We start from the raw sequence: 144,179 nt of genomic DNA, 5'->3' as shown, positions 1-144,179 counted from the left end.
CTAACCTATGGTACAGGTATTTTCACACTACTATGGCAGTGTGCCATGCAGATTCCTCAATTATCCTAAGTGATTTTCTTATCTTATCAAATACTTAGTTATCACCGCATAAGCATATATTCATAATTGTGTTCAATTATGTAGTGTAATTGCATTTGTTCAGGCATCATATAAGCATAATAAAGGAAATTCATACATAATATATCCAAATCCATCAACAGAAAAAAGACACAAAAATTGCAGAATAACTCCTTTAATTAATATCTCCCAAGTGTTACAGACTCTGTCCACCCTGCACACAGAGATGCAAGGGTCCACGCACTCAACTACGGACTTCTACCCTAATCCTCTGCGCACTCAGCTGCAGAGCCTCTATCTACACTACGACCCACCACTTAGACTTCTTCTTTAGAGCTATCTATCTATTACATGATCTGCCATTCTATTGATTATTGATGCCTAAACTAATTAGAGCTTAGCTCTTTTTATACAATCCCCTGGTCTGTGGACCACGGGTAGGTCTCTTACAACTGACTTTACTTTAAAAAACTAAGGGCGGACTGCCCTTTTTGACACATAACAACTTCATGCTCTGTGACCAAAAAATGTGGAGTCTTTACAATTACATTACAAAAATTGACTTAACATGGCCTTTTAGCCCGAAAAATTCCCTTGGGGGATCACGCTCCCAACACCGGCATGTATACGCAACTTCACCAAATCAAACCAGCGTGCATATCTGCAAATATTAACTCATAACTTCACTGCTATTTTGGACTCCAGACAAACTCATATCATGACGTTCAAAGAATAAAACAGGTGTACACAATTAGATTTGGCCCAACCAATATCAGATCATTCAATGATAAGTCATTTCAGGTCTCATGATCATGATGCAACATTGAAATCAAGGTGAAAATAATATTTCAGATAAAATCACCAACATAGGCCCTGCAACATAAAATATACTTCAGATAGAAGTATTCCTTAGAAACCCTTTTCACTTGCACACCTTGGCCTTATGATCTTCTCCTCCTTATATAGTTTTAGGCCTTTCTCAATACCTCGAACCAAAACCACTTCGGACCCATGGTATTCTTGGGCGGGAATAAATTGTCATTACTCCACTCAATATTGTGGGCTAATTCCATGTTATTGACCCCTGGTATTCTCTACTCTTGAAATTCCTTGATTTTCCAACTTGCACATGCTTTTCCTATTGCGGGAGTGCATGTATACATATACGCACTTTTTGTTCTGTGGACCTACATGTATACATTGTTTTGACTAAGTAGACCTACGTATACATCTTAAACTTCTTTTCACCATCCTTTACCTTCAAATTTTTCATTCTGATTAGTAGACTTTAGTTCCATCTTCGTATTCTTATGTACCAATGCCTTGTTACATATGAATGGATCTATTACACTGTGGGTTGCCTTTAATCAAAATTTAATTGGCCTATGAGTGAGTTTCAATCAAGGACAACACTTGTATCATAACGCCAACAATCTCCCCCTTTGGACTTTATGGCCACCATGCTGGTGTTTATTATTGCAAGTTGTAGAAATTATTAGAGATAAAAATCAACACCAAAATACTTACCCCCTTTGACATCAAGGGAAAAGGAAGGACCAAGTTATTCTCCCCCTTTGATATACATTATGTTGTACATGCCCCCCCTCAGTACATGCCGAGTCTGCAAAGGTATGTTTCAAAAGAATAACATGAATCTATAAGTCAAGTAAGTGAGTATGACCTCCCCATGACAAATGACTCATACATACATCAACCACCCAACCAAGTAGGGATACACCAAATTTTACTCAACCACCCATGATACCAATTTTCTATACATGACAGAAATACAAAAATTATTACATCATCCATCCCATGCACAATGGGGACACAAATTATATGATATGTCCAATAGTACTCATTGATATATAGACCATCAAAGAAGAAGTCATATCACACCCTAGATCTTTACATGACTTATGAAACAAACAATATAAGTATCTAAAGCCATAGATGAACTTAGAAACCATGATGCCAACAATGTTGAATGTGTGTGAAGGATACTCCCCCTAAACCTGTGCTACATGTGCATTGTCAAAAAGTAATTCATCAAGTCATCTTTGTCAGTCAGATAAAAATCAATGAACAAATCATATCGTCGGACTGCAATCATCAATATCAGAAAAAGCACCCATATCTGAGTCTGACCCAACGTTTTTCTAATAGAAAAACATATACGCTCTTTCAGCCATAGAAACCTGTGTGTATACACAACTATACTTCATGAAACACGCATATAATAACCTTCCTCTCAAAATTGGATTTAATAGTAGGATGATGCAGCAACTACTCCCAATTTTTGTCTGAGATATTCAAATGTTTCTCTTGGAATTGGTTTAGTGAATATATCAACAACCTGTTCTTTTGAGGGAACATACTCCAATTTAACCTTTTGTCCAAGCACTTGTTCTCGTAGAAAATGGTACTTAATGGGTATTTGCTTGCTCTTGGAGTGCATGACATGATTTTTTTGAATACTGATGGCACTTGTATTATCACATAGAATGGAGATGGGTGGAGTACATGTGATCTGAATGTCTTGCAATCTTTGCGTCATCCAAAGTAGTTGTGTGCAGCAAGATGCAGCCGCCACATATTATTCTTGAGTTGTAGATAAGGCAATCGAGCTTTGCTTCTTATTGAACCATGACGCTAACCGAGAACCCACATAGAATGCACCTCCACTAGTGCTCTTTCCATTATCAACATTTCTTGCCCAATCTGCATCTATATATGCATGAAGAGTAAGGTGTGTATCTTTAGGATACCATAGTCCAAAGTCCTAAGTTCCTTAAAGATATTTGAAAATTATTTGAAATGCCTGGAGATGTGATTCCATTGGATTTGCTTGGAACCTTCCAAATATTCCTACTGAATGCCAGATATCAGGTCTAGTACTTGTTAGATAAAGAAAACTTCCAATCATAGATCTGTAAGTTGGTTAGTTTACTACTGGTGATTTATTGTTAGAACTGAGACTTCATCTTGTTACCATTGGAGTACATACTGGTTTAGAATCTTCCATTCCATATTTCTTCAAGATCTACTTGAGATATTTGGTTTGTGAAAGAAAGATACCATCTTTTGTTTGTTGTAATTATAGACCAAGAAAATAAGTATGTTCGCCAAGTAAGGACATTTCAAATTCTTGCTGCATTACTGAAGCAAAATTATGACTCATGGATTCTTCATTTCTACCAAAGATGATCTCATCAACATAAATAACAATAATTAGCAATTTATCATTTTCAACCTTTGCGTATAAATTGCTATCTGCAAAACATTTTGTGAAACCTTGTTGTTGTAGATATTTGTCAAGGCGGTAATACCAAGCCCTTGGAGCTTGCTTTAGACCATAGAGAGCCTTTTTAATCTTGCATACAAGTTTTGCATCATTTCCAAGAATGAATCCTTCTGGTTGTTCAATATGAACTTCTTCTTCTAAATCTCCATTAAGGAAGGCTGATTTTACATCCATTTGATATACTTTGAATTTTCGAAAACTATAAAGAGCAAGAAACATTCTTATGGCTTCAAGTTTGGCAACAAGTGCAAAAGTTTCTTCAAAATCTATAACTTCTTATTGAGAATACCCTTTACAGACAATCCTAGCCTTGTTTCTAATAACTTCTCCATTTTCATTTAGCTTGTTCTTAAATATCCATTTTGTCCCTATAACATTTTTATCATGAGGTCTAGGAACTAACTCCCAAGTATCATTCTTTTCAATTTGGTCAATTTCTTCGTCCATGGTGTTGACCCAACATTCATCTTTGCAGGCTTCATTTACATTTTGAGGTTCGGTGGAATGCTAGATAGCTTGAGGTCCCTGTAAGAGTTCTTCTTGTTTGTACACCAGCCCCCTTTTCTCCTAGAATTTGAGATTCTGGATGATTCTTTTGAACATACCAGGATGGAGTCTTTTCCCTGTCTGTTGAATCTTCTTCTCATTCTTCATTGGTTTCTTCTTGTATATCATTTTGATTTGATGTGGGAAAGAATTCCCCAACTTCCTCACTGTCATAGTCCTCTATTGGTTTCATTTGTTCTGGATTTCTGCATGCTTCATCAATTACAACATCAATGCTTTCAATAATTTTCTCAAGTCTTTTATTATAACATTTGTATCCTTTACTTCTGGATGAATAACTAAGAAGAATTACTTCGCCTACTTTGGGTTTGAGCTTACCAAGTTTTTCATCAGTCATTTTGATGAAACATTTGCTTCCAAACACTCTGAAGTGTTTTACAGTAGGAGGCTTACTATAACAAATTTCATATGGAGTTTGATTTCTATTTATCTGAACATTTGCTTTGTTGAGAATAGTCAAGGCAGCCAATGCACCTTCACCCCAGAAGGTTGCAGGAGTTGCAGATTCATCAAGCATTGCTCGAGCCATTTGTTGAATTGTTTTGTTCATTCTTTCCACCATGCCATTTTTCTGAGGAGTTCTTACGACAAAGAATTTCCTCTTTATTCCATATTGTTCGCAAAATTCAAAGAATTCGTCTAATATGAATTGTCCCCCTCAATCAGATCTGAGACCTTTTATTTTTCAATCTAATTCATTTTTAACTAAAGCTCTGAAGGCTTTAAACTTTTCAAATGCTTCATATTTATGATTTAGTAGACCTATTCAACACATCCTGGAAAAATCATCAATAAATAAAATAAAGTATTCTTCTCCGTGAGGTGACTTTTTCCTTGTTGGTCCACATAAATCAGTATGGATGAGTTCAAGCAGATTACTTGTTGATCCTTTATTTTCATTGAAGTGAACTATGGTTTTCTTACCGACTTGACATTGTTTGGATATGGTATCTTCTGGGATGCTGATATTTGGAAGATCAAGAACTACCTTGAGCTTGCATGTTTTTCTTATTTGAGAAAATCTTAGATGTCCCAATCTTCTATGTCATAGCTAGTTTTCATCAATTTTTCTTAGATAACATTGTTGTTGTCCTCCTTTGACTATGTATAAGTTGTTTTGAGTTCATGTTCCTTTGATCACATCTTTCTTGTATCAAGCTCACGAACCACACATCCATTTGATCGAAACACAACTTCATTTCCTTCATCACACATTTGACTGACACTCAACAGGTTATGCTTTAAACCATCAACATACATGACATTTCCATCTTTAACCTTTTCTTTCAAGAAGACTGAACCTTTACCTTTAATGACAGATGGAGTGTCATTTCCAAATGAGACATTCGTTTCCTTTTCTAAAGGATTATATGAGTGAAGTTTCTCTTTATCACCTGTCATGTGTTTGGAGCATCCGTTGTCGATGTACCACTGATTTTCTTGTCCTTATGTATACAGAGCTATGCAAAATATTTCTAATTGAGATTCCATCTTTCTCCATACCTTGGGATTTAATGATGTTTTATCCTTTTCAAGCGATGGCCGAAATTTTCTCCTGCATTCAGATTCTTCATGACCAAAGTTGTTACAAATCGAACATTCTACTTCAATTTCAAGAGGAGAAAAGTTATTATATTAACTTTTCTTGATTCCTGTTACACTCCGTTGATTTTTTGCTTCTCTAGTCATGATGGCTTTGTAAGCAACACATTGAGCAGCCTTATGCCCAAAGTTATGATATGAAAACATTGCCCATTAAAGAATTTTCTATGATCATAGAATCTTTTTCCATTGTTTACTTGTTGGTTGAAGCTTCTACTAATATTCATCCTTGGAGTAAATTGGGTATGATTTACCTGATGAATAAATTTGGGTCTTTGCTAATGATTGACATATTGTTCACTAGTCTTTGTTGCATCAATAGCTTTTGGTGGAGGTTGACAACTCCTGTGATTGAGATGATTCTTCAGTATATCCAAGTCTTGTATTTATTAGAGGAGAATGCTGAACTTTGTGATTTCATTTAAAGTGTCATATCCTTTAGCAAATCTAAGATTAAGAGATTTTGTCTTCTCAAATTCTTTTCTTAGATCCACAATTTCACATTCTAGTTTTTCATTGTGTTTTTCTCTTTTAGTGAGTTGGTGTGTCAATGTATTGATGACCATATTATTTTCTTATAAATAGATTTTGAGTTCGTAATTTCTTCAATAAAGTCTTCCTCTTCTAAGGTGTCCAAAAAATCATCATTACCATAAGCCATGAGTAGTGTATAATTTTGATCACTTTCATCTTCATCACTATTGGATAAGCCATCACTACCTTCATGCGTATAGTAACTCCTATTCACAACCTATTTTCTATATTATTTTGCATATTCCTTTCCTTTTTCATATTTATCTTTATGAGGAAATTTAGTAGCATATCGGCCGACTCTACCACAAGTAAAGCATTTGAAAGGTAGCTTGCCTCTAAATCTTCTGGAACCCCGTTGAAACTTCTTGACAAAATTTGCCTCATCTTCTTCTTATGAAATGTGTTATGATTCATTGTTCTCTTCCTTTTCTTTTCCCTTTGATGATACTTTAAAAGTGGCTTCTCTCATATCTAATGGACCTCCTTTTCTCATTTTAAAGGTAGTTAGGATTCCATGGAGTTGAGTCACAGTAATAGTTTGAAGATCTTGTTTTTCTTCTATGCTAGGCACTTTTGACTCAAATTTAGAAGACAAAGATCTCAACATTTCCTCAACTAAAGTAGCTTCCTTTATCTCTTCACCCAGATTCTTCCTACAATTGACAATATCACCTATACGTAAAAAGTAACTAGCAACACTCTCATCACTGTGCATCTTAAGCATTTCATACTGAATTCTGAGAGTTTGAAGCTTAGCACATTTTACCTGAGAGTCTCCTTCATAACTCTAAATGATTTTGTCCCATATCTCTTTGGCTATCTTGAGTTGCATGAATTTGACAATTATGACTCTCACAGACTTCCCAATAATGTATTGACAACTTTGGCATTGGTTTTGTATAACTTCTTACCTACAGAGTCTGTAGGAATTTCTGCTGGAAATTGATATCCTACTTCCACAATTTCCCAAACATCGGCTCTAAGAGATTGTAAATAGGCTCTAGTTATTATTTTCCAATATACTAAATTTCTCCCATTGAATATTGGTGGTCTGATGGATCCCATGACTTTGTGATTATTCATCTTGAGCGATCTTCCTTCAAGTGATCAAGCTTCTTCTGAAGGACCTGCTCTGATACCAATTGTTGGAAATAATACTAAGAGGGGGGTGAATCAGTATTATCAGATCAATATTTTTTCATTTCCCAAACAGATTTATATACACCACTTCTGTGAATTGAACTAGCGTTTACACGCTACTGTTATTAGTGAAACCAGCGTATATGTGATTAGTGAAACCAACGTATACCTAGAGAAATTGTGATTTAGTTAATTTATCATGTGTTGATCTATAACCAGTGCATCAGTAAATTATTAAACAGTGTAGTAAAAAAAAAATAAACCATCACACATAAGCAACATACATGAACACAAAGATTTAAGGTGGAAACCCAATGTGGGTGAAAACCACCTGCTGTTGTCATCTCTGTCTTCTTTTAATAATAAGAAAATATGTTTACAATATTGTACTATTTTAGATTCATACCAGTACATAGGCACCCACCTGCAGAAGTCTACAACCTTCTCTCATTTTCTAGATTCTACTAGAAGGGAGCTACAACCCCATAGCTATTGTAATAGCCAATGTGTTTACTAGTACATAGGCACTGACCTACAGAATACCACGACCTTCTCTCTTCCTCCAGGGACCACGTTTCATAAATTTTCAGACTGGATGCCCCTGGTACACAAAAATACACATGAAGGCCTCGTTTCATCAAATTTTCATATTGTACCCATGAGAAACTTTGAAACTCAAACTGCATCAACCACAATCAATTAATCTGAACAATCAAATCATTGTCACTAGAACACTGTACTAAACCTAGAAACCTACATCATCATTTAGAACCAACTACAACCTCAAAAATCATGCATCATAATGTATATGCTACTTTACTATACCCAACCTGTGTGTATATGCTACTTCGTTTAATCAAACTTCCGTATACCTTCAAAACTACTAAAACATAAAAATTTTGAATCAAGTATGTACCAACCAACAATATACTTAACATCTACTATCAATTTACAGAGCCTTACACAAGTAGTAGCAGAGATCACCCTTCTCACTTATGCAATCAATCAATCAGATATCAAACTCCTTATGAATTTAGTTTTACATTCATATGTAAGAAGATTTCATTGATAAATAGTAGTAAAACAATAATACTGATCAAATAGATCAGTCATCTCTAAACAACATACTTTTCTTTTGCATGTGCTACTTGGAAGAGACGAACTAGCATGTATATGAAACTTCACCAAATTGGACCAATGTACAAATCTGCAAATATTAACTCATAACTTCGCTGCTATTATAGGCTTCAAACAAACCCAGATCATGACATTCAAAGAATAAAACATGTGTACACCATTAGATCTAGCCCAACCAATGTCATATCATTCAATGATAAGTCATTTTAGGTCTCATGATCCTGATCCAACATTGAAATCAAGGTGCACAAAATATTTCAGATCAAATCACCAACATAGCCCCTGGAACATAAAGTATACTTCAGATAGAAGTATGCCTTAGAAACCATTTTCACTTGCACATCTTGGCCTTATGTTCTTCTCCTCCTTATATAGTTTTAGGCCTTTCTCAATACCTCAGACCAAAACCACTTAGGACCCATGGTAGTCTTGGGTGGGATCAAGTAGTCGTTATGCTGGTCAATATTGTGGACTAATAACATGGTATTAACCCCTGTAATTCTCTACTCTTCAAATTTGTTAATTTTCCAAATTGTAGGCACTTTTCCTCTTGAGGGAATGCGTGTATACATATACACACCTTTTGTTCTGTTGACCTCCGTGTATATGTTGTTTTGACTAAGTGGACCTACATATACATCTTAAACTACTTTTCACCATCCTTTACCTTCAACTTCTTCATTTTGATTAGTAGACTTTAGTTCCATCTTCCTGTTGTTTTGTACCAATGACCTGTTACATCTGAATGGATATGTTGCACTGTGGGTTGCCTTTCATCAAAACTACACTGACCTGTGAGTAAGTTTCCATCAAGGACAACACTTGTATCATAATACCAAAAAAAAAACAATATCTAAGCAATCCATAGCAGAAGTTGAATATAGAGTCCAGGCTGAACCCACATCCCCATCCATCTCCTTTGGTGAAAAAGGAATGGGATTGAAGTCTGCAGTGTTAATAATAGATTGATAAGAAATTTCAGCTGCAAACATAGGAAATTCCACTCCACCCACCTGCCCCTCATTTAATGTCGTGGCAGAAGAGGGTAAGGTCCAAGGATCTGAAAAATAATGAGTTCTAAAGAACTCTCTTCGAGAAGGTGCCTTGGAGGATGAATTAGCATTAATGCTAGCAATAGGAGCCGAAAAATCAAAGGTATCCATTAAGAAAGAGTACATTCCAACTCCTAGATTCTCTTTAGGATGCTTCAGGTTGTTCACTAATGGAATAGTATATTCAGAAGATGCATTAGACTCACCCAGAGAATAATCCATCTGATCAACCATTACAATTCTCCCTTCATCAAGAAAACAGAGGATGTGGAATAACGATCATATAATAGGATCCATCTCATAAATCCAATTTCTACCTAAAAGGATATTGTAATCCAAATTTTCATCAACTATTTCTACTTCAATATTTACAACCTTATCCCCAACACAGATGGGAAAGGCTGGAATAATGCCATGCGGTCTATGAGAATGATCATCAAGTGTTGTTAATATAGTAGGTGAAGGAACAACGCAAGGTGATCTAATAGCCTTCCAACACGATATATACATTACACATATAGAATCTCCCTCATCAACTATGGTTTGAAAGATATTGGTCTTTCGATATGTAGACTTGATTTGAAAAGACATATGATGTGGGAGTCCCTTCTTGATGTTCGACATGCCGAATGTAATAACAAGAGAGTTTTTTGCATCAACTACTCTGATCTCAATGCATAATGCACTTCTTTGTCTTGGGAATGACTACATTACCTCTAATGCCAACATGGCCCAAGGACCTTGATCTAGATCTTCTACAATAGAGTAGTTTTGAGCTACCTTTGCATTGGGGTTAATTGTCAAATGTTTTGCAGAGCCTTTTAACATCTGAGGTATAGACTCAACTACGGGCCTGTTGATATGGAGTGGCTCTGAAACATCAGGGGTAGTCTTCGCCTTAGATGATTCTGATTCACCATAATCACATGACAATACAGCAAAATCAATATGTTAACTCATCATATAAACATTTGATGTATTGTCCCCTTCCTGGTTTCCCCCAACGGGTGTACCAGTAATAGAATTCGTGCCAACAAACAATTGTTTCCCTTGGGGAAAAGGGTTAGTTAGCACAACATGGGAGCTAGAATACCCTTGTTGAACCATCAAGTGCTGAGCATCTTGAATCTTAGGGAAAATATGAATCAAATGGTCACCATTGAATAACTTGCATGGAAAATTTATATCTAGGAGCATCAGTCCAAATTTTTGAAGATCCTAAGATTAAGAATATATGAGTCCTAGTTGTTGGGCTCTAAAAATAGCCTTTTCTTTGGTGAATATATCATAGAGTGATACATCCTTAGAAATTTCAAGCTACAAAGATTTGAGAAACCATTCAAGAAGGAATTCTTGTGGAATATTGGCTTTAATGAGCCTCTTCCTTCTCCTCCATTCCTGGATATGATAAAAAATTGTGGGTTTCCTAGTCTTGTTGAAAATTAGCTAAGAGATTAGCTCCAGCATCATAACTAATGAGAAACTAAAAATGGTTTAAAAATATGGTAGCCAAGTCACCAAACAAAGCGAAGGTGCCCCTTGGAAGTTCAATGTACCATTTAGCTTCATTACCAGTGAGGGTGCATTGGAATAATCTCAACCTGATTGAATCATTTATCAAGGAGTTTGATGAACACCATAAGTAGAAATTGGTTATATGGTCACCCAAATCTTCACCAATCTTCCCTTAGAATTTGCGTATGTCCGACGGAAGTTTGGTTGGAATCAACGGCCAGGTCGAGTTGTATTGGATCAGATCATTCGTCAATTTTGATAGATATGGGAAGTTTAAAGTTGCTAGGAAAGGTAAGCGTGGAGGACCTTGAGGATTCCCCTCGGTCTGGGAATAATTTCCATTGTTTTGAAAAGAATATCCTCAATTTCTGAAGGCACCATGTTTCCTGAAGTAGTTTTTAGAAAAACCTAAACCATAAGGAAAACCTTGTGACCCAGAAAAATTGGATTTTTTCCAACTCCTACCAAAAAATTTCCATATCTAGTGAAATCCCCCCATATAGATGTGTTGAATGGAGTAGATAGCCCTCGGTATGAGTTCCATGAATTAGCATAGGGATAAAAAAACTAGAATGAACTCACGAAGGAATATGAGATATTCCCCTGTTAGCCGAAAGAGAAATGATTCCTAGCTCCAAGTCCGCTAACAATTGGGTTAGTCCATCCTTGGAAAGGATTATAACTTTGACCTGTGAAGGGAAAAGGTATTGATCCTAAATATGGGTTAGAATGTGGTATATGACCACTCCCAAAAGGGAAACCCTAAAAAGAAGCTGACCCAATTTCCATGGAAGTCACAGATGTGAAAGCAATTGATGGAAAACTTAATAGAATTGAAGGAATTGCACTGGTATGCATTCCAAACGGGAAAGAACCAGTGCCGGAGGAAAAATATTGGGTGCCCCCACTCGAAGATGGAATGGGTTTAAAGCCAAAAATTGTAGTGTTAGGAGTGATAGAAGGTAGGGAAATTGTACCTCCTCCTTGTACTGATAAAGGAGTTTGTACAATAGTAGCACTCATATTTGAAACCATGCTCCCAATAGAGGTGATCGAAGGAAGATATCGAAATAGACCAGGGCTTGAAGGCCTGTGGTTCAGAGTCTTGATGTATAATAAAATGTCAGGACAATCCGGAGGAAGAGGAGAAGGAGTTAAAGGAGACTCAGAGATTTCTTCAACCTCTACAATATCTTCTGATTGGAAGAGGAATCTAGAAAGGACTGGAGTATTTCTCTCCATATCTTGACTTACACCAGGTCTATTCTGTGAATCCGTAGCTTGAACCGGAGGATAAATCTTTGTTGCCTCTGTTGCCACTGATTGGAAATCGCCTGTAGAATTTCTCTTACGGCTTCTAGAATAAGGCTCAACACTCGTAGGTGAAATCCTATGAAGCCTCCTAGACCGACGAACTGGTCAATCAACCAATTTTATATATTTTAAGAGAACTAGTTAAAGACTTAAAAATTTATAAATCTAGGCCAACTAGGAGAAAAGAGAACTCTCTAATAGAGTCCCTAAAAGATACAGTCAATCAAGAAAATTCCATGTATTTCCACTATGGGTGATGAGGATCGAACACCAAAATACAAGAAACTGAAATCAAGGACCTTTCGAACATAGTCTGGGATAATGATGGCCTGGGCCTACTAGTGAAGGTAACAAAAAATAATTACACTGACCTCCAAACAAAAGCCTTTGTCAGTGCAAGCACCCAAGCTTTGCAAGGATACCCTTCAGAAGTACTGATGAATGTGATCCAACGTTTTCCTCAGGTGATGTGCGATTCCCCTATGCAACCATCTATTTGATCCATAGGAATAGAAATTATGGGCACCTGTTCGTATCAAAATATGGGTGGAACAGTCTCGGGGTAGGATCTAACAATTAGTAGAGGGGGTATCTCTCTTCATTGTATTCACTCTCCCTCGTGCTTCACTCCCAGTCACAGAGCTTTCCCGGTATTTCTAAAGACATTGTATTTCACTCATCATTCAACATCTATGTTTAATAGTTTGAGTGGCCCTTTAGACTTCACTCTCCACTCACCTATTCCAAGGCCCTAAAGAGCTAGACTTGTTGGTGTAATTAATGACAATTTAAAAAGAACTTCTAGTTCTTTTTATTTAAGTGCTTGATTTTAAAGGGATGTTCTTTAGGTCACAGGTACAATGAGAGTGAAACTTATGATGTTTTGATGCAAAAGAAATCAATAGAAACTTAGCTATATGAAAATGCATCTATTTTCTTTAATCAAAAGAGGTTTCTACTTGGTTCTACGAAAAACTTATATAAGCAATTTTTTTTTTTTCTTTTTTTTCAGAAATACACTCCACACACTCAAAATCTAACAAAAATACTAAAAATGCTTATAATGCAAATTAACGTAATGAAAACTATAATGATGATGAGAGATCCTATGAATAATAAGCAAATGTATTTCTTTACAAGATCAATAGGCCAGCTTGACTACAAAGAGGGCATACATTGAATGAAAATCTTCCCTTGAAACAAATCAAAACCAACCGAAAAATGTTTACAATTGCTCAAAAACAACAAAGAAACAAAAAACAAAACTGAAAGAGAAAGAATGGCAAGAACTATGTTTTTGTCTTTTTCTTTTTAAAAGAACCCAAAGATATTTTTGAGACCACAAAAGACTACTAGACTTCAAAGACCAAAATCAAGCATAAAGAGTCCCAAAATTCACAAGTTATGCACATCATCAATGTAATGATCCTTCAAATGACAAAGGATCATAGACTTGCATAGATTGATCTGAACAACAGTATGAAGAACTTTAGTAAACCAAAAGAACATCAAGAAATACTTTCAGTATTGCTGAAGATGCATTGAAAAACCATGAAAAACAAAATAGGTCAACCAAAAAGGGAAAGCAAAGTAAAAAAATCTGAAAATTGGGTTATAAACAAAACTACAATCAGTTTCTTGTTCTACCAAGTCAGAAAAGCCAAGAAATTCCACAAGAAGCCTTGAACCCAAAGCCCAAATTGAAACCTTACTCAAAAGAATTAACTACGTTTTTCAACAATAGGAAGATTAGAGATTGAAGACTTGCAAGAAAGCAAAGCTTTGGAGACAATGAATGACCAGAAAATTGCAAAAACCACAAGGCAACAAACATAACTCGGCCAAATATTTTGAAAAATTAATTCAAAATAAGGTATACACGACTATATAAAGACAAAAAAGCATGTATATGTGACTAAAACAGAGGAAACTTGCATATACATGTCTATTTGGAGAAACTACCGTGTATACGCTACTGTGTCCTTTGATAAAAGCATATCTACATCTCAATCAAGAAAAATAAAAATCCAAGCATGATCCAAAAGGTCAGAATTGATTTCCAAGAAGAAAAAAGGTCACAGATAGTGTAAAAGAAAGAAACCAATCAAACAGGCCCTGATCAAGAAGAAACAACCCAATCTAAGAAAAACAAGAATGTTTTCCCTAGTGGAGTCACCAATTTTGTTGAGGGTAAAGTCACCCTAGGGTCTTGGGTTGAGAACCCCAACAAAGCAAAGGGATTACAACATAAAGAGGCATGCAAACAGGCATTCCTAGGACTTAAACAACTAAAGTAGGAAGAAGAGGTATTACCTGGAGGTCCTACATTTGAGGTTGTTCCCGTAGGGTCCAAACCCTATGCTTCTTCCAATGCTTTAGAACTTGTAACTCATTCAAGAAAAGCATATAAAACAGTAGTAAGACAAAGAATGTTCACGATATAGGTGTTAGGTCATATAAGGATGTAAGAAAATAAGCATTAACACAAGATTCATAAGAAAATCATAAAATAGATTAATGAATTAAGGCCTTAAATAACAGGAACAAAACAACACCTCTTTATTGATGTAAATAAAAGAAAGTAAATAATAACTACAACCTCAGTCATGCACCAGCTCGAAGCGAAACCATCCTCTGGATCCGTCCTATCCAAGCCTCCTCCATAGGTATACACAAGGATGTCATAAAGGGATGAAGGACTTCTCAAGAAGGAAACATAGGTTTCTTATGACTTGGGAGTGAAGAAGGCACAGGAATTTCTTCCGACTTGATCAGGGATGTAATCAAGTATAATATCAATATCCAATCTTTTCTCCTCCCTTAGGCCTTCCCATGGAGATCTATTTATACTTCTCCAAATTATTTTTTCAATTGGGAGATAGTTGGGCCATAGGCTACAGTAGGTGAGTAAGAGGTAAAACCCGTAAACTTCGTCTGAATTTAAGGAGATTATATATTTTTTAATGTTTTCACACATATACGTGGGTTGGGTATAGACTAATCCACATGGACACTCTCTTTATAGAGGGAAAAACAACGTGTGGGATTTAAAACATTGTTTTTTAGAATTTGGACCAAGTCTGGAAGGGAAGGGTTGACCTAGGTCATAACACAGAGCATCAAATCTACCAAGGGTGGTAAATGGTGCTATAAAATTAGCAGGTGAAGCTTTGGCTTCATAGTTCGAGCTTGAGTTTACCCTTATCGCATGCATGGAAAGCACAATGATCAGGAGGATTTTGTACTTGGACTATGGTGCATCAGCCCACATGAGAGGGTTTAAAGACATTTTTAGTGACCTAGAGGAGAAATATTTGAATATGCACATTCATATGGGGGATGATGGAAGGTAAAATGTGACCAGGGTTGGTAAAATTGCCTTTAAGAGGGAGTCACTCTCCCCTCTCAAGCTCAATGATGTCATGTTCATTCCGGGCCTAAATAAAAATTTCATCTTTGTTACAATTTTGGAAGACCATGGTTATGATGTGATATTTAGAAAAGGAAAGGAATTCCTGAGACACATAGCCATGGGACAGGTGAATCAGATTAGGGTTCATCTGAATAACATGTATAATCTAGATGCAAAATACTCTGATACATTAAGCACTAAGGCAGAGAAAGTGCAGGGTTGCGACGTCGGTGAAATTTGACATAGAATACTTGGCCATTTACAGCATGGTGCCTTGAAGATTATGCTAAAAATAACCATTTTCATGCCCAAATGAGCACTTGAGTAGTAAGATATTTGTAAAGGATGTACATTGGGGAAGTGCAAAAAATCCATGTTCCATAACCGAGATAGAAAAGTGCATCAAGTATTGGAAAGGATCCAATTTGATGTTTGTGGACATTTATCAATAGCCTCCACTCCCAGACACCAATATTTTGTCATTTTTATTTATGAATTCTCATGAGTGTGCTAGATCTTCTTCATGCGGAATAAGGATAAGAAATTCTCCAAGTTTGTAGAATTCAATGCACTAGTTGAGAAATAAATTGAGAAGAAAGTAAAGGCTCTTAGGAATGATAATGGAGGCAATTACATATCAAATGAATTCAAAACTTTCGATGTGAAAGAAGGAATTCAACAAGAGCTAACAACACCCCACAACCCACAACAAAATGGGGTGGTTGATAGAAAGAGCCATAGTATTACAAGAGCTGCGAGGGCTATGTTGCGTGACCAAGGCTTACCACTTCATTTGTGGGCATATTCATGAAACACAATAGCCTATTTGTAGAATTAGAGTCCTCATCAGATTTTGAGCAAGATTACACTAGAGGAGGATTTCTCGAGGAGAAATTTGGATGTGTCGTACTTGAGTATTTTTTGCGCCTTTGTCTACTTCCATTTATACAAATAATCAAGGAAGAAGCTTGAGTTAACAACATAATTAGGGTTAGTTGTGGGTTATAGAGAAAATCCTCACAACTAGCATGCGCATTTGTCATCCCTCATAATAACAGTTGTGCGAAGCTATGTAAAAATTGTTGAGGAGAAAGTGATGTGGTGCTCCCTTGAGAGGGAGCTTCAGACCACACCATAATAGGAGCTTTTAACTCCAAAGGAGGAGCCTCAAGAAGTCATAGAGTATCCAAAAATTTAGAAGAGAGTGGAGACATCCACTCAAGAAAACCATCCAGAGAAGGTAGAAAAAGGACTAGAGGAGCTAATATACTTGTGTAAGATGTGAGGGATAATATGGGAGGTCCTTCAAATTTGCGCAAGCAGAGAAAGTCACCCGAATGGTGCACTAGATACATGGCTCCAATGACTAAGCTTGTAGAGACTGAGCCATTCTCTTTTGAGGAAGAAGTAGATCAACCTATATGGGTTGATGTAATGGTGGAGGAATATGAATCCATTATAAAGAACAATGTTGGGGAAGTGTTCCCAAGACCAACAAATAAAATATTTGTGGGTTTGAGAGGGATCTTCAAAATAAAGCATGTATAAGACAGAATCATAGAGAAATGTAAGGCCATATTTGTGGCCAAGCGATACTATCAAGCTGTGGGAATTGACTACGAGGATACCTTTGCTCCTATAGCAATGTAATCATCCATTGGATTTATTCTTGCTCTCGGTGCGTAGATGGGGTGGCATATCTACCATATAGATGTAAAAACAACATTTATCAAAGGAGTTATGGAGGAGGAGGTGTACATTGAGCAACTAGAAGGTTTTGAGACATTTGATATGGAGTCTCATTTTTGTAGACTGAAGCAAGAATTGTGCAGTCTCAAACAAACTCCCCGTTCTTGGTACACCAGGATTGACACCCATCTCATAGGTTTGGGCTTCACCAAAAGAAAATTGGATAAAAACCTCTATCACATCTTGATGAGAAACTGATCAGATCTTGCAAGAAAGACCTTGCAAGGGAATTTGAAATGAAGGACATGGGTCTCATGTGCTACTTCCTTGGGTTGGAAGTATGGAAGGGAAATGGGAAATTGTTTGTTTCTCAAGGCAAGTGTGCAAATGATATAATACAATGATTCTATGTAACACCCTCCTCCCACATCTACCCAAGCAATTGGTCGGTCAGGTTAAGCATGCGACGAGAGGCTACTATGATATGATCCAACCTCCTACATAACCTTAAGGAAATGAAATCGATGGAAACATAACACACAAACCTCCCTTATGTGCTTCAGGACCCCTAGGAGCTAATCCACCACTCCCGGTTCCCAACCCCTAAGTTAACCTAGAGTTTACATGAATTAAACCCAAAGTCACTCCCATGACAAGGCATGCATGAGATTGTTGATAAAAAATGGCTGAAAGCATTAATATATTTCACACAAAGGTGTATGCACTCAACACACACACACTTTACATTCAGAGATTACTATAATATATAGAGTTTCTCAGATCTAACTTATTGCTAACTTATAAGGATAGGTTGATAGAATTTCTCAACCATCTCAAACCAACATCTTAAATGTAGGATGTAAGCATTCATTCCAACATCCCCTCTTAATGCATACATTACATACATTTATTCAAATAATCCGGAAACAAAAAATACACAGTCATTCTTTAACCGGTTTACAACTTATTAGTATAGACTCCATCTAGTTGTCTCATAACCCTCATATGTGGCGGTACCATTTGCATCCACTCAGGTAGATTCGGCTCACATCGAGTCCGAAGCTGACAGGGCTAAAAACTTCATTGATCACATTCAAAACATGCACCAATAGGTCCATGATATATTGGACAGAGCCAATGCTAATTACAAGTAGTGCCATGATCAACATCAAGTGTCACACAAATTCTAGGTGGGTGACAAAGTTTGGCTACATTTGCAGAATGAGTGCCTCAATGGACCCCATCACAAGCTTCACCCAATTTGATATGGGCCATACACCATCACCAAGGCTCTTTGTGACAATGCATTTGAGCTAAGAATCCCACCATTCCTTGGTCTTCACCTAGTGTTCAATGTAGACGACCATCGACTATACTTTCCAACATTGTTGGACACTTCTGACATTGCAGAACAACTCACACCAAAAGAGCTCAACCTGAACCGCATGGAACATACCACAACTAATCAACTCATGGACACGTAGATCAAGAACACTTGCCAACTACATATCCAACTATATCGAGTTGTCCAATTAGGTTGACTCCTTCACCAGGGACCAAGTTCAACAGAAATTTACTCATCTCATGGAGGCTTTGCATGCAATGGGGATTATTTATTCCTAAATGGTGAGGATAGGTCTAGGTGGATATTGGTGGCCACCCGCTTAATCAACCTGTACCTCTATTCAATTTCATTTATTTCCTTTTTTATTTCAGTACTTACTATTTGTAGCAGTTTTTCAGGTCGTGAACTTCCATAGCAGTTTTCACCCCCTAAACGATGTTTTCTTGAGGTTTGTTGCAGGCCCAAATTCATTGGAAGGGGCCTATTGCAAATCCTATATTACTCAAGGAGAAATTTCTAGCAATGCCAAACAGAGATAATATGACCAAGTTACGACCCCAGGAAATTAGTTTCCCAACTAACCCCAACAAGGCCAGCAAACCCTTGGCGTTACTTCTCCTGGGGTTAAGATTTTTGATGTTTAGGTTTTTCTCTTGTTGTTCAATAATAAATAAGCCCTTTAGCCTCATTTTAACACAATTCAGAGCCATGTAGCCACCACATCTCTTCTAAGAGATAAGCTACCATCACCCAAGCTAGTTTATTTCCATTATGTTTGCAAGCATTTTTCAATATTCTGATATTAATGCAATGAAGTGTTATTTCTATTGCATCTTTTTATTTATGGTTACATCTGTAATTTTTTGCGTTCTTGTTTAAGTTCAGATCATGGACCTCGTATGCTATTTTTCATGAAAATTGTCCTTGATGTGAAGCTAGCTCGGTGGGACACCTAGTAGAGGATATTGGTTCTCATTTGTTGGGTGGAGCATTCTTTCTCCTGTGATTTTCATGGTAGGTTAGTTACTTGAAAACATATAAGTGAAATGTCTCCTTGAATGTTTATAGAATGTGTTTATTTTTTATTTTTCTATGCAAATGTTTTTAATTTAATTATGATATTATGAAGCAGGAATACATTATTATTGATTCAGGTTAGTTCTAAGTGCTGACGAAAAACTATCCATTAATTTGGCACAATCCTTGATTCTTTATTATTTAGTCTAGAAGATAAATGGTAAGTCCTGGAAGTATTATTTAGTCTTCCAGATTAGTAATAATTTTATTCTATAGAGTATAAGCGTAGATTTTTGGCTATATGTGAGTTCTACATAATAATAATAATTACATAACAAAATGAATACTTTTAATCAATCGAATTGAGACCCAATAATCAAATAGAGGTGTAATATTTGTAAACTCGAAAACCCGTTTCGGATTAATTAAAAAGAAAAATCTAAGACTATATATATATATATATTTTGAATCAATGAACATTTTTTAATGACAATTACTGTAAGAAAAATAATACTCAAGTGATAAAAATTTTAAGTATATATATAAACTTACATGAAACGGTTAACCATAAAATCTATGCATCAATTTCCGAAGACTATTGGAAATATTAATCCCAACTACTTCGTTAAACACCCTGACAGTAGCCATACTTGTTAGAAGTATTTTTGTAGGTTGCGTCTTTGTTTGAAGATGGAAGGACTGAAGCCAGAACATAAGTATCGTGTGAACCATTCCGCAACATATCATAGAAGTTAAGGAATTTAATGAAGTTTAGTAAATACGGGCAAGCATTTACTGTGTGACTATTGCCCATACTCCACAAACCCCTACACGATTACTGTCCACACTTAACAACAACACTGTCCACACTTAACAACAACAGTCTATTAATTATTTTTCTCTGTCATGTATTAATGTCAAATTGTATGTTGAGATAAATATGAATGTAAAAGTCATTTTGTATATGAGAGAGTGTGAGGTAGGGAGGAGAAAGTCGTGGAGAAAATTTTGGTGGGCGCATCCTGTGTGTTACTCTGCAACCCCTGGTGAAGTGTAAATCACTGTAAACCTTGTTTTTACGTGGTGAAAAAGATGCAGTATCATATGAATGTATTTTCATGAATTAGAATTTAATCCTAAGTTTTATTGTGTTACTCCAAGCTTTACTCTATTTTACTCTCTGTTTTTTCTATAAGTGAATTTTGTGTTTTATTAAGCCTCTGTCTACCTGCGCTAAATCTAACTGTGCGAAATCTAGTTGCACGAAATCAAGATTCGTGAAACAACTTCCTTCTATCTCTTCACGTAAATCATATTTTCTAACATGGTATCATAGAAAGTTAAACTCTGTTAGTGTAAAAACAAGTGTTTTTTACTAGCAGTTAAAATTGTTTTGAGGGTAGATTGTTTTTAGCATATTTACAATCAGGTAGAAAGTTTTTTTCTTACACTCAGAAATGGAAACATGAAGCACAAGCTTGACTAATCCTCAAATACCTCATTTTAATGGCAAAGATTATGATTATTGGGCTATTACAATGAAGCCCCTATTTTCTTCTCAACACATTTTGGATTTGGTGGAGAATGGTTTTCAAGAACCAGCTGATGCAGTAGCATACAATGCCTTATCTCAAGAAGAAAGAGATTTTTAAAGGGACAACAGGAAGAAGGATTCAAAAGACCTATTCTATATTTTCCAAGCAGTTCGTTAAAGTATTTTCCCAAGGGTTGTAGCAAAAATGAAGTCCAAACAAGCATGGGACACCCTCTAGACAGCCTACCAAGGCATGGAAAAAGTCAAGAAAGCAAAGATGCAAATGTTGAGAAGAGATTTTGAAACACTTTGTATGAAAGAGTCTGAGAATGTAGAATTATTTTTCACACATGTAAGTGGGTTGGTCACTCAAATCAGGTCTCATGGTGAGACACTTGAGGAAAGAAGAATAGTTGAGAAAGTTTTGAGAAGTTTGCTAGCAAGGTTTGATGCCATTGTTATCGCCATAGAAGAGACAAAGGATCTCTGACAGTTCTCAGTGGATGGGCTTAATGCATCACTGATTTATCATGAACATAGACTGAATAGAGAAATAAGCTCCTCGTTGGAGCATGCGTTCAAGACACAAGTTTCATTTGGTTAAGGTAGAGGCAGAGCAAGATCATATGATAGAGGAAGAGGAAGAAGCCCACACAGAGATGGAAGAAGCAACCCTTCAAGATCAAGTGGAAGATGAAGAAATGAAAATCCAAGTCAAGGCCCAAGCCAAAATCGAGCACAAGGTCAGAGGTATGATAAATCTCAAGTTCAATGTCATTACTGTAAGAAGTATGGTCATTATGCAAATGAATGTAGAAAGAAGCGATATGACATTAGTAACAAACCAAGTGTAAATTTCACAAAAGAAAGTCACAACCATGATAACATGTTTTTAGCTTGTAATATAGCACAAGAGAAACAAAGTGATATATGGTATCGAGATTCAGGGTGTAGCAACCACATGTCAGAAAACATAGAAATGTTTTCCAATCTAGATGAAAGTGTGAAATCTGAAGCGACATTAGGAACTGATAGCAAAGTCTCTGTCATGGGAAAAGGAAGAGTTAATATCCTAACAAAAAAGGGGGAGAAGTACATCTCAAATGTTTACTTTGTCCCCGGTTTGAAGCATAACCTTATAAGCATTGGACATCTCATGCAAAAGGGCTACAATGTCTTCTTCAAAAATGATGTGTGCACAATTTTGGAAAGGCCTCCAAGAAGATAGCTGATTGCAAAGGTTCAGATGACAAACAATAGAATGTTTCCCTTAAAATTAAAATAACATTTGCATAAAGAAGGTGCACAAGCACAAATCTCAATGAATTCACAAGAGAATGGAAGAAAAGATGCAGCTATCATACAAGTAAACTTTCAAGTAGAGGTCAAAGATGAAAATTGGTTATGGCATTTGAGATTTGGACATCTCATCTTTTGAGGTTTGCATTTTTTGCATAGGAAAGGCATGGTGAAGGGACTACCACTCATAGAAAAACTAGACAACCTATGTGAACGATGTATCTTGGGCAAGCAACATAGAGAGACATTTCCAGCAGGAATGTCAATAAGGGCAAAGGCACCTTTGGAGATTGTCCACTCAGATTAATGTGGACCAATGCAGACATCAGCAATTGGTGGCAACCACTATTTATTTACCTTCATAGATGACTAAACAAGAAGACATGGGTCTTTCTCCTAAAACAGAAAAGTGAAGTGTTTGAGCACTTTCACCAATACAAGGTTGTTGTTGAGAAGCAAAGCGGACAATACATCAAAGTCCTTAGGACTGACAGAGGTGGAGAATACATCTCAAATGATTTCCTTCGCTTCTGTAGGGAACATGGAATTCACAAGGAATTTACAACAAGGTATACACCTCAACAAAATGGTGTAGCGGAAAGAAAGAATATGACCATTCTAGAAATGGGAAGGAGTATGTTGAAGGCAAAGAATTTTCAAAATAATTATTGGACTGAAGTTGTTGCTTGTGAAGTGTATATCTTGAATAGATGTGCAACCAAAAGTGTCTAGAACATAGATCCTGAAGAAGCATGGAGTGGAAGAAAGCATAGTCTCACTCACATGACAGTTTTTGGATGTGTGGCTTATACACATGTCCCGGATGAGTTGAGGATGAAGTTAGACAACAAGGGGGAGAAATGTATATTTTTTGGATACAGTGATGAATCAAAGGCATAAAAACTCCATAATCCATTAACCAATAAGGTCATAATCAGCAGAGATGTGCAGTTTATAGAAGAGGAAGCATGGGATGGAAGTTTAGAAAAGACAGTCAATGTCAAAACATGTATACCACATGAGGACAAAGAAGAATTAACAACAGCAAGTAATTCCTCAATGGTGACTCCCTCTACTCCTATTCAAGCGCAAAAAAGAAGGCAACAAACAAAATCATCAACAAATAATACGATAGTTTCACGCAGCCAAGAAAGTGCTTCTCCAAGCACACCGCAAAGCACAACACCAAGCAACATGTCAAGCCCATCTTCAACAAGCACAAGAAGACCAAAATTCAGAAATTTAAATGAAATTTATGAGCAAGATGAAGTTGATAATAACGTTGGTCTGAATTCCTTATTTGCCTTGTTTTATCATGTAGATGAGCCAATCCATTTTGAGGATGCAATCAAAGCAAGGCTAGTTGTCAAAGGATACAAGAAACAACATGGAAGAGATTACGGGGAGACATTTGTGCTAGTCACGAGGATGGAGACACTGTGCACAGTTGTGGCGATTGTCACGCAACATAAATGGAAAGTGTATCAAATGGATGTAAAATCAGCGTTCTTGAATGGAGTGCTAAAAGAGGAAGTGTATGTTGCACAATCGCCTGGTTATGAGGTTGAAGGCCAAGAAGACAAAGTGTATCGATTGAGGAAAGCTCTTTATGGGTTGAAGTGAGCACCGCACGCATGGTATACTAGGATAGATGCCTAATTGTTAGACAATGGTTTTGACAAATGTGAAGGTGAACCTACTCTCTACCTCAAAGAGCGCGAGGGTAAGATACTTATTTTCGTCTTATATGTAGATGATTTGATTTTTTTTGGGTAGTGATGATTTCCTCATCGCTGATTTCAAACAAGTCATGAAGAATGAATTTGAAATGACTCACTTGGGAATGTTAAGATATTTTTTGCGCATATAAGTAAAGCAAATAGAAAATGACATTTTTATCTCTCAAGCCAGACATTTTGGAGAGGTTCAAAATGCAGAATATCAAGCCCGCACCAACTCGAATTTTCATGGGTTTGAAGTTGAGCAAAGAATATTGCAGCAGCAATGTCAATCCAACATTATACAAAAGCATGATAGGAAGCTTGATGTATTTGACCGCCACAAGGTCGAATACAATGTATGTAGTAAGTTTGGTGTCAAGGTTCATGGAGACACCCAAGGAGATACATTGACAAGCAACAAAAATGATTCTAAGGTATGTCAATGGGATAAAGCAATATAACATTTTGTACACAGCGACAAGTGATTTCAGTTTGGTTAGTTACACTGACATTGATTGGGCAGGAAGTGTCGATGACTGAAAGAGCACATCAGGATATGTCTTTCATTTGGGTTCCGAAGCCATTTCATGGGCCTCTAAGAAGCAGCCTATAGTGTCATTGTTAACAACAAAAGTTGAATATGTTGCAGCAACAACAACAATGTGTCAGGCAGTTTGGATGAGAATGATGTTGATGGATCTTCGTCATGACCAAGAGGGAATGACAACTATTTTCTGTGATAACACCTCAGCAATTGCATTGTCAAAGAATTCTGTCTTTCACAAGAGGACCAAGCATATTGATGATAAATATCATTTTATTAGAGAGTTGATTAACAATGATGAAATTGTGTTGCAACACTGCAGGTCACAGGAAAAATTTGCTCATATCTTCACAAAGCCATTAGCACGTGAAAGTTTTTTTTATCTCATAAACTGTTTGGGAATTTTCAATGGCGGCAATTTTGATTAAGGGGGAGTGTTGGAAATATTAATCCCAACCACCGCCTTAAACACCATGACAACAACCATACTTGTGAGAAGTATTTTTGTAAGTTGCATCTTTGTTTGAAGATGGAAGGACTGAAGCCAGAACAGAAGTACCGCGTGAACCATTCAGCAGCACATCATAGAAGTTAAAGAATTTAATGAAGTTTAGTAAATATGGGCAAGCATTTACTACGAGACGATAACAACAATAGGATATTAATTATTTTGCTCTGTCATGTTTTAATGTCAAATTGTATGTTGACATAAATATGAATGTAAAAGTCATTTTGTATGTGAGAGAGTCTCTGAGGTAGGGAAGAGAAAATAGTGGAACAAATTTTATGTCAAATTGTATGTTGACATAAATATGAATGTAAAAGTCATTTTGTATGTGGGAGAGTCTCTGAGGTAGGGAAGAGAAAATAGTGGAACAAATTTTGGTGGGGGCGTGAAAATAACAGTTACTTGGTAAATAAGCTGCAGCCTCATATGAATGTATTTTCATGAATTAGAATTTAATCCTGTGTTTCTCCAAGCTTTACTCTATTTTACTATGTGTTTTTGTCGTAAGTGAATTCTATATTTTATTAAGCCTTTGTCTAATTGCACGAGTGAAATCAAGCTTAGTGAAACAACTTCCCTCTCTCTAACAAACACCATAAATATTTATTACCACTAAGAAACTAATAAACCATAGTATAATTGTTCAAGCCCTTGAAAATATAACAGTTAAAGTTATAATTACAATAGAAAATTGAAAGGGATGATAGGCCATTCACTCAAATGAGTGTTCAAGCCGCATGGCCAACAACCAAACTTGGAACAAAATTATACACAACAAAACTCAAAGTTGGAATGACGTTATGATAATCCCAATTTCAAACCCTATTCGAAGTGTGGCCTTGGTCTTACAGAAAAATTTGAATTAAATAAATCTATAGAAAGAGATTATTAGAACCTGGAAACCTTCGCACGAGTTGAAAATAAACATTCAAAGCAATTCTTGTCTCCAAAAGCTAAAGAGAGACGAACCTGTAATTGTCATAGTAAGAAACTTGTTAGAAAGGTTTGCGACCAAGAAATAGTGTAAAAAGAAGCAAGAAATGGGTTAGGGTTTAGATGTAACTTGTAAGGAGTTTGTGGAGGCAATACTAATCCTAGTACGTTCGCTATGTCATAGTCATAAAATTACCAGCCAAAAGATGACCTTGGCAGACTACTTTAGCATAGGGTTTCGTTTGCCCCAAAGGAAAATTTTCCTGAAATAATAATCTTAGAATTATTTAAAACTTCACTTATAAATAAAAATATATTTCACAAATTTATAAAATAAAAATTACTTTATTTTTATATTAAATTTCATGTTTATGTTATGGGAAATATTTTTTATACTAAATTTAAAAAAATAATACTTTATTTTATTGAAACTAGGTTCAAACACTACCTAAAATAGTTATCAATAGAGTTGTTTTTAGTGTAATTTTTTGAAAGTTTTTCTGGTCTAATTTCTCTAAAATCCTACATGAATTTATTAAAATTTCTAGATTGGTGGGTAATCCTTGCACAATCGAAGTGCCCTAGGGGTTTCTCAGGCGTTGAATCCATATGTACAGTAAAAAATCCAGTTTAGATAACACAGATCAAGATTTCACCTCAATTTTTTCGATCAAATTCTAACACTGGAAAATCCAAAAAATTACACTAAATACAACTCTATTATCAATTACTTTACCACCTCTTACATTTAAATAATTATTACTTCCCCAACTCTCCTATAAAAAAAATACCTCATTCCCAACAAAACCTTATTAGTTAGTATTCCAACCTCCTACACCTACATACTTATATTTCCAATAAATTTTATAGTAAATAATGATTATTGTTTAATGTTAGTTAGTTTTGCAACTCTTATACATAGTCAATAATTTTATACTAAATATTTATATATAGTCAATAATTTTGTATAGTAAATAATAATTTTTATAGTAAATTATAATAGGGTAGTTTAATTTATGGAGATTTAAATAGATCAAGTTCTATGTTAAGGAATTCCTTGATATGAAGTTATCACGTGTTATGTTAAGGCACTCCTTGATGTGAAGGTATTGGTTCAATTTCTGGCCTTGATTGCAGTGATATTTTGGACATGATTAAGATGTAGTCCCACTAGGGTTACAATAAAAATAATAGTGTAATATAATTTATAAATGAAACTGACTTTTTTCTAAAATCCAACCATACTATTTCATGCAAGATTTTGATTTTTTGGGATACTCAAATTCTGCACAATAAAAACTTAGACTCAAATATTTGGTTAAAATTAACCAGAAAAAATATCTTAAAAATTTTTGGCCAAAAATTTCTCTTATGTGATTTCTACTGAAAGACTTTGCCTAATTCATTATGGATCACAAAAGCCTTAATACCTTAAAAATTGGCCAAAAATTTCTCTTATGTGATTTCTACCGAAAGACTTTGCCTAACTCATTATGGATCACAAAAGCCTTAATACCTTAAAAATTGTTATTTTGTGTGTTAGTTAGACTACAAGAATAATGATTATTGTTTAATTTTTATAAGTGCACTGGTGATGATGTTTTTTAATCATTAATCTAATTTTTTTATGAGATCATAATTTATTATTATTTCAAATAGATTTTTTGTAAAAGTTTTTAAAATGTTTAAATGGTTTTTGTAATTGGAATTATATAATAATATCTTATTATTTAGAATGATTTTTGGTAAAATGGTAATATTTGATTAATAATTAAAATGGACATTTAAATATTTATGATTGTAATTTCTCCACATTTATTTATGGATTAAAATAAATTTTTATATGTTTTGGAGTTTTTGGGGTGTATTGTTCAATTGAATTTGCAGAGAATCTATTGATAATTGTATTTCAATTACATTTTCCTGTAAGTTGGAATTTTCTATTAATTACAAATGTAAATATTTACATGGTTATTAATCTTAGCCTAAATTTGTTGACCATTACTACATCATAACAAATAGTCCAAAAAAACATTAACTCACCGACCCTAACTAAAAAAATATTAAAAAACTCACAGAATAAACAAAACACCAAAAAAACCTACTAAAACATTTTGATAATTTTTAACATAAAAATATACCAATCTTAAAATAAGAAACCATTATATCATATCAAATAATCTCATTTTCAAAATTATTAAAAACTTCATTTAAAAATAAAATATATTTAACAAATTTATAAAATAAAAATTACTTTATTATAACATAAAATTATGAAGTTGCTTTGATATTTTCATATATATATATATATATTTATTTTATAAATAAATTTTAAAAATAAAATAATAATACTTTATTTTATTGAACCTACTTTCCAACCCTACCTAAAACAGTTATAAGTTAACTTTACCATCTCTTGCATTTAAAAAGTTATTACGCCCAGCAAGACTCCTATAATAAATAGCTCATTTTTCCGAACTCATGTACGTGTACAATAAATTTTATAGTAAATAATGATTATGGTTTAGTATTACTTAGTTTTGCAAACTCTTACCAATAACCTTTATAGTAAATAATAATAACCTAGTGTAATTTAATGATGAAATGGTTTTTTTAATAACTAAATAATAATATTTGATTATTTAGAATTATTTTTGGTAAAATGCTAATATTTGATTATTTAAATTATATTTTTTAATATAAAATAAATTTATCACATTATAAATTAATAATTGAAATGTACGTTTAAGTATTTACAATTATAATTTCTTCACATTTATAAATCAGAATAAATAGTTATCTATTTCTGATATGTTTTGGAGGTTTTTTGAGCATATTGATTAGTTGAATTTGCATAGAATCTAGTAATAATTTTATTTTAATTGCAATTTTTTTTATAAGTAAATTGGAACTTTCTATTAACTACAAATGTAAATATTTACATGGTTATTCCTTAAGAGTTTATTAGTCTCACTCGACCAAGTTTGTTGACCATTTCTACCACATCATAACAAATAATCCAAAAAAGACACAAGCTCGCTGACTAACAGAAGCAAAAAAAGGCAAAAGATTGTTAGAATAAACAAAAGACATACTCAATCGTGAGAGATGATAAAAGTTGGGTTATCTTGCCCCATCCCTAGTGGGGGAAGGGAGAAAATGGAAGTTGACATGTTTCTCTAGGTGAGAAAGCCAAGCCTCAAGCTACTCCAATTCATCTTGAATGTGTATTTGTCGGTGCCATAACACCACCACTCGCTCGCGTAAGTGGCACTGGAAATACTCAATTCTAGACAAGGCCAACATCACTCCCTCATGTTCCTTGAGATGTATTTTTCTCATAGCTCTTCGGCTACATCTTCACTGACTGCCTCGATGGTGTTGGGGCTGCATGGGAGGAGTTGCCTCTCTTCTTTTAGGGTGGAGAGGGACCTCTACAAGGTCGCAGAGTGCACCCCCTTGCAACTGTGTTTGACTTATCAGGATCCTTTTTTTGATATCTCCATTGAGGCCTAGTCTCTAAGGCAGTTCCACTGGCACTGGTATCGAGACGAAAGTTGTGACACAATGCCATACCAGGAAAATTCAAAGGTAGAAGCTCTAACTATTGCACCCACGCTACCCCCAATTCGCTCCTCATCGCAACGCATATCCTCTTCCTGCTTGAAACTCAGACCTCCCTTGGACCACGTGAACCTCCTTGACACCCACTCGTTATGCCCACCCTTCACATACTACCCTAATGGGTTTAACACCCACCCTAGACTTGGCCACGAATGTATCAATTTCCAACCACCAAGCACAATGCTCTCCAAATACTAACCCCTTGCACCCTCAATTCTATCCACCCACAACTAGCTCAGCGCCTGAGGAGTGCACCACCACAAGTGAAGACCGTGACACCCATAACCAAATACCCTCTGAAGGTCGCACACCTCTACACCAGTGGGTCGTAGAGTCATAGGAAAACATAGAGCCAAGGAAACGAGAGACAATTAGGAGAGGAGCCTACCCAATTCTCCATTTACACTCTGCCCAATTCCAACGACACCCTAGAGAACAAGAGCTATGATAAACTATAGCTCATACAAATTACCAAGAGAGAGCCAACAACAAGTTGGGCTTAAGATGCTCAACCAATTTGGAGGACACCACACGGAGTACAAAATAAGTAAAAGACCGAATTGCATTGGGCTCGCTTCTACAAACTCATGCCTCCCGTGTCACATTTCAAATTATAGCACACTGCCCCTTTGAATCCCTAATAACAATCAGTGATTGAAGAGCTTGGCTTGAGGTGCCAGCGTGGATCACTTACCCTGAACTACCATCACCATAATAACATTACAAAACTCATCATTCATCGTATGAGACCCTGTTCCCACCTACCTTCGCATAAATTCTCTTGAGCGCCAATGGGTGATTTCACACAGTCACAACCCACCTTGTTTTGACATGCATTAAGGGTATGGAGGGAGGCCCCACATGACACGAGAACCTTGGATTATCCACCCCCATATGGGTATTTTAATTACATGTTTGACTTGTAAACTCTCCACAATTTAGGTGTTTCACATGTTTTTGAAGATATTATATTTATATATGGGCCTAGTCTAACTTATAGGCGAAATGGTCTTTTTCACCGGAATTCCCAAAATCTGGCAATACAACTTCAATTTCTTTTTGTTGTTTAAAATATATTTTTGAATGCATAAATTGATTCAACATCATTGAAAACCTCTATGGCACTCGTGAAAAAGGTTGTTTCCCTTAGAAATTAGAAACAAAAAAATGGTCGTGAAGTCATTTCTTCTATAAATGAAGCTATGCCTATTTATATATAGTCAAAATTACATTTTAAATAATAAAATATTATAATTTGAACAAAAATTAGTTGGCTAAATACCAATCAAAAACTCCATAACCCATAATAATTTAAATAATTAATTATTATTATTATTATAAAACAATGGAATTGTTTTTGGTGAGGTTTTTTGGACTTTCGGTGCTGGAAAAATTTGAGGTGAAATCTTGATTTGTGTTATTTACACTGGGGTTTTGACTGTATATATGCACTGAACACCCTAAAAATCTGTGGGGCACTTGAATTGTGCCTGGATTACCCATCAAACTTGTGATTTCAATAAATTCCAACAAGTTTTAGAAAAATTATACCCAAAATCCCACCATAAAACTTCCAAAAATTAACACTAAAAACAACTCGTAAAATAACAATCAAAAGATTAAAAAAAATAGAAAGTAAAAAAGGGCCGAATTAGCCTATCGAGTAAACTATGGAAAAACAGTAATACGACATTTTTACCCTCTTCAGTTTCTTATATAAAAATGAGTGTTTCGTTTTCGATGTCCCTCCCTTTCGCTCGATCTCTATCCTTTCTGATTTGTGTTCGATATTTGCCGTATCGACCAAGCGATTGGGCTTTGGCGCTCCAGGTACGAAGACTGTGATTCTGCTACGTTAGTCTTTACCCTATCTGATTTGAAAGAGTTCCGGTTTGCCAACTTCATATTCACTCGCTCCTGGAAGGTAAACGAGGGTAGTGCATCTCTTTATGGATCCTTTAGGTCGAGAGTGTCTGTTAAGAGTGCCCTACCATTCCCATGCAAACCTCAAAGTTGTTTGCAAAACCTGGGAGGCCGTTGTGAAACACCCCCAGTTCTATGAAGACAGAAAAAAGTTTGGCACTTCCGAGCAGTTGATATGTTCGTTGGAACTCCAGGAATATTTTGATGGCACTTCTTATACTCTACAAATGGTGGTTTCTGTCTTTGACCCTCTGCGCGGCACCCGGAAAACGCTTCCTCCCCTTTCCCATTTCACCGGCAGTCGTGACGGACTGCCATTCTTTTCAGAGTGCGTTTGTGTCAATCAAAAGCTGGTATTGTTGGGCGGATGGATTCCGTCCAGAACCGATGAACCGGAGGCATTCAAAACCGTTTTCATCTTCGATTTCTCGTCAAGTAAGTGGAGCCGCGGTGCCGACATGCCAGTCTCACGGCAAATTTTTCGTTATTAGAAGTGTCAGTGATGAGGGTGATATAATCGGGTGGAGTGCGGAAGTTTACGATCCAGAAACAGGGGCATGGACAACACTGGAGAATATGGGGGTTATCGGGGCAGGGAAAGGCCCACGGGCGTTTCTGGTTGTTTCTTCTTCAGGGCGGTTGTATTCGTTTGAGAAGCAGCAGGGAGTGATGAATGCGCTGTGTTCTCTTCCTATAACCCTTGAAAGGATTTCGTGTTCTGTAGTGTGGGATGAGAAGATTTTTGTTTACGGTACTGCCGAGAGTAATGTTAAAGTTTGCTATATGTATGAGCCCCCGCCTCTAAGAAGTGCAGCAGGAAAGCAAGCGGAAACGATTGGGATGTGGACTGCCATTGAGGAATCAGAAAACTCTTGTCTGCACAATGTACAGACGATTACAGGTGCCTTTAGTTTTCAGATTTGAAGTTAAGTAACAGTGATAACCATATTGTCGTTTGAATAGCGTAGTAAGAAATTTCACATTCATGTTATCCTTGAATGAACATTGGTAATAGATTTTGTCCGTTGAATAGCGTAGTAAGAAATTTGACATTACTGTTATCCTTATCCTTGAATGAACGTTGATAATAGATTTTGCAGAGTTCCCGTATTAAAAATGTTGTTATTCTTGGATGAGTTAAGACTTTGCACAACTGAACAATGTTGTGGCATTCCAAAATATTCCAGAATACGGTTTTTTTACGGAGATTAAAACTTAAAATATACTTTTCAGGTTTCAGGGTAAGGGTAAATGTGTGTGGTTTTGGTTATTAGATATTTTTATGGCATTGCTAGAGCAATTTATTTCAATTTTCATAGTTAGCTCAAATATATTTTCCATATTAACAATCAAATAAGCACTAAAGTATATTGCTATAGAACATAAATATAAATCGCAAAACACAAGCCATGACAAGAGTACACAATATGTGGCATTAGCTAGGGACAAATCCCAATGTGGGGAAACCCTTGATCAATTCTTCTTATATGTTCTTCAATAGTTCAGCAGAGAGAGATAGTACCTTTACAAGAGAAGTCAACACTTCGACTTATCTAGATAAGAGCATAGATCGTCTCTAAGAAGATAATACATGAGATTAGTTGAAGACATGCTACTTCAACTGATTCCCAAGGTGACTTCTTCACTTATTATAGTGCTGCATTTCGTCATCATGATGCAACTCACCATGCTGCGCCATGCTGAACCCATCATCACTGTGTTGTATCTCGTCACGCTTCATTAATCATGGTTGTACCCATCACTGTACTGTATTATGTGCCATTGCTACACCATGTTGCCATACTGACCTTGGTTGCACCTTGCTTGTTTGTTTTCCCTTGCTTGCTTGTTGTCCCTAGCATGCTTGTTGTCCTTAACATGCTTGCTTTTGCATGCTAGCTATCCTTTACATGCTAGCTGTAACATTGCATGCTTTGTGTATTTGCTGCTAAGAACCATACAACTGTCCCAATGTTAGTTAGTTGTCCCTTGCATGCTGCTCTCCTTCGGAGACAGATGCTTCAACTGTTCCAATAGTTTCTAGCAGTTTTGACAGTTCCGGTTGTTCTGGGTAATTTCGACTGGTAGTTCCGGCTTCTACCCTCTTCATTAGCTTTCCCGACTATTCTGGAAGTTCCCGACAATTCCCAGTAGTTCTGACTTCTAGACTCTACGTCAGCTTTCTCGGCTATTCCGGCAGTTCCTGACAGTTCTGGCTGTTCCGGCTTCTGCCCTTTGCGTCAGCTTTCTCGGCTGCTTCGGCAGTTCCTGACAGTTTTGGCTATTCGTGGCATTTCTGGCTTGTGCCCTCTGCATCAGTTGTTCCGGCAGCTCCGACAGTTTCGACAATTCACGACAATTCTGCTTGTTCCCAGCAGTTCTTGACAATTTCGGCTTCTGCCCTCTGGATTAGGGTAGCATTATCCCTTAGGATCTCTCCTCCTACTAAAACCCAAAGACAAGTAGAGAGGAAGAGATCCCAAGTGTGTTGAAATGTCTTGAAGGCCACCTTTATCTATACTAAAACATTGAGCACAAGTGGGGTTTATTTGGTTGCGGGCTGACCTTGACGAATTGTCCCATAACACAAATAAAATCATATCTCCATGAATACTTATCGGAATCGGATGATATTTAGATCAATCCTACACCTCTCGATGAAAAGGATCCAAGAAAAGTATTAGCTTCTATTAATAAGATGACCCACATCGAGATTGGCCCTAGTTGCTAATTTTAACACTTCGTCTTAACTAGGGAGAACTCCATCTGTTGATCCATATGTTTGACTATACTATCTCTGTCAACAGTGCCCTGCACTGCTCTACTTTGTTGAGCGCTGCTTTGCTCTACTCTACTGAACCATGAAGAAGAAGAATTGATCGAGAATGTCTTATACCATTCTCTACTGACCTGAAGTCAATTTCATCTGAAGAGAGTGTGTCACATCACTCTTACTGGCCCGAAGTCAGTTTTATTGATTCCAGATCAATAACACAAGAGAGTGTCTAAAACCACTCATACTGATCCCAGATCAATGGAGGTCATCTTAGCATAGGGAGTACTGTAAATACATCGATGCGTCCATCGATAGTACTACTATGGTCCCTAACCCCATTTCCCTGCTTGTTGAACAGATGAAAGGTACTTCCCATGAGTCCTAGACTGCATGGATAGGATGCCTCGACAAAATAACTAATCATCATGTCCACAGGAGAATGAATCATCCTACCCCACAGTTGCCACAAGAGAACTAATCATCCTATTCCGCAGTTGCCATGGGATAATTAATCATCCCGACCCACAAGAGAGCTAATCATCCCGTTCCACAATCGCCATGAGAAAACTAATCATCCTAGCCCACAGGATAACTAATCATCCTATTCCACAATCATGATAGGGTATCACAGGGGAAGGTTGAACCTGTCACCCTGTACATAACGCACCACCAGGGGAGGGTGAATTGCCTTGTGGTTGTATGTCTCCCCAAGAAGTACCCTGCGCCCCCCTGAAGCTCCCAAAGCTCAATGTGTGTATCATACATGACCCTCATAAGAGGGTCTCTGAACGACACCAAGTCGTTCTCGGAAAGTCAAGAATTTGACCTTTCCCCAGGGCTTTGACAAATTGTCTGCGACTTGTATATCAGTCTCAATGTGATGGAGCCTCCTCGCTCATCGACTTACCATATCCTAGATAAGGCAGTATATGATGTCTATCTGCTAGAGAAATCATCGAATACTGGATTCCTCAATAATCAAATCCCCCCTCTAGTTGTCACAGAGAATCATAGTGGTATTCATCATGTGTACAAACAACTCACTGAGGAGCTTCCACAACTAGGTAGCTTGATACGAGATCATGCTCGTAGCTATGTATTCAGTCTTGGCAGTGCTTATAGCAATCAACTTCTGTGTCCTCCTCATTTATGATATCGAAGTAGAACTCAAAGAAAACCAGCACTGAGAAGTCCTCTAATGATCCTCCACATTGGTTGCCCAGTCAGCATTCGAATAATCATGAAGTTTCATATTTCCGACAGTGTATCTCAATCCATGAGAGATTGTGCCCCAAAGATATCTTAGAAGATTCTTGGCACCAATCTAGTGAAGCTCAACCAAATATGAGCTTACGATGCTAACTGAAAAAAAAAATTGTCCAGATGGAATTTCATGAAGAACATCAATGCAAATGAATTTGTGAAACTTAGACGCAATTCCGAAATCTTGTCAGGCATCATCACCATATAACTTCTGAAAGTTAAGATCCTCAAGGTAGTCACGTGCTTTCAGTTTATCATTCCACATCGGGAATCCAACTCCCTCTTACTTCTGGAAATGATAGGGTTTGAACCTGTTAGAAATAGGCCATCCTCATAAGGTGCCAGTATGAGAGGTCTATCATCCACAACCTTCAGGTAAAGGTTTGGATCGGTTTCACTCCTAGTGAATCTCAGCTTCATCAGACAGCTATCAATCCTCTCATACTACACCTGGAGTGTTTTGCTTCAATCTATAGAGGGCTTTCTTCCACTTGTATATATGAGATTCCCGATCATGAATCTCAAACTCCTCGGGTTGTTCCAAACCTGTGGACTTGCTGCATGAGGGGAATGGTCCCCTTATAATATTTTCCTTTGGTACATCTCAGACATGTACCTTCATGCTCTTCTTGAATTCAGACATCCCTATCACCATCTGACTCACATCGAGTAGGGCCCCATAGGTAGACCTTCGGTGTTGTAGATGTGATATGTGAATTGACATGATCCCTAATGGACCATCCTGAAACTTGATACAAATTGCCAACCCTGAACCCATGAGAAAAAGCATCTTTGAAAATTCTATTTTTTTAACATGTACCTTTCCATCGATGAATGCCACCCTGAAACCTTTGACTTCCATTTCCAAGATGGACACTATGTTCTTCTTACAATTAGGTACATAAAAGTGCTTCTTGTAAATTAATAGAGTTACCCTCATTAATTGAGGGGTAACATTCCCTACACCCTTTCTGAGATAGGTGGCATCGACTCCAAGTATAATCCCACGGTTATTTCCGTCTCTACCAAATTTGAGAGAGCACCCTTCGATCTGATGAGGTGCCTTGAAGCACTACAATCAATAAGCCAGAGTCCCAAAGAATCTGAATGAGAGGGCTGATACAAGATAATACTTCTTTATCTTATCAAAAACAACATTTGATTCTTCATACCTGGGGTTCCTTGCTTTCTTTGAAGAGTCAGCCATTTCCTTGCTGACCTGCATTACCTGTCATTCCTTTGATCATTGAAGATTTCCCTGGAATGATTGTTATCTTCATCAAGAGATGTGTCTCTTCCATTCAGACACTCCTTCGCATAATTGCCAAACTTATTTCAACCAAGGCATCTACGTTTCCTTCCACCCTTAGATTCGGACATCCCAATGAAGTGATCTTTAGGTAGGCCATCAGAAACTTCTATTGCGCCATTATGATGATATTCTTTGCTTTGACTTCACCCTCGGTGAATTTGAAGAGGGATGAGGAATCCACTGATCCTTTTGTCCTTTCCCAACTGTTTTCGACAATTGCTCTTTCACTCTTGCTTGGGCATTGTCTTCACCTCAGCTCCGATACCATGTTACTTTTAGGTATGTTCTATGCTAGAAAAATTTATTTCAATTTTCACAGTTAGCTCAAATATCTTTTCCAGATTAGCAATCACATCAGCGTTAGAGTAAACTGCATATAGAACATAAATATAAATCACAGGAGACAAGGCAAGACAAGAGGACACAAGATGTGGCACTAGCCAGAGACAAACCACAATGTGTGGAAACCCTTGATGAATTCTTCTTATAAGTTTGTCAATAGTTCAGCAAAGAGAGAGAGAGATAGTACGTTTACAATAGAAGTCAACACTTTGACTTATCTAGATAAGAGCATAGATCATCTCTAAGAAGATGATACATGAGATCAGTTGAAGACACACTGCTTCAACCGATTCTCCAAGGTGACTTCTTCACCTATCGTTGTGCTTCATTTCTCCATCATGCTGCACCTCACCGTGCTACACCATGCTACACCTATCATCACTATGTTGTATCTCGTCACACTTCATTAATCATGACTGTACCCATCACTGTACTGCATTATGTGCCATTGCTGCACCAGTTTCCATATTGACCTACGTGTTGGTTGCACCTTGCTTGCTTGTTTTCCCTTGCTTGCTTGTTATCCCTAGCATGCTTGTTGTCCTTAACATGCTTGCTGTTGCATGCTAGTTGTCCCTTGCATGCTAGCTGTAACATTACATGCTTGGTGTATTTGCTGCTATGTAACATACAATTGTCCCTATGTTAGTTAGTTGTCCCTTGCATGCTGCTCTCCTTCAAAGACAGATGCTCCAGCTATTCCAGTAGTTCCCGATAGTTTCGGTTGTTCTCGGTAGTTCCAACTGTTCCCGGTAGTTCCGGCAGTTTCGGTAGTTCCCGACAGTTCCAGCAGTTTCGGTTGTTCCTGACATTTATGGCTTCTGCCCTCTTCATGAGCTTTCCCAGTTGTTTCGATAGTTCTTGGCTATTCCTGGTAGTTCTGGATTCTGCCCTCTGTGTCAGCTTTCCCAGCTCTTTTGGTAGTTCCGGAAGTTTCAGCTTTTACCCTCTGCGTCAGCCTTCTCGGCTATTCCGGAAGTTCCCGGTAGTTTCGGCTATTCCGGCCTCTACCCTTCACGTCAAATTTCCCAGTTGTTCCCTGCAGTTCCGGCTATTCCCAACAGTTCTAGCTTTTGCCCTCTACATCAGCTTTCCTGACAGTTTTGGCAGTTTCGACAGTTCCCAGTAGTTTTGGCTTCTGCCCTCTAGATTAGGGCAGCATTATCCCTTAGGATCTCTCCTTCTACTAAAACCCAAAGACAAGTAGAGAGGAAGAGATCCCAAGTTTGTTGAAATGACTTGAAGACCACCTCTATTTATACTAAAACGTTGAGCACAAGTGGCGTTTATTTGGTTTCTAGCTGACCTTGACGAATCAATGTGAGGGATCCAAGAAAAATATCAGCTTCCATTAATAAGATGACCCACATGGAGTTTGGGCCTAGTTGCTAATTTTAACAATAATACAATTTTACCGAGATTGAAACTCAAATTATTTTTTCGAGGTGAAATATGGGTTGTTATGGTTTATTTAATATTTCAAATGTATTCGAAAATACGAGTTCTGGAGCTTAAATTAATTTGCTGTAGTTTCTCGATGCCTATCCCTTCTCTTCTCGTTTCATTTTGTCAATTTTGCTTCACCAAAATTATATACACACTTTACTTCCATGATCAAATCAGAGTATTTAAGCCTCCACTTAACGAGTTCTACTCTCGCCATCACATCCGTAGGGAGTTTCGGTAGTTTTTACATTCAATTTCTTTTCACGATTATAGTTTGTATGTTTAACATGATGTTAGATTTTATATTTAGTATTGTCATGATGGTAGATTCTATATTTAGTATTTACACATTCAAGAACATTGATTATCAAATTTGACTATTAATTTTTTTCAGTAGTATTAAGACACTTTGAAAATTCACAATATCTTCTCAATTACAGAGTATGCATTTTAGGATTTAATGTATAAAACTAGGTGTTGAGAAGTGGATTTACATTTTCACAGGGCATTGGAGAGGGCAATATGAAATAGAAAATACACACAAAAGCAATAACCATGAACCAAAAACCAAAAGAACCAAACAATAAAGAAACCAAAACATGAACCTGCGAAAGAGAATGTGGACCCTAGATGGGGATAGAACACTGTATATGAGCATAGAAGCTAGGCAGATAGGAACCCTCAAGCCCTAGTCATGTTGCTACTCATAGGATGCTCTTAAACCAACTTCGGAGACTTAGATTTTCAATTGACAGAATGCAAACAATTCAATGGGCTCTTTCTGCACACTCTGAAAAGCACTATAGGAAAATATAGAAGAGTGAAAGTGGTAAGTAGATGCTCTTTTGTTTGTAAAGTGTTTAGGAAAGCATAGAAGATTGAAAGTGGTAAGTAGATGCTTTTTTGTTTGTAAAGTGTTTATTTTCAATATGTTTACCTTTTGTTTGTAAAGTGTTTATTTTCAATATGTTTAAACGTAAGTCATATTTTGCTAGTTATTTTTTTCGCTTTATTTTTTATCTCTTCACATGTTTCTATTAGTTTCCAACTTGGTGTTGCTCGATGTCTGCATGAACGGGATAACACTTATTTGGTGACTCGCCTTTTGAGGGTAAGTATGGCTTTGCTACTGTTGGTTTTGTTTTGTTGTTGTTAAATTTTTAGCTAGTACCCGAAAGTGTATAGCATGATCTATTAGTTTATCTATGTTTCAAGTGATATGGAATTCATTTGACATTTATATAATATAGTAGCAATTTATGGCACCCAACAATTTTGAATGATTCACCATGAATTCATGCTAGGGAATAAGACCCACAATGATGTGATTTGAAACTCCATGTTGCTACCATGTGGTAACCCATGCGATCCACTTATGGTTTTTTGCATGGGTTTTACACATGGTTTTGGGTATGATGGTTTTCTGCCCATGGTATTTTGTAGATCTGATCAAGGGAACTATGGTTATGTTCTAATCCAAGGTTAATGGATTTGGGTTTATGAATGCTTCGACATATATATATATATATATATATATATATATATATATATATATATATATATATATATATATATATATATATATATTGCAACATTGAAAAGAATATAATGAAAAATCAATCTAGTAATCCTGGTTTTGAAATTCAGTGGAAAATCTCTATGTATTTGTTTTATATTCTCATCATTGTTTATTTTTTGTTTTTAGAATTCGTCTGCTTGTAATTTCTGTATAGGGTTAAAAGCTACAAATTTGACAATGCCACCAATTTTCGATCAAATCTAATCTAGATTTATGTACGAACAAAATGAAATATAGATTCAAACAGAAACACAATGTTACAACAAAAACCGAACTTGAATTCATTAATAAAACAAAATACTAAAACTGTTTACATGTAGAATGGAAATAAACTAGCTTGGGTGATGGTAGCTTATCTCTGAGAAGAGATGTGATTACTACATGCCTCTGAACTATGTTACAATGAGGCTCCAGGGAAGAAAAGTCACGGGCTCTCCTTCATAGTGTTTGGATTAGCATTAATCTTCAATACTTCAATCCATCTTCTCAACTAAATTCTTTATATCATAACTCAAAACATGCTTCAATAAGGTTGATCTTGTCTACTCCCTTTGAGTCCAAATCTCATTCAATCATGAGTCTTCTTGTCACTTGTTCTTCCATTTTTCCAATGATTGTCACAACCTTGTCACACTTTATCATGTTCCTGCAATCCTCACTAGGAGGCCATGGAAGAACAAATAAAACCAAGAAAAACATACAAAGACAAGAGACTCATAATGAAATAATAATAGAAGCGATCAAGAAAATACTTATCTCATGATCTGCAGTCAAATTTATTCACATCATCAAGGAGTTAACTTCGTTCATATTAACACGGGCTCCTTATCATCATCAATGAGTCCATATCATCATCAAAGAGTTGACCTTGTTCACATAATCAAGAAGTTTGCATCATAACAAGTTGACATTATTAAGGAGTTCATTATCAACATTAAGAAGACCTCATCATCAACATCCACATCATCTAGGAGTCCATATTTTCATCAACAAGTTGGTCATCCATATTATCAATAAGGAGTCCATATCATCATCATCATATTACCACAGAGTTCATGTCATCATAAAGAAATTGACTTCATCCATATCGTCATCAAGGATTCCACATTATAAAGGAATCCACATCATCAAGAACATCATGGAGTCTACATCATCATTACGAAATCCACATCATTAGGAGTTAGGGTTTCTTCTTTCAAACCAACATAATCAATTCTAAGATTTGGTTCATAAGCCTTAGATTTTTTTTCCAAACCCTACCTAGGGTTTACAAACCATAAACAAACCAATGCTAATAAACATTAAAACACTAAAATAAATAGAATATACTTATCTTTTGAGCTCTTGGTATCTCCCTATTAATGTTTATTATTCTTTCATCCATCCTGCATATTAACCTCATTATTAAGATGTCAAATCTTCTAGAGCTAGAGTTTCTTCTTTTAGCAGAAACAAACAATCACGAACCCTAAGCTTTCATTTTCAACCCATTTTTTCATGTTAGAGTTTGAAATATTTAACTCAAGCAACTCCTTTTGTCATTGTAACGTCAACATACCAGATCATAGTCTCCTTTGTGGTCTAGTGCTTATACTTCAATATTTATGCCAACTCTTAGATACATATAGAACATCATAAAGAAAAATAATGGTCTTCAAGGCTCACATTTAGCAGATCCTTTCATTTTGCAAGCATGCAACATGTTTTGACTTTTAATGCCACTTAAAAACTCAAGGAGAGATCTTATACAATCTTGATAGATTTCAAGATAACACAAATTTGATTGACTTATTTTCTTTAAGAATAGTTAGGTTGGTCTTTTGTAGTAAGATTCATTCTTCTTTTATGTATAGAACATATATAATTTTTTAAATTTTAGTTCAAGCATAAATTCAGATCCTTCACAGATTTCAAGTACATTATAGAGATTTAGCTTCTTCATAGCGATTGTATACCACCGAGATGGTCACTCTAGACTTATCATCAGAATTGTTCAAATAATGATGCTATGAAGGCTTCATAAACCCTAGAACCTTTCATTTATCTCAAATTTTCCTATTTCAAACTTTATAAATTTTGTATCAGGAGATACAAGTCTCTTCAACTCTTACTTCTCAATACTTAAGGATAAAACATAAATACTTGACTCAGATCACCGTAAAAATTGGACCCATTTGTGTTGATGCTCAATGTGCTCTATCACTGCTTAAATCTTGGAATTGTCTCTTAAAGATGACATGATGGATGGTGTATGATATCCATAAAGTTTCACAAAGGGGGTAAATTTTGTTGCAGTATGGAAGTAAGTGTTATACCACCATTCTGCCATGGGTAACCACTTGATCCATTTTGTTTGTGTATCAGATATAAAGAAACAAAGATATCCTTCCAGAAATCGGTTCACTATCTTAGGTTGCCCATCTGATTTAGGATGATAAGGTGAGCTATGATCTAATTAAGTACCAAGACAAGAAAATATTTCTCTCCAAAAAATTCTAGTGAAAATGTAGTCTTTTTCACTTACAATAATCTTTAAGTTTCCATGCATATTTTGAATTATTTCCACAAATTTAATAGCGAGTGTACTGGATTTGAAAGGATGATATAGTGCACAAAAGTGTGCATACATGGTAAGTCTATCGAATGCCACTATGATGACTTTCTTTCCTTCAAAGTTGATTAAACCTATGATAAAATCCATTAAGACATCTTCCCAATGCTAACTTGGAATGGGTAATGGTTGTAAAATACTTGGGGTCTTAACTGTCTCAATTTTATTTTGTTGGAAAACCAAACATTTCATCACAAGCTTTTGAAAATCAAATTTAAAGCCATCCCCAAAAAATTCCTTCTTGACCCTGTGGTGAGATTTTAAAAATCAAGAGTTCCCTCCTATAGAAGAGGTGTGTAATTCCAAAAGAACCTTTTGTTTAAGATAGGATTTCCTACATAGATATAAGTGATATTTGAACCACAGTGAGTCATTTTCCAAAATAAATGAACCAGATGCATTAGGATCTTGTTGTAACTTTTGAATGAGTGTCCATACCTCTTCATCATTCTTCCATTCCTCCCTTCCTTAAGTTATTCAACTAGGTTGGATAATACAAATGACACAGATAAATGCTACCACATCCTCATACCTTCTTTAGAATGCATCCACAACAACATTTTGCTTCTCTTTTTTGTAAATCATTTCAAATTCATAACCCAACATATTTGTGACCCATTTTTGTTACTCCTATGAATATAATATTTTTCCAACAAGTATTTAAGATTATCATGATTTTTTTTTACATTGCAGTTTATTCCCATTAGGTAAGGGCTCCATTTCTTTAGTGCATGTAGGATTGCCAACATTTCCTTCTCATAAATAGATTTTTATAAATATTTCCCCTTGTTTAAATGACTTTCAAAAGCAATGGGTCTCCCTTCCTACATTAAAACTACACAAATCATATTTCCTTAGGCATTGCATTCCACATTAAAGGTTTTTCTAAAGTTTCGTGTACCTAGTATCAGAGCTTAACACATTGCCTCTATAAGATGTTCAAAGGACTTAGTTGATTCTGTAGTAAAAAAAATGCATATTTCTTTAGTAATGTTGTTAACTGTTCTACTATCCTCCCATAATTCATAACAAACTTGCCATAATACCCTATCAACCTAATAAATCCTCGAAGATGCCTTAAGTTTGGTGGTATTTTCCATTCCTTGATGGATTTTATTCTGTTAGGGTATAACTTAACGTCCTCATGGGATACAATATGACCCAAATATTCAACTTCTTGTACCCCAAAGGAACATTTTGAGAGTTTTGCATAAAATTTTTACTCCTCCAATAGTTTTAGTACCTTGTCAACATGTTTGTTATACAAAATCTATGACTGCGGATAGAAGTATCTTCCCTAGACCTAGTGGCCTAGTCTAGAACAATAAAAAACAAAGAATATAATGTTTCCCTTAAAGTAATTGAACAATGAGATGAGGCTTACCTAGAATCCACCAGAAACTTCACTCTCTTCTTGGCTTGTACATTCCAATCCTAGTTGTGTTTTCTATAATTAGAACCTGCACATACAATCACAACAAACGAAAGATCTACGAAATTTATATGTTGGAATATAATATTAACATCTACATTTCTTTTTTAGCCTAAGTATCCTTGACTTAGCCACATGCACTAAAAATCATGTTCACACTTGGTTTTTGGTAAACTAGCTCGGTGGACCAACTTTCCCTTGTTTTTTGCCTTTAAAGGCTTAATATTATGGAAATATTGGTCCAGCCACTTTCCTAAACCATTTAGACATCTAAGTGCATGTTCATACCTAACCTCATCTCATCCACTTGAGTTATTTGAGGATTGGCGCCCCACATGAAGATCCCCCCTTAAATCAAGGGATTTGGTCGCCCAGACCATTTTAGCATGTTTTAAAGTTTCCTTCCTTCGAAATGCACCCCTCCTCATGATTTCCTCATGGCTGATAGTTGGCATAGGTTATCTTGACTCATTGTTTCTATTTTAGGCCTCCCTTCAGCTTTTCTTACCCTTTTCTATTTTTTTACTAGTTTTTTCCTAATCTTCTAGATTCGGCAATTTCTATATAACCACCTCCCTTTGGGATTAGAGGTTTGGTTCCTCATGTATTACTATTGTTCATTAATTCAATAAATTGATTTTATGGAGAAAATTCTTTCTCTCCTCTCTTGAATAGCATCAAATTACTTGTGTTTAATTTAACTAGAATTCTAGATCTATCAGAGTTTCTGCAGGAATTCTACATGGTATCAGAGCTAGTTCGAATCTAGTGGATTGTACATGGTTTTATTTGTAGGTATAGATCGTCAAGAGGTGAAACAAGTAGCAATGGATCATCTCTCTTATCCCACAAAACTCATTCTAAATCCTTTTAATTACCTCGAATGGAAGACAAAGATCACTTTGCTCCTCCAAAGCAAAGGGCTTTATAGGGTAACAATGGGAACAGAGAATGAACCGACTTCTGCAGTGGAGAAGATCAAGTATTTCAATAAATTATATGAAGCAGTTGGTCTGATATTCCCATCAATTTCTAGAGAACTCCTTTTTCATGTCAACGGAGCTACTACTCTTGATGCGGTCTGGACCACATTGGAAGGACTATTCAACAAGCAGGATGAAATGAGAGTGCATCAACTGGAGAATGAACTCATATCCTTCAGTCCAACTCATTTTAGCAACTTGCAAGAATACTTCAACAATTTTAAATCCCTCCTCATTGAACTTGATGCATGTGGATTCAAGAAAGAGGAATATCAACTCATTCTTTCGATTCTCTCGAAATTAGGCCTTGAATATTCTGTATTTGTATCGTCTTTTCAAGCATCTAAATTGACTCCAGAAAAATGGAAAATGCCTGCATTGAATGATTTCATTGCAGCATTGATTCAAGACAAACCTAAGTTAGTCCAAATCGGTGCCATAAAGCATTCAAGGAACCAAGCATTTATGGCTACCAATGCTCGAAAGAGCAGTGGAAGAGACAAGAAAAAAGGTAAGGGTAAATTTAATGAATCGAAGAAGGAGAGACTCGTACAATCTTCAGAGAGCTATTCTTTGCCTAAGGGTAAGAAGAAGAAGGAAATAACACTTTACAGCTACTATTCCAAAGGTTTTCATCCTGGAGAAAATTGCATGAGGAAAACAATCAATGAGATGGCTAAGCAATTGCAGCAGCACAATCTCATCATGTCCGAGAACGCAAAGAAGAAGGATGATAACAGAATGGGAGATGGGAGAGGGAGAGCACAAGATGGTCACGCTTTAATGGCTATCACATCCATTCCATCAGCTTGGATCCTTGATTCAGGTTCATCGAAACATATGGATGCATCAAAAGATGAATTTTCCTCTATCGAAGAAGGCACGAGATCCCCAATTTACTGGGGAGATGCCACACCCGCAAAGGTGTGCAGAGAAGGAATTGTAGACCTTGAAGGGAGCTGCTTCACAAATGTGCTTCATGTTCCCTCGCTGTTCACAAATCTTCTCTTGATATATCATATCACTCATTCTGGCTCTGGAAGGAAGGTGGAGTTCACTCTGGACTTCGCAGTGATTACCGACATTTCCATGGGCTCACAACTTGCACATGGAATTGTAGATCACAGTTCTCGTTTGTATTTCTTCTCCCACTTTGTTCCTAAATCTATTAGCACTATATTTCTATTACAATCTAATGATATTGGAGGTTATGGTATGAAATATTTGGCCTTCTAAACTATAAGTACTTGCATCAACTAAACAAGGAAAACGTGGTATAAGGATTGCCCACTATTAAATTCACAAGCGGTGTATGTCAAGGATGCATTCTCGGCAAGCATCCGGAGAAAATTTTTGATAAAGGTAAGGCACAAAGACCTTCTTCACCTCTTGGGCTGATTCATAGTTACATTACGAGCCCATTCTCACAACCCTCAATCAGCAAGGCTTGATATGTACTCACCTTGATAGATGATTTCTCTCACTTTACTTAGGTATTTTTTTTGAAATTAAAATCAGAAGTATTTGAATGCCTTATAGAATTTAAAGCACTTGCTGAGAATGAGTTTGGGTGCAAGATTAAGATACTCCGTACTGATAATGGGGGGGAGTATGACAAAAAGGATGTGCATCAGATTTGTATTGATGCAGGTATACACCTACAACACAGTGCCATATACAACACAACGAAATGGTGTCGCGGAGAGGAAAAATGGGTCATTAAAAGAGATGGCCAATTGTATGCTACAGTCCAAATCATTAGCTCCTAAGGGTTGAATCTATTAATTGTGTAGCATACATTCAAAACCACATTCCTCACAAAGCACTCAAAGGCACCTCTCTATTTGAATGTTGGACCGGTAAGAAACCAAAAGTGTCGCACTTTCACATTTTTGGTTCACGACCATGGGGTCACATTCTGATAGATAAGATGAAGGCTTTAGAGTCTCAAAGTGTTGAATGTATCTTTGTTGGATATCCTGATAGTGTCAAAGGATATAGATTGTTGGACTCTCACACTAAAAAGTTCCTTGTAGCTCAAAGTGTGAAGTTTGAAGAAGAATCACTGCATGATTTTTCAGCAGACCCTGTCGAGGAACCGCTTGTTGTCACTAATGAGGAGGAGTCCTAAAATTCTTTGAGCACTTCAAAGCAGCCATTAGAGAAGCCTCTTGGGTATGATTCAGAGGATGAGGAGAAGGTCATGGCTTCTCCAACTCAGCTGCCAACTTGGGCAGAGAAAACCCTGCAAGATGTGGGTGAACTAGTCAGTGATCCTACGGATGTGAGAAGGACTAGATCACAGATTTTCGGGGCTCCTCAAGCCCTGGATGCCACTGAACCATTTCTTCCCATACATTTCTATATGACAGTTGGTTCAGATCCACATTCACACTCTAAGGCTACTGGAAACCTGCTTTGGGAGGCTTCCATGCATGAAGAGTACTCTGCTCTCATGGAAAACAACACATGGGACTTGGTTCCACTTCTAAAAGGAAGAAATATTGTTTAATGCCGATGGATCTATCGAAAAAATATTGCTGCAGATGGTGAGATCAGAAATTAAAAAGCTCGACTTGTTGAAAAAGGATACTCACAGGTACATGGCATAGACTACACAAAGACATTTGCACCTGTTGCAAAAATGGACTCCATTCGACTAGTTTTAGCCATTGCTGCTTCTTGTAGATGGGAAGTTCATCACATGGATGTGATGTGTGCATTTATTCATGGATATCTCAAGGAGGAGATATATATGGAGCAGCAATAGGGATACATTCATAACTCTTCCCTCGTTTGTAGATTAAAGAAATCTTTATATGGCCTAAAACAGGCTCTCAGAGCCTAGTATGCAAAGATGGATTCTTTCCTGCTTTCCATTCGATTCATTCAATGCAAATATGATCCGAATGTTTATTTTATACAACATGATGATTCCCTTTTGTTGATAGTACTTTATTTAGATGATTTAATGATGACAGGGAACCTTACTTCAGCTATTGATTCGGCAAAATCAACATTGCACGATCGATTTTCCATGATAGATTTGGGACTGTTGCACTACTTTCTTGGTCTTGAAGTTTCTCAGTCTACTTCAGGGATCAATATGTCACAATCTAAGTATGCATAAGATCTACTTGTCCACTTTCAGATGATAGAATGCAAGCCAACAACATCTCCCTTTCTTTCAGGGATCAGATTTGAGGATGTGGGTACTACACCTTTGGTGGACAGTACACTGTATCGACAGTTGGTTGGGAGTTTGTTGTATCTTACTCACACATGACCTGATATATATTTTGTAGTAGGATTTTGTTCCATATATATACAAGAGCCCCATAAGCTTCACTAGAAATTTGCAAAGATAATCCTTATATATGTGAAGGGTACTTCCAGTTTTGGCATCTTTTATGATCGAGATTGCCCACTTTCATTGATTGGGTACACAAATTCTGATTGGGTTGGCGATGGTACAGACTACAAGACCACCTCTGGTTATGTTTTTAGCTTTGGTTCAAGGACTTTTTGTTGTTCTAGCAAGAAGCAATCCACGATTGCTTTATCTACAACCGAGGCAGAGTATAGAGGTGTAGTGAATGTAGCTACACAAGCTCTTTGGTTGCAGGGCCTTTTCTCTGAGATTGGTTTTCAATATCCACTTCTGACTGTCATATTTTGTGAAAATCAAGGGTCCATTCAGATATTGATTGATATAGTTCAGAGGCAGAGGACCAAGCACATCGAGATTGACATGCATTACATCCGCGAGCTAATCCGTGACCAAGTCATATCACTGCAGTATTGCCCCACTGAGTAGCAGGTTGTAGACATCTTCACCAAGTCTTTCACTAAAAAGAAATTTTCAAAACTAAGAGCTATGCTTGGAGTGGTTGAGACAGTTGAGTAGGCCCTTTTGGCCAATTAGCCCATTTTTCCTCTTTTATTTGGGGGGGGGGGGGGGGGGGGGGGGGGGGGTGTTTCCCTCTTTCTTCATTTTATGAGGATTTTTTATTTATTGCACTTGAGTACCTAACATGGCATCTTGTCCGGGACTTAGTTTAGATAAGTGAGTTAGGATTAAGGGGGGGCGGGGGGGGGGTTTCTCCCATGAGGCTTTCCCTCTTTCTTCATTTTATGAGGATCTTTTATTTATTGCACTTGAGTACCTAACATGGCATCTTGGCTGGGACTCAATTTAGATAAGTGAGTTAGGATGAAGGGGGGGGGGGGGGGGGGGGTGGAATATAATCCTAACATCTACATTTATTTTTTATCCTAAGTACCCTTGACTTGGCCACATGCACTAAAAATCATGTTCATACTTGGTTTTTGGTAAACTAGCTCGGTGGACCAACTTTCGCTTGTTTTTTGCCTTTAAATGCTTAATATTATGGAAATATTGGTCCAACCAATTTCCTAAACCATTTAGACATCTAAGTGCTTGTTCAAACCTAACCACACCTCATCCACTTGAGTTATTTGAGGATTGGTGCCCCACATGAAGATTCCCCCTTAAATCAAGGGATTTGGTCCCCAAACCACTTTAGCATGTTTTAAAGCTGCCTTGCTTGGGAAATGTGCCCCTCCTCATGCTTTCCTCATGGATGATACTTGGCATAGGTTTTCTTGAGTCATTGTTTCTATTTTAGGCCTCCCTTTAGCTTTTCTTAGCCTTTTCTAGTTTTTTACTAGTTTTTTCCTAGTTTTCTAGATTCGATAATTTCTATATAACCACCTCCCTTTGGGATTAGAGGTTTGGTTGCTCATGTATTAATATTGTTAATTAATTTAATAAATTGATTTCGTGGAGAAAATTCTTTCTCTCCTCTCTTGAATATCAACAAATTATTTGTGTTTAATTTAACTAGAATTCAAGATCTATTGGAGTTTCTGTAGGAATTCTACATTATGTAGCATTATACAATAAATTTATTCAATGGATAAGAAAAGCATTGAAACTTATGAATGTAAACATCATATATAGGAAAACAATGTACTCTTTGTATTAATAGAAATGGAGCGAGTTACAACCAGATATAGGAGTTGATCATGTAGAGAACTCCCCAAGTTGACTTGTCCTTCCTTACCATAAAACACACATCTATGTCACCTGAGTGCATGGAATGATGACTCTCTTAGATTTAGGGCAACAACATGAGGGTAATCAATCTAAAAAATTGAACCCCTAGCTTATGGATGGAAGTAAATGTATAAGACAGGATGGTAGTTTAGGAATTCTTATCCATTTACCAATCTAGGCTTGAGATCCACTCTTGATAGGAGGATGAGCTCAAGGGATAAGAGCTGAAATATCCAAGGTAGAATTAGATAGGATTCAAAGTTCTTATCCAATGTAAGAGCTTGAAAAAACTCCTGAAAGCTTTGGGAAGAGGAAGCTTCAGGGTTTTTTATCTCTCCTGAATTTCTAGAATCAACACACCCTGAGCAAGGGACAACTTTCTAATCATCCGTTTAGGTGCAGAATGGAACAACCCGCACTAAACACAAGTCCCTAAGGGAAAAATGTGTGTTGGGCCTTAAAAGCATGGAAATTAAGTAGTTAAGCCCATAAACTCTGGGATCTGGGAGATTCATTCCAAGGTATTTGCGTACGGATAATGAAAAAGTGTTCATGGATGTTGATTGATCTAGTTTGCAGGCCTATTCACTAGATGTGACAAAATGGCATATAACAGATTTCCCCCTAAAGTGAAAAGTCAGAAACAGTGGTTGATGAGTGAAGTGCTTTACTTTGTGACAAGTCCAGATCAAGAACAATGGTTTATATCATCATCTATTACAATACATTTAAGTCATGACATATTTGTTGAGGGGGGGGCATACCCATGCTTAACACATAAGATAACATTACATCTACAATGATAAGAAAAACACGTCCACTGATGAAAAAGGGTATACCCATGATTGGATGACTCTATTATCACAACCATCATGATTTGTAATCTTTCATTAATCCTAAAATTGTAGCCCGTATATATGAGACCAAATCTAGGGTCTTCGGTATCGTTCACTCCATAGTCCAATGTATGATTCTAACCATGTGAATCAATGAGTTGAGGTTGAACATGGTAGACACCATCTAACTCCCTACTAATGATGTAAGTCATTAAAAACCACGACAAAAACACCGATGATGTTAATGGATGTCAAGGTACTATAGTACAATTTGTATGGTGTGAATGAATGAGTTGAAGTTGAACACCACACAGAGTCTGTCAGTCGAAGGTAAATGATGAAAACATGTCACTAAGAGTGAGGAAACATGTCATTGATGTATTCAAGTACCAAGGTACTAGAAGGTCTTTCTAAGTAAAATTCTGAGATAATGAGCTTATGTCAACAGGAAGAGACCTGTCGCAGGAGGGCCTTGATGTATCCCGCATCAATGACACTGAATGAGTATCATGATTTGAGACAGAATCATATGGATACAAAACAGGATGAGGATTGACATACGTGGAATGAAGGTGTTAGTGTCTGTTAGTATTGCCCATCACTAGTGATCAAATGTGGTCTTTCAAAGTTTCTTGATAGGGTCCAAGGTCAAATTTTTATGGTTTAAAAGGATTTGAAATAAAAATTGGATCACTGGTTAGTATGTCTAGGTATGTTACTACTCGCTCCATTTCATGGTCTAATGCCATTTTGGTCCTGTTATCACTCATGATGATGAGTCATTAGTAAATGTCTTGATCACCATCTCAGTCTCATCTCATGGTCATTTCATACTCCATTAGATGTCATCAATAGGTCAAGTCATCAAAAAGGTCGAAAGAGTCATAACATCAGTGATGGTTAATAACTATGGGAGTAGTAATTAGAGGAAAAAATGTGTTCAAGGAATTTTAGCTTGTTTGAAGATCCCCATTCATACTTCATATAACTCCCACAATTTTCCCTCATAAATCCCCTCATTCCATCTAAAACCCCTTTTTCCTTGAGAAATCCTTAAATCCTAAGTCAAAACACATTTTTCCCTTGGAAACACTCATATTTCTGTTGGACACAGATTGTCATTGATGTCAATATGGAAATATTCAAGCAGTAGACAGAGCCACCAAAGGAGCAGATGGAGATGAGAGGAGCAGATAGAGCCAAAGAAGAGGAGCACACAGAGCCATCGGAGCCATAGAGGAAGCAGACATAGTTATCAGGAGCTATCGGAGGAGCAGTGTATGCATTTAACAACAAACAAACATGAGCCGTCAGATTTCCAGCGAAAATATCCGACGACTACCAGGTGATAAAGATGCATGGGAGATAGCGAGTGGGGATGGTGGTAAACGGTATTGTTCACACCACCTTAGGAGGGTGCGCGGTAATCGTACACGAGCGAGCGATCACAATCACCGAGCGAAACATGGTAGATGGGACAGGGCAGAAACCACTTTATCGTGAGTTAACGCGTGGACGGTTTGCGGGATCAGGCGGAGTGAACATCATCGGATCGCCTGATGAATGATCGGACGACAGGTTTAAATTCACGTGTTTTTTGACTGATGTGACAGGAGAATGGTGGAGAAGTTTATATATATATTGGCACATATATGTATATCGATGACAACGCTAATCGACGGTTCGGCTATGTGTCACCATCGAAACCTCCGATTGCGATAATGCATGCAGACCCTATACGGCATTGTGTTATGGTTGAATGCTATATCGTATCCGCCCATCGCAACAATACACAAAGGAATTACACTCTCCCAAATGCCGATTGCGATGTAAGTCACAGACCCGATGGTCCAATTACAACATGGTTCAATGTAATATCACATCCGCTATGTCGCTAGTCTCGAAGGGATGTTAAATCCGCCGATTGCGATAGAGGTATGGACCCGATGGACTCATCAAACATAGTTTATATAATATCGCGTCCAGCAGGGGAATCAGCCATCAGAAATCAACTGTGTTATGTGCGAACCTCCGGAAGCGGTGATTGCGATAAAAGGATGATGTGGCATATGGGACCTCTATATGGCTATAGTCTCATTTATATGGTTTCCGTGAAGTATAAGTCTGTGAATAAAAGATTCTCTGACATATATATTTTTCATATACAAGTTGGCCTCTCCTCCTTATGAACATGTCCCTTGGTGATAGGAAGAAGTCATTCATATATATATATATATATATATATATATATATATATATATATATATATATATATATATATATATATATATATATATATATATATATATGTATGTATGTATGTATGTATATGTATATATATGTTGAAACGCTTCATTTCTGGAATTTATCTTGGGCATCTATGCTACGAACAAATAATAGTTCACGACTTGTGAACTTGAAAAGAAAAAAAGGGACCTCTCTAATATTTTTTTAATAAGCATCATTTCTATTGTAATTCGGCCGCTCTTCCTCTTGAACGTGTCTCGTGAAGCATTGGTTAATTCGAGCGCAGAGGAAGCTAAAGTGAATGGAGGAGGGAAGCTAGAAGGTCAAGCGAGGGAGAAGGAAGCCAAAGAGCCAGCGAGTAAGTAGAAATGAATGGACAAAGAGACATGAGAATGTATAAAACAGTAAAAATAGAGAACTGTTGGTGTTGTTGTGATGGTGAAGAACTAGAGTGTGAGGTAGCAGAAGAAATAGAGGCAGAAGAGGTAGCAGAAGTAGCAGAGGCTGTAGAAGTAGCAGAGGTAGGAGAGTAGGAGTGAGAGAACCTCAGCTGAATAAAGTGCAGCAGCATACCAGTGTATACCAAGCTTGGGTTGGAGCCTTAGAACTGAATAGGACTAAAGTCATTAGGGGTAGGTGCTGCTAAGTGCAGAACCACTGCTAAACAGAGTTGGTGCTCTGGAGGTTAGCGCCTCATTGAAGTCCAAGTTGGAGCTTGGAAACTATTCACAGTCAGATATATACTTATATTGTATTTATTTCATTGCACTGTATTGAGTTTTAATAAAAGCATTTATTCCAACTGTTGATCTCTATGTTCTGTGTATGCATATACATATCTATATATTCTTTTGGCAATCACTAGAACAATTAAAAAAATAAATAAGAAATACTGTTTCACCCCCCTCTCAGTATTTCCAACAATTGATATCAAAGCAGGCTTCTTCATACTAGCCTAACAGCTTGAAGAAGGATCCGCAGCCATGATGAGAATTCACAAAGCATCACGAAGACCTCCTTTGTTCGATGGCACTAGCTTTGGTTTCTAGAAGAAAAGAATGACCTACTACTTAATTTCCCTTGGACCTGAAGTCTGGCATTTCATTCAAAATGAATACCGAACGACTTCCACTCTTCCAATAGACCCAGATGAGAGGAAAGCCTGCATTGCAAATGCAAAGGCCATGAACTCCATCACTAGTGGAATCATTGATTCTGAGTTTACAAAATTCATGCACTGTACCTCTGCCAAAGAAATGTGGAAGAAGCTAGTTGGCTTGTACGATGGAGACTCAAAAGTCAAAAAGGCAAAGCTTCAAACTCACAGAAGACAATTTGAAAGTTTGAGGATGGAAGATGAAGAAGATATTGCAGCATACCTCCTCTGAGTAGCTGAAGTGGTAAATTCCCTGAAAGGATTGGATGAAAAAGTTGAAGAAAGTACCATTGTTCAAAAGGTATTAAGGTCTCCTCCAGACAGATTTGACTCCAAAATAAGTGTTATAGAAGAAGCAAACGGTCTAGATACCCTCAAAATGGATGAACTCCATGGAATTCTCACTGCCTATGAAATGAGGAAAGGTGGCCCAAGCTCCAAAGATGCAGCATTCAAGGCCTCAAAGTCAAAGAAGGGGAAAGAAAGGAATGACTGTAGTGATGAGTCAGATGTGGAATCCGAATTGGCTCAATTTGTACGAAAGCTGAAGAGAGGATCTAAGCTTAAAGGCAAGTATCCTCTTATTTGTTTTAAATGTGGTAAAATAGGTCATTATGTAGCAAAATGTCCTCATAAACATGACAGTGATGATGAAGGAAATTCTAAAAGAATGGCACACAAAAAGAAAGGGTTCAATAAGAAAAACTTCTTCTCCAAGCAATATGGGTCTGATGAGGATGATTTTATGGTCACCAAAAAGAAATCAGATGAGGAAAGTGATCGTGATGAAAGCCAAGAAACATTATTCATGGCACTCACAGATGATGATGACTTAGGGCTGGAAGGAAATGTATATGAACTATTAATTAGCGCCATTGAAGAAAATGAAAAACTACGGAACAAACTCATTTCTCTCAAAGTGGAAAATGAGGAAATAAGAAGGAGAGAAGATTTCTTGGAAGAAAAGCTTAAAGAAAAAGAAGAGACTTGTGAAGAATGTGAGGCCGAAATAGTGTCTCTGACAAAGGAGTTGGAGCAAATTAAAAAGGGTTGTAAAAGCTCTCAAATACTTGAAACTATTCTGAAAAATCAAAAACCTCAACATGACAAGTCTGGAATAGGTTTCAAAGGAGAATCCTCAAGCACTAAGAATAGTGCGAAAAGCTATGCCGATGCACTTTCCTGCAATCCAAAAGATGAAAAAGTATGTTATCAAAGTGCATCCCAAATCCCAAGAATGAAGAGAGAATTACTCCAAAGAAGAATGTGGAGTTGAATCATGGACACTACAGCAAATACAAACCTGTACTCCACCAAGGGCCCATCACAAATCCAAAGAACGTGGGAGGACTAATTCCCTGGAAGGAAATTGACTCAAACCGTGGTTACGTCAACAAGTACAAAACCATCTTTCTTGGACACTGCTTTCACTGTAAAAACTTCAGTCATCAAGCCAAACATTGTATGGCTCGCAAAAATGAAAAGACAAAGCTAAAGAACCAAATAATCAAATCATATGCCCAGGGACAAACCAAAACCTTCAATTCATTTGATCCCTTGACCAAATTTGATCTGATTTGCTCTTTCTGCTAAAATAATGGACACTATGAACAAGACTGCCCACTCAAAGGAAGAAATACGAGTAGCAAGAACTCCAACATGGACAAGTCTGGCCTGGCTCTATATGCTCAAAATAATGAAAACAAGTGGTTTGTAGATAGTGGGTGCTCCAGACACATGACAGGAGACAGAATGAAGTTTTTCTCATTGAGAAAAAAGGAAGGAAATGTGTCATTTTGAAGCGGATCTGGAAGAATTGCAGGAAAAGGAACAGTTACTCTGATCAATGGAAAAGGAAAAGCTCAAGATGCTCTGCTGGTTGATGGACTCAAACACAACCTCTTGAGTGTCAGCCAAATCTGTGATCAAGGACATAAGGTTGTTTTCAGCATCAAATACTGTGAAATAAGGAACTTGCCTCAGGGAAACTTGTGGAAAAAGGGGTGAGAACACCAGACAACATTTACATCCTGAACAAGATTCAAGAAAATAAATGTTACTTGAGTCAGACATATGAGAGTTGGCTGTGGCACAAGCGACTTGGACATACAAACTTAAAAAATCTGATCAATATCAGCAAGATCAAAGCTGTACGAGAAATCCCAAGGCTGTTAAAACCAAATCAAGCAGTATGTGGTCCATGTCAACATGGAAAGCAGACCAAAATCAGCCACAAGACAAAGGAGCTCTCTACATCGAAGCCCTTGGAGATCATCCATGCTGATGTGTGTGGGCCAACTAGAAATCAAGCACTCCAAGGAGAAAGGTATTTTGTGTTATTTGTTGATGATTATACTAGAATGATGTGGATATATTTAATAAAGTATAAATCTGAAACTTTTGAGTGTTTTAAGAATCTGTTGAAGCCTCGAAATTCGCTGCAACAACATGGGAGATGACCACCTGGTCCGGACCTTAAAGCAGCTCCTTTTCCGTTTGGAATGGTGGTTCCGACTGGTTCAACTAGGTCCAGTTACCTTCTCTCAATCTTCAATGGATTTAAAATATGACTTTAATTTGCCAATGGAAAAGAGACATCAAATCGTCCTTCTTGCTGATCAGGCAAGAAAGTGATCCTTAAGCTGATTTAGGGCTTAGCCAATCCACTACTAAAGTTTGCCTCTTTGTGAAGAGAACTTAAAAGAATGTAGAATTTACTCTAAATACAAACTTGTTCTAAGATGCAAGCAAAAGAAACTATCTTAATCCTATCTCAATTAGGCAGATATAGATCTAACCTAACCAAGAGCAGGTATTTAAAATATTGAGATTTAAATGTCTCGTTTATAATGAATATCAAGTTAATGAAATAGTTCAATTAACTAATATTATGGATACCAAACACATCCTATTAAGACCTTTTAACTGAAATAATCAATCAACAACACTCAGGAAGTAGTTCACAGAATGATCTTGATCATTTAATCAGTAACTTGAATAATTAAACAATAATATGCGGAAGAAGTTCACAACATATCACTATTTATTCATCCAATATTAAAAGACAGATTTATGAGTAAATAGTTACTCAGAAATCAGAGTTCAACTCATAAGAGCAAAGATAAATAATAACATAAAATAGAAGCAAATTACCCATACCGACAAAAGTGCACAAATATGTAAGTAAATTGACACCATTCTTGTTATCATAAAATAAAACCAGCATTTAAAATAATAGTATTTGAAATACCAATTTATTGAATCCATTTCTCCAGCTCCGGTCTCTAATAGTCCTTTACAATGCCTAAGCTTCTGCTTTCAAAAGCAGAGCTACAATAGTGCAAACTCTGTTCATTATACATAACTCAGGATGTAAAAGAAAAACCTCAATAATCTCTAGATCTGAGATTCCACTCCTCCCACCTACAACTCTAAATCCCTAATACAAAAGTGATTTTAGAATTCCAAAATTGCAGAGGAGAGCAGCCACTATTCCATTATGCAATCTGCTATTTATAATTTCTGCAAAGGAATTCTTGAGATGAAAGTTTGTTGAAGAGAAATCTGCCCAATCCAATTTTATTTGCTCCAAATTCCCATCTTTAATTGCTAGAGCATTCTCATTGATTGAGATCTTTTTCTCCATATATCTTCTACTGTTTTCCTGCAAAAAGAAATCAAAATGAATTAAAATGTAACAATAAAATCAAAATACCATTTCTAGCATTAAAAGAAATCCAATCAAATTTTATTTAAATAAATAATTGAAAATAAAATATAAGCTCTCTATTGATGCTTGGGATGGTTTAAATGGCCAAAGATATCATTGATGAGCGAATCTACAATTAGAAAAGGTTTAGGACAAATGAAAATGCAGAAAATAACTCAGAGAATTGATTTTGTTTTAGAAATTCAGAGCTTGATCTTCTGCATGATTTTTTATTCAATTAATGACCAAATCTGTTAGTGAAACCTCCTCAAAAATATTCTCCTTGATTTTATCTTTCCAATGAACTATCATGGGCCTCATTTGGCCAACTAAAACTCAGTCTATAGGCCTCCGAAATTAGTGAGTCAATTCTGGAATTTCTGTTGCTGAGCTAAAAGCCAAAATTTTTAATAAAAAATCTAATCCTAAATTAGACTCTAATTACCTAATAATTAATTCTAATTTATTTGTTAATTATAAACTAAACTAATTAATTAATAAACTATGTATTAATTAATATCTAACTAACTAAAATATTAATTATTTATAAACTAATTAATATAAATAATATTTAAATTTAAATTTAATTAAATTCATTAACTATTATATATTAATTACATTAAATACTAAATATTATTAAAAAATATAAACTAACCTACCACTCCATTCCTACCTTTAACTCATTCCATTTGTTCCACTCATTTTACTCATACGTATGAGTATTAAATAAAACAAAACTTACATGAATCCTAGCGTAATGCTCCTTTGGTTAATGCCATGTTGGCTTATTGAGCCATCGCATATCGGCGATCGGGGAAGGAGGCCATCGGTGTTAGAAAATGCATTGTTTGAACCTGCGATGCGATCCTGCGATCTGAAAAATCTTTTTTATTTTATATATATTAATTTTTTTTATTTTGATTAAATTAATTAATATAAAATTAAACATTAATTATTATAATATTAAAACTATAATTAACTATTTAATATTAACCTACCCTACCTCATGTTTATTCCACTCACGTATGGGTGAGTTTGGAAATCTTAAAATAAAAACAAAGTGTTATAAAAACCCTTGGTTAATGTTTTAAGCCTTTTAGGCATCGCATATCGCAAGAATACCTTGGATCGGGGTTTTTAGATATGCATGTTATAAAAATTCCGATGGAGCCAATATTTTATTATTATTATTTTTTTAATATATATTTTTAATATTAAGTTTTAATTTTAATTAAATTAATTATATTTTATTATAATAATTAATTTAATTAATCTTAAAATTTAATGTTAAATATCAATTTTTTATTTTGGTTTTATTTTAATGATGTTTAGTTTAGTTATGAAATTTTCTAAAGCCTAATTTGCCTATCTAAACTACAACTATTCCAAAAATAAAAAAGAATAAAATAGCATTTTTAACCCAGACGACATAAATAATTAAACTTCGAAGGAGTGCCATTTACAAACTAGTTGACCAAATGAGGCGAAACAAGCATCAATGGGAAGCTTATAAAAAATCGATTTTAACAAAGCAATCAAAATAAGAATCCAAAGAAAATGAAAAATTAACAAAAGCGTAGGATAATCAACTAAATAAAAATCCTAAAAGGTGTTTAGCCAAATTTTTTATAGAAAGGGTCCCCATTATTTGAAGTGAGCACATCAATAATGGGGGTTTGTGTTTTTACCACAACAGAATCTAAAATCCCTTCTAGAAAATGAAAAAGATTAAAAAATTAAGTGCCTTAGAATAGACAGAGGAGGAGAATTCACATCAAACGAGTTTAGTGAGTTCTGTAATATTCATGGAATTAAAAGGGAATTCTCGGCTACCAGAACACCTCAGCAAAATGGGGTAGTTGAAAGAAGAAACTAAACAATCCAAGAAATGGCAAGAACTATGCTATTAGCAGCAGAATTACCACCTAAATTCTGGAGAGAAGCAGTAGGGATAGCTGTCTATACACTGAGTCGAACTCAATTAAGACCAAATTGTGAAAAAACTCCTTATGAGCTATGGAAAGGAAGACCTGTTTTGGTGAAGTACTTCAAGATCTTTGGAAGCAAGTGCTTCATAAAAATAAATGATGGCTCACCTGGAAAGTTTGATTCTCAGGTTGATGAAGGGATATTTCTTGGATACTCTACACGGAGCAAGGCTTACAAGTGCTACAATTATCGACTGAAGAAAATAGTCGAAAGCATTGATGTAAACGTTGATGAAGATCTTCCAGAAAGGGAAATTAAAGAACATGAAGATGAATCTCTCATTGAAGAAGAAGAACCTAAAGAAGAAGTAATAGATGAGGAAGAAGAAGAACAAGAAGAGGAAAGAGAACCACCAAATACCCCTTCAAAGATGAAGTATGTCCAAAGTCATCATCCAGAAGAGCAAATCATTAGCGGTAAAGATGAAGGTGTGTAAACCTAAAGAAGGATAACAATCACACCCAAGAGAAAAGTCATTGCCCTCCTATCTATGATAGAACCAGAAACATTTGCAGAAGCAAGTAAGGATCCTCATTGGGTAAAAGCCATGGAAGAAGAAATGTCCCAAATTGAGAAGAACAAGACATGGGAGCTGGTACCTCGTCCAAAGGACAAAAACATAATAGGAACCAAATGGGTGTTCAAAAATAAAATGAATGAGGAAGGACAGGTTATCAAAAACAAGGAAAGACTTGTCTGCAAAGGCTATTCACAAATTGAAGGAATTGACTTTGAAGAGACATTTGCACTAGTGGCCCATATGGAAGCTATCAGGATGTTCTTGGCATTTGCTTGCTCAAAAGGATTCAAAATCTATCAAATGGATGTGAAATCAGCATTTCTAAATGGGGAACTCAAGGAGGAAGTCTACATGGAGCAACCAGAAGGTTTTGATCTAACAGCAGGAAAAGACTTAGTCTGTAAGTTGAAAAAGGCTTTATATGGGTTGAAACAAGCTCCTAGAGCTTGGTATGCAAGATTGGATCACTACCTACAACAACAAGGCTTCAAAAAGGGAGTGGCTGGAAGCAATCTATACATAAAGACAGATCAAGGTAAGTTACTAGTTGCTCTTGTTTATGTCGATGATCTGATTTTTGCTAGTAATAATGATGAAATGAGCCATGAATTTTCTCAAAACACGTCAAAAGAGTTTGAGATGTCAATCATAGGAGCTGTCCCACTTCCTTCGACTTCAAGTATCCCAAACCAGAGAAGGATTGTGTATATCTCAAACCAAATATCTAAAAGACATGCTCAAAAAATATGGAATGGAGGACTGTGCACCCATGAGCACACCTATGACCACAAACTGCAAACTGAGCAAAGATGATGACTCCCCTCTAGTGGATGCAGCTCATTACAGGTCAATGATCACAGCCCTTCTATGCTTAACAGCTACATGACCAGACATAATGCAAGCAGTAGGAATGGTGGAAAGATTTCAATATGCTCCCAAACAATCCCATTTATTAGCCGTAAGAAGAATTCTCAGATATCTGAAGGGAACTTCTGATTTCGGCCTTTGGTACCCAAAGAACTCAACACTGACTGTGACTGCATAGACTGATGCTGATTTGGTTGGAAGTATAGATGATCAGAAAAGCACTAGTGGAAATGCATTCTTCCTAGGAAACTATTTGGTATCCTGGTTCAACAAAAAATAGTCATCCATATCATTATCCACAACCGAAGCCGAGTATATTGCTGCAGAAGACTGTTGTACTCAGATACTATGGATGAAGGAAGCTCTAAAAGATCTTGACATATGTACAGATCAACCAATTACCATTTATTGTGACAACACAAGTGCTATCAGTCTCAGCAAAAATCTAGTGATGCACTCAATAACCAAACACATACCAATAAAGTATCATTTCCTCAGTGAGCAAGTAGCTGAACAAAACATCGTCTTGGAATATATCAGTACAAAGGAGCAGATAGCTTATATTTTCACAAAACCTCTTCCACGAGAAGCATTCGAACATCTGCATCAAAAGATGGGGGTTATTTCTTTATCATCACTCAAGTTCATTCACAAAGATGCAGTAGGACAGGGGGAGCAGTTTGACAGGGGGAGTTCGTATGCATTCCTTTACCATTGATGTCAAAGAGGGAGAGAGCAGAAGAATATTGCCATCAATAACAAAGGGGGATATTGTTGGGCACAGATTATCATTGATGTCAATATGGCAATATTCAAGGAGTAGACAAGGCCACCAGAGGAGCAGATGGAGACGAGAGGAGCAGACAGAGCCATCGGAGCCATAGAGGAAGCAGACAGAGTTATCAAGAGCTATTGGAGGAGCAGTGGATGCGTTTAATAGCAAACAAACATGCACCGTCAGATTTCCAGCGAAAAGATTCAACATCTACCGGGGGATAAAGATGCACATGAGATAGCGAGCGGGGATGGTGGTAAATAGTATTGTCCACACTGCCTTTGGAGGGTGCATGGTAATCGTACGCGGGCGAGCGGTCACAATCACCAGGCAACGCGTGGCAGAAGGGACAGGGCAGAAACCGCTTTATCACGAGTTAACGCGTGGGTAGTTCGCGGGATCAGGAGGAGCAAACATCATTGGATCGCCTGATGAATGATCGAACGACAGGTTTAACTTCATGTGTTTTTTGACTGATGTAACAGGAGAAAGACGGAGAAGTTTATATATATAAAAATATATATATATATATATATATATATATATATATATATATATATATATATATATATATATATATATATATATATATATATATATATATCAGCATATATATGTATATCGGCGACAACGCTAATCGGCGGTTCAGCTATGTGTCACCACCGAAACCTCCAATTGTGATGACGCATGCAGACCCGATGCGGCATTGTGTTATGGTTGAATGCTATATCGCATCCACCCATCGCAACAATACACAAAGGAATTACACTCTCCCGAACGCCGATTGTGATGTAAGTCATGGACCCGATGGTCCGATTGCAACATGGTTCAATGTAATATCGCATCCGTTGTGTCGCTAGTCTCGAAGGGATGTTAAATCCGCCGATTGCGATAGAGGTATGGACCCGATGGACTCATCAAAAACAATTTATATAATATTGCATCTAGTAGGGGAATTGGCCATCGGCAATCGACTATGTTATGTGCGAAACTCTGGAAGCGACGATTGTGATAAAAGGATGACGTGGCATGTGGGACCTCTATATGGCTATAGCCTCGTTTATATGGTTTCCGTGAAGTAATAAGTCTGTGAATAAAATATTCTCCGACATATATATTTTTCATATACAAGTTGGCCTCTCCTCCCTATGAACATGTCCCTTGGTGATAGGAAGAAGTCATATATATATATATATATATATATATATATATATATATATATATATATATATATATATATATATATATATATATATATATATATATATATATATATATGTTGAAACGCTTCATTTCTAGAATTGATCTTGGGCATCTATGTTATGAACAAATAACAGTTCATGACGCATGTACTTGAAAAGAAAAAAAGGGACCTCTTTGATTTTTTTTAATAAGCATCATTTCTATTGTAATTCAGCCCCTCTTCCTCTTGAACGTGTCCCATGAAGCATTTGTTAATTCGAGCATAGAGGAAGCTAAAGCGAATGGAGGAGGGAAGCCAGAAGGTCAAGCGAGGGAGAAGGAAGCCAAGGAGCCAGCGAGTAAGCGAAAACGAATGGACAAAGGCATAAGAATGTATAAAATAGTAAAAACAGAGAATTGTTGGTGTTTTTGTGATGGTGAAGAACCAGAGTGTGAGGTAGCAGAAGCAACATAGGTAGAAGAGGCAGTAGAAGCAGTGGAGGCTGTAGAAGTATCAGAGGAAGGAGAGTAGGAGTGAGAGAACATCAGCTGAATAAAGTGCAGCAGCATACCAGTGTATACCAAGGTTGGGTTGAAGCCCAAGAGGTTGGAGCCTCAGAACTGAACAGGACTAAAGTCATTAGGGGTAGGTGCTCCTAAGTGCAGAACCACTACTAAGCAGAGTTGGTTCTCTGGAGGTTGGAGCCTCACTGTAGTCCAAGTTGGAGCTTGGAAACTATTCATAGTCAGATATATACTTATATTGTATTTATTTCATTTCACTATCTTGAGTTTTAATAAAAGAATTTATTCCAGCTATTGATCTCTGTGTTCTGTGTATGCATATATATATCTATATATGGTTTTGGAAATCACTAGAACAATTAAAAAAATAAATAGGAAATACTGATTCACCCCCCTCTCAGTATTTCCAACAATTTCATATTAATTCCAAACTCTAGCCTTATCCAAAAATCACTTTCAATATTCGTTTAATCGCATTTCCATTGTTATACATCGAAACTCTAGCTGAAATTCCATTTGTTTTAACTCTAGTTGCACCCATTAAACTATATTAAAATCCCTTCAAAGCTTGCAGCCCACAATCAGAGAATATTACATAAACAATGAAATAACGCTCCTCATCCCTTGCTAATTGTGATTGTGATATCCCACAATCGGGCCCATCTCGCATCCAACAATCTACTCCTCATCCTGTAATAATTCCCACTCACAGATAAACCCAGTGCCAATATGTCCCGACCCCCGGCTATGAGTCCTAAGCCTTGGCTATGAGTTTTGGATCTCGGCTATGAGTCTCGGCTCCTGATTGTGATAAGTCTTGGCCCTTGGAGATCGCATCAACTTTGAGTTCCTCCCCCTCAAGGTCTTCCTCCCATTTGCGATTGTGATGTGGAAAGCCCTAGACCGATCCGATATATTATAAAATGGTTCTTGATAAATTATCGGGTCCGACCCATCAGTAAAACACTATGGAACATGGTTTAGAGCCCCTCTCCCTATTGTGATTGTGATATATAATTGGCCCAGATCAACAACCTAGATATCATTAGCTTGGATCAGACAATTCAGATCAACGACTCATATTTCTTCCCAATAGTCAATATCAGTTAAGTTTTTCATGCCCTCGACCATGATTTTTCAATGTCTTTTATGTAATTTCTCAATTGAAAGACCATGAAATCCATTCACAGAGCACCATATCACTCATTTCACTGCCACTCGAAGGACAATGAAGAACTTTTCATCACAATTTAAGGAGCAAAAGGAGCGAGCATTGCACATTCTTTACAACAACTTTCAGAACAGAATCCTGAAAAATGGAATAGAAACATGGTTCATCAGTCAACAGGATTAAAAAAAGTGTCTATTCGAGGCCTAAGTTACACCAGAATGTCCATAATAGCACCAGAGCTTAGCCAAATGATATTTTTAGTAGTTGTGATCCATTTTTATGATTTTTTGTAACAAATATTGAGATCTATTTCAAGATATTTTTCTATAAACCATTGTATAAATACTTTAGGTTTCAAAGTATTAGGTGTTGGACATGAGTGAGTGAAAGGCTTGGAGCTTGTACTTATCAAGTTTTACATGAAATAAAAGGTCAATTGCAGCTAGTATTTAGGAATTCTTGTGATATGAGTTCATGATAATGTTTTCCTTCTGTTAATAGCTTATATGAATGATAATTCATCTCCTTTCAATATCTATGCTTTTTAGTGATTTTACTAGGATTTTTTAAATAGAATTCTTAAATTTAAGCTTTGTTTTGTTAGGAATTTCATGTTAATGTTACCTATCTTCTGATAAGTGAATTCATGCTTGCCATGCTCATTTTGAATCTTTTCTTTTCCACCCTACACTACATCGAAAAAAAAGTATCACAAAATCATACCTACCCTGCTCCTGTTTATCTCTTGCAACTGAACCCTTGAGACCTGACATAGTTCCTTGATTTTGACTCTTGATCCAGCAAAGCCCTGAATTTCAAAACCCTAGAGCTGAAATAGACCTAGCCTAATATTTTATCCTACTCAAGACATCACTGGATGTGAGCTCATAGAGAGAGCCCTCTCTTGTTTGGTAGGGCTAGTTGTTGAACCCTCAGTGGTTTGAGGTTACCTTCATCGATCTCCTTTCTCAGACTTGGGATATTGTGGAGGATAAAAAAAGGCTTAAGAGTATTGTAGAAAATATTCACTGAATAACTTCTCTTGAACACATCAGGGACACTAAATGGAGTTAGAATCTTTGACCCAAAACTAAAAATAGAGGCTTTAAAATGGTGTGATGGACCAAAATACAAGCATATTTCTCAACCAAACAACCACAGAGATTAAGTGGAAGAGTTTCATTTTCAAGAATGATTTGTTGCTTTTAGCAAGTGAAGTACCCTATTTTCCCAATTTCCCCAACCATTGTTGGTCAGTACCTTTTTATTTTTTTAATAAGTTTGAGGAGGATGACATCTGCTTGATATGCAATTTCATCCTTCAGATGGATCCCTCTAAGCATGTTTAACAAACACTGAGAAGGAGTGGTTCGGTCCCATCTTGATCGATGAGCTTATCATTGTTTGATGTTTTTACGAATCCAAAGAAGGTCTAACTCGACTCCTTTTTCATGTTTAGAGAGTTTGAAAAAGAGGTGATAAAGAAAAATTCAAAGGTTACTTTCCTTAAATAATCTTGAGTCTGAAAAGGTAGTGTTGGATCAAGGGGGCCTAACCTAGGTTCAGAGTTGTTCACACGAACTAACAAAACCCTAAATGTTGGCCCTTTCGACAACAACCTGCATAGCGCAGGCTGTAGTCTCACTCGAATCAGTATTAGGGGATGCTAGAACGAGGTTTCTGCATTCAGGGACATGTGATAAATGACTCTTAGGCTCTAAAAGTTCAGATCTGCCTTCCCGTAGATCGGTATTCTTCTAGGGCTCGTCACTGTAACTAAGTTAAATTGGCTTCTATACCTTCGTGAAGGCCTACGATCAGTCTTTGTGGACCTTAACCAGACAACTTATTTACTTTCGTGCATCAATAAACAACCATAGATATGAGTTCACGCTGATCTACTTAATTCATCAGACATAATGGAAATACCTTTTAACTTTGTGAAAATAGATAACTACTCATATCATGCATAAATAAGAGAGATCCAGTGACTTCGTGCAACATTCATTCATTGTTTCATAAAAACATATTATTAAGCGACAAAACATAGCATAAATAGATTCGACATTAATGCACAGTACTTCTTCAAAATTAGTCTTTATTGATCTTCAATATTCAGATTACAAACTCTTCTACCCTGCGCACTCAGCTGCAGGGGTCTGCGCACTCAGCTGCAGACTTACAAGGGCCTCCTACGCACTCAGATGAAGGAGCCTTCCCGTTCTTGCCTAAGTGCAGGAAGAAGAGCCTTCCTGCCTTAGTACTTGCCCAAAATATTTCTTATCTTTATTCTTTGCTACTTACCTCTTTTTCTTGACTTTCTATGACTTGAATATATGGACTTTTCAATACAATACCATGGTCTGCAGACCATGGGTGAGTCTTAAAACTGACTTAACTATCTATCCAAAGAAGGGGCTAAGACCCCTTTGACACCTATCTATCTGTGCACTCTGCATCCACATATCATGGAGACTTTACATATTTTACAACAACATATACAAAATTTGGGTTAAATAACCCCAAAACGGACCCTAAGGACCCTATCCCAATAGGCTCCCAACACAAATATCTTGAATCACCCTCGAGCCACTCAATTGGCATTGTGATCTTGTTGCGAAGACCACCCAACTCAACCCACATCACTGCAACTTCAGCAACACTTTGTGTGGCTGCCTCTTGTACCTCTTTGACCAATTTCTCTATTTTTTTCCCTTCCAATGCTAGGCGCATTGTCTTCTACATCTGTTATAGCCCCTTTAGCTACTCTTGAAGGGATAGAGTAAGCTAACAAGCTTCCTCTAGCCACAACTTCAATCTGGCCTTCGGCAAGGCCTCTTTCCTTTGCAAGTCCTCCACCTGTGTTAGTAGCTTCTTGCCCTCCTGTAACTTTGCTAGGCGCTGAGCGGGCGCCAAAGTGCATGCAATCACTTGGACCTCATCATACTGTCACTGCGTCTCTTGGACATCTGTGTTCAACTTCTACAGGTTTGGGTCCTCTTGCAGATTCGTCCATAATTCCATCATTGCATCAAACATCGAGGAGCAGTCATTGACTACAGTATCCAATGTATTCATTCCCTCCTTGATTGCCACTCTACACTACTCCCGAACCTCTGGCGGAGTCGTTGGCTACAACTTCAACTGCAACTTTGCTATTTTCATCTAGAAATCGAAAGTCACCCTACTGACTTCCTCCTTTGATGCATGTACTGCAACAGCCAATTTCCTCACTTTGGTTGAGGCCTCTACATCCTCTCATATTTTTAGTTTAGCTACTAACTTGTAGGCTTGCTGGATCGTTGTTACTAGGCTCTGACGTCGTGTCTGCAACTCCTCCTTTTTCTTCAGTGCTTGGGTTTTCTATGCAAATAATTGTTCGTTGTTGACCTTAAATTCAATGATGAGGGTGAGTTCCCGTTATTCTCTAATCCTCAACTCATATGACACCCCCTGATGCAGTGCATGGAGGGTCTGGAGTGGATGCACGACCAAATTTAGGCCCATATCCTTCACTGTGTTGATCACAGTGTGATCCTCATCCGATTCTATGTGGACTGACCCCTTTGGAAATGGAATGACTATGAGGTCCAGAGTTTGTTCTAGTTCCACCACCATGCTAATTCCCTGTGTCATGCTCACTTTCACTCCACTCGCTTGGTTTCCACTAGCCTAGATCCTATTCTCCTAGATCTGCAGCTCGCGCAAATCTATTTGGAAACTCCCCAATGTCTGCATATACTGCTACTCAAAATGTTGCAGCACCTCTGTCGTCATATCTCGAAATTTATCATTGATCTCATCGAGATCAATTCTGTCAGTACCATTGGGTTAACATGTGTCTACTTGTCTGGCTTATGCTTTTTGCACAATCCAGCAGTCTACTCTTGACTGCTTCTCTTTAGGATGAAAGGAGTGCTTTGCTCCTCACCACCACCTCCTCCCTGTTCTGACATCTCTTACTCATTAGTGTGATGCAAAGCTGATTTTCCACCCTCCTCTGTATCATGTCATTCCTTTTCTGCCTTCTCTTTGGAAACACTCTCTTTCTCCATTTGTTCCTTCTCCGCAACTACCCTAGTATCTTCATTCTTTTTCTGCTCAGCCAAGGCACGTGCGGCCTTCTCAGCTGCATCCTTTCACTTCTACACAACAAAGCTCTCTATGCCTTTGCATGTTCCCACATCAAGTTTTGTAGGTTCGTTCCACTTTGCTGACCAATAACCCACAAATTCTTACACATCCCTCTTGGATACCAAATAAGGCAATAGATGCCATGTGTGCTCTGGGTCCTTCCGCGCTCGGATTGACACATTGTGGAAAAAGGACTTAAACTCTGCGTAGGCCATCAATTATTTGAGCAAGGTTGGGGAAAACCTTAGCCACTGATTAATCACCATGCGCAGGTCCATCTCCATCAGGATCCAAAAAATCTTCATCTCCTTGACTCGGGCAAGATCCTTTGTAAACCACAGCAAGGTGAACCGCGCGGCCTCAGGTAAATCTTCCTTCTACGGAGGAAACTGACTTTCCTTCGGAAACCTCCAAGAAACTAACACGATAGAAAATAAAAACCAAGCATAATGAAAGGGCTTTCTTTCATCTTGGGCTTCTCGGTAGCTCGCGAGGAACTCTTGGCATAGATATTTGAACAATTATATTGAATGCCCTTCATGCACTGTGTTGCAAGTGACAGTACTAATGTCGGAACTTTGTCCACGCAACACTTCCTCATGATCTTTCCTGCAAGAATCTGAGCAGCGAATTGTACTACCTAGTCTTGAATTGAAAGGGTGGAGTATCCACGTGACTTTTTCACAAGAGCATACTCTTTCTTCATTTTTTCAGCTAATTCTTTCTCCCTGGTTTTCCCTCCAAACTCCTTAGAAGAGTTCTATGGTTCAACATGTCAGTTATTGGAATGGGTTGTCCAAGCCACAGACACCCATCATGCACTAGCGCGAGGATCTGGAGCACACACACACACCTTATTGATAACTGAGCGATGATAGTGTGGCACTAAGCATGTTCAACAGCCCTGCTTGCTCAACACCACAGACACACTTCGTGGGCTCCAATTGTGTAACCCCCATTTCTTCATAATATATCTTTGTCATATATTTATGGGTTGCTAAATGCGGCAACATTTCATGGTCCGCGAGTCCCATTCCTCCATTTTCAATACCATAATGCATGCTAGCCTAGAAACTTCAAATTCGACCTGCACGGGTAGCAAGGGAGTCGACACCATGAACTTTTGGGAATTTGGGTCCTTGGTAACTTTGGTTCTTCCCTTCTACAAAGGGATATATTCAGGAATCCCTTAGATAGGCTTGATCTCTTCAACATCTACTTCTTCGACAACTTGGTTGTTGGGTCCCTATAATACTAGTGATTACCCCATTACTATTGTAGTTGTGCCCCTTATTAATATTGTTGTGCCCCTATTGTCCCCATATTGTTATTACTATGCCCCATAGAATCCCTCTATTGTTATTTTTGTGGCTTTATATTATTATTGTTAGGTCGGCTGGGTTATATTATGACTCCTTAGACTCATATACATAGAAAGGAGGTTTTGTCATTTGAATCATCCAAGAATTGTTCATTTATGTAATGCAAAGGAGGTTGCCCCCTCGAAGAGGCTGAATTTTAAGGTGTTGATCTATATTTTCTATCTTTTCTTGAGCTGGTTTCATAACATTTGGTATCAGAGCTTTGGATTCTAGGATTTCGTTGCTCCAAACAGGTCATCGTGGAATTTTTGCTATAACTTTTCTTTTGTGATGTTTCAGAAGCTAAAAAAAAAACCATTTGAGAAGACATCGCACTGAAGCTTGGATCTGAATTTCAGAGTTTTTCACGCTATATTTGCGGAGATATGATATGAGGAATTTGATATTTTTGCAGACCCCTAAATTACATTCCAAACAGGTGACCTAGGGAAAATCATCATAACTTTCTCTCTGAGCATCAGATTGAAATTTTGTAAGAAGTTACATAAAGAGGACGGAATATAGTTTCTTGTATATATTTTTCAGAGCCAAAGGTCAAAACAGGGACACGTGGCACGTTGTACAAGTTCGCTCTACTGAATTAGTCTATAATTAGGTCACTGTGGGAGATTTGGCATAACTCTTCATTAGAGAATCCAATTGGGGTTAGACTGGTAGCATTGGAAAGAGGACACAGAGGGCTACCACAGGTCGCAATTTTAGAATTAGATGATCTGAAATTACAAAGATACATCAGAGGCAATATCGAGCTCCTACAAAGTGAAAAAATGTGTGTAGATTTTTTAAAATTTTTTCTTAAGCTTGGTTTGAAAAATTATTTTGAAGGAATTCAAAGGGCATAGTAGAGCATTAGTTTCGGTAACTGATGCCCCGAAGAAAGAAAATGTAAACACCTAGTAAGCAATCTGAAATCTCTAGCATGACTTATGAAGAAGAGGAAGAAATGCTACATGATATATCAAAATTACAAGACCAAGTGCAACAAATTTCACTCTTACAAAAGCTAACAGAAGCTAAGATAAATGGAGTGGAATCTAAGATAAAGGGTGTGGAAGCCAAGATTGATGATTTGAAGATAGATTTGACAAATTTTCTACAAGAAATACTTACTAATGGTGAAAGGGGAGGAAAGGAAACTCATGATGCAAACAAAGGAAATGTTAATCATGATTTCATAGACTCTAATGTTGGATCGAAGACGCACCATATTCCAAAAATCGATATGAGGAAGTTGATGGCAAGGATCCTGCAACATGGATATTACAGATGGAGCAATTTTTTGATCTCAATAATGTGAAAAACACACAAAAGGTACGTATTGAAACATTATATTTGGAACCAAATTAGTTTGTATGGTATCAATGGCTTTGCTCTCGTAAACAATTTATCACTTGGGCAATTTTTACGGAAGAATTGATAGCACATTATGAGGATACAAAAAGCAACACTTTTTTTAGCCAATTGATAAGTCTCAAACAAAAGGGTTCAATAATGGAGCACATTGAGGAGTTCCAAAAATTCAACATAAGGGTAAAAAATATTCCAGAGGAGCATAGGATTGATGTGTTCATATGGTCTTTAAAGGATAATATCCAACATGATGTTCGCCTTTGGGAACCTGATTCATTAGAGAAGGCATTCAGGTTAGCAAAAAAAATGGAAATCAAAATTATGGCAACCAGGAAGCATACCACTCACAACTATAAAGACGGAATTGTTGTTGCCGCTAGTCTTCCACAACCTATAAGGTTGACACCACAACAATTGGAAGAAAAAAGAGCAAAAGGGCTTGTTACAATTGTGATAGAAAATACACTAAAGGTCATAAGTGTGCTGAGAAGAAATTATTCTACATAGATTGTGAAGAGGAAGAAGAAAAGGAGCAAGAAAGGTCAAAAGAAGAGGATATACTCTAGGAACAAAGCCTAGATGAAGAACAAATGAATCTGACCATATCTTGTAATGCATTAGCAGGAATTACCACTCCTCAAACAATCAAGATAGAACTACAAATCAAGAAGAAAAAGGTAATAGTGTTGATTGATTCAGGAAGTACCCACAATTTTATTCATTGTAAGGTAGAAAAATAATTAAATTGCTTCTTATATCCAGCACTAGAGTGTCAAGTGATGGTTGCAAATGGAGGAACAATAAATTGCTCTAGAAAGTGCCATAATATCATGCTATCCATGGGAGAATATGTATTGACTAGCCTAATGCTTTCCATTCCAATGGGAGGTGCTGATGTTGTATTAGGAGTCTAATGGCTACAATCCTTCGGTACAATAGCTTTTAATTTTCAAGAAATTTTCATGAAATTTTCTGTTGAAGGAAAGGAAGTTGAATTAAGGCATATTATAGGGAAAGCGGGAAAGATAATCAGCTCTAACGGTATGACAAAGCTTCTAAAAAAGGAACGAAAGGTGTAATTGCACAATTATGTTCGCTAGATGTTTCCACATTGGAATCATCTATTTCTCCAGATCTCCAAAAAGCCTTGGACAATCATTCCAAGGTATTTGAGATTCCCAAAGGTCTCCCACCTATTCATGATCATGATCATGCTATTCATCTGATTCCAAGAAGTGTTCCTCCAAACATCAGGCCGTACAAATATCCCTATGCCCAAAAGAGTGAAATTGAACGTATGGTTGCAGAAATGCTAGAGGCTGGTATAATTCAACCAAGTCAAAGTTCTTTCTCTGCTCCAGTAGTATTGGTGCATAAGAAGGATGGATCATGGTGCATGTGTCCAGATTATAGGGAGCTCAACAAGCTCACTATTAAAGATAAGTTTCCCATTCCTGTCATTGATGAATTACTGGATGAATTGCATGGATCAATTTACTTCACCAAGTTGGATCTTCGTTCAGGATATCATCAAATCAGAATGAAGACTGAAGACATTCTGAAAATAGCATTTAGAACTCATGAGGGTCATTATGAATTTTTGGTCATGCCTTTTGGCCTTACCAATGCCCCTTCAACATTTCAAGGTTTGATGAATTCAATTTTCAAACCATTCCTTAGAAAATTTGTGTTAGTATTTTTTGATGATATACTAATCTACAACAAGTCTTGGAAGGATCATGTTGAACATGTTGATAGGGTGCTATAACTATTAGAGGAGAAACAATTATATGAAAAAAGATCCAAATGTTTCTTTGGAGTACAAGAGGTGGAATATCTAGGTCATATTGTATCTCATGAAGGAGTTAAGGTAGACCCTAGCAAAATTAAAGCCATTAAGGAATGGAAAATCCCCACATCCATAAAGCATCTGTGAGGATTTCTCGGGTTGACAGGGTATTATCGCAAGTTTGTTAAGAATTATGGGAGAATAGCCTCTAACACCACTATTGAAGAAAGATGCATTTTCATGGACTCCAGAAGCAACAAAGGCCTTCGAACATCTTAAAGAGGGAATGTGCCAAGCACCTATCTTAGCTACAACAGACTTCACAAAAACCTTTATTGTGGAATGTGATGCTTCAGGAATGGAATTGGTGTTGTTTTAATGCAAGATGAAAGACCCATTGCTTTTGAAAGTCGTCCAATCAAGGGAAAGTTTTTACACAAAGCTATTTATGAGAAGGAAATGTTGGCAATACTCCATGCACTTAGAAATGGCGACCCTACCTAATGGGAAGACACTTCAAGGTAAAAACGGATCATGATAGCCTTAAATACTTTTTAGAACAAAGATTATCCTCTGAAGAGCAACAAAAGCGGGTCACAAAGATGTTGGGTTATGACTTTGAAATCATCTACAAAAAAGGGAAGCAAAATGTGGTGGCAGATGCACTCTCAAGAAAGGATGAGGATGTGGAAGCATTGTTGTGTGCCATTTCTGTTATCCAACCAGATTGGATAAATGAAGCAAGGGAGGAATGGAAGAATGAAGAAGAAGCGTGGGCACTTATTCGAAAGTTACAACAAGATTCCAGTACGTCGGATACATTTAGCTGGAAAAATGATTCGTTATGGTACAAAGATCGCTTATACCTCTATAAGAATTCCTAGCTAAAACAAAAGATTCTTATCGAATTGCACACTTCTCCCTTAGGAGAGCACTCGGGATTTTTGAAAACTTACCACAGGGTTAAGAAGGAATTTTTTTGGGATGGCCTTAAATCAGATATTCAAAATTCTGTGGCGGAATGTTTGGTTTGCCAACAAATAAAGTTTAAACAATTAAGACATCGGGTCTATTACAATCTTTATCCATTCCAAGCCAACGTTGGGAGGAGGCTTCAATGGATTTTATCACAAGTTTACCCAAGTCTGAGGGAAAGAGTGTCATCATGGTGGTAGTTGACAGACTTACCAAGTATGCACACTTTTGTGCATTATCACATCCATTTAAAGCCAATACAGTTTCTACTGCATTTATGGAAACAATTCAAAAGCTACATGGAAACCCAAAGATTATTGTAAGTGACAGAGATCCCATTTTCACTGGAAATTTTTGGATAGAATTATTTTCTTGTCTTGGTACTCAGTTAGCTCATAGCTCATCTTATCATCCTCAATCTGATTGGAAAACTGAGATAGTAAACAAATGTTTCGAAGGATATCTCCGTTGCTTTGTATCTGATAAACAGACACAATGGGTCAAATGGTTGCCTCTGGCTGAATGGTGGTATAACACTTCCTTCCATACAGCAACAAAAATGACCCCATTTATGGCACTTTATGGGTATTAGCCACCATCCATCACATCATATTTAAGAGAAAATTCTAAGGTTCAAGCAGTGGAACATCACATTGAACATCAACAACAAGTCCTCCAACTTTTAAAGGATAACCTCGTGTTGGCACATAATAGAATGAAACAACAGGCAGATCAACATCGCAGCAAAAGAAGTTTTGATGTAGGTGATTAGGTATTCCTACGGCTACAACCATATAAGAAAATGTCCCTCAAGCAAGCTAAGAAGGATAATAAATTATCACCAAAGTATTATGGTCCGTACAAGGTGTTGCAAAAGATTGGTACTATGGCATACAAATTGGAGCTTCTTGCAGCTTCTCGATTGCACCTAGTTTTCCATGTTTCATGTTTAAAGAAGGTTATAGGCGATAAGCTCCTAGTTCAAACAATATTTCTAGAACTTGACGAGGAAGGAAAAATTATATTGGAACCAGAAGCAGTCACAGAAACAAGAACTCGACAGCTACGAAATCGATCAATTTCAGAGTATCTTATCAAGTGGAAGAACTTTTCTGCTGAAGATTCCACATGGGAGGATGAGAATTTTATGCAGAAGCATCCAGAACTACTCAAGCGTTGAGGACAACACTTTTTTGAAAGAGAGGGGCATGTTGGGTCCCTATAATACTAGTGATTACCCCATTACTATTGTAGTTGTACCCCTTATTAATATTTTTGTGCCCCTATTGTCCCCATATTGTTATTACTGTGCCCCATAGAATCCCTCTATTGTTATTTTTGTGGCTTTATATTATTATTGTTAGGTCAGATGGGTTATATTGTGACTCCTTAGACTCCTATATATAGAAAGGAGGTTTTTTCATTTGAATCATCCAAGAATTGTTCATTTATGTACAAAGGAGGTTGCCCCCTCGAAGAGGCTGAATTTTAAGGTGTTGATCTATATTTTCTATCTTTTCTTGAGTTGATTTCATAACATTGGTACTCTTCTTCTTCTAAATCCGCTACTTGCTTCAGTTGTTTGCCTTTTTTCTCCTTTTGTTGCACCTCAGGATTCTTCCTTGGTGACATTATCACTGGCACCGACTTCTTCTACTTATCCTTTGCAGCTGGTTACTTCTCTTTTGCGGTGGGTTATTTCTCTTTTGCAGTGGATTGTTATGGCCTTGGTGACCTTGACGTGTCAGACACAGGGGCTTCAAAACTCACGGCTCTGATGGGGTTGGTTGAAGTCTTTTGCTGAAGAATAACCTTATGATCCCATGCAAGTAATGCAGCAAATGCTGGGCTTGCCACGAAATCCTCCCAGAATTGACGACTCATAAACTGCAGACAGGAAATCACCCACACAAGTCTCAAAATGAAAAGTGTTTTTCGGTGGTCCAACATGCAAGATTTATAGGGATTTTTGAATTCAAATCTGACTGTTTCCCCCAAATTCTGATAATAAATGCTACTTTGGCGTTAAATCTTCAAATATTTTTTCCATAAATAGTGCCTACCTACTCCTCTTAACTAATTTTTGGCCATCAACTCATGAATAGTAACCTCAACGGCTACATTTGGACCCACCTACGTGACACCATCTGCCATGTCACAACTCATCTAACGCAGCTTCACTTATCGCACCCATGCCATCCGTCACGGAGCCTCCCTACCAAGTTTTTCACCTCGTCGAGTAGCATAGTTTATAGTCCCACAATCCCTTACAACTACCTTGATTACTAAGACTGTCCTGCTGCCATATAATCATCGTGCAAGGGTAACTTCACCTATGTACAACTTCATCCTACTTCTGTTCACTTTGCTAGGGAATGGTTCCCCATTTAGCTTCGTGAGATGAACTATGCCACCATCTGTGATCTCCTTAATAACATATGGCCCCAACTAGTGCATTTGAAATTTTCTTGGAAAGTTTGTGAACTTACTGTCACATAACAACACCAAATCATGTACCTTGAACATGCATAGCTTATTATGTTGATCATGCCATGCCTTCTCGCATTCCTTTTACACTTCTTGATAAAATCGTGCAAGGAAAAGGTCTTCTTCTACCTCCATGATCTACGCAAGCCGTTCTTCCAAGGTGTCGTGGTCCACCATCTCAGTCGAGGCTACAATCCTTAAACTGGGCACAATATACTCCATCGACATGACTTCTTCAATTCCATAGACCAACCTGAATGGCGTTTGTCCTATTAACTCCTTGGAGGTCATCCTATAAGCCCATAACACAACCAGTATGTGGATCTCCCATTCATTCTTGTGTGCATTGCATACCTTGGTTAATGCATGCTTCAAGATCTTATTAAAAGCGTCCACTGTGTCATTCAACTATGAGTGATAGGGTGTGCTCTTCGGATGGTATACCTAAAATTATTCCAACATTGCGCTGATAGTTTCATTCAAAAAATGTGTAGCCCTATCACTCATCAAAATCATTGAGCATCCAAACCTTGTTAAGACATATTCGAAGAGAAACTTTCTAGCAGTGGAAACTGTACAATCCCCCATTGGTTGCGCTTTTGCCCATGTGGTTAAATACTTTGTTACAATAATAATATACCATGTGCCTATCTTCTTTCCTAGTGGTCATATGGGACCTATAAAATCAATGGCCCATTTCTCAAATACCTACAATGAAACTTGGAGATTTAAAGGAAATTCATCCCTTCGCAAAGGCTTCCCCGTCCTTTCGCAAGCATTGCAAGCCTTGCAATATGCCTTAGAATACTTGTGTAACATGGGCCATCATAACCCAACACATAAATTCTTCTGTGTGGTTTCTTTCCCCGCATAGTGGCCTCCTCCCACTCCCCCATGGAATTCATCTAGGATACTCGCACATTCAAACTCTAGAACTTACCTTCGCAATATCTCATTTGACCCCATCTTATACAAATGACCTGCAATTACTGAAAAATCAGTAGTACGGACTACTAAATCCTTATTTTTTTGTGTGGAATAGCCTTCTGGAGCTATTCCCATCATTATAAGTTGAATAATGTTGGCAAAATGGTCATCAGTGATGCACACCGCAAAGAGTTGCGCGTTCGGCAGTCCTTCCTCAAAACTACTTGCTTCCTCACCTCTTTCAATCCTTGACAGATGGTTTGGGCCTACATTCATCCTTCCAGGCTTCACAATTACCTTGAAGTCACACTCTTGAAATAATAGCAACCATCGACATATCTTCCACCCAACATGGGCTTGTTGACAAGGTACTTTAGCGCGGACTGATCTGTATACATTTTGAAGTGTTTGCCCAACAAAAAATGTCTGAACTTCTGCAACGCATAGACCATCACTAGCGCTTCGCGCTCTGTGGTGGAGTAATTCCTCTCACCTTTGGATAACTTCCTGCTCGTGAAAACTATTAGATGATCAATCTCTCCCTCTCCTGCCTGGGTTAAGACTACTCCTAGCACAATACAAGAGGCATCAACATGCACATGAAACTCCTTTTTCCAGTCGAGAAACACCAAAATAGGTGCAATCACCATTTCTCCTTCAAGACATCCAATCTGCGCTGACAATATTCATCCCAACAGAACATCACATCCTTCTTTAGCAACTTTTCCATTGGCACGGTTATCTAGGCATATGCCTTGATAAATTACCTGTAGTATCTAGTGTCTCCCATTGTCGCGCACAATTGTTTCACATTCTGAGAGGGTCCCAAATTCACAATAACGATGATCTTCATAGTGTCCACCATTAATCCTTGCTTACATACAACGTGGCCGAGAAAAATCCCAAAAGCCAGATAGAATATACACTTCTTCAAGTTAAGCATGATCTGATATCTTCGACACATATCCAGCATGAGGCGCAAACTCATGACATGTCACTTTACCAACCCAAACACAGTCCAATCATCGAAATATACTTCCAAGAACTTATGAATAAATTCCTTGAACGTCGCGATCACTATCCGGGAAAAGATTGCAGGCACATTCTTCAATCTGAATGGCATAATTGTATATTGGAAGCACCCCCACTCAATTGTGAAGGTTGTTTTGCTTCTATCCTCTAGCGCGATCTTTATTTGATGATAACCTAAAAATCCATCAGTGAACGAATACGCTTCTTGTCCGCCAACATTTTCTAATACGTCAATAAACGGTGTCAGAAATAGGTCATGCACATAGGCATCATTCAACTTTCGCAGATCTACACATATGCAGATTTCGCCCTTCTGTTTCTTTTCTTGAACCACCATTGGGCTTACCCAATCAGATTCTTCTACAGGCTCAATAATGCTAGCTTCCAGCATCTTATCTAGTTCTAGGTGCACCGTTTCTTTATACTTTGGATACAATTGATAAGGTCGCTGCTTAATAGGATTCGCATCTGGTTTCAATGTAATCTTCACAACGCATAAATATCTGATAATCCCTTTCAAATATTAAAAATTCATGGCGAATAATTCCTCGTACTTGCGTAGCAGCTCAAATACCTTATCAACTGTATCTTCATCCCAATTATCTCCTATCTTCACAAACTGGGGTTCTTCTTCAAACCTAATGTTACCGATTGAGTTTCAAATGCTCTAATATATCTGGGTTCGTCACCTTCAATCCTTCGACTTCGTGTTGTCCTTTGGTCTCATGGATGGTAATATTCCGCAGGTCATCCTCTTCTTCAATAGTCACATTATAGCATTCCAACGCATGGTGCAACTGTGTACTCCAATCTGGCTGAGTCCATTCTACTGGTTCCTTTGGCGTTCTGAATACATATGCTTTGATTTCTTGGAGTACCTCATCAATGCTCTCAAACCCATCCTTGAAGTTGAACTTTAATAGAAAACTCTCCCTTAAAACATCCCATTCATTCATTCCATGTTCAAGCTCTGTCTCCAAATACTACTTCATAGGGATCGTATCTAGCGTATGACAGAATATATGCACCCATTCTGGTTGTGGTTCTATTCCTGGGGCCTTAGTCCATCGTGCTAAATGATTGCACAGATCATCCTTCCCATTATATTTTTCTGTCATTCTATTATTAGCATAGCCAAACCTTAAATTCATCATTCTGTGGTATTCTCTCCATCCAACAAATCTTTCCTTGTTTATACCCCACCAACGGGAAGACGTAGCGCGCAGCGCCAATTCTAGTGCCTGTAATCGATGCTCTTCCTGTACTTCTCATTCAAATTAATCTAAAAACCATTACACATCAGCCAACCCATCATAATGTAGAAGGTTTCTTACCTCAGTCGAAACACATCTTAGTGACTTGGTCATCATATTGTATCGGAGCGTAGATACTTCATGGAGCCTATTCTGCCAATTCTCCAGCTCTTCATCTGAATCTGAGGCACAGGAGTTATCCCTGTCCCACACAATTCATCCATCTGCTATAGGATTGATCAAATCCTCATCTCAAGCTATTATCTTGTATATCTGATCGAGATTATCGTCACTTTCTACATAGTCGCGCATTGGTTCAATATAACGTGTTCCTTCTGTAGGGTCTAATGGAACTACTACCTTGAGCGACTTCTGCTCAAATGAAATCTTCCACTTCTTCAAGTTGATTACTCCATTCATATCAATAGCCCAGTCAATTCCTAGCAACGCAGCATATGCGTTACTATCATCCACTATCTCAATGAACTCAAAGTCAGCCAGCGCACTCGCTCCCTCAATATCCACCGTTACTAAATAGGAGACAACTACAACGTAGACCTCCCCATCCTCTCCAATGTTTTCTTAGTCAAGACATTCACATCAGACCCCAGATCCAAGATTACCCGGTCCATTTCGTATTCACCTATCTGCGTGGTTAACCTCATCTCACACCCCATTCATGCCTTATACTTACCAATCTTTCTAACTATGCACTGCTCCGTAGAATTATTTTCCTTATTGATGCACTTGTCTACTAAGCCTTGCAACCCTTCAATTGCTTTTTGATAGTGCAAAATATTCATACAAGTCTTCAAGAAGGTAGTTAGGATTGAAGGATCTTCTTCTTGAGTTGCATTAGTCTCTAGCATTTTCTCCTAACTTCTTGAGGTGGAGGCATCAATGAAGTTATTCTTTGCTTCCAAGAATGTTTCTTTAGCGTGATTCAGATCAAAGTCAACTTCCTTCTTAGCAGCCTTGCATACCCATCCCTCTTCCTCAGGCTACTTACCTTTATCTGTGCGAGTTGCTATACCACTTCTCAATACAATATTTATGTTATGATCCTCTTCACAGGGCTCAACCCTCATCATATGAATGTTTTGTGTATGTTTCTGGGGTTGCACCTTCTTTTCTTGCATCTTTTCCAGAAGGACCGGACATTCCTCTATGACATGATCAAACTGTCGACAATACTGACATGATGGATGCATGGGATTTGGATAATCACGTGTGAAGTGCCCTGCTTCACCATAGTTATAGAAAATTACCTGCCCATGCCCTTGCCCTGGTCCAGCACCTCTTCCTCTTCCTCGGCCTTAGAATCCCCCACTCATTGCTCCCTCGCCTTAATCCTAAGGCCAAATTTCCACCTTCATTCTGTAGGTAGGGGTCCTATCCATCATCAACTCATAACTTCTACAATGGCCTTCATCTTTCCCTACTGACTTATAGAAATTGCAAAATAATTGTTAAGGGGTTTGTACAAAATTCTGCAATATATGGTAATTATCAATAGAATGTTGTCATGTAACCTGAAAAATAGCGCACCATAGCACAACTCTCGTGCTCATTCCAACATTTCTCTTTGGTTTCAGGGAAAAAGGCCCTCCCTGTATGATATAGTTACTAAAGACGGGGCAATGATCCTTATCATGTCCATGGAATTTAGATTTTAGGCACCAGATCTCAGCGCACCTCCGACTAAACTTCCCTTCCCTTTTTCAAGATCTGCAACTCCAAGTGTAGGCTCTCCAGCTACGAATGACTCTATTGCACCCCAAGGTTTGTATCATGAATATGTAATGTGTGTAGCCTCATTTCGATCTCCAAGGCTTTTGCTTGCATTACTATCTTTTGTTGTGATAACGGTATTCTTAAATGCAACAAAAGTGATGTTATAAACCAGTCATTATGCTAAGTATATGAGATTTGCATATTAGCCTGCCTGATCTGGAATTTCAACCTCTGATCAAATTCCTAAGGCATCTCATTGATTTTCATTTGCATCTCCTTAAATTCAATTACTGACTGCACCTATGACTTAGGCCTACTGAACTCCTTATTCACATCTAGTTGGGTATCTGCCAATGACGCATTGGGGTTATCAATGCAATACTTGATATACCATGTCAATGCGCCGTCCTGTAAGGCTGCAACCAATTGTGCCTTCTTAATATTGTCATCGGTAATCTGTTACGTTTTCCAAACAGCTCCTCCAACAAACCAAAATTTTTCTGGATCTTCGTCCAACGTTCCTTTAAAAATCCACATCTTCATCGCATTCGCCATGTTGAATGGTGGAAGGGGAGGTGGAGGAGGTGAAGGTGTAGGTGTATGAGGTGGAGGTGGAGGTGGTGGTGGAGTGGATGGATGATATATCCTCACAACACCCTAAGTTATTAAACAAAATGACACTTCATGGTGTAGTCAACATCGACCCTTCATTGTCACTTGAAGGAGGTTCAATGAGCGGACTATATTCCAGGCTAGATCCTACATGTCTTCTGAACAGTCTCTCACTTCACATAGCCCTAAACATCAAGGTAACTTCATAACCCTATTTTCACATACACACATTTTAATCCAAATCTTCACCTCGCGGTCCTTTAACTATCCTTCACTCTGCTTCGATGTAGCTAATATTCCTATCAATCGAGAAATAAATGACAAATCTTCCTAATATGCGGTCAACCTAGTGATCCACTCCCACACAATATTGCTTCCTGATGCTTCCAGACATCACACCACTTGAGCATTACACACTATAGGTCCTTTGAGCTTCCATGTCCCTTGATTATCAGCTAATTTATACAACCACTCATATAGTTCTTTAGGGAAGAAAAAAATAACACATCAATCTCGTCTATGTAAAAAACTTTCTGCAACCACTCCTCCTTGTATAATTTAGGCCTCCTATTCTCCTAAGCCATGAATGCGTTCGATTTCTGATCAATCCACTTATCAAGTTATTTCTTCATTAGAAACCATTTATGACACATCTCTTAGACGGATCCTGGTCCCGACAACGGAACCATTTGTTGGCTTAAGGGGGCCTGAACCAGGTTCGGTGTTGTCCACGCCAACCAACAACACCCTAACTACTAGCCCTTTTGGAAACAACCTGCATAGCACATGCTGCAGTCTCACCCGAAGCAGTATTGGGGGATGCTAGAGCAAGGTTTCTACATCCAGGGACATGTGATAAATGGTTCTTAGGCTCTGACAGTTCAAATCTGCCTTCGCGCAGATCGGTATTCTTCTAGGGCTCATCACTGTAACTAAGTTAAAATGGCTTCTAGACCTTTGTGAAGGTCTACGATCAGTCTTTGTGGACCTTAACCAGATGACTTATTTACTTTTGCAGATCAATAAACAACCCTAGATCTGAGTTCGCATTGATCTACTTAATTCATTATAAAACATAACGGAAATAGCTTTTAACTTTGCGAAAATAGATAAATACTCATATCATGCATAAATAAGATAGATACAATGATTTCCTGCAACATTCATTCATTGTTTCATAAAAACATATTATTAAGTGAGAGAACATAACATAAAAAAATTCTATAGAAATGCACATTAATTCTTCAAAATTAGTCTTTATTCATCTTCAATATTCATATTATAGACTCTTCTACCCTACACACTCAGTTGCAGACTCACCAAGGCCTCCTGCGCACTCAGTTGCAGCAGCCTTCCCCTTCTTGCCTAAGTGCAGGAAGCAGAGCCTTCCTACCTTATTCCTTTCCCAAAACAATTCCTATCTTGATTATCTGCTACTTACCTCCTTTTCTTACTTAACTATCTTTCGAAACAAGGGGCTAAGAACCCTTTGACACCTATCTATTTGTGTGCTCTGTATCCACATATCATGGAGACTTTACATCTTTTACAATAACATATACAAAATTTGTGTTAACAAACCCCAAAATTGACCATAAGGACCCTATCCCAACAGGTAGAAAACAATACTCAGGAGAACCTCTTAGACATTTTCAACTAAGGTATTCCTTTTTCGTAATTATTCTATCTCTGCCTGGAAAGGGCTAAAATTATACTGAGTAAATGTCTTTTCATTTACTTTAATGATTTCGAGAAGACAAATTCTCGACATTATTTTTATGTTTAGGGAGTCTGAAAAGAGATGAAAGATAATTCCTCCTCTAGGAACGAGTGGTATAAATGGTAGAAATTAGTTTCGCTTATGATGGAACTCCTCAAAAGACGTAGAGGTGAAGAGGCTGGCTAATAAGACCACTGATTGTAGCGGTTCCTTGGGAAATGGTAACAACCAAGTGAAAGTGTATGATCAACCAAACAAGTGGTGACGATGGAATGAGAAAATAAAGGCTCATCTAGAAAAATTAGGCTGATAAAAATCACAATCACAAGAAGAAAAGTGGGAATGGTTTCATACACAAGCTTGAAACATGTGGAAACTATTCTTGCTAATACTTGAAGATGGTTTAATTTTTTCACAAGATTGAAACATGATTAACAAATTTGTATTGGAATTATTAAAGGAAAGTACTCATACTAGAAGACATAATCGATAGTAATTATTCCTTAATACAAATAAAAATAAATTGGAGAGGACCAACAAAATCTATATCAGATGATGAGCAACATTATCTGGAAATAAGTTACAACTAAGCGAAAACCAAGATTCAGCGAGAGATTAGGTTTCAATCCTTCAGGAAATTTAATAAATTAGCAATATTCATAAACTATGGTAAGCAGGGCATATCGAGGCACCTCTGCCAAATTCAAGGTTGGAGAGAAATAGAAACATATAAATCACTCCTTTGTTACTATATAAGGAAGTGAATTTCTAGCCATGATATAAGGTAAATGAAATTATGCACGTCAACTACACATATATATACTCTATTTCTCAATATTCGTTTGTCAAATCATGAATTTAGTAAACACTATGAACAGAATCTATTCAAAAACACTTTCCGGTATCGAATACATATCAAAATAGAATGGATTCAAGTTATAATAAAGCCAATTATGCTTTACAGGCTTCACGCCGTAATAACACATTGGTTCTTCAACACCAATACATTTCCAGAAAAATAAATAACCAATGACTGAATAACTATTACATGATGTGAAATTGAATGGAACAACGTTTCAAATAGAAGTAACCATGACCAAGTTATTTTATACAAACAGTTCCCTCAAGGGCTATAAATTTGAAAAGTAACACTACACAATTTCCACTTCGCAAGGAGAGCTAGGAATTATTTGTTAATGGATAGTAAGTATGACTTTAAGTCATGTAACAAAAATCATAAAAAAGATAGAGACCTCATCTGAGAAGTCCCAATAAAACACATCACTGGAGTGGACGTGTAAAATAGACTTGTAGCAGTGTGAAGCATTCTTAGTCAACGAACTCCTTCTAAGGTGGAATGAGCTAAACAAACCAGACATTGATACTATCTCCAAACCTATAGAAGAAAAAAACAATTAAACATGAGTGAGAAAGGTTGACCTGAGATAGGAAATCGTTTAAGTTTAACTAAAAGCCCAAATCAAACAAATATAAAGGCCTACCTATAACAAGAGTTATCGCAAAGGTTTTCCCCTTCTATCTGTAGGGAGGGTCAAAAGAGCTACACCAAATTAAAGCATGCTATTTGTTGAACATAATCCTAAAAATCCTACATTAAGTAAATAAGAAAAAAAAGGAAAGCATGAGCCATTAATAGTTGATAGAGGAATTGAATGGGTGGCCTTACAAAATTCCATAAGCACACTTAGCCATATGTGATTCAGGAAACTGAGAATAAGAGGCAACACCAAATTCTGATGTGTTTACCCCTACAAAGATGAAACCTAGATCTTCAATTACAAGATGAGAATAATAAAGGAAAAAAAAATAAATTGAGAAGTACAGAGAGAACCAAATTGTGCATGCAAGAGAGCTAATAAGAAAATTTCTTAAAAAAACCTTACTTGTTGAGCACCAGTAACACTTGTCAAGGAGAGTCATTTGATAAGCACTCTGGTTGTTGTGGTCAAAATCAAAACTCCATAGGGAAAACTTGTGATTTTCATTACAAACCACACTACCGTATTTTGTGGGAATAATAGCAATGACATGGGGTATAAACAGGGGTGATCACAAGCCATAAAAACCCTAATTGATTAGGTATGTGCGTGCAGAAGAAAGGAATGAAGACTTCGACACGAATACATGATAAACCAATGCAGCTATTTAATTTTCCTTGTTATCAGTTGGTATCGCTCATACGATAGGTTACCAAGTAAACGACAAGGGAACGATCAGTCAAGAGGGTTTAGGGTTTGAGAGATGCATGGAGAACCATTGGATCACCTCAACCAATCCTTGCCATCCTCGAAAACCTAGGTATGAACACCCCATTTTATATGCACATGACATTTGAAGCATTGGTTGGAGAGCATCAGCCACTCGACCCCCTAGGAATATAGCCTCCAACACCATCCAATTTTCATGCACTGGAGCTTTTAATTTAGGTATTCTGGAAACAAAACCTTAGGTATGAAGTTTAAACAATATAAACAATGTTATCGAGTTCCCAATATCACACTATTAACATGTTTGATAATCAATGATAACCTTGGATGACCATGTGCCCCAAAATTATATGGTCCAATGACTATAACACCAAGTAGGTAGGTCAATTAAATAAATTAATGAAGGAATATAATGACATTAGCAAGAACAAGGGGTTTTTAGAGTTAAAAAGGTACGTTGTCACCATTTAACACTAAGTTTATTGAACGTGAAAGGTGTATACCATAAATCAACTTACATAGTAAGCCTCCTTCACATTATAGTTTAATATTCATACTAATGGCAAGGCATAGGGAATATGTAAAGTCCCAAACAAAGTATGTAGGAAATGTAGGTACATCATAAGTTCATGTTTAAAGTGAAGTGAACGTTATGATTCTTGTAATTCACCTCATGAAAATCAAGTGTGAAATGGTTAGCATTACTATGTGTAAGTAGCATAAGACAATACCTCTTGTTGTTAATATAGATTAAAGAGGGAAAAATATAAATTCATAGTAGTGAAGCGGTATGCGATAGGTGGTATCAGAGCCTCAATTCTACACTGGGCTTGGAATGTAACATCAGATTTAAATGTAAGGTAAGAAAATTGTATATAGAACAACTGACAACAATTTATGTGGTTGACAAGGTACCGTTGAAAAGCATGCTACAAGGGAATGAGAGAGAATTCCTCTCCGTCCATAACAGGCGGTGAAGAACTATACGTGGAATTGGGAGGTGGTAGTACTCCACCAAAATATCAGTTTATGAAGGTTATTCAAACTATACAATGAGAACTGAATCATCTCAAAAACGACAATGAATGCCAGTTAAAGGCTAGTTAGGAACAAGAGCGAATGATAATGGAATTAACTAAAAATTCTAGTCATAGAAGCATAGAACCAGAATGGCTGAAGAGGAAAAAAATGGAAGCATATTCAGGAAAGTATGGAAATGGAGGTGAATCAGATACGACATATCCGAAGTCACATAAAGAAAAGAATAAAATGGAGTTACAAGTAGAGTTAAGGAAAATCAAACTCCCAACCTTTTATGGGGAAAAGGAAAAAGATGTGGAAACATGGCTCTTTAATATGATATAATATTTTTAGGTATATGAATATGAATGCAATCTAAGGGCTAGGTTAATTATTTACCAGTTTTAAGACAAAGCAATCCTCTAGTGGGAAGAGGCCAAAAGTGTACATCTATTGGAAGAAAATATAGTCTCTTGGGAGGAATTCAAGAAACAGCTTAAGTCTCGGTACCTAAGTGAGCGACACTATGATGACCGTGCTAAGGAATTCCATGAGTTAAAGTTCAGAAAACTAACCATGGATGAGTTTGTAATGAAATTTACAAATTTATTATGGTATGCTCCTTATATTAAAGAACAAAAAGCTAAGGTACAATGATTTTTTAACTATTTTCCAGCACCTTACAAAGAAAGGATTGAGTTTGACAATCCTAAGTCAATGGATGAGGCAGTTAGAAAAGACAGATTGTGCTACCAATAATTCAAAAGTATAAGAAAAGGGTTAAAACCATGGCATAATAAGGACAGAATAAGGTTTGTAACAAGTATAAAATGATAGAAAACTCCTTATCGTAAGAATTTGGCAAAGATCAGTAGAGGAAAAAATTCAGCAAAGGGAAACGTAAATCAGCCCGCACAGTCTTACACTGGGTCAGAACCCATGGAACTGAACAATAAAAAAATGATGGGATCAAGGAAATATAACCACTAAAGTTTTGGGGTTGTGTTGAACCCAATTTATTAAGGGACTGGACGCATAATACACGACATGTTTAGAATATTCAAGCAGTTCATGAAGAAATAATGGTAAATGATGTTGCCAGAAATATTCCCAGGATCAGTGCCACACTAGAACATAGACAGGTTGAGCATCAATCTACTATGATTGACATTGAAGGTACCATTCTAAACCAATTTTTTTCTATTTTAATTGATTGAGGGAATATTTTAAGCTATATTAGTCCCCAAAGTGTTGAAAAATGTAAACTAAGATCTGAAAAATTCAAGAATGCCTAGTTTGTATAGTTAGTGATTGGCACACAAAGAAGTGTAACCAGTCAAATTAAATAGTGTGTCATTGACTTAAATGGTTACCTCACAGAGGAAAATTTAAATATTCTTCCCTTAGGATCCTATGATTTATTAATAAGGATGGACTAGCTGGAGAAACAAAGAGTTGTTATAAACTATTTGGAGAAAAAAATGAGTTGTATGGGTCAAAATGGAAAAACTCGGTTAATAGTGGCAAACCAAATAAAATAACATTCCAACAAATTTCATCTTTACAGCTTAAAAGGAGTGAAAGGAAAGGCTGCTAGATATATATGGTGCACGTGGAAACCAATAAACAACAAATAAAAGAAGGAATTTTTTTCAGGACGTTTTTCCAGAGGAAATTCGAGGGTTACCTCCTCGAAGAGACATAGACTTATCTATTTACTTCATGTCAGGTGTCACCCCAATACCTAGATCCCCTTATCGAATGAGTATAGTAGAATTACTAGAACTAAAATTGGAGTTATAGTTATTGGTAAAAAAATGATATATCAGACCCAGTGTGACACCATGTGGGGCCCCTGTACTCTTTGTCAAGAAAAAGGATGGCACATTCAGAATGCGCATCTATTACCGTCAACTAAATAAGTTAACTGTCAAAAATAAATATTTGTTGCCGCGAATTGATGATTTGTTCAATCAAGTGAGGGAAGCAACTATATTTTCAAAAAATGATCTAATGATTGGCTATCATCAACTGTGAATAAAAGATTAGTATTCACATAAGACAACTTTCAGAACCATATATGGCCACTATGTGTTCGTAGTGTTACCCTTTATTCTCACTAATGCACCAACAACCTTCATGTGTTTAATGAACATTGTAATTCACAAATACCTTGATAGGTTTGTGCTATTATTCATAGATGGCATTTTAGTGTATTCTAATTAAAAATGAAAAGAAACACAAAGAACATATAATATTGGTGTTACAAACTTTAAGATAACATCAGTTATATGAAAAAATCAGTAAATGTGAGTTTTACAAAGACATAACACAGTATTTAGGCCACATTATTTCCAAAGAGGGACTATTTGTTGACCCTGAAAAGGTTAGGGCTATTATGAATTGGCCCAGAGCTAAAGATGTGTCATTAGTTTGTTCATTTATGGGGATCACATGATAATATCGAAGGTTTATAGAGGGATTTTCAAAAAATGGCTTATCCCATTACTTCTTCATAGAAAAAGGGAATAAAGTTCGAGTGGAGAGCCAAATGCCAAGTAAGATTTGACAAGTCAAAGCAACTTCTGACAGTAGCCCCTCTATTAAAAATTGCAGACCCAGGTAAGGAATTCATTGTTTTTACTGATGCCTATTTGGAAGGCCTTCAGGGACTGTTAATGTAGGAAAATGGAGTAATAGAATAGGAGTCTAGGAAATTGAAAACACATGAAAGGAATTATGTTGGGTATGATCTAAAGGTCACAATAGTAATACATGGTCTAAGAATGTGGAGACATTATTTGTTAGGGAAATTTTTTTATTTTAGTGACAGATCACATTAGTCTGAAATATTTCTTTATCTAGCTTGATCTAAATGTTAGAGAATCAAGGTGGTTAGCCTTCCTCAGTGAGTTTGAATTTGGCATAAAACATATAAAAGGAAAATAAAATAAAATCACAAATACTTTAAGTAGACATGCCCATGCTTTGATAGGTATGTTTGTTAGCAACATTAATTAATATTTTGTGGAACTAATAAAAAATTCAATACAAAAAGATCCTTAATATATGGAAATCCAGCAAAAACTACAACAAGTAGAAATTCGAGGATATGCTCAAAATTTGGAAGAATTACTAACCTACTGGAATAGATTGTATATTCAAAATGTGGGTGTGCTAAAACAAATGATATTAGATCAGTATCACAAGAAACCATATGCACGCCATCCTGGATACGAAAATATGATAACAACATTAAGGAAAAACTTATTTTGGCCAGGTATGAAGAAGGATGTAGCATACTATTTGGCAAATGCATAGAATGTCAACAAGTAAAGGTGGAACATCTACATCCTGCGGGGTTGTTGAATCCTTTACCCATTCCTAAATGGAAGTGGGAAGTAATTTCAACGGATTTTATTATAGGATTACCAGGGACAAAGCTCCAACATGACTCCATCATGGTGGTGGTGGGAACATTGACTAAAGCAACACATTTTATACTGATGTCGTCTACTTTTAGAATTGCTCAGATTTCCATTATTTTCATGAAATAAATATTTCGACCACATGGTGTAGCAAAAATCATAGTGTCGGACATAAATGCTAAATTTACCTCCAAGTTATGGAAATCTCTTTTTAGGGGCATGGGGACTCAATTAAGTTTCAACACTAAATATCATCCTCAAATGGATGGGTAGACAAAAATAACTAATCAGATCCTGGAAGATATGCTATGAATGTATGTCATGGACAAGCCTACCAAGTGGGAGGATTTTCTTCATTTATCATAATTTTTGTATAACAGTAACTACCAAAATTCAATTAAAATGCGTCATTTTGAAGCTTTATATGGCCAAAAATGTCATACACCACTCAGTTGGGGTGAACCAGAAGATAGAGTGAGAGGTGGTGTGAAATATTAGACATAATATTAAAACAACTATAGACAAAAAAAAGGTTATGTGCATAAGAAGAGAATTCATAAATAATTTAATATTGAAGACCATGTTTACTTAAGAGTAAAACCAAGAAAAAATGCCTTAAGGACTAGGACCTATGCCAAATTCGCACCACATTTATGTGTGCCTTTTGAGATCTTGGATAGAGTTGGTCTTGTGGCATACTAGCTTGCCCTACTGAGCCCTATTAAAGTTCATAATGTTTTTCATGTGTCCTTGTTAAAGAAATATATCCATGATAAATCTCATGTAATTGGTTGGAACTTGATACAGGAGGAACCCAAAGGAGATTTTCTACCAAAGGCGCTCTACATCCTGGATAAAAAAAAGACCGTGCTGCGAAATTGAGTCACCACTTGGGTTAAAGGGTAGTGGAGGCACTCTACACTTGAGGAGGCTACTTGGGAGCGGGATGCTACTATGAAAGAAGCCTAGCCAGAATTGTTCAAGAATGAGACAACTTAGTAATAAACACGAAGGATAGTGTTATTTTCAAGTGGGGGGGAAATGTGATGCCCCTTTGTTTCTATGTAAATATATTTTATTTTATATGGAACTAATTTTAGTCGTGATGGATATAAATCCATAGTGAAGTCAATTTGAAATAAAGTATGATGATGTAATAAATATATTTTATGAATAAAAAGGAAAAATCTGAGATTACTTGGGAAAGAAACACTTGAGTAAAAGAGATTATTGCCCAAATCTGGAAACCAATGTGGACGGATAAGATGAAGACAATATTCCCTAAAATCATTCCTAAAAATCCCTAGGGGTTGCTTAATGAGATTTAATATCATTGGAGAGAAAATCTATTAAATCACTCAGTGTAGAAAAAAACACCAAGAAAGGGTGAATAAAGCACCAATGGAGAAAAAAGAGAGCTTTAATGAAAAAGGGGAAGATAATTTTTTTGAAATATAGGAAAAATCCTAGGCTATTGTGTTGGAAAACCCTAGAATGCAGGACATCACTAAGGAAAAATATTCTAGGGAAGTAATACATAAAATACCTTGTCTAGAATCACCAAAGGTTGTTGATTCATTGGCAATGAGATCTCAGCTCAGGGGGAACAATGGTGAAGGTTCATGGTTGGGTGGAAAGGTGTTCATCCCAAGCAGATCCCGTTGGCCTAGGTTTAGATTTTTTGCTTGTTGATTTAAAATAAAGTTTATATTATTTATTATTTTATAGGAAAGTTGTTATGTTAGTTTACAAAATAAAATTTCGTTCCATGGTGGCTTGTTTAAGTAATTACATACACAAACAATAGCACCATAAATGAAATTTAGATAGGCTACAAACAAATATTCTACGCATAAGTTTTGTATCCCATTGAGGGGATCACAGGAATTAGAAATGGTTCCATGGAAAAGTCTCTTGTCAAATTTATTGTTTGGTGTAGTAATACAAAACAAATTTAATACTATTTCTGAGATTGCATAAGTTGGTGATTTGATGTACATATACATGTATTGTAGGCGAATGAAAAAATAATTTACTTCTACTAGATGATAAATGTCGTATCATGAATCATCATGTGAGAAAAAATAATTTAATTCAATAATTATTAACTCCGCAAATCATAGACATGAACCTTGTCTTGAATTTGGGGCACCTAGGGTCAACTTGAATGCCTCGAAATCCATCGAGGAAACTTGTTATAATTTTCTTAACTCCTGCCTTGTGAGGCTAATTGACCCATACAAATAACCACAGTGAATGGAAAAATTTTACTCATAGTACGGTAGTATTATAAAATTCACAATAACATTATTATGTTTCCTTACGAAGTGGAAATAGCTAGATCCGAGTACATAATCATTGAGGTCATCGAGAACCTAGTTTATTATAAATTTAGTACTGAAAATATAAAGGAAAGTCTTCAGACTAGAGGACATAATCGATAATAATTCTTCCCTAATAAAAATAAAAAGAAATTGGAGAGGACCAATAGCATATATATCAGAAGATGAGCAACATTATCTAGAAACAAGTTACAATTAAGGGAAAACCAAGTTTCAGCTAGAGATTAGGTATGAATCCTTTAGGGAATTTAATAACTTAGCAATATTCATAAACTATGGTAACCAGGGCATAAAGAGATGCCTCTAGAAAATTCAATCTTGGAGACAAATATAAACGTATAAATCACTTCTCTCTTACTATATAAGGAAGTAAATTTCCAGCCAGGATATAAGGTAAATGAAACTGTGCACGCCAGCTAGACATATATATGCTCTATTGCTAAATATCATCTTCGATACCAAATACATTAAAAAAACAGATAATTAGAGGTTCAAATTGTTTTGGGAAACCATTATTAAGAATATCACAGAATATATTTCAACCTCAAGCAGAGGATGAAATTTAACAATTAAATCGAACAATATGATCAATATTCATTAGGTAAAGCATGTATATACGAAAAACTATGAGTGGAAGAGATTTAAAGAAACTGTCTGGTATATAATATATATTAAAACATAAGGGATTCGATTTGTAATAAATCCAGTTATGCTTTACAGGATTCACGTCGGAATAAAACATTGTTTCTTCAGCCCCAATACATTTCCAGAAAACAATAATAACCAATGATAGAATAAATATTACAGGACGTGAAATTGAATGGAACAACATGTCAGATAGAAGTAACCATGACCAAGTTATTTTATAGAAACATTTCCCTCAAGGGCTATAAATTCGGAAAGTAACACTACAAAATTACTACTTCACTAGAAGAGATAGGAAGTATTTGTTAGTGGACTGTAAGTATGACTTAAATCATGTAACAAAAAACATAAACAAGACAAAGATGCCATCTAAGAAGTCCTCACAAAACTCATCATTGGATTGGACATGTCAAACATACATGTAGCAGTGGGAAGCACTATTAGTTGATGAACTTCTTCTATGGTGAAATGAGTTAAACAAACCAGGCATCGATACTGTCTCCATACTTGTAGAAGAAAAAAACAATTAAAAATGAGTGAGAAAGGTTATCCTGAGATAGGAAATGGTTCAAGTTCAACTACAAGCCAAAATCAAACAATGGCCTACCTGTAACAATTGTTGTCACAAAGGTTTTACCCTTCTACCTGTAGGGAGGGTCAAAAGAGGTACACCAAATTAAAGAATGCCATCAGCTAAACATAATCCATCAAATACTATATTAAGTGGAGAAGAAAAAAAAGGAAAGTGTAAGCCATTAATACCCGATAGATGAACTAAATGGTTAGGTGCTACAAGAATCCATAAGCTCGCTTGGCCATATGAGAAGCAAGAAATCAATAATAAGTGGCAACACCAAATTTTGATGCATTTTCCCCTATCAAAATGAAACCTAGATCTTCAATTACAAGACGAGAATAATAAAGGAAAAAAAACAACTTGAGAAGTATAAAGAGCACCAAATTATCCATTTTAGAGAGGTAATAAGAAAATTTCTTAAATAAACCTTACCTATGGAGAACTAGTAACACTTGTCTAGGAGAGTTGTTTTATAAGCACTCTTTCTATTGGGGTCGAAATCGAAACTCCAGAGGGAAAATTTACGAGTTTCATTACAAACAACATTGCCATATTTTGTGGGAATAATAATGATGGGGTGGGGTGTAAACAGGGGAGATCACAAGTGATAAAAACCCTACTCGATCAGTTATGTGCCTGCAGAAGCAAGGAATGAAGACATCGACACAAATACATGATAAACCAGTGTAGTTGTTCAATTTCCCCTGTTATCACTTGGCATCACTCAAAGGATAGGTTACCTAGCAAATAACAAGGGAAAACTCGATGAAGGGGGTTTATGGTTTGAGAGGTGGAGAGTGAACCATTGGATCACCTCAACCCATCCTATTCATCTATGAAAACCTAGGTATAAACCCTCCATGTGATATTCACGTGGAATTTTATGTGTTGGCCCGAGAGGATTGGCCACTCGACCCTCTAGGCATATGGCCTCCAACACCATATGATTTTCATGCACTAGAGCTTTTAATTTAGGTATTGTGGAAAAAAACCCTTAGGGATGAGGTTTAAACAATATAAACAATTCTATCAATTTCCCAAGCTCACACTGTTAACATGTATAATAATCAATGAGAACTTTGGATGACCATGCACCCAACAAATTATATGGTCCAATGACTATAAAACCAAGTAGGTAAGTTAAGTAAATAAATTCATGAAGGAATAGAATGACATTTACAAGAACTAGGGGCATTTAGAGTTAAAAATTTACATCATCGCCATTTAACACTAAATCTATTGAATGTGAAAGGTGTATACCATAAATAAATATACATAGAAACCCTCCTTGACATTATAGTAGGATATTCATACTAATGGTAAGGCATAAGGCATATGTAAAGTATCGAGCAAAGTATGTAAGAAATGTACGTACATCATAAGTTCATGTTTAAAGTGAAGCGAAGGTTATGATTCTTGTAATTCATCCCACGAAAATCAAGTGTGAAATGGTTAACATTACAACAAGTAAGTAGCATAAGATGGTACCTCTTATTATTAATACAGATTAAAAATGAAGAAACAAAAAAAGTCGTAGTAGTGAATAGGTATGTGACAAAAGAACACCTCAAAATCTACCCTAATGCATGAATATCGTGACTCATTTAGGCTCAAAGTAGGAGCATAAGTGATCCAGGTGGATGTTGGTGGCCACCCATATATCCCATTTGGACCCCCACAACTGTCTCTTTTAGCTTTTTCAGTTTCCTAAATTGTAGCACAGTTTACTATTTTTAGTAGTTTTTCGGGTCCTGAACTTCCGAAGCCGTTTTGAGGCCCTAAACAATGTTTTTTGGGAAATCTGGTGCAACATTGGTCCACCTCCCAAAGTGGTAGTGCTCGGATAGATCTTTCTAACGAGCTATTGTACGCATCAAACGGAGATCGTATACCAAAGTTACGACCCCGGGAAGTTGATGTACCAATTTACCCAAACGGGGCCCACAGTTTGGTGTTTCATCTTCTAGGGTTAGGTTTTGGAATGTTAAGGGTTTTCCATTGTTTCTAAGCAATAAATAGGCCTTCGAGCCTCATTGTAACATAGTTTAGAGGCATGTAGCCACCACATCTCTTCTCAGAGATAAGCTACCATCGCCCTAGCTGGTTTATGTCCATTACTGTTTGTAAGCATATTTTAGTATTTTACATTAATGAAATGAAGAATTATTTCTGCTGCATATCTGTGTTTATGGTTATCTCTGTAATTTGTTGCGTTCCTGTTTAAGTCCGGATCAGTGGTGTCAGAGCGGTCTGCTTTTTCTCTATTTTTCTTTGCATGTCCCCAACAAGGTTAGGATATAAGGAGTTAGGGCTTTAACTGGTCGAACCTTTGCAAGAGAAACCTCGCAAATCCCGATGGCCTCCCATGGCGGATGAGAAGAAAGACGAGGGGGCAGGAGATCCTATCAAAATCTTTCTCGAAGAAGCCCTCGAGCAACAACGGAACGCAATGATGGGCAGATTTGCCCAGATCCTTCAATGGCTGCCCAGAAGTGACGCATCGGCTTCCAGTAGCTACTCTGGAAACACCACGCCCTTTAAGGTACAAGTTAATTTTGAAATCCCCATCTTCGAGGGTAAAATAGACGTCGATGCGGTAGATAAATGGTTAAATCTGCTAGAAGTTTATTTTTCTGTTCATGAATTTTCGAGTCAGGAAAAGATTGTTTTTGCTCTTCTCAAAGCAGCCCCCCACGTCAAGGACTGGTGGGAAACCTACTGCGAGCAGAAGGATGAAAGCACAGGCTCACTATTTTCAGCTGCACCCACTTGGGATTCATTCCGAGATGCCATCAAGGAGCAGTACTACCCTGTCAAAAGCTATGAGGACAAATACATCAAATGGACCACACTGCGGCAAGGACGAGACCAAGATGTGCCAGAGTTCACAAACATTTTTCATACCCTTCGCACACAGTTGGGTATCAAAGATTCTGAGCTACATCTGGTACTCAAATACCGCGGCTGCCTACACAGATACATCCAGGAAGAGATGGAGTTCTTGAACATCTCCTCACTCGGCACAGCATACCGACACGCTGTCAAAATCGAGAAAAAGTTCAAACAGAAGAAGCGAGACTTTGGATCTGCAAATCCGAAGCCCAAAAGACAAAGCCAAGGCGGGGTGACCCAAGACAACCTGTCAAAGCCACAAGAAAAGAACAACACCATGAAGCCGAAGAAGGACACAGGAAAGTGGTGTGAGTTCCACAAAAGTCCCACTCATAACACAAGTGAGTGTCGAACCAAGCAGTCGCTGGTGGCCGAGTTGAAGGCTTCTGAATCAAATGCATGCTCTGACCCTAAGCCAGAACCTGACAAGGGGAATGGAAAAGGGAAGCAAATCATTGATGCGGATCCCAGTGCCACTGTTGCCACTGCTAAGATCCAGAAAAATGAGCCCGAAAATCTAGAGGAAGGGGAGTGTCTTTTCCACTCACAGATGTGGGTGAAGGGTTCGCCGCTGCAATTCATTGTCGAGAATGGCAGCCAAAAGAACATTATTTCAGCAGAGGTTGTGAAGCGGTTGGGCCTACCGACTACACCACACCCCCAGCTGTACAGTATCGGATGGCTTCATGAAGGACGAGATCTCAAAGTTCGCCAGCAGTGCCGCCTTCCCTACAGCATCAAGCCCTTCACAGACGAGGTATTGTGTGATGTTACACCTCTGGATGTTTGTGATGTATTACTAGGCCAACCATACTTGTGGAGGCGACATGCTGTGTATGAGTCAAGGCCTCGTGCTGTCATTATTTCTTTGAATAATTCATTATACAGGATACTGGAGGTAGCCCCACCTACCACCACATCTTTGATCACTGCTAAGAAAGGCAACAAGCTCATCTCCTAGACCAAGAAATTCATCTGTCTGGTTCACTCCCAAAGTAAGGGGAAGATTGTCATCACATCCATGACCCCCACGAAGGGTTCCTCCATGCAGCAACAGCAACAAAGGGATACAGTCATGACAAAACACGGGAACAACTTCTCCTCACCCACAAGGGTACCGCACAAGTTTCAGGTGGGCGACAAAGTCTGGTTACATATGCAGAGAGAACGCCTTACCATAACCCATCAGAAACTCAGGCGACTCCGACATGGTCCTTACACCAGTACCAAGGCTACGGGCAACAATTCTTTGAAGCACAACATTCCTCCATTCCTTGGCTTGCACCGAGTGTTCAATGTGGACCATCTTTGACCATGCTTCCCACCATTTCTGGACACATTAGAGATTGCAGAACAACTCACCAGAGACCCAGCTCAGCAGAAGCTTCCTCATCTCAGGGAGGAACTCAATGCAATGGGGACCATTGCTTCCTAAGGGGGGAGGAATGATCCAGGTGGATGTTGGTGGCCACCCACCTATCCCATTTGGACCCCCACAACTGTCTCTTTCAGCTTTTTCAGTTTCCTAAATTGTAGCATAGTTTACTATTTTTAGCAATTTTTCAGGTCCTGCACTTCCGGAGCCGTTTTGAGCCCCTAAACAACCTTTTTTGGGAAATCTGGGGCAACATGTTTCCTCCCAAAGTGGTAGTGCTTGGATAGATATTTCTAACGAGCTATTGTACGCGTCAAACAAAGATCGTATGCCAAAGTTACGACCCCGGGAAGTTGATGTACCAATTTACCCAAACGGGGCCCACAGTTTGGCGTTTCATCTTCTAGGGTTAGGCTTTGGAATGTTAAGGGTTTTCCATTGTTGCTCAACAATAAATAGGCTTCGAGCCTCATTGTAACACAGTTTAGAGGCATGTAGCCACCACATCTCTTCTCAGAGATAAGCTACCATCGCCCTAGTTGGTTTATGTCCATTACTGTTTGTAAGCATATTTCAATATTTTACATTAATGAAATGACGAATTATTTCCACTGCATATTTGTGTTTATGGTTATCTCTGTAATTTTTTGTGTTCCTGTTTATGTCTGGATCGATAAGGGCACTATCAATCTCCAAAAGCCAACTATGGTGTTATGGAAAGAAGTAAATATATAGGTAAGAATGGTAATTTAGGATTTACCATTATAGGCTTGATATCCACAAAAAATGGGAGGATGAATGCAAGGGATAAGAGATAGGTTAATTAGAGTAGGATAATATAGGAATCCAAAATCTCTATCTGTGGTAAGTAGTTAAAACTACCTTAGAAGCTTCTGGAAGAGGAAGATTTGGAGATATTTTTTACTTTCCCAAATTTCTAGAATTAGCGCACTTGTAGAATGAGCAACATGTGTTGACCGGTGATGGTGCTCAAGTATACAACATGTGCTGAATGCAAGTGGCCAGACATGGAATGTGCACTAGGGCTATAAACAATGTTTTTGAGCATTTTTTTCCTATAAACTCAATTTTTTTGGAGAAGTGATACTTAGGGATTTGTGAGGGGATTATGAAAAATGTTCAAGGATGTTGATTGATCCAGTTTGTAGCCCTTTTGGGATGATGTGAAAAAAATTCATGTAACACATGCAATTATACATCTCCTTTACTGTTTTATTCTTCCATTAAGTTACACAGTTTTACTGAGGGGTGTAGGGAATATAATGCTAATGAGTAATGTCGTGTTCTCTACAAAAATTTTGAAATTTCTTGTACACATATTCCCCCACATTATATATGTGTATCTTTTTAATGGAGCATGAATATTGTTTCACAAAAATACCCTTAAATATCTTGAAGGTTGCAAAGATTTCATTCTTGTACTTGAGAAAATACACCCAAGAGTATCATGAAAAATCATTGATAAAAGTTGACACATATTTGGCCCCTAAAAATAAATGACCTGAAAATGTCATTAGATCAATATGCACAAACATAAGAGGTGTTTTTTCCCTTGAGGACTTTCCTTTAGGAAAGGGATCTTGGTGTTTATTTCCAAGAGTGCAACTTGTACACACTCCATCAGTAAAAGAAATTTTTAGAAGTCATGAAACCAAATTTTGAGTGTACATCTACTGTAAATATCTACAATTTAGATGTCCAAATATTTCATGCCAATGCTTACTCAATAAATCAACATGAGCTATAAAATAAGAAATAGAGGAAGATTAGAGGAAAACATAATTATATAATATAGAGGCATGTTAACTTGTCCAATAGTAAAAACAACTTTTGGATCATCTGATTCTCTAATATCTACTTGATTTGGATAAAACTCTATTGTTTTCCCATCACTAGAATGATAGATTTGATAAATGGACAATAACTTTGCATAAATTTCAGGGACTAGGAGCACATTGTCAATGAAGCCATTGGTAATCTATATAGTGCCTAATCCCAAAACTTCAATTTGCGTAGAGTCACCAACTGCAATTTTTGAAATGTTCCTATGAGATGTAGAATGAACCAAATCTTGATAAGGAGTCATATGATGTGATACCCTTGAATCAAGTATCCAATTATCTATACATTTACATAAGGCCTACGTGGATAAGATTGTCCTTTTCCTATTGAAATATTGTTTTTCTTCATAGCTTCTTCTAAGGCATCCAACGTTTTCCAACATCTTTCTTCAATATGCCCCTATTTTCCATGAAAAGTACAAGGTTCATCTATTTTGGTCATCTTCTTTTCCTGTTTTTTCTTTTCGTTTAAGAAGGATCATTCATTCTTTGAAAAAGTAGGAGAAGACTTAGTATTCTACTAAGGCTTAGAGGGAGACTCATGCGTTTGTGAAAACATTTTCTTCTATTGATGCTAGGCTTTATGTTTCCTTCAGGGTTATGAGCCACCAAAGCCTGATTTGAAGAGACAAATAAAACATCTAGATGCTCTAGCTTAGATTTTTCTTGTATGAGATGATCACAAAATATATAAAATATAGGCATTTTAAATTTGTCACCAAGGGCATCCCTTTCTCCATAGAAGGTAGTTGCAAAATCCTCAAAAGGACCCTTTAGTTTTGACAAGAACATGAAAATGAATGCATCATTCTTTTCTCCTTGCCACATTCTTTTAATTTAGAAAACAAAGACCTAAATTGAGCATCCTCAATAGAGGCATGCTCATCAGGTATTAGGGATGATAATTTAGTTTCCAATTCTGAAGCATGAAACTCATTGACACCTCCAAATACAAAGGTTTGTTTATCCCAACTTTCCTTGGGAGTGTTACATTCTTCAACATGAAATAATATATTCTCTGAAACATGCAACTCAATGAGCACCATTCCTTCATCTAGTTAATTCTTCTAGCTAGGCCTTTCCACTTCTTTTGTAAAATTGGGCTAGGTTTCACTAAACTTTTTCCACAACCCCTTGGATTGTAGCAGTTGTTGTGTTTTTCTTTTCTAGGAACGTTAATTGTACCAAGTAAATAAATCTATTATCCTTAGCTATTTCATAATATCAAAACCCCAATTTTACAACAACTATAATAAAATGCCAAAAAAACAAACCATTTGTGCGAATATCTTTTTACCTCGGTAAAACAAATTGCTAGAAATTTCTAAAAGAATGCCTATAATATTTGCCCATATTCTTCTTTTTTTATCCCAGTAAAGTTTTTTACTCAATTCTTCCCCTATTTTTAAACTTTCAAACTCAGGGAAAAAATACTAATAATAGAATTTTCCCCAAATTTTCAAAACACACAAAACCCTTCTTAAATAAAAACTCCCAAAACAATTTTTTTTATAAAGAGCCTTTCTCTCCCTTTTATGACGCCTTTCCACTTTTTTGAAACCCCCAAAAATAGGTTTTTATAATAGCCTTCCCCATATGGGCTCATACATATAGAAAACTTTAACGTTAGTCTCATCATAATTGTAAACAAAAATCTTGGGTTCATACATTTAGAATTCATCTACGGGAGAAGCTTCCATTCGTAGGGGATTTTCATTTTTGTCCTCTCCATTGGCAATATAAATGAGTCCTTTCCATTGGATCGACTTAATCAATGAGAAATCGAACATGAAAATGGTTTTGAGTGGCTCCACTTGGACAGGAGGAGACATATTTCATCTGCCCAACAAAAACAACTTTTGATTAATGAAAACGCAGTCAAGAAAGAGTGACACTCTGTTAATACAACTTGGCAAACCCCATACTCTTTGAAATTATATAAGCTAAAGACTAACGTACGAGAATCAGACTCTTAGTATCTAGACCGTCTAAGCCCAATCACTTGGTATCGATTGGTTGATACCAAGAAAGCCTGATCGAACACAACATATAACAAGAAAAGCTGTGAAGCAGCAAGTCCCTCCCAAAGCTTTTTGGCTGGTTTAGGTGAGTCTAAGTGGTTATCTAGGGTTGGATCATGTAATTCTCCGGGGTTACCTTGAAGCAGTAAATTAATGTTCTTTCCCAGCCATCACTTTTTTCTTTTGCTGTCCAATTCAAGATCCAGCAGACCCATACCCCATAGCCTACAATAGTAGTTTCAAGTGTTGTTGAATCTAACCTAGTACCTAAGGCTTGAACTATCTCACCTGGTTGAGAATAGAAAACTGGGATTTATGTTGATTCTTGGAATCAAACTCGATGGACCAATAGCGGCATCTAAGGCATTCTGGCAGTGGAACAACGAATCATTTCCCTTTCTAAACCTAAGGACATGTACCAAAAGATAATGGGAAATTTTGTTCCGAAATCAATAAGCCCACCACATGTATCATATTCACTGTGGATACCCAAATCTCAAATTTAACTAATTCCACTGTGCAACGTGGATGTTCAAATCTCAAATTTGGTAAGTAGTTTTAAAGGTAAATTTCCCTTCCCATTTGGAGAACTAGACCCCTCAAACCAACATAATATTACTTTATGTATTTTCGAATCTCTATAAAAATGGGAAGCCTAATGATAACACATGCTTGCATATTAAAAATCCGTGTCTCACCATACATTTGTCTCTGTCTTATCATCTTAAGACTGACAGAATGAATCCGTGTCTCACCCATACATTTGTCTCTGTCTTATCATCTTAAGACTGACAGAATGTGAGTCAACATAGATATAAAATATAATAAATATATAATAGTGACAATGTTGTATTTTCAGTTACAAGTGCATCTTTACTAGAGTTAGTAGCAATATTCAGGGATAAGCTTGAGAGCACCATCAACACCATGATAGATTTACCAACTTTTTTTCCATCATCCACTGGAGATTTTAGACAAGTGCGAATGTTATGATAAACTAGATTAAAAAATGAAATCAAGAATAAATGAAACATTCAAAAGTACTTGTACACCTGTGCGACAATTAAATCCAAGTATCTATATTATTTTGCAATTGACCTAGGGCAGGGAACAACACATGGCCAAAGGGGCTAGAAAATGCCTTGGTAAACCACGTAGTCTCTCAGAAACCACTATACTATCAAATTTTGAATTAATTAATTTTTCATTAATGCCAGTTGTGAACGCACTCGCATAAACTGAAGAAAAAGGAAACCAGGTGTTGTCTTCATTTGCATGCCTCAGACAATTGTTGTCCCATGGCACTTCCAGATAGAGTGAAAATAATAACAGCGATTATTGACGATCTCTTTCACTTCTGTGTGCAGCTGGAAAGCCACTATGAATACAATTCTTAGAAACACCAGTTATCAAAAATGTCTCCATGCTCGACAGCTTGCAAAAATGTCCCCATGCTCAGCAGCTCATAGCTTAGCGTTAGACATGTACGTTCCTCTAATCATTGCCTTGTTTGTGATTCTGAAAATGGGTCTGACTAGAGTCTTTAATAAATTGAGCACTTGACTGAGTGGATCCAAAACCATAGCCTTTTCCATTTATTGTATGTATATCCAAAGCCAGAGCGCACTCGTTGTGACTGATAGCTATCACTAGAAAGTGAAAGGGCATTCACTTAGTTAACGAAGTGAAGTAAGGGATAACCTTCCTTCTGTCTGTACAATTTTTCCAGTAGCCGAAACTGGTTGGATTCCTCATTTCGTTAGGAAGGACATTTCAGAAGAAGGCCAGGTCTGGGCCCAACCCAATAAGTAGGTTCGAATAATCTGTAGGAATTTGGTTCAGAACCTCTTGCCAAGTGATCGATATGTAAGTTACTCTAATCATTGCCTTCTTTGTGATTCTGAAAATGGGTCTGCCAAGCGATCGATATGTAAATTACTCTAATCATTGCCTTCTTTGTGATTCTGAAAATGGGTCTGACCAGAGTCTTTAATAAATTGAGCACTTTTTTTGGGAGAATTATCTTCTGGTTGGGGAGTCTTTGGTTACCTTTTCCATTTCAAGCCTAAAAATTTAATCACACTTTTTGCAAAAATCTACACCACTGATAAAATTAGTAAGCGACCACAACTGAATAGTACAAACCAATTTCTGCTTGCTGGTATCAATCTTGGGATGGATCAATAATAGAGTCTCTAGTGCATAGGTGATGGCTAAGCTTTGTTCTATGGTGGTTCAAGCTAGCGCACGTTTCAGCATATCATCTCGATTGATTGGTTCCAAAGTCATAAGAGGCTCCATCCCCAACATATCAAGACCCCGAAACCATAACAGATCCATTTAGAGATCGAGACCTAGTAGTGAGGGGCACAAAGGCAGTTTGAAATTATCCAGTTTCTCCCACGAAAGCAATGGGTTCTGATGTTGGCTTTGTTGCGGGTGAAACTGGCATTAGATTCTCTTTAGAAGAAGAAATTACATACCTATTGTGCAGTCCTTTCAGTCGGAAAATCAATCAGGCATCCATCATCCCCCATCCCTATCTATGTTATTTAGGTTAATATATAATAGTATAGATAACATAAATAATATATAGTACTAATATGGGTCATCTCTATAAATCTTTGGAAACAATCAGTGTTACAGTATGCAGAGCTATATAAAAACATAGAGAAAATTTATAAAAAACTTCAGTGCATCTAGAAATGATGCAATTATATTTAAAATATATATGAATTTATCACAATAAGAGATACATAACAGATAATCTACACAAATATTTTCATTATCTCCGCATGGAAAGAAACTAAGAATCTTAATGCACACTAGTAATAGGAGGAATTATGGCTCGGGATATTCCCTTACATGTAGAGAAAAAAGTCAGTTGAAGCTTCTGCACATAGAATGGGTCAACAGGCAAGAGAATAATTAATTTCCAAACAAAATTTCTTTTCTCTTAAACAAATCATACTTGGACCTTCCGGATGGATGGTTCCAGGGTGAAAGCTTCAGGAACAATTTCAAGGCACAACAAATAAATAGACTTACTACTTTCTCCTTTTGAACATGTTTGATACTTATGACAACCTTCCCTTGCTGCATAATAAGTTTCAAATTTCACGAATTGGATGCACTGTGATGGTTGCAGACTCTAAAATGGAGATTAATCACTTAGGAAGGTACAGGACAACCAGGCCTGTATGTATTATTGTGCCTACTGTGCCTATGGCCCACTGCTATTGGGCTTGTATGTATGACCTTGGCATGTATGTATTACATGGCCTACTGCTATTAAGCAAAAAGTGTCACGAAAGCAATCGAGAGTGAGAAATCTTCTTGATCGAGGGAGGAAGGTAGCCAAGGCATACCATCCATTACTATTGTCTGTGTAGCATATCTATAGCCAGCCAGGTAAGCATACGTAGCGTAAGCACAGTAAGTGGAAGAGAACCCTATCTATAAATATCACCTCTACTACATTCTTAAGAGAATACTCCACATACAAGTACAAAACAACTGAAATAGTTGAACTAAAGATTCACTAAGAGAATAGTCCACAAAGCTAGTCAATGTTCCTACTCAAGAATAATAGCGGAAAATGACCATTGCTTCTTAAATTCATTTGAAGTGAATCATGTATGATAGCATTACATGAAAGACAAAATAAAACATGATATATCACCATTCATCACTTCATCCAATATACTTTTGAGAGTGTGTGTGTGACAGGTGGATTTGGAAGTGAAATAATTGATCACTAGTTTTGAATCACAAAAAAATTGTAGCTTTGTGCATTGTTTCTCAAGTGTAAAGAGAAGCAGTAGTTTGAGACTATGTAATTCAACGTAATTGTTGGAGCATTGACCCAGACCAAACTTCAACTGAAAGTAATGATGTTCAGATATGTAGAGAACAACCCCTCCACCACAATGTCCCTATTGTGAGGAACAATCAAAATAATCCCACGGGAGTGATCGATCGATGATTTCCTCAGTGATAATGTGAAGGGCTGAGGCATTCTCTTCATCTTGGAGCATGAAATATATGGCTAAAGCCTGTGTCACAGTTCTCTCTAGAGAAAATGGTTGGTCCTGAAATATTTTCTGGTTGTGGCCAATCCACTTGTACTGTGAGTGGAGGTCTTATGGAACTCACACCATTTTCCCATGTCATTCTTTGTCTTCGTGGTATTGTTCTTTTCTTGCGGCTTCGATGGGTTGTCCTAGGTAGCCCTACCTTGGCTTGGTCCTTTTTTCTATGGTTTGGGGGTTCCTTTTCCTTGCTTTTGATTCACAGATCCAAAGTCCCACTTCTTTTGTTTAAACTTATGCTCAATATTTATAGTGTACCAGTACGCTGTGCGGAGCGAGGAAATGTCCAGGAACTTCATCTCATCATGGATGTACTTGTGTAGAGAGCCACAGTACTTGAGCAACAAATGTTGCTCAGTGTCCTTGATACCCAGCTTCGTGCGAAGGGTATGGAAAATATTTGGGAACTCCAACACATCTAGGTCCACTTTATGTATTTATCTTCATAGTTCTTGACAGGGTAATATTGTTGCTTGATGGCATCTCGAAAAGAATCCCAAGTGGATGCGACTGAAAACATTGAGGGTTCACTCTCGTCCATTTGTTCACAATAGGTTTCCCACTACTCCTTGATGTGTGGGGCAGATTTGAGAAGTGTAAAGGTAATTTTTCACGATTGGAAAAGTCATGAACTGAAAAAATATCCTTCCAAAATATTTAACCATTTATATACGACATCTGCATCTATCAAGCCTTCAAATATGGAAATATCGAAGTTAACTTGTACCTTAAAAGGAGTGGTGCCTACAAAGTTGTTGCTGGATGAAATTGCATCGCCTGTGGGTAGTCTTTGAAGAATTTTGGCAACGTTATCCATCATCGCATCCCTTTATCGCTCGAGGGCTTCCTCGAGCCACATTTTGAAAGGATCTCCTGCCCCCTCATATTTATGTTCTTCCACCATGGGAGGTCGCCAGGTTTTGCGAGACTGATCTTGCAACAGTTCAACCAGATCGAGTCCTAACTCCTTATACCCTTACCTCATTGGGGACATGCAAAGAAAAAGAGAGAAAGAGAAGACCGCTATGATACCACTGATCTGAGCTTAAACAGGAATGCAACAACTTATAGATATAATCATAAATAAAGAGATGCAGCAGAAAAACACTTCATTTCATTAACAAAAAAATATTGAACTATGCTTACAAACAAAATGGAAATAAGATATCTCGAGCGATGGTAGCTTATCTCTAAGAAGAGATGTGGTGGATACATTCCTCTGAACTTTGTTACAATGAGGCTCGAAGGCCTATTTATTATTGAGAAACAATGGAAAACTCTAAACATCCAAAAACCTAACCCTAGGAGATGAAGCCACAAAACATTGTGCCCCGTTCAGGTAAATTGGTACATCAACGTCCCAGGGCTGTAACTTTGGCATACCATATTCGTTTAGCTATCATAATACCTCATTTCAAAGATATCTAAAAGGAGGCTGACACTAAATTACCAAGACCAATTTGGGGCTCCGGAAGTTCACGACCCGAAAAACTGCCAAAAATACTAAACTGTGCTACAGTTAAGGAAATCGAAAACTGAAAGATACAGTGTTCGGGGTCCAAGTGGAATAGGATGGTGGCCACCAATATCCAACTAGATCAGGCCTTTACTGTTGCTAAATGATGCAGCTAAGGTACTCTGAGATCTGAAAGTTTTGTTTCTTTCAATTTCTCATTCTCTGTATTCCTCCTTGCATCTCCATATTATGTGAGCTATTGAATATGGGGCAAAAATATTTTTCTTGTCAATTTTGAAAGATGCTTTGAAATATTCCTATGTCTACAACTCGATCTGTGACACTGGGGCTTCCCTTGGAGGGCTCTTTAGGGCATCTATCCACCACTTGATTCTCTTGTAGCTTTTGTATGAGAGACATTTCTTTATTTTGTTGGGGAGCTTCCTTAATTACATATTTTACCCTTAGCTCCATTTCAAAGTGTTGTAAGAATTTATGAGTACCTATTCTTGTCCTTGACTTGAGGTGGTGGATTTTCGATCATGAATATGCTTTTCTTTTTCATCTAGTCCTTTCTTTTCCATTATATCTAATTGAAGAGATTCTCCCACTGGATCCTCTCTTGGGGGCAGCCTATGAGTGGTGGCGTCTAGCTATCATTTTTTGAGAGTTGTGCTGAGATATTTTGAGGGCCCCATTTGTCCCTTTTCTCCTTGGTTTTTTTCTCTTCCCCTTAGATGATTGATGCATACACATACATTGATTCAGCGTGAATATTATTCTCTAGTGGCTCTTCTTCAAAATCTTCTCTAGAACTTTGGAGTTGTTTTTTGTTTTTGAATATCAACCCCTTTCTTTTCTAGCTAGGGGCCCTATGTTTTTCTTTTTACTAGAGGGTCTACAATTAACCCTATGAAAACATGTCTTTTTTCTTCTGTTTGTTGGAGGGTTCGGTGGGGTTGTTGGAAGGAGGGGTGGGGAGGATTTCTTTGGGAAATATTCTCAAAATTTCCATAGTCATGGAAATTATTGCACTTCAATGGAAACTTCTCATCAGTCAGTTGCTACACATGGATCTAGTTAGCTATTTGGATTTCTATAGTCTTAAGAAGTCCTTCTTCCATTTTTCTCACAAATCTGAGCACGATAGAACATGCTTGATCTTGGTTTAGCATTGTCAAAATGCATCCCTATCTTAATTCAGATTTTAACGTGTTTCATTGCCCTAGAGTCCAGAGAAATATTTGGCATTTTTACCCACACTTAAGAAACAAGAGTTTCCTCTTCCAGATCAAAATTTATAGATCACTTACTCGGATAAGTGATGCCTCATGTTTCCTCCTGACCTCCTCCTCTAGTGGGTTGACCTATCCCTTTAAGGCCTATGAGGATTTTTCATTATATGTCACAGGTCATACACCACCAAACAAGTAGATAAACTGACTTTATGAAGCTCCAAAGTTAATACTCTGTTGGTTCCCACCTCAGTATACTACTCATCAAGATCATAAAAGTAGGTAGGTTTCCATTAGGATATTCTTCCCTTTGGCCTTGGAAGTTTGGAATTTGGAGAGTGGGACTCACCCATTCTCATGCACTACCCAGGATCATAGAGCCAGGTGTTGTTTGTCTAGGCCACTTCCTGAAGGATATCTTCTGCTAGTGCATCTGTCCTTATATAGTGATTGAGGACTCTGATGGTGGGCCCACATCTTGGTCACCTCACTCATCCTTGGCCATCAACACTAGTAAGTCATGACATCCTCCCTCTCTTTTTCTTGGTATCAATACGTTTAGATCCTTTCAATTTATGACACTTCTATTTTATCAACATCTTATCTTATATTCTCTTTATTAGTTGTTTTTAGCTTTCTTTAGTTAGATATTTAGTGTCTAGTCTCTAGTCCCAAATGTACAATTCTAACCTATCTTTTGTTATGTGCTTCTTCTTATCTACAAGAATAAATATGACCGTAAATGACCATATATTCACAATAAACTATCATTGGGGATGATAGTTTTTAGAGGTTACATTAAGGGATAGTATTCCCTTTGTGGTGGTACACATTTTGAGGAGACTCTTGTAGAGAAAATTGTTGTAGAACTTGAGTTGGGTAATCTAGATATTGACAATGATTAAGCTAAATTTTAAAATATCACCCTCAACTCCACCAAAGTATGATTCATATGGGCAAAGGATAAAATCTATGGAGGTAAGTAACATGAATTATAGAAAACATATTCGAAAGTAAGAATTGACCCAAGCATTAGCAATGATGCATGAGTATTAAATACTTTATCTTAACATGCATGATTTTGATTCATCATCAATTATTGTTGGGTCCTAAATTAGTGTAGGAAAGGTAGAAATAACTAATAAACATGGGAAGGTGTGCATCTCTAGGAATTATACTTTAAGATATGCAAATGGTTACTCACTTCCACTCATTTCATTCAATAAAATATTATGCAAGTGATACGTTGCTAAGGTCATGCCTTGTGACTTTTCAGGTGATTTGATGTTCTTGAATCCTAATTACTAACCTTCACTAGTGTACAATCCTATTAACAAAGAAGCAAAGATTTACATTTCAGTGAGTTATCTTCTCATGAGCCTAGTCAAAATCATGGGAATACTTTAATTTTTTTTAGTTTTAAATTTGAGATTTTGTTTGAGAACATGTTATGAAACTAGCTCACAGAAAGATAGAAAAGATAGATCAACAACTTAGAAATAAGCCTCTTCAAGGGGGAAACCTCCTTTACATTACACAAATGAACAATTCTTAGATGCTACAAATGAAAAAACCTCATTTCTATATATAGGAGTCTAAGGGGTCATAATATAATCAAAGCCAACATAACAATAATAATATAAGGGCACAAAAATAACAATAGTGGGCTTTTATAGGGCATAATAATAAAAATATGGGGACAATAGGAGCACAACAATAATAATAAGGGTTACAATGAAAATAGTAATGGGGGAATCATTAGAATTATAGGGGCCTAACATGGCCCTCTACTTCAAAAAAGTGTTTTCCTCAATGCTTGAGTAGTTTTGGATGATTCTGTATAAAATTCTCATCCTCCCATGTGGAATATTCTGCGGGTAAGTTCTTCCACTTGATGAAATACTCTAAAATTGATTGATTTCGAAGCTATCAAGTCCTTGTTTTTGTGACTGCTTCAGGTTCCAATATGATTTTTTCTTCCTCATCAAGTTTTGGCAATATTGTTAGAATTGGGATCTTGTCACCTATAACTTCTTTAAGCATGAAACATGGAAAACTGTGTGCACTCGGGAAGCTGCAGGAAGCTCCAATTTGTATGCCATAGTACCTATCTTTTGCAACACCTTGTATGGACCATAATACTTTGATGATAATTTATCATCTTTCTTAGCTTTCTTGAGGGACATTTGTTTATATGGTTGTAGTCGTAGGAATACCCAATCACCTACATCAAAACTTCTTTCACTGCGATGTTGATATGCCTGCTGTTTCATTCTATTCTGCACCAAAGTGAGGTTATCCTTTAAGAGTTGGAGAACTTGTTGTTGATGCTTCATGTGATCTTCCAATGCTTGAACCTTGGAATTTTCTCTTATATATGATGTGATGGATGGTGGATGATATCCATAAAGTGCTATAAATGGGGTCATTTTTGCTACAGTATGGAAGAAAGTGTTATACTACCATTCAACCAGAGGCAACCATTTGACGCATTGTGTCTGTTTGTCAGAGACAAAACAACGAAGATTTCCTTCCAAACATTTGTTTACTATCTCAGTTTGCCCATCAAATTGAGGATGATAATATGAGCTATGAGCTAACTGAGTACCAAGACAAGAAAATATTTCTATCCAAAAATTTCCAGTGAAAATGGGGTCTCTGTTGCTTACAATAATCTTTGGGTTTCCATGTAGCTTTTGAATTGATTCCATAAATGCGGTAGAAACTGTACTCTCTTTAAATGGATGAGATAATGCACAAAAGTGTGCATACTTGGTAAGTATTTCAACTACCACCGTGATAACACTCTTTCCTTCGGACTTGGGTAAACCTTTGATAAAATCCATTGAAACCTCCTCCCAAAGTTGGCCTGGAATGGATAAATGTTGTAATAGACATGGGGTATTAATTGTTTCAACTTTATTTTGCTGGCAAACCAAACATTTCACCACAAACTTTTCAATATCCAATTTAAGGCCATCCCAAAAAAATTTCCTTCTTAACCTTGTGGTAAGTTTTTAGAAATCCTGAGTGCCCTCATAAGGGAGAGGTGTGAAATTCCATAAGGATCTTTTGTTTGATTTGGGAATTCTTACATAGGTATAAGCGGTATTTGTACCATAACAAATCATTTTTCCACCTAAATGTATCAGAAATTCTGGGATCTTGTTGTAACTTTTGAATGAGTGCCCACACATCTTCATCATTCTTCCATTCATCCCTTGCTTCATTTATCCAATCTGGTTAGATAATAGAAATGACGCAAAGAAATGCTTCCACATCGTCATCCTTTCTTGAGATTACATCTGCCACAACATTTTGCTTCCTTTTTTGTAGATGATTTAAAAGTCATAACCCAACACCTTTGTTACCCATTTTTTTTCTCTTATGAAGGTAGTCTTTGTTCTAAAAAGTATTTAAGACTATCATGATCCATTTTTACCTTGAAGTGTCTTCCCATTAGGTAGGGTCTCCATTTCTTAAGTGCGTGTAGTATTACCAACATTTCCTTCTCATAAATAGGTTTGTGTAAATATTTTCCTTTTATTGGAGGACTTTCGAAAGAAATGGGTATTTCTTCTTGCATTAAAACAACACCAATTCTATTTCTTGAGGCATCACATTCCATAATAAAGGTGTTTGTGAAGTCCGGCATAGCTAAGACCAGTGCTTGGCACATTGCCTCTTTTATGTTCAAAGGCCTTCGTTGCTTATGAAGTCCATTAAAATGCATCTTTCTTCAATAATGTTGTTAGAGGTGCTGTTATTCTCCCATAATTCTTAACAAACTTGTGATAGTATGTTGTCAACCAGAGAAATCCTCGTAGATGCTTTATGGATGTGGGGATTTTCCATTCCTTCATGGTTTTAATTTTTCTAGGGTCTACCTTAACACCTTCATATGATACAATATGACCGGTATATTCCACCTCTTGTACTCCAAAGAAACATTTGGAATTTTTGTATATAATTGTTTCTCCTCCAATGGTTTTAGCACCCTCTCAACATGTTGAACATGATCCTTCCAAGACTTGTTGTGGATTAGTATATCATCAAAAAATACTAACACAAATTTTATAAGGAATGGTTTGGAAATGGAATTCTTCAAACCTTCAAATGTAGAAGGTTTATTAGTATGGCCAAACTGCATGACCAGAAATTCATAATGACCCTCGTGAGTTCTAAATGTTTTTTTTGGAATGTCTTCAGTCTTCATTCTAATTTGATGATATCCTGAACGAAGATCCAACTTGGTGAAGTAAATTGATCCATGCAATTCATCCAATAATTCATCAATGACAGGAATGGGAAATTTATCTTTAATAGTGAGCTTGTTGAGCTCTGTATAATCAAGACACATGTGCCATGATCTATCCTTAGTGTGAAACAATACTACTAGAGCAGAGAAATAACTTTGACTAGGTTGAACTATACTAGCCTCTAGCATTGCTGCAACCATACATTCAATTTCACTCTTTTGGGCATAAGGATATCTGTATGGCTTGATGTTTGGAGGAACACTTCCTAGAATGAAATGAATAGCATGATCACGATCACGAATAGGTGGGAGGCCTTTGGGAGTCTCAAATACGTTGGAGAGATTGTCCAAGACTTTTTGGAGATCTAGATAAATAGATGATTTTGACGTGGGAACCTCTAACGAACATAATTGTGCAACTATGCCTCGTTGTTCTTTCTTTCAAATATTTTTCATTCCATTAGAGTTGATTACCATTGTTGGTTTCCCTGTGATACCCCTTAATTCAAATTCCTTTCCTTCTGAAGAAAATTTCATGACTTTTTTTTTAAATTAAAGCTATTGTGCCCAAGGATTGTAGTCATTCGACTTCTAGTACAACATCAACACAACCCATTGGAATGGAAAGCATTGGGCTATTAAATACATATTCTCCCATGGATAGCTTGATATTATGGCACTTTCCAGAGCAATTTATGGTTCCTCCACTTGCAACCATCACTTGACACTCTGTTACTTGATATAGGAAGCAATTCATTTCCTTGGCTATCTTACAATGAATAAAATTATGGGTATTGCCCAAGTCAATGAACACTATTACCTTTTTCTTCTTGATATGCCATTTTATCTTGATAGTTTGAGGAGTGGTAATTCTGGCGAATGCATTACAAGATATGGTCGAATTCATTTATTCCTTCTCTCGGGTTTGTTCCTAGTGTATATCCTGTTCTTTTTGTGTTTCTTATTCCTTTTCTTCCTCCTCTTCACAATCTATGTAAAATCATTTCTTCTCACCACACTTATGACCTTTAGTGTATTTTCTATGACAATTCTAACAAAGCCCTTTTGCTCTTTTTTCTTCCAATTTTTGTGGTGTCATCCTTGTATGTCGTGGAAGGCTAGGGGCAAGAACACTTCCATCTTTATAATTTTGAGTGGTAGGCTTCCTTGTTGCCATAATTTTTCTTTCCATTTTTCTTGCCAACCCAAATGCCTTCTCCAATGAATCAAGTTCCCAAAGGCAAAATTCATGTTGGATGTTATCCTTTGTAGTCCCTATGAACACATCAATCCTATGCTCCTCTAGAATATCTTTTACCTTTATATTCAATTTTTGGTAGTCCTCAACGTGATCCATCATTGAACCCTTTTGTTTGAGATTTATCAATTGGATAAAAAAAGTGTTGATTTTTGTATCCTCATAATGTGCTATCATTTCATCCATAAAAATCGCCCAAGTGATAATTGTTTACGAAAGCAAAGCCATCGATACCATACAAACTGCTTTGGTTCCAAATATAAAGTTTCAACGCGTACCTTTTGTGTGTTTTGCACATTATGGAGATAGAAATATTGCTCCATCTGTAGTAACCATGTTACGAGATCCTTGCCATGAAACTTCCTCATATAGATATTTGGAACATGGTGGGTCTTCGATCCAATGTTAGAGTCTATGAAATCATGATTAACATTTATTTTGTTCTCATCATTAGTTTCCTCTAGTACCCTTTCACCATTAGTAAGCATTTATTGTAGAAACTTTGTCAACTATGTCTTCAATTCTTCCATGTTGCCTTTAAGTTTTTCTTCTAAACCATCCATCTTAACTTCCACGCCATGCATCTTAGCTTTCATGTCATTCATTTTAGCTTCCACGTCATTCATCTTAGCTTTTATGGCTTTCTTTAAACCATCCTTCTTAGCTTCCGTTACTTTTTGTGGGAGTGAATTTTTTTGCACATCGTCTCGTAATTTTGATATATCATGTTGGATTTCTTCTTCTTCTTCATGAGTCATGCTAGAGCTTTCAGGTTGCTTACTAGGTGTTTCCATTTTCTTTCTTCGGGGCATAGATTAATTATAATTATTCTTCAGTAGAGATGACCTGATTATACACGTTTTCAGTAGAGAGAACTTGTACGAAGTGCCACGTGTCATTGTTTCAACCTTCGGACCTGAAAACGATGCATAGAAAACTACAGTCCATCCTTTTTCTATAACTTTTGATGTATTTCAATCTGACACTCAAAGAGAAAGTTATGAAGTTTTTCCCAAGGTCACATGTTTGGGATGTAATTCGGGAGCCTACAGAAACCATAACTTCCTTGGATCATATCTCCGAAAATATAGCGAGACAAGATATGAAATTCAAACCCAAGGATCATCAAGATTTCAGCTGAAATGAGTTTTTTTTAGCGTCTGAAACATCTCAGACAAAAAGTTATAGTGAAAATTCCACGATGACTTGTTTTGGAGTAGCGAAACCCTTGAATCCAAAACTCTGATACCAAGTGTTATGAAATGAGCTCACAAAAAGATAGAAAAGATCGATCAATGAATTAGAAATCAGCCTCTTTGAGGGGGAAACCTCCTTTACATTACACAAATGAACAATTCTTAAATAATACAAATGACAAAACCTCCTTTCTATATAGAGGAGTCTAAGGGGTCACAATATAATCAAATCTGATAGAACAATAATAATATAAGTGCACAAAAATAACATAGTGCGCTTCTATGGGGAACAATAATAACAATATGGGGACAATATGGGCACAACAATAATAGTAAGGGCTACAACGACAATAGTAATGGGGGAATCACTAGTATTATAGGGACCTAGTAGAACATGTTGTAAATATTGTATGTTTTTTAAAAAAGAATTTGATAAAAAATTATAAGAGATTATTAGTTAAAAGAAAAAAATTCCCTTCATAATGATAAGATTAAAATAGAAGGCCATTATAAAGAAGCAGGTCTAGTTGGAGAGTAGGATCAAATTTTGTTTATATTCAACATCCTCACCTTCTATCGCTAGTTTATCCATCTTCATCCAACCCATTGCCATATATTTGTGGCCATCTCATCTACAATTTGCTTGAGTCTGTATATACCTTGGTTTTTAACAAATTATCTTAGACTATCAAGAAATCTAAACCTATTTTGCAATCAAAGGGTCAATGACCATCCTGGTTTTCCTACCCCAATAGTGAAAACAAATAATTTGATTGAGATTGTATATACCTTTATTTTGAACAAATTCTCTTAGCCTATCAGGCAACATAAAATCATTTTTGCAATCAAAGTTGGGTCAATAGAAACCCTTGTTGTCCTACCCCAACCATCCAAACCAATAGGCTTTCATGAGTAGTTTCTCTCCATAGGCTTTCAACTACCAAATATTTACCACAAAAGTGAGTTGTCTTTAACCCCCAACCACCTTATTTCTTTTCTTCATTATTAACCTCCATTTAACGAGGGGGATTCCATAAGTTTCATTTTTGGGTTTCACTATACTATTGTGTTCTATACAAATAACCTTTTTATTATGTATTTCTTTATGTCTTCATTCCATTCTCAATATAGTATGGATCACTTAAGTCATGACCTAATTCCATATAAAATTGTTTCATCAATGGAAAATACAATAAAGGTATGCATGATTTATATCTTCACTTTCTGTTGTCTTATATTGTTTAGCTAAATTATGCTTTCCATCCTCACTAATCAAGAATTCCAGCAACTTATGCTTGTAAACTAATGAAAACATATTATTATAAGGCGTTTGAAATTTTCTCTTCCTAACAGTTGTTTTGGAAATTCTTCTATGTAGAAATTTGCATAAAATGTTTGTAGATACACATTTGCAACTACCCCTTGTTATTCTCTATGGTCCAATTGACGTATTTTGGTCAGTTTTTGACACTAAACCAAAATATGTCTTCTTTCGCTTCATAAGTTTGATCCCTTTGACTTGGCAACTTAATGTATTATTATTTTTTACCTAAGAAGGAATATTGGAAGCATAAAGTGGACAACTGATATCCATGTGTGATTTTATCTTCAAGGGGATTGAAATCTGCAAGTATGCCTTAGACTGGTACTATATATTTCACTATATTTATGGTATTCTATCTATGATAGGATGTTCCATGTTATCATCCCTTTGAAATCCAACATCATTGAGCTCGTAGAGGATTTCATGCTTCTAATGTGTCACTAATTCTCAGATAAGTCTACGATAATTTTCCAAGTGTGAGACAAAAGAAAGAAATAAAATGTGCTAGTCATAGTACATACTTGTATAATCTCTATTGTCATTTGAGTCCCTCCATGGCGAAGGATTTTCTATCTTTTCAATGAAAAAAACCTTATAGGCATATTGTCCTAATATTTTAGAAATTTTAATGAGTTGCCTCTTTCTAATGTTAAGACTGGAAATTATATCTATTTTTTATGTCTATAGGTCCCTTGAATGTCTCATGAACATTTATTTTCAAAATATTATAGACCTAATAGGAAATTTAGTGTTGTTTCTAAGATAGTTTACTTTGTTTCTTTGTTCCTTATTTACAAATTGAGCAAATTACTCCATCTTTGTGTCTTTCTTCCTTCTACTTGCTAAGTGAAGATATGATTGCACATCCTTTTTTTTGTCATCTTAGCGGTTTTACTTTGTCCTTATGTTAAAGTCACCACTACGAGATTGGTTGAGTAGTGTAGACCTTAGAGTTCCAAGCTAGTTGTTAGGCTTATAGAAAATCTCATGGCAAACATTTTTCTGGCCTTAGATGTTAAGAAATATGTTGGGTGACACTGTACTCACCATCTTTGTTGGGTTTTACATGTATGGGGATTGTTTTTAAACCCTCTTTTTTTTATTCACCCCCTTCTTCCTATGGGCTATTCTTGTTCTCCATCGTATTTCTTGTACATATTATTACATTTCATATATACGTTTTTCATACTAATTTTCTAAGATGCTTTAAAACTCCCAATGTAGAATATGGATGTTGAACTTTTATAGTTCCATTAGCCATATTTGGTGACTAATGACACTAATATGTAATAATAAATTCAAATTTAAGGCCTTATCTCTAATGAACCCTAAGTTTCCTATCCCTTGCAATCAAGGACCTTATTTTCCTGACTCACCATGTAAGGATGCATATTTTGTGACAGAAAATAATCTTGAAGGGTAATTTTAAGGTGGAAAGTATTGTTGACCTCTATAATACTGATGCCTTTTGGAGATAACCATAAACAATGGTTATAGTCTCTAATTTTTGGGTATATTTGGGGAGGTTTGGAGATTATTGACATCAAAATGATTGAATTGGGCAAGTCTTTGTTTTTTATGTTGCCTATAGATGCATGAATTAAGTCATTATGCCACCTTTTTGTTGTTGGTTGGGTTATATTAGGCCAAAGACATTGTTGCAGTCCAAAAATATTCCTTCACATTAGTTAAAAATTTAGGTATTTTTAAGGTTATATATACATATGTCCTTGTTTGTGAATGAAGAATCACATTTATATTGAATCAAAATAGTAATATTTTCTTAATATTTTTCTTTGTTCATGGATAATTTGAATGAAAAAAAGTGATTGTGATGGTTGGCTTCACAATGGTGCCTCATAAAATTTGATCATCGTCAATGCCCAAAAATCCTTTGTCGTTCTTATAGTGAGAATGTTGTCACTAGGATAACAACCTTCAGTGTTGTTCAAGGCATTGTGATCTAAAAATGAGATCTTAAATCAATATAAAGGTATTACAGACTCATGTGCAGGGATGCCTATATTACTTAGTGAAATGGATCGAAAAGATTGCGAATAATATAGACAATGAGTAGTTAGAAAACATAGCAGTCACACATATTAACACAACAAAATAATCAAGGAGTTCACCAGATTTTCTGGCTATGTCTCCTAGTCCAGCTTTCAATGTTGACCTCTGTATTATGTCTTCAAGAGCAGATTATTACAAGTGTGAGCTCAAACTGAGTCTCAACACAACAGTGAAAAAACAATAGGGATTTACTTGAAATACTCAAGTCTACAAGAGTACACAGACTCTCCCTCTTGCTCTCTATCTTCTACTTTTTCTATGTCTCAGCAACTGCCTCTCTGTCTCTGCCATTGAATGGTTTTTAAGCCTATCGGCACTTGTCTATTCGTCTCCCCTCTCAGGCCCTCTGGCTCCTGGCTGTTGTCCCATCCTCTCTTTCTAGAGCATTTAACAATCATTGCTAAAATCCCTAAGGTATGGTGGCCACCTGTTCGTAACGGAAAGGACCACTAGCGTGGGTGAAATCCCAAAAAGTCATTTCTCTGTTTACACAGAGAAATAAATAGAAAACACTGAAAAGTCTGATAAAACGGCTTCTATCGGACTTCAAATAATATCAAATCTACCCTATAATCCCTATCGGGTCCGCCTTTGATCGCTATTGTAAGCCACCGTTGATCTGCATGATCTTCGATCCAATGGATAATATCAATTTTGGGTGGCTTATGTGAACAAAGATTACCCGCCCGAAAAGGCAGTTTTCTCTCTCCTGCGCCAAGCCACGTGTTGGCCAGTGTATGGGATCGGGTGGAGCCCATCCAATACCACTTACCATCTGAAGCCCGCCTGAAATCCCGCTTACCACAGAACTCAAATAATACAAAGATACATTTATAAACCTTTCGAGTTTGGTTTTATCGCTTTGGGCACATTTCCTTTGTATTTCGGTTTTATAACAGAAATGCGTAAATACATAGAAAAACCCGACAAATCCCTTTTAATTGGATCTCAAAATTTATCAAGCTGCATCTATAAACCCCATCATGTCTGGCTTATCACAAGTCATACGTAGTGTTGGCCCCTCTCCTTTGTATCGCTGCGATGTGATATATCACAATCGCATATTGCATGGTCTTCGGTCCTTTGGTAAGTCGTCCCTTGTGTTTAAGCGATGCGATATTGCGAGTTAATCTGGGTCGTTGATCTGCATGCTCGATCAACAGTCCTCGTTAAATTGCGTTGATCGCTGTCGCGATTTCCATAGGGATGCCTCCGATGTACTCCACTGAATTCTCTCGATTGCGATATCTCAATTTGATCTAGACCATTGATCGGTCCAATTCGACGGCTCCTGTGTAGTGTTACTTCATCTTCTCTTAGCTTTGTTTTCTGCCATTCTTTCATTGTTTTCCCTTCCGATAGTGTTTCTGATAGTTATTATATATGAAGACTTAGAGGTTTTAGGATCCATTTTGGATCACACCTTCCCACTGAAAATCTTTTGGACCACTAAAAGTTGTTTTTTAGGCATCGATCAAGTGAGGATACAACTCCCTCACTTGTTTAACTTCTATCCACCATGCTTTGCTTGGATTTGAACCTTTGAGCCCTATTATTAGGTACCCAACATCCCCTCCACACATAGTTCTCACTTTCCTATCCAGAACTATATCTTCCTGTAACTCATTGAGATATTCAGGCAACAAATCCTCAATAGAAAGCAACTGACTTTTCTCTTTAGGATTTTCAATCAATGAAGGTTCATACAATCTCAATTTTCTGCATTAACGACTGAACAGATCTGCATATAAGCTGGTAAATCAAGGCAAAAATCATTTTCACCAATTTTATCAAGTACTTTGAAAGGTACATACCTTATTGGTTTTAGCTTCTTACCTTCACCTTGCATTATGTCTTTGTTGATGTGCAGCCAGACTTGATCACCAACTTGGAAACTATGTTCAACCCGATGCTTGTCATGTCTTGCCTTGTACTTGGCTTGACTTCTTTCCAGCCATCCCTATACTACCTGCTGAATTTCCTATATTTTTTCAATGAACTTGGTTGCTTTGTCCACAACACTATGTCCATCAACTGCTATGTCTTTACCAAAGACAAAATCTAAGGGAGATTTTGGTATAAAACCAAAGCAAGTCTCAAAAGGAGATCTTTGAGTAGAATAGTGCTTGGCACAGTTGTAAGCGTGCTGCACATAACACAAATGCTCATCCCAAAGCTTGGGATGCTTGCTGTAATAGACTCTGAGCAATTGGATCATTGTCCTGTTGACCACCTATGTCTAACCATCTATTTGTGGATGAAATGTTGTTCTCTTCTTCAACCTGGTGTCCATCAACTCCCATAGATTTGACCAAAACTTCCCAACAAATCGAGAATCTCGATCAGATACAATAGAAGTGGGTAAATCAAAATGAACCCATACATTCTGAAAGAACAACTTTGTTGTTTGTTCAACTATAACCTTCTTGTTACAAGGTATCAAAATACACATTTTACTGAACCTATCCACAACAAAATACAAATAATCATGACCTTTTCTAGATTTTGGCAATCCCCCAACAAAGTCCATGGAAACACTTTCCCAACGACGAGAAGGAATTGGAAGTGGAGTGTCCAAGCCTAATTTTCTATTATTGGGCTTGCTTGTAGCACACATAGTACACCCTTTGATATATCTAGAAACTGTCACATGCATTCTGGGCCAATAATAGAACCTCTGCAATTGTGAAATTGTTTTAATTACACCAAAATGACCTGATATTAGAGAAGTATGTGCTTCTTGAATCATGTTAACTCTTTCAGTTTTTGGAATGCATAACTTTCCCAAATGATATAAGAGTTGGTCCTTTACATAATAATCTAATTCTTCTACTTGTTTGCCATGACTTAAAGTTGCATATACATCTTTAAAATCTACATATTGAGCATATTATCAATGTAACTTTCATGCATTACCGAGTTATGCTTAAGTATAGTAGATGCATTTATGATTGGTCTTGATAACATGTCTGCAACCTTATTGTGTAGAAAACACCTATAATGTCTGGATTGCTGCAATTTAGTTTGTGACTGCAAATATTGAAGTGGTTGATGATCTGTATGTATGATTGTTTCCTTACCCTTTAGGTAATGTTTCTACTTTTTCACACTTTGTACTAATGCATACAATTCGTTATCATATGTGGTATAATTAACTACTTCAAAAGTAAATTTCTCATAATGATAACATATGGGTTTACCGTGTTGCATCAACACTACTCCCATGGCATAGTCACTGGCATCTGTCTCAATCTCAAATGGATGTTGAAGATCTGGAAGTGCTAGTACTAGTTCTCTACTAATTTTTATTTTAAGGTGTTGAAGGCTTTCTGTTGTTTGCCTCCCCACTTAAACACCTGTTTCAATCCTGTTAAAGCATGTAATGGAGTTGCAATCAATGAAAATTTAGCAATAAACTTTCTCCAGTATTGTGCTGCCCCTAGAAAACTTCTAACCTCTGTAGCAGATTTGGGTTTAGGCCAGTTCACAATGACTTCAACCTTAGAGGGATCTATCTTCAATTCACCACCCCCCACAATATGACCCAAATAATTTAAATATGTTCTGCCATACTCACATTTTGACAGTTTTACATAGATATTTTCTCTTTTTAAAACATCTAAAGTCTGCTTTACATGCTTTACATGGTCTTCCCATGTCTTACTAAAAACAAGAATGTCATCTAAATAAACAATTACAAAATCATTAATAAAAGGTCTGAGTACATCATTCATAACTCTCATAAACATAGTAGGAGAATTAGTTAAGCCAAAAGGCACAACCAACCATTCATACAGTCCTTGCTTTGTCTTGAAAGCAGTCTTCCATGCAGCTTGTTCTACAACTCTGACCTAATGATAGCCACTTCGCAAGTCTAACTTAGAAAAGTAAATTGCTTCTTTCAATTGATATAATAGATCATCAATACAAGGAAGAGGATAACGTTTCTTGATCGTTATTTTATTCAGTGCTCTATAATAAATGCACATTCTCCACGAACCATCTTTCTTTCTTACCAGTGCAATTGGAGATCCACATGGTGATGTGCTTGGTCTTATAAACCCTTTTTCTAGCAACTCCTATACCTGCTTCTTTATCTTTGAATTCTCTAAAGCTAACAACCTGTACATTCCAGTGTTAGGTAATGGAGCATCTTGCTGCAAACAAATATCATGTACTATTTCTTGCTTGGGTTGCAGACCTTTTGGTTCTTGAAATGGAACATCATACTCTGAAACAAATTTAACTAAATCAACTTTCTATTTAGAATCACAGCCTTCAAATGCATTTGATTTTTCAGGATCCTTTTCTTTTACAACCATATGTAAAAACTACTTACTAGAATTCACAATTCTTTTCATCTGTCCTGAGTTTATGAGAGAATAATTATTTTTGAGTTTATGATCTCTTACAATATATTATATTCCATCTTTAGTGAGTTGATACTTATTTTCAGCTCTATAGAAGATAACTTTCCTATCATAAAAGTATGGACTTCGCAAAACAATACCACATATATCCAATGGAACTATATCTAACTCAACCTCATCTACAAATGTTGATCCAATAGAAAACCTAAGTTTCCATTGTCTCATTACTTGTAGATTTGTTTTATCACACACCCAACCTAATCGATATGTATTCTCATGAGGTTTTGTTTCTAATCCAAACTTCTTTACAATTGTTTCACAAATCAAATTTACTTGTGATCCACCATCAAACAAAGTATCAATCTTATTATGCTTGGAAATTACTCTAATATGAAAAATCTCATTTCTTTATCTCTCATTACTTTCATTGTTAATAGATTGTGCAGAATTACTTGTGGATGCTTCAGAATCTTTACCTCTAATACCTATGGCTATAACTGTTGTTTCATCGCCTAAATTAGATCCCAAGTCCCGATGAATAGCTGCATCATTCTTTCTCTCCTTACCGACAAACTTCTTGGGTTTCAGTTCTGGATGCAAAGACCAACAATGTGCCTCATTGTGTCCTTCTTTCTTACAATGAGTGCATGAAGGTTTATCCTTCTTTAGAGTATTTTCTTTCCTCTCCTTCCATTTCAATTTCTTCTTTTCCTTGTTCTTGCTTACAGAATATTTAGATGTTTCCCCAACCTCTGGGTTTACATTCTTACCTCTAGCTTCTAGCTGTGTTGCTTGAACTGATACATCATATAAGCTAGTGGGATTAAACATGAGTATAGTATGCTTTAAATAACCATGCAGACCACTTATATACTTCAATAAAGTCTCAGGTGAGTCTAAGGATATACCTAGAGTTAAGGATATTTTCCTAAATTCATGAGTATAACTTTTTACACTCTGACCCTTCAACTGGCGAAGAGTTTGCCAACTCATCATTGCCTGCTGCATGTAAACTAAAGGATAGAATTGCTTTTTTGATAGTAGAAAAAAGTCTTTCTAGGTAGAAAGGATTTTACCATGTTTTTTCATATCAGCTTGTGTCTTGCCTTCTCACCATACTAGTGAATTTTCTCCAAGTAGAAGACTAGCCAGCTAAATATTTCTCCTTTCTGAATCAATGTTCTGCACCCTACAATATACATCAATCTATCTTATCCAATTATCTAGCTTCTCTGCATTTAGTTCTCCATCATAATTGGCAAATCAAACTTCACATCTAATTTAATCAAAGAAGTTTTCTTCTTTTTCTTTTCAGGGCTAGTTTTATGTGAAGAAGATGATGAGGATGATGAAGCTGGTGGTGGAGGAGTTGGTGGAGGAGGCATTTCTTCCTTTCCTTTGCCTTCTAGAGAGCAACTAGAAAAGGTTTCTCTGCCCCTTTGTCTAATTTAGGTGTTGAGGAGCTTTCACCTTGACCCTTCTTAAATTCTAGATACATTTCTTCCACCATGGCTTGGAGTGCCTTAAAACCTTCCATAAATTGCGATTTTGATCGAAATGGAGTTTCTTCTGCCATTCTCCTCTGAGAATAGACTCTTCCAATCTCTGGATTAGCCTCAATAAGTTCTCCTTCTCTTAGTTTGAGCTTTGATATAGTTAGCATTCAATATCCAGCACAAGTTTGTCTAACCTTAACAAAACCTGAAGCTCTGATACCACTTGATTTGAAAATGAGATCTTAAATCAATATAAAGGTATTGCAGACTCATGTGTAGGGATGCCTATATTACTTAGTGCAATGGATAGAAAATATTGCAAATAATATATATAATGAGCAGTTAGAAAACATAACAGTCACACATTTAACACAACAAAATAATCAAGGAGTTCACCAGACTTCCTGGCTACGTCTCCTGGTCTAGATTTGAGTGTTGACCTCTATATTATGTCTTCAAGAGCAAATTATTATGTGTGAGCTCAAAATATGTCTCAACACAACAGTGACAAAACAACAGGGATTTACTTGAAATCCTCAAGTCTACAAGAGTACATAGACTCTCCATCTTTCTCTCTATCTTCTGCTTTTTCTCTGTCTCAGCAACCGCCTTTCTGTCTCTACCATTGAATGGCTTTTAATCCTATTGGCGCTTGTCTGTTCATCTCCCCTTTCGGGCCCTCTGGCTCTCGGTCACTGTCCCTTCCTCTCCTTCTGAAGCATTTAACAATCATTTCTAAACTCCCTAAGGTATGGTGGCCACCTGTTCGTAATGGAAAGGATCAGTGGTGTGGGTGAAATCCCAAAAAGTCGTTTCTCTATTTACATAGAGAAATACACAGAAAACAATGAAAAATCTGACAAAACGCTTTCTATCGGACTTCAAATGATATCGAATCCACCCTATAATCCCTATCAGGTCTGCCTTTGATCACTATCGTAAGCCCATCATTGATCTGCGTGATCTATGATCCAATGGCCAATATCCATTTTGAGCGGCTTATGTGCATGAAGATTAACTATCCAAAAAGGCAATTTTCTCTCTCCTGCACCAAGCCACGTGTTGGCCAGTGTATGGGATTGGACGGAGCCTATCCAATACCACTTGCCACCTGAGGCCCACCCGAAATCCCACTTACCACAGAACTCAAATAATATAAATCTACATTTATAAACCTTTCGGGTCCGGTTTTATTGCTTCTGGCGCATTTCCTTTGTATTTTGGTTTTATAACAGAAATGCGTAAATACATAGAAAAACCCAACAAATCCCTTTTTATCGAAACTCAAAATTTATCAAGTCGCATCTATAAACCCCATCAGGTTTTGCTTATTGCAAGTCGCATGTTGTGTCATCCCTACTCCTCTATATCGTTGCGATGCGATATTGCGATGTGATATATCACAATCGCATATCGCATGGTCTTCGGGCCTTTGGTAAGTCCTCCCTCATGTTTTAGTGATGCGATATTGCGAGTTAATCTGGGTCGTTGATTTGCATGCTCGATCAATGGTTCTCATTGAATTGCACTGATCACTATTGAGATTTCCATAGGGATGCCTCTAATATACTCTGCTGACTTCTATCGATTGCGATATCCTAATTTGTTCTGGACCGTTTATCGGTCCGATCCGACGGCTCCTATGCAGCGTTACTTCCTCTTCGCTTAGCTCTGTTTTCTTCCATCCTTTCAATATTTTCTCTTCCGATAGTGTTTCTGATAGTTAAGATATATGAAGACTTAGAGGTTTTAGGATCCATTTTGGATCACATTGTGTGACCTAATAATGGAATATGTGGAGATTTTGGATAGAAGGAGGAGTATCGATAGGGGCTTAAGAGTGGAGTTCAATAAATCATTTGGTGAGCAATGGTTCAATGAATTTGTTAGAGGAAAAGTTTGCTAGTCTTTGAGTGAACTTAAATTTCACTGCAACAAAAATGCTCAAAGTAGTTGATGCTTGCTTGGATAACAAAAGAAATTCATCACTAAGTAGAAGAATAAAGACAAGAGAGGATTAAACCAAGGAGATATATTATGTTCAACCTATATGGTTCGAAGTGGGAAGAAAATTAAGTTGACAAGGAAGATGCTCACCTACCTTCATGTATGGGAACAACAGAAGAGATAGATCACTCCTGCAGTTTTGAGAATGATTACCAATATAATCCAAAGATCATGAGATTGTTGGTTGAAGGTAACAATAAAATTGATGCAATCTCTCTTAAAATGCTTGAGAAAGAGGTATGGAAATATTTGAGTTAGCTCATCAAACTTAGGGGACTTGGGACACATTGTAGGATAATTTGAAGGCAACTGATGTAGTGGCCATCTACAACCATCTTCCCATTTACAAATACAAAAGGGTGTCTCATTTATTATATACTAGTAATGGAGTCTAAGTGCACCAAGGGAAAGCTGCCAGCTTTAGTGAAACGTTGGATAGAGGAGGAAGTTTTCTTTATCGGGGAGTTCAAACTTGTGATCGCATCAGTCCTTGATAGTCATACTCTTCCTCTGATTGAGGATATTTTAGGAAACTTATTTCCTAAGGAGTGGAACACTAGGCATGGAGGCAATAATGTATTGTTGCCTTGCAATATTTCATTGAGTTGTAGGAAGTGACTTTGACAACATTGAGGAATGGGTGGAGACCTTTCCCTTTGTTCAAAAATGTTGTACCATAGATTGAAGTGTGAATGGATCTCACTGTTTGGGCATGAAAAATTGCATCATCATGGATTGGACATTACAATTGCACTGATCACCCAAGTAGTTGAAGACATGATTGAATCTAATGTACAAAAGCATGGAAAATTGGTCAAAGTACCAAGGAAGTAGTGAGTTTGAGAAGTGCAATGTTGGACAATTGCACATACTCCTTAGTGAAAGATGAATTGCAATGTCAACTATAGGTAACTCCAATAACAATGGAGTTATAAGAATGATAGTATCAATTGGACTTATCATCCAACTATTTCAATACATGAGAGAACCCAATGTATAGAAGCATGGCAAATTGGTCAAAGTATTAAAGTAGTAGTAGTGAAACATTAGACAGTGGTGTCCTTCTTTGTGAAATATGAGTTCACATGACATGGATTCAATTCTCCTTCAATGCCTCCCATTGAGATCTGCAATAGTCACCACATAAATATACCAATGCAATGAGACATGCAATTATGTTTTGTTTTGGAAAGTGGAGATCATCACAATCTATATTGTTGCAAGAATGCCGAGGACACTCAAGAAGCTATTATATTTTTTGTACCTCTTTCCATCTCTCCCCTGCCTTAGCGATGGATGCCATGGATGCAATGTGGGAGCTCTACATGATGAGTTTGATGAATATGCAGAGCAGAGGAAAGCTAAGACTTGAAGACTAAACCCTAAAAGCATAGAGTGGATATATTAATGCTAATGATATGAGTTAAAATAAAAGAAGGAATTTAATTTGTTACCTCAATTCTATGTCATTTCACCAACCATTCTCACAAATGACATCCAGACTATGTCAGTTGGAGTAAGGAAATAAGTACAAATTTCAAAATGTAAACAAATTTCAAAATTGTATTTTTAAAACTTTCACTAAACATAGAAATGGAGAGACTGTGGAAAAAGTGGAAAGGAATTTTTTGATACAACGTTTACATTAATGTTCTACAAGAATTTTCAAAAATTTATTTTTTTAACTATTCTTTATTATTTTCTTTACTAATTATTTCTTTGTTTCTTTAGTTATCGGGGACATGCATAATTAAAGAAAAAAATTATTTAATCTCCTTAAGCACAATTTATGTACTTGAATCTAATAGTAAATCTATGAAATGTTCCTAACAAGCTTATATACAGTAAACATCTAGGAAATGAATTAGCCTTACCATGTTTAGGTACGTTATTGCATGCTCAACTGCCTTATGATATGAAAATAACCTTCTGTTTCAAATTATTAGAAGCTTGTCTTCATTCTTGAAAGAGAGATACACGAATACTATAAATTTTCATATTAAATGGTAGTAGGTGGTTACATACATCTATTTAGGTATTTTTATTCCATAAATACCAGATTAAAATGGACAAATTATTCAACTGATTGAGGCATATAATATATAGACACCATCTCGTGGCATGTGGGGAATTCTGCACACCATTGAATATGCACTCAACCTTAGTTATTTGGGATCAACCATGGCAGGAACGCCACATGTAATTTCAAGTTGTGAGGGAGATGGAATTCCATAACGTCTGTCAAGTATGAAAGGGTGGATAATCATAGTCAAAGCCCATCATAGAATTTTTTGCTTGTATTGAATTAGGGTTAGGGTTTTGGGTTGGAGGTAAGTGTTTTGGGTTCTTTATTAGTTGTAAAGTACCTCAAATTGCAGTGTAAATTAAAGGTGTACTTTTGAGGTTATTTTTTTGCTAGAAAAGTAATGTTTGAAATAGTCTTTTGTTTTATAAATAGGGTGTGGTGATAATGCAAAATCTGGGAAAGAAAGGAGGTGGGTGAATTTATAGGAATCAAAGTAGGATACCCACAACACCAAAAATAATGTATTGCCTCTTATTCGAATTATGTATTTTGTCTCCCTCATTTGGGTTTTTATCGGGTCTTTGAATTCATGCCCACTTGCAATTACTTGCATATGACTGCTATAGAGGTTATGAATGTGTGTTGAGAGTTTCTTATCACATTCATTTATGTCGCAAAGTATAATCTTGCATTTTGGTTATTAAGCTTAAAAAAATGCATTGGATGATTTCTTTGGACATTGATAATGAATATGAGAAATTGATCATCAGAATGAAACCTCCAAGGTCTGTTGTTTTTCACTTGGCCTATTTGTTCATTTTTGTGTGTTTTTATTGACTATTCATATATTTTTTCAACTACTCTCTTGTTAAAATGGGTCTTTGGGAATTACAGAAATGGAGTGGTTATGTGGGTTGTGAATGGTTGACTAATTATATGGATTTCCTAGTTTGCGTCGGTAGTGAATGATTAGTTCAAAGACCCTAGTGTTACTTTGTGCAGATGAGGTAAAGCAAAGTGTGGGATTTTTTAAAAAATTGGTTTGTCTATAATTTAGCTTTACATAAGAGTCATCGAGCATTAGTCCTGTGAAGGATTAATTTAGCATGGGGGTGTTTCTTAAGCCTGCAGCAAGCCTTATAAAATAGTAGAATGCAATACAGATCATTCATCAATGGAATTTATAAAACTAATATGAGTTTTTGTTTTGGATCCAGATTCCTTGGCTTGTTCATTTTTAATGGTTTTCAAGCATTGGTTGTGTTGATATTGATTCAAAATTTTAGCCAAAATTTCGTTGGCATTGATATTCATATTGAAATTTATCTCCGTTCTATTTTCTTTCTAATACGGTTTCAATTGACAACATTTCTTGTAAAAATGAAACACTCGTGAAGGTATTCTTCAAGTATTTCCAATTTTGAGAATGAAACTTGTATCCTGATTTTATTGATGAGATATTGAATTGTAAATTGATTTGAATTGTAATCATGCTTTTCCTTGCAGGTTGACAGTGCCAATAAGCATGACATTCTTCTAGAAGTGGTGTAAGTGCTAACAAATTTACATCTTACCATTTCTAATGCTTACATAACTTCTGATGGGGGATGGTTTATGGATGGTAAATTTGTAGACCATACCATAATTTATTTTAGTGCTTCAGTTGTAAAACCATGAATCAAATTGAGAGAAGGCACCTGGCATTGCTAAATCCAATGTGACCTACCCTTTTTCTATGGTTGTATTCCATGTAATAGACAAAGATAGAAAGAAACTTAGAGTTGAATAGGTTATTGAGTATATAAAACAGGTATTTATAGATATATTTCTTGCCTCAAAAAGTTTCAAAGAGTGCCTATTTCCATTAAGGAATCCCTTTCTAATTATACATATTTTGATTGTAGTCCTTAGGAACTAATTCTTGCGTCTTTCCTTCAATGAGGATATCTATTGGAGTAAAGGTTTTTTTTTTAACACACAAGAATCAAATTAATAGCAAGAGATAGGAAAAGCATGTTTTCTGAAGTATTTGTAGTTCTTAGAGACCTTAACTGTAATATTGTTATAGTTGAGGTTTGCACTCACAAAAAAAGGGTTGCATTTGTGGTGTATGTTATTGATGAACTTACTGGGGCTCCAATTGATGACTCCAAAAGGATTTCAAAGATCAAGCTTCAACTCTGTAGTGTTATGGAGGGGGATAATGACAAGCAGGGTGGCAATATTGTTGTTTTTGTGGTTATTAATCATACAGACATGCATGCGCATCAAATTATTCTCACCAATTATGACTATGAAAGAGAACATAATGGTAGTGTAGAGTCTAAGAGTGATCAAGCTAGATTTGTCATGACTCTGTAGAAATCCGTTGAGAAAAGGTTGCTCAGTGATTAATTGTCAAGTGCAAAGACAGACCAAATCTTTTGTTTGATACTGCATGAACTTTAACCAACGTGCAACATGTAATTTTTCATGGCATTGTTGATGCCAAAGGACTTCATGCTTATTAGGTATAGATTTTGACACACCACTTTGAGAGAGTACATTTTTATCAAGTATTTAACAATTTTACTCATATTTTTTTTTTAGTATATTGATTGGACTTTATGCCTCTATTTTTTGGATTTGAAGGATTATTATATCAGACGTATAGATGGTTGCCCAATGACCTCAGAAGAAAAACGATGGCGAGTAAAGGTTGCCCAATGAACTCAGAAGAAGAATGATGATGAGTAATCCAATGTTTGGTGGCAACAATAGAGAGAAGAGCCCCTAAAGTATGTCACATTATTCATATAGGCATTTTGAAATAATAATAATATATTATGAGATTTTAAGGATATATACTCATAGACAGATAGATAGATGGATAGTTAGATAAGTATACACACAGATAGACAGGGATATATACAGACTCACAAATAGATATAAGGATACATAAATTGTGATCTTTCTAGGTGAGTTCCCTTGAATTGTTTGAAAAATTGAGAATATGGTTGGTTGCTGATGAGAAGCGTATGATATGATCCAATCTATAGGAGTTAAGAGTTGAATTATCTATTGGTGATAATGTTGTTATTCTCTCTGATGTCATGTGGATATTTCATGAAAATGGACTTGAATTTGTAAGTGTTTCCCATGGCTAGGTTCTCTTTCTATTTTTCTAGTTTTACTTTTCACCATGGGCTTGAGGCATTGATTAAATTTCTCAAGATTTGGAAACCATACCTTAAACATTTTAAACTGAAATAGGTGCAATATCTGACCTTAATATTTTTTTTTTATAAATTGCATTTCCTCATGACATATAAGAATATTTTCTCGAGAAATAATTAATTATATTTGTTTTGATTTTTTTTGTGATGTCATATAGGAATATTTAAATCAATCAATCTCAATAGTGTGATGTTACACTTCATCATCTGAGCTAGCTTAGGTAATAGGTAAAATTGTAGAACTTTAATATAAACAACAAACGCTAAATTTTTAATAGCAAGGACATTGGGGATGTTGCCATAAATGTTTTTTTGGTGACATATATATTTGTATATCTTTGAATGTTCTTCTTGTGACTATTAAGGGTGTAGATGCTAGTGATGTCAGCATTAATGTTTTGCATTTGGTAAGTCATTAAAAATATAAAATAGAAAGATCAAGACTTGGTGCAGGAAAGGTATTTTATCCTCTTTAATTCAATGTTAATTATGTTTTTTTGTAGTAATGTTTTCATTATATTGGTCTATTTATAAAGAGGTGTGATAATCATGAAAATATTTTTGATGTGTCAATTGTGAATTTGAGTTATAAACAAAGGGTTGTACTTGATGTATGGCTTGTGTTTGACATAATTGTACATGGATCAGCAAGTCATGTCACAGATTGGTGCCTGCCTACTACATTAGGAGAAACCACACATGTGTTTGTTTCCTCCCATTTTCTTTTCACTGCCTTTCGACCCTACTACTCTTAACTCCACCTACCCCTTCTCTTAACTCTACCTCTTCTCAGGTTGAGAATGTTCTGGATGCGTCTCACTACTATCTCCTTTATTGTCTTTTAAAGTCCTATTTACATCCATGGAACCCAATTGATTAAAATATTGGGTCATTGGGTGATTGATATTTTTAGGGTTGTCTTAATTAGGTTCTTACAGAAACATTGCATTTGTTATGTTTGTAATTAGTTCTTATAAAAGGATGATACATCATGAAATATTCGTTAGGTCCATCTATATGTGATATGAAATATTGTTAGGTCCCTATAATACTAGTGATGCCCCCATTACTATTGTTGTTGTATCCCTTATTAATATTGTTGTGCCCCTATTGTCCCCATATTGTTATTACTATGCTCCATAGAATCCATCTATTGTTATTTTTGTGCCTTTATATTATTACTGTTAGGTTGGCTTGGTTATATTGTGACCCCTTAGACTCCTATATATGGAAAGGAGGTTTTTTCATTTGAATCATCCAAGAATTGTTCATTTCTGTAATGTAAAGGAGGTTGTCCCCTTGAAGAGGCTGAATTCTAAGGTGTTTATCTCTCTTTTCTATCTTTTTGTGAGCTGGTTTCATAACATTTGGTATCATAGCTTTGGATTATGGGGTTTCACTGCTCCAAACAGGTCATCATGGCATTTGCACTATAAAAATTTTCTGCGATGTTTCAAACGCTAAGAAAACAACCCATTTGGGCCTAAATCTTGGTGAACCTCGGATCCAAATTTTAGAGCTTTTCACGCTATATTTGCGGAGATATGATATGAGGAAGTTGGCCTTTTTGCAGACTCCCAAATTTCATTCCAAACAGGTGACCTGGGGAAAATCACCATGACTTTTATTTTGAGAATCAGATTGAAATTTTCTAAGAAGTTACAGAAAGAGGATGCAATGTAGTTTTCTATGTATATTTTTTAGATCTAAAGGTAAAAATAGTGACATGTGGCACTTCATACAAGTTCACTCTTCTGGAAAGGTCTATAATCAGGTCATCTTGGGAGATTGTGCATAAATCTACCTTGGAGTCTTTAAATTCGATCAAACTGATGGCATTAGAAAGAGGACACAGAGGGCCACTATAGGTCACAATTTCAGAACCAGATGATTCGAAGTTACAGAGATACATCAGATTCAATATCGAGCTCCTACAAAGTGAAAAAAAAGGTGTGTAGTTTTTTTTTTAATTTTGCATAAGCTTGGTTTGAAAAATTAGTTTGAAGGAATTCAAAGGGCATAGTAAAGCACTATTATCGGCAATTGATGCCCCGAGGAAAGAAAATGCAAACACCTAGTAAGAAACCTGAAAGCTCTAGCATGACTCATGAAGAAGAGGAAGAAATGTAACATGATATACCAAAATTACAAGACCAAGTGCAACAAATGTCACTCACACAAAAAGTAACAGAATCTAAGATGGATGGTTTAAAGAAATATGTAGAAGCTAAGATGGATGGTTTAAAGAAAGGCATAGAAGCTAAGATGAATGGCATAGAAGCTAAGATGAATGGCATGGATGCTAAGATGGATGGCATGGACGATAAGATGGAAGAATTGAAGATAAATTTGAATAAGTTGCTACAAGAAATGGTCACTAATGGTGAAAGGGTAGTAAAGGAAAATCATGATGAGAACAAAAGAAATGTTAATCATGATTTCATAAACTCTAACGTTGGATTGAAGACCCACCATATTCCAAAAATCGATATGAGGAAGTTTGATGGCAAGGATCCCGCAACATGGATACTACATATGGAGCAATTTTTCGATCTCCAGAATGTGAAAAACACACAAAAGGTACGTATTGCAACGTTATATTTGGAACCAAATCAGTTTGTATGTTAGGTCCCTATAATACTAGTGATGCCCCCATTAATATTGTAGTTGTATCGCTTATTAATATTGTTGTGCCCCTATTGTTCCCATATTTTTATTACTGTGCCCCATAGAATCTCTCTATTGTTATTTTTGTGCCTTTATATTATTATTGTTAGGTCGGCTTGGTTATATTGTGACCCCTTAGACTCCTATATATAGAAAGGAGGTTTTGTCATTTGAATCATCCAAGAATTGTTCATTTGTGTAATGTAAAAGAGGTTTCCCTCTCAAAGAGGCTGAATTTTAAGGTGTTCAACTATCTTTCCTATCTTTTTGTGAGCTGGTTTCATAACATTTGGTATCAGAGCTTTGGATTATAGGGTTTTGCTGTTCCAAACAGGTCATCGTGGAATTTTCTCTATAACTTTTTTTCTGCAATGTTTCAGAAGCAAAACAAAAAACCCATTTGAGACAAATTCGCACTAAACCTTGGGTCCGAATTTCAGAACATTTCACACTATATTTATGGATATATGATCTAAGGAATTTGGTATTTTTGCAAACTTCTGAATTACATTCCAAACAAGTGACCTGGGGAAACTCATCATAACTTTCTCTCTAAGCATCAGATTAAAATTGTGTAAGAAGGTATATAAATAGGACAGACTGTAGTTTCTTATATATATTTTTCAGAGGCAAAGGTTGAAACAGTGACACGTGGCACTTCATACAAGTTCGCTCTTCTGGAAAGGTCTATAATCCGGTCATCTTGGGAGATTGGGCATAACTCTTCCTTGGAGAATCCATTTTGGATCAAAATGGTGGCTACTATAGTTCAAAATTTTAGAACTAGATAATCCGAAATTACAGAGATACATTAGATTCAATATGAAGGTCCTACAAAGTGAAAAAATGTGTGTAGTTTTTTTTTAATTTTTGCATAAGCTTGGTTTGAAAAATTAGTTTGAAGGAATTCAAAGGGCATAGTAAAGAATTATTATCGATAATTGATGCCCCGAGGAAAGAAAATGCAAACACCTAGTAAGCAACCTGAAATCTCTAGCATGACTCATGAAGAAGAGGAAGAAATGCAACATGATATATCAAAATTATGAGACCAAGTGCAACAAGTGTCACTTGCACAAAAAGTAACAGAACCTAAGATGGATGCTTTAAATAAAGATGTAGAAGCTCAGATGGATGGTTTAAAGAAAGGTGTAGAAGCTAAGATGGATTGTTTAAAGAAATGCGTAGAAGCTAAGATGGATGGCATGGAAGCTAAGATGAATGGCATGGATGCTAAGATGAATGGCATGGATGCTAAAATGGATGGCATGGATGATAAGATGGAGGAATTGAGGATCAATTTGAATAAGTTGCTACAAGAAATGGTCACTAATGGTGAAATGGTAGTAAAGGAAACTCATGATGAGAACAAAAGAAATGTTAATTATGATTCCATAGACTCTAATGTTGGATCGAAGACCTACCATATTCCAAAAATCGATATGAGGAAGTTTGATGGCAAGGATCCTGCAACATGGACATTACAGATGGAGCAATTTTTTGATCTCAATAATGTGCCAAACACACAAAAGGTACATATTGCAACTTTATATTTGGAACCAAATCAGTTTGTATGGTATCAATGGCTTTGCTCTCGTAAACAAATTATCACTTAGGAAATTTTTATGGAATAATTGATAGCACATTATGAGGATACAAAAAGCAATGCTTGTTTTAGCCAATTGATAAGTCTCAAAAAAAAGGGTTCAATAATGGAGCACATTGAGGAGTTCCAAAAATTGAACATAAGGGTAAAAAATATTCCAGAGGAAGATAGGATTGATGTGTTCATAGGGAATTTAAAGGATAATATCCAACATGATGTTCACCTTTGGGAACCTGATTCATTAGAGAAGGCATTCAGGTTAGCAAGAAAAATGGAAAGCAAAATTATGGCAACCAGGAAGCATACCACTCACAACTATAAAGATGGAAGTGTTGTTTCCCCTAGCCTTCCACAACCTATAAGGTTGACACCACAACAATTGGAAGAAAAAAGAGAAAAAGTGCTTTGTTACAGTTGTGATAGAAAATACACTAAAGGTCATAAATGTTCTGAGAAGAAATTATTTTACATAGATTGTGAAGAGGAAGAAGAAAAGGAGCAAGAAAGGTCAAAAGAAGAGGATATACTCCACGAACAAAGCCTAGATAAAGAAGAAATGAACTTGACCATATCTTGTAATGCATTGGCTAGAATTACCACTCCTCAAACAATCAAGATAGAAGGACAAATCAAGAGGAAAAAGGTAATAGTGTTGATTGATTCAGGAAGTACCCACAATTTTATTCAATGTAAGAGAGCAAAAGAATTGAATTGCTTCCTATATCTAGCACTAGAGTGTCAAGTGATGGTTGCCAATGGAGGAACAATAAATTTCTCTGGAAAGTGCCATAATACCAAGCTATCCATCGGAGAATATGTATTGAAAAGCCCAATGCTTTCCATTCTAATGGGAGGTGCTGATGTTGTACTAGGATTCCAATGGCTACAATCCTCGGGTACAACAGCTTTTAGCTTTCAAGAAATTTTCATGAAATTTTATGCTGAAGGAAAGGAAGTTGACTTAAGGGGTATTGCAGGGAAACCGAGAAAGATAATAATCTATAACGGTATGACAAAGCTTCTAAGAAAGGAACAACGAGGTGTAATTGCACAATTATGTTCCCTAGATGTTTCCACATCGAAATCATCTATTTCTCCATATCTCCAAAATGTCTTGGACAATCATTCCAAGGTATTTGAGACTCCCAAAGGTCTCCCACCTATTCGTGATCATGATCATGCTATTCATTTGATTCCAGGAAGTGTTCCTCCAAACATCTGGCCGTACAGATATCCCTATGCCCAAAAGAGTGAAATTGAATGTATGGTTGCAGAAATGCTAGAGGCTGGTATAATTCAACCTAGCTAAAGTTCTTTCTGTGCTCCAGTAGTATTGGTGCACAAAAAGGATGGATCATGGTGCATGTGTCTGGATTATAGGGAGCTCAACAAGCTCACTATTAAAGATAAATTTCCCATTCCTATCATTGATGAATTATTGGATGAATTGCATGGATCAATTTACTTCACCAAGTTGGATCTTTGTTCAAGATATCATCAAATCAAAATGAAGACTAAAGACATTCTGAAAACAACATTTAGAACTCATGAGGGTCACTTTGAATTTTTGGTCATGCCTTTTGGCCTTACCAATGCACCTTCTACATTTCAAGGTTTGATAAATTCCATTTTCAAACCCTTCCTTAGAAAATTTGTGTTAGTATTTTTTGATGATATACTAATCTACAGCAAGTCTTGGAAGGATCATGTTGAACATGTTGACAAGGTGCTACAACTATTGGAGGAGAAACAATTATATGAAAAAAGATACAAATTTTTCTTTGGAGTACAAGAGGTGAAATATCTCGGTCATATTTTATCTCATGAAGGAGTTAAGGTAGACCCTAGCACAACTAAAGCCATTAAGGAATGGAAAATCTCCAAATCCATAAAGAATATGCGAGGATTTCTTGGTTTGACAGGGTATTAACGCAAGTTTGTTAAGAATTTAAGAATTATGGGAAAATAGTAGCACCTCTAACAACATTATTGAAGAAAGATGCATTTTCATGGACTCGAGAAGCAACAAAGGCCTTCGAACATCTTAAAGAGGCATTGTGCCAAGCACCGATCTTAGCTACACCAGACTTCACAAAAACCTTTAATGTGGAATGTGATGCTTCAAGAAATGGAATTGGTGCTATTTTAATGCAAGATGAAAGACCCATTACTTTCGAAAGTCGTCCAATCAAGGGAAAGTATTTACATAAAGCTATTTATGAGAAGGAAATGTTAGGAATACTACATGCACTTAAGAAATGGCAACCCTACCTAATGGGAAGACACTTCAAGGTAAAAACAGATCATGATAGCCTTAAATACCTTTTAGAACAAATATTATCCTTTGAAGAGCAACCAAAATGGGTCACAACGATGGTGGTTATGACATTGAAATCATCTACAAAAGAGGGAAGAAAAATGTTGTGGAAGATGCACTCTCAAGGAAGGATGAGGATGTGGAAGCATTGCTGTGTGCCATTTCTTTTATCCAACTAAATTGGATAAATGAAGCAGGGGAGGAATGGAATAATGATGAAGAAGTGTGGCACTTATTCGAAATTTACAACAAGATTCCAACACATCTGATACATTTAGCTGGAAAAATGATTTGTCATGGTACAAAGATCGCTTATACCTCTGTAAGAATTCCCAACTCAAACAAAAGATTCTTCTGGAATTGCACGCTTCTGCCTTAGGAGGGCACTCAGGATTTTTAAAAACTTACCACATGGTTAAGAAGACATTTTTTTGGGATGGCCTTAAATCGGATATTCAAAAGTTTGTGGTAGAATGTTTGGTTTTCCAACAAAATAAAGTTGAAACAATTAAGACACTAGGTCTATTACAACCTTTATCCATTCCAAGCCAATGTTGCAAGGAGGTTTCTATGGATTTTATCACAGGTTTACCCAAGTCTAAGGGAAAGAGTGTCATCATGGTGGTAGTTGACAGACTTACCAAGTATGCACACCTTTGAGCATTATCACATCCATTTAAAGCCAGTGCAACTTCTACTACATTTATGGAAACAATTCAAAAGCTATATGGAAACCCGAAGATTGTTGTAAGTGAAAAAGATCCCATTTTTACTGGAAATTTTTGTACAAAATTATTTTCTTGTTTTGGTACTCAGTTAGCTCATAGCTCATCTTATCATCCTCAATCTGATGGGCAAACTGAGATAATAAACAAATTTTTGGAAGGATATCTTCATTTCTTTGTATCTGATAAATAGACACAATGGGTCAAATGGTTGCCTCTGGCTAAATGGTGGTATAACACTTCCTTCCATACTGAAACAAAAATGACCCCATTTATGGAACTTTATGGATATCAGCCACCATCCATCACATCATATTTAAGAGAAAATTCTAAGGTTCAAGCAGTGGAACATCACATCGAGCATCAACAACAAGTTCTCCAACTCTTAAAGGATAACCTGATGTTGGCAAAGAATAGAGTGAAACAACAAGTAGATCAACATCGTAACGAAAGAAGTTTTGATGGAGGTGACTGGGTATTCCTACAACTACAACCATATAAACAAATGTCCCTCAAGAAAACTAAGAAGGATAATAAATTATCACCAAAGTATTATGGTCCGTACAAGGTGTTACAAACGATTGGTACTATGGCATACAAATTGGAGCTTCCTACAGCTTCTCGAGGGCACCCATTTTTCCATGTTTCATGTTTAAAGAAGGTTATAGGCGACAAGCTCCCAGTTCAAACAATGTTGCCAAAACTTGACGAGGAAGGAAAAATTATATTGGAACCGGAAGCAGTCACAAAAACAAGAACTCGACAGCTATGGAATCAATCCCTTTTGGAGTATCTCATCAAGTGGAAGAACTTATCTACTGAAGATTCCACATGGGAGGATGAGAATTATATACAGAAGCATCCATAACTACTCAAGCGTTGAGGACAACACTTTTTTGAAGGAGAGGGCCACGTTAGGTCCCTATAATACTAGTGATGCCCCCATTACTATTGTAGTTGTATCCCTTATTAATATTGTTGTGCCCCTATTGTCCCCATATTGTTATTACTATGCCCCATAGAATCCCTCTATTGTTATTTTCGTGACTTTATATTATTATTTTTAGGTCTTCTTGGTTATATTGTGACCCCTTAGACTCCTATATATAGAAAGGAGGTTTTTTCATTTGAATCATCCAATAATTGTTCATTTGTGTAATGTAAAGTAGGTTGCCCCCTCAAAGAGGCTGAATTCTAAGGCGTTTATATCTCTTTTCTATCTTTTTGTGAGCTGGTTTCATAACGCTTTTTGTGAGATGGTTTCATAACAAATATGCATTAGGCCCATCTGTATGTCTCAAATAATGTCCTTAGTAGCTCCTTTAGATCATCGATGCAAATATCAGATTACCTTTATATGAGGAGTACCAAACTCAAATTTTCCAAATGTATAACCTTGATAACTCTGCTACATAACACCCCTAATTGTGAATATATATATCAACTACTTAAATTTCTTTGTAGATGAGCTACCTTCAATTCACCAAATAGCTCATATTTCATTATGTGGCAAAAAGGTATATTTTTCTAGCTTCTTTTTGGTTGGAATTTATAGCACTAGAAGTGATACACATGAACATGAGATTGAAAAGTCTCATTCTAGGTAGTATGAACATGTCCAGTCCTATTATTACACCACTTCATCCTGATTGAAGGAGGGGATCAGAATCAACCTTTTACCTCCCTTATGGTTGTTCATCTCAATTAGTAATTCATTCAACTGAGCCAATGGTGAAAAAGGAATGTTGAGATTTTTAGTAGTAAATGTTTATGGACTGTATCAAGAAAGGATCACATTCTAAGATAAATTGTAAGCCTAAAATTTTTAAGCACTAGAACTCTGATGTTAGGGGAAGGCATCAATATTATAATCAAACAAACAAATATAATAGGAAAGGAGGTTGGCTTTGGAAGACTCTTTGCACATATTGATTTTGATCCCATCAAGATGCCTTCAACTTAGAGTAAATGAAGTATTGGAAAGGAAACGATAAACAAAAGCTAGATAGAGTCTTGGTGTCTTAATTAGTGATGATAAATTTGGTGGATGTGAAAAGTATTCAATTTTTTAGTGAATTGTGACCTATGATGACAATTCGGTGGATGTCACAAGTATTCAATTTTTTTTTATTTAAAAAGAGTCAAAGAGATTGTATGAAATTGGGATCATGGTGCAGCATTATTAAAAACTTTATCAGGTTGTAGTGTGAATTAGGAGGATCTTTGTTTCTTAAAATAATTTATAGGTGGGTCTTGTATTATGTAGGAAGAATACAACAAATTCCTTGTTGAAGAGATCTATAATGATATTAAAAGTGTAGGGTTATTATGTGGCAAGTCTATTCGTAGCATCTATGGGTGTGACCTCCATTGTTTTACATGCCCAACAACTTGCAAGACTGGAACCAGTCAGGAACCAACTTAGTTTTAGAGTGATGGTGGTAGAGGTACTCTTATTATAGGATCAGTAGATGAAGGGCCTTTAAATATCAAATAAAGAAGGACAAAATTGAATCTACAACAAATATGACAAACATTCACACAACTAGGACTCTAAAGCCACACTTATTTCCTGCTTGACAATTCTTCTACAAATATTTATGAGTAAGATCCACCGTATTTATGGATACATTTGCAGAAATAATTTTTGTACCATGTTGTTAGTCTGCTTCACAAATCTCCAATTTTTATACGAAAATACAAAATATTTGAATATTGTTGTCTACAAATATTTATGAGTATCTATACCATGCAGTTAAAATTCTTGACAAATCTCCATTTTTTTCTAAAAAATATAAAATCTTTTATTTGAATGTTGCTGGACTCTAGTGTGGGCATATTACAAGAAATGGGATTGGAGAAAAGATTCATTTGTTGTTGCAGATCCTTCAGGCACCTGATCCATTGACTTTGGAAATGTTTCTAGGAAGAATTCCTATGTTTTTTTAATTGTGTTATTCTTTCACCTCGTGTTTATTTCGAGAAGGAAATTTTATGAATTCTAGACACTGGTGGACAGTAAAACAAACTTTCTATAATTACAATTCCCATTCCATGATATCATCTCTTTATTGTTTGATTGTATTTTGAACTTTTACATTGAATTTGTTTTGTATTTTAGCTATAAATTGAAAATACTTGTTATCATATCCATTTAAACAACATCTAAAACTTGAAGATAATATTATTATTATAGTTATTTTGTGTTAAAATATTTTCATGACTATTCGAAAATAATACTTTCATGTTCTTATTTGAGCACATGTTGTGTATATACTTCAACAAGTTTGTGCATTAGAGAATTAAATGATGTTGAGAATAAAACGAAAAGGATTATACATCACACCTCAGATAATTGTGGTAAAGTTATTCTTTGTTACCCACATTATTTCTATTGTATGTAAATTAGTAGTGACCTTGAGAAATTATTTTTCCTTCTCTATTGTGCATTTAGGTTCAATGTTGTCTTTTATTTTAGTTT

The sequence above is a fragment of the Pinus tabuliformis genome, chromosome 3_1, assembly GCF_031772625.1.
Source record: "Pinus tabuliformis cultivar Carrire ecotype Pingquan chromosome 3_1, CPIR1, whole genome shotgun sequence".
In the NCBI taxonomy this organism is placed as follows: Eukaryota; Viridiplantae; Streptophyta; class Pinopsida; order Pinales; family Pinaceae; genus Pinus; species Pinus tabuliformis.
This window is presented reverse-complemented; position numbering follows the sequence as displayed.